Source organism: Paramormyrops kingsleyae, chromosome 23, assembly GCF_048594095.1.
Source record: "Paramormyrops kingsleyae isolate MSU_618 chromosome 23, PKINGS_0.4, whole genome shotgun sequence".
Lineage (NCBI taxonomy): Eukaryota > Metazoa > Chordata > Actinopteri > Osteoglossiformes > Mormyridae > Paramormyrops > Paramormyrops kingsleyae.
The window spans coordinates 24,440,013-24,551,563 of record NC_132819.1 but is presented as its reverse complement, the minus strand read 5'-3'; the positions used below and the strand labels follow the sequence as shown (position 1 = coordinate 24,551,563).

General features: G+C 48.1%; 1 protein-coding gene across 1 annotated transcript; it reads left to right on the top strand.

The window, feature by feature from the left end:
• Positions 1-19,568: 19,568 nt before the first annotated feature.
• thsd7aa (thrombospondin, type I, domain containing 7Aa) lies at positions 19,569-107,427 on the top strand. The gene is made up of 28 exons (XM_072705872.1): positions 19,569-20,151; positions 54,256-55,081; positions 59,968-60,216; positions 63,252-63,427; positions 73,289-73,444; positions 75,646-75,849; positions 79,028-79,222; positions 82,478-82,712; positions 83,224-83,339; positions 84,303-84,435; positions 84,527-84,630; positions 86,369-86,563; positions 87,445-87,711; positions 88,725-88,903; positions 89,368-89,373; positions 89,788-89,921; positions 90,095-90,248; positions 91,213-91,354; positions 92,349-92,464; positions 92,764-92,881; positions 95,476-95,621; positions 96,031-96,205; positions 97,959-98,132; positions 98,378-98,473; positions 101,687-101,769; positions 102,062-102,275; positions 103,056-103,143; positions 105,220-107,427. Exons 1-28 carry the CDS (start codon positions 20,031-20,033, stop codon positions 105,302-105,304), a joined length of 4,887 nt encoding a protein of 1,628 aa, XP_072561973.1. The 5' UTR covers positions 19,569-20,030; the 3' UTR covers positions 105,305-107,427.
• Positions 107,428-111,551: the final 4,124 nt, after the last annotated feature.

The window sequence follows — 111,551 nt, the reverse complement described above, 5'->3', positions numbered from 1 at the left end:
CTTTGACTGGGGCAGCAGGGAAATTAAGTTTTGCTCTTTCTTGTTTTCACCACACAGTGGCGCTGCACTCATGGTATAAGATCCCTGCATTGAAGGGAATTTTAAATGCTGAGCATTTTCCACTTCCAGTACTTTTGCACTTGTCATACCAAGAGATGCACAAAGCTGGGTCAAAGCATTAGATACTTATCCCACTTAAGCTAGGCCTGTCAGCAAAAAAGTATGAACTTGCATTGTACCATTTTAGAATAACGAATTTTCAAAATAATATGCTTTGCAACTGGGGTGGTATGGTGGTGCAGTCGTTAGCACGGTTGCCTCACACCTCTGGGACTTGGGTTTGAGTCTCCGCCCGGGTTCCATGTGTTTGGAGTTTGCATGTTCTCCTCCAGGTGCTCTGGTTTTCCCTCATAGTCCAAAAATATGCTTTGGAGTTACCAAATTGCCTGTAGCTGTGCATGTGTGAGTGAATAGTGTGTGTGTGCCCTGTGATGGGTTGGCGCCCCATCCTGGGTTGTTCCCTGTGATGGGTTGGTGCCCCATCCTGGGTTGTTCCCTGCCTTGTGCCCTGTGATGGGTTGGTGCCCCATCCTGGGTTGTTCCCTGCCTTGTGCCCTGTGATGGGTTGGTGCCCCATCCTGGGTTGTTTCCTGCCTTGTGCCCTGTGATGGGTTGGAGCCCCATCCTGGGTTCTTCCCTGCCTTGTGCCTGTAGCCTCCAGGATAGGCTCTGGACCCCCCACGACCCTGAAGAGGACAAGCGGTTACAGAAGATGGATGTTTTGCAAACTCTGACAAGCCACATCAACTTGGGAGAGATGTGGACAATGGAGATCGCATATGTGCGGTATTTTTTTGGTGTTGTATTTTCGTCTCTTTTTGTTGCTCTATACGGCAGTCTAGCGAGATGTTTCACTAAGAGGACTAACAAGGCAGCTGTCGTATATTTTTATTTTGTCACTGTCACTGTCTGAGGATCGCCTTTTCTGTGTCGTTTTGCCATCCACACAGCCTTTACTTGCACTTTCCCCAAGGAAGGGGGGAGCAACAGCAGTGACAAATGTATAAAAGCGAGTCATGCGCTGCTTCTGGCCCTAAATATATCGAGCATGCTAATTAGGGTGATTTCCCTTTAGGACGTAAAACTGTGACCATCAGGAAAGGTGTGGATTTGACTAAATTGGCTCTGGGGAATTGGCAGGGAATGCCCGGAATATGTCCGCCAGAGCAGGCCTGTGAGCTGATTTGTAATTGCCATGCTGCATGGGGGTGTAATGGATATGATAAGAGTAATATGCATGCTAAGGTGATTGTGCCATGTCGCCCCCTGCTGGTCTGCCAAATCTCTCATTTCTCACCGATTGATGGCCCTTTCATTAGTGCTGCGGACTTACAACCTCACACCCCGGTAATCAGTGTTTCATCTGTGTTCTTTCTCCATTACGGCCCCCTGCACTTGGATTATTACTCGCCAGGCATTTCCGTTTCTCTCCAGGTTCATTTTCCAACATGCACCTGAATGTCAGTAGCAGTTATTGTTAATTAGTTTTGAAAGTAAGTTTTAGATTTAATTAGAGGCTTCTTTACTCGGTCAAATGGTCATACCCGGAAAGCTATTTTAGTTTAGTTATTGTCATGCTTGAGAGGCAACGTTACCAAGATCGAATTATGAAGGAATAGTAGAGAGAATTGAAAAAAAAACACAGGAATATATTAAAAAGAAGCAATTAGCTGAATATGTTGCTATATATACTGGAAGGGTCATATATTCTGTTTCACTTTCCATTTTAATTAGTTTGAGCTAAACGTTGATTAGCGGGTGTCTGCTTAGCCGACCATCATCTTGTCTTTTTTAGCAGATGCTAAAGACAGAGTGCAGTTGTAGCCCCTGAAAGGCCCTTTTCTTAGTGTGATGGAACGTTATCCTCCATCTGTCTGTCCGTCCTTCCAAATCAGTTCTTTCCAGCTGAGATTTCCATACGTGTGCATTGAAGCTAACATTTCTAAATCATTAAAAAATCCCATAGTAAAGCCATGAAGATTTGTTTCTGACTACTGCACAAGTAAAATGTACATTAATTTGCCTGATATTCAGAATGAATAACTGTAATTTGAGAATACCTTAAAGAGGGAGTCATTAATTAATGGTCAGAAATATCAAAAATGGCTCATACAAGCTGAGCATAGCTCCATTAAATGAGGACACATACTTAGACTCTCTGCTGTTATCTAATGGCTTTTTGTAGAATTTATTTTTGCAGGGAACACTATTTTTTTTCCCAGAAAAGGTAGCAAATCAGCCTTTTAAGCTAATGGTGATGCGGTCTTTTAATTAGCTCCTTAACTGACTGTAATGTCTAGCTGTGATTAAAAATTAAATTGCTTTACCCAGTTGCAATGCATGGAGGGAGAGAGAAAATTTACATGAATTTGTAATTGCAGGCAACCCAGAAAAGCATAGCATAACGTAACCTTTTGGAAGTTCGTAAATATTAATGCGTCCGTGCTAAGTGCTGGTTTAACTCCCTGCAGTCATCATGCGAACAGGCCACGGACAGCCAGCAAAGGTAGACTTATTTATGGGGGAAAAATAAAACCAAATTGAGAATACTTAATAAAGATGCAGTGACAGGGTAAACATGCAGGCAGTGGAGGACTATATCACAGCTGTCAGCGTCCTGTCCACGGCGTCCCTGCAGCTTCCTGGGATGGACTCCAGGCTCGTCTTGATCCTGCGGCAGATAACCAGCTGTTGCAAGGGGACAGATGGATGGATGGTACTTGCCAAAGGTATTTTAAGTGTTCAAACGATACAGCAGCCCCCCCCTCCTCACTGTCACTCATCTAGTCGTTCTCTGTTTTCCTTACACACATCCAGTTCTTCTAATACTCTAATAATCAGGGCTGGCCCAAGGCACAAGCAAACCATGACTGCTAAGGGCCTGGCGACCAGCAGGGGGCGCCCCCATCTGATCAGCCTGTCTGACCGGGAAGGAAGGTGACAAATGACAACTAGGTTAATCAAATTTTGCTTAGGGCCCCGAAAATGGTTGGGCTGGTCATGTTGTTTATCTGAGAAGCCGTGTGTCCTGGGTTTCATATGGTGAGAACGTGCAGCCACATCCTACATGCTGGCTCATCCAGAGCAGTTAGCCGGGGGGTCAGGAGTCAGACATGTCCTTTCCGGCAGGGGGGTCAGGAGTCAGGCATGTCCTTTCCGGCGCGACGGGGTCAGGAGTCAGGCATGTCCTTTCCGGCGGGACAGGGTCAGGATTCAGACGTGTCCTTTCCGGCAGGGGGGTCAGGAGTCAGGCATGTCCTTTCCGGCTGGACGGGGTCGGGAGTCAGACGTGTCCTTTCCGGCAGGGGGGTCGGGAGTCAGACGTGTCCTTTCCGGCGGGACGGGGTCAGGAGTCAGGCATGTCCTTTCCGGCAGGGGGGTCAGGAGTCAGGCATGTCCTTTCCGGCTGGACGGGGTCGGGAGTCAGACGTGTCCTTTCCGGCAGGGGGGTCAGGAGTCAGGCGTGTCCTTTCCGGCGGGACGGGGTCGGGAGTCAGGCGTGTCCTTTCCGGCGGGACGGGGTCGGGAGTCAGACGTGTCCTTTCCGGCGGGACGGGGTCGGGAGTCAGGCGTGTCCTTTCCGGCGGGACGGGGTCAGGAATCAGACGTGTCCTTTCCGGCTGGACGGGGTCAGGAGTCAGGCATGTCCTTTCCGGCAGGGGCCATCTGTTTATCTTGGATTCATGACCTCTTGCTTTCGGGAGTCTCCCCCGCTCCTTGATGCTGGGTGTATCTGGGGCACGTTATGTGTGATCCTTACTCTGTTATGCCCGTCATGCTTGGGCTTCGTCTGCTCTTCTGTTCATATGCAGCCTGCCATTCTGTGTGTGGGGGATGTTTAGGAGTCCTGCCTGGCTGAGTTCCAAAGATGTAGCCATTTTCATGTGAGTCCAAGATGTGCTCGAGGCTGTTCGTGATATCAGGAGCTGAGGGGAAATAGGTGTGGTCAGGTGACAAATCAAGACAGAGCTCTAGGGTATATATCATGTAATTCACAACATCCTAATCCCTCCTCCGTAACACTCCTTTAACTTCATCAAATGGTGAATTCATCCTCCCAAGCTTCAAACGCCCTGCTCTGTGCAAAAGAAGAGAAGAGGAGACTGCCAGTAAATGGTCAGAAGGCCAGGAGAAGTATGGCAAGAGTGGGCAAAGCTGAAGCCAGCAGGGCGGCACCAGAGATCCACCACCTGCTCATAATTACACACGTCTTAATGCTCGGCCATTAACGCACAATAGGAACGGTGTTCCTCTAGAGGATTCAGCACCTTGGAGAGCAGCCCGTCCACAGCAGGGAGAAAGGAGATGCAGGATGGAGGGGAAGAGAGTGCGAGACTGAGAGATGGAGAGAGGGGTGGAGGAGCCAAGAATGGAAGATGGAGAGGTGGAGAACATTTGGCGGTTGGGGGGGGGGATACTGTTAAACGATGTAATTTTAGTGGCTCTCAGCGGTAAACAGTGAAAAACATATTTGTAAGAGTATCTCTGTCAGAGATGCCAAGCTCAGATAGATCCTGACTGATATGGGCTCAGCGAGCACAGGCTCTCAGTAGGAACAGGCGGACACAGGCGGACCTGGCTGTGCGCAGAAGGCACGCTGTGCGGTTACTGTGAGACAGGAGGTGTGAAAACACGTACACGGTGTGAAAAACACGCAAAGACAGGGAGAAATTCAATTTAATAAAATCAGCAAGTACCCCCTGTGCTCACTCATCTGAATCAGAGAAATGGGCCATGGGTATATGGGCGGGGGGGGGGGGGGGGCGCTGCTGTGCTAAGTGCCTGGTTTGGTCTGCCACAGAAAACCAGTGAACGCCAACCTATTTAACTTTCCCTTTTTTTTTCATTCTGTCCATCAGCCCATCGTCCAAAACGATCACGGCCTGGTGTCAGTCTCGGGAAGAGGCCCGTCCACCCTGCATCCTGTTGTTGTTTTGATTATTATTTTAAAAACCGTGCAGGATGAGGAACAAGAGGTGTGAAGAAGAGAAGGGGAACAGTTCTTTGGTACAGAGTGAGGCAGAACACAACAAGAGATAGGCTATTCAGAATCAAAGGAGACACTCTAGGGTCTTGGGTCCTGGGTGCCAGGTCCGGCTCCAGGCTCTGGGCGTGGTTATGGGGCCAAGGAAAATCAGTGCAGTAACAAAGGCAAGAGGGAGTGAACCAATGGGCTTATCACCTGACAGGGCCCCGCCCCTCACATGTGGAAGCCCCTCCCCCCTACACCGGACTATTGTGATGCTTTAGCAGTCCTGCTTTTATGTCATGCAACCAAAGCTCATTTTGTTAGAGAGAAGGGGGTGGGAGAATAGATGGGGGAAGGAAACAGATTGGGAGGAGGAGAAAAAAGGTGGCCGGGAAAGGGGTAACGGGAGAGAATGACACACGGAGGGAGAGAGAGTGAGAAAGTGTGTGTGTGTGTGTGTGTGTGTGTGTGGGGGGGGGGGGGGGTGACATTGCTGAGGCAGCAGTCGTCTCCCCTTCAAAGGCTTGAAACACGACAGCTGCTCTGACAGCAGGGACGGGGTCTCAGAAGCAGCAGCGCGTGTGTGCGTGCGTGCGTGCGTGTGTCTCTGTGTGTGTGTGTGTCTGTGTGCATGCGTGTGTGTGTCTGTGTGTGTGTGCTGTGTGTACACACACAGAAATATTCTAATATTTCCTTTGTTAAACCCTCCCCCCTCCCCCTTGTCCCGACTGTAGCGCGAGTCACTCTCAGCGAGAGGCTAACGAACGACGGTCTCAGCCCACCCGCCACGCTGCTTCACCTCGCCGCGCGGTGATGGGGACAGGTCGCCGTGGTGACGGTGAGTGACAGGCCCCCAGATGTAGGCGCTGTGTGTTTTCTGTTCTTCTCTCCCCCCTGGGATTCATTCTAATGAAGGAACCAGGAGGGGTCAAAATGACGATGACGGAGAAAGAGCGGCGCCTTCTGTCAAAGCGCGGGTCCAATGGCACGGGCGCCCACACGCTGACCCGCCAGGAGGGCGCCCACACGCTGACCCGCCAGGAGGTCGCCCACACGCTGACCCGCCAGGAGGGCGCCCTCACGCTGACCCGCCAGGAGGGCGCCCACACGCTGACCCGCCAGGAGGGCGCCCACACGCTGACCCGCCAGGAGGGCGCTCTCACGCTGACCCGCCAGGAGGGCGCTCTCACGCTGACCCGCCAGGAGGGCGCCCACACGCTGACCCTCCAGGAGGGCGCCCACAAGCTGACCCGCCAGGAGGGCGCCCACACGCTGACCCGCCAGGAGGGCGCTCTCACGCTGACCCGCCAGGAGGGCGCCCACTAGCTGACCCGCCAGGAGGGCGCCCATACGCTGACCCGCCAGGAGGGCGCTCTCACGCTGACCCGCCAGGAGGGTGCTCTCACGCTGTCATACCTATGTCTTATTAACATTGAAAATACATATCAACCCAGCCATTCATCAAGTCACTTTCTTATTCAAGGTCGCGGGGGGCTTAGGGTTGGCGTTAGTTTACAGTGGATAAATGTCTGCTGGATAAAGATCTCCAAAGATGCTTATTTCACAAGCGTGGAGAAAACACATCTTCTTAGAAACTACTTCACAATATAAACCTAAAACAAGGTAATGAGATGCCATTGGTACCAGCAATAGAAATCTTTACACGGTTGTCAGTGAAGGGTTTAATGTTTTACATGGACTTATGTGGAGTGTTGTCAGCGAGGCAAATATATCATTTTTGACAAGACACGAACTGATCTCGCTTTATATTCACAATTGGTGTTAATTAGCTAGCAATCTAGCTATCAACGTAAATACCAACAAAATTAGCGATATAAAGTGATCCATAGAAAGTAGTACAAATATACTAGTTCAATGGATGACTTCATGAAACATCTTTTCATTGGACAATTTGATGTCAAACGCTGTCGGAAGATGGGAAAATGGGTGTATTCCATCCATAGTAAAAACCCACGATCGTGAAAAAGTGGACGCTGTTTTCATTGGCCAGAAGCGATACATTTTTCATATCGAACATATACTGACATGTGGTCGTATGGGCCAAGCATTCAGAGGTGCTGATACAAGGACCTTTCAGGGTGTAAATGAGCCGCACAGTGTACAGAATACTGTGTGAATGTAAAGTGATGGTCTGTTCACAGCTCTCCTGTAATTGTGGTCCAATGTAATCCCCAGGAGGAAGTGAAGGTCATCTCATTCCAGGATGACCTCCATTAATCAGCAATGTAATGCATCTGCGTGTCCCATACTAGCAAATTAGTTTAACGGGCAAACAATTCGTTTTCCTATCGAAATCTAATTCGATAGGGAATATAATTAATATGGAAGATTTCCATTTTGTTTAAAAAAAAAAGCTTTATTTCAGTCAGAGGACACTGTAAGCCTGAAATTTGATGAATGCGGAATAATCTGATTATGCTACCAGCTTGCTGTAGATCCGGCTGCATAATGAAAAAAAGACGAAAAAATCAGGCTGAAACAGATGCCGGGCTGCTTTTGTCGCGCTTAATTGCGTCGGTGTCTGGATGAAGAGGGAGGCATAAGTAGATCAGTCATACCTCGGCCTCTTGGAGTGACATCACAGGCAGATGAAATAGTGCTTTCATTACAGTGCTGGTCTGGCTGCTTTTGAGCGATTTCGGTTCACACGGCAATCGAATGCTCATGGTGCTTTGACCACATGGGCGGGCTTTCAAGTAGCCGTTTCCTGGCAGACAGACAGGTGTTTCTGGGAGCCTTTTCTCACCTCTGCCCCGGGCTGGCAGATTGATCGCTTTTAACCTAACAGGAGACAAATCACATTAACGGCCAAGCATGAAGATGGTGCCTCCTGATCAATCGCGACGTGAAGCTGTGTCCTTTTCCACGTGGCGCTAATTCCAGTCCCCTCAGCATCCCTGCCTCTTCCAGAATGACAATCCTTATTTTGATCTTTTATCTGGATGGATGCTGATTCTTCCTGGCAAGTTTCCAGACTCAGGATTGGGAAGAGATCCAGTGGTTCTCATTCTGTACAACGTGCCAATGCCGTGGTGGGCCAGGAGGAGGCGCTCCTGCCGGCCATAGGTAGTAAGCATCACTCAAAGCGTTGTAGCAGCTGTAGCCAACATGCAGTCACATATGTGGCTTGTAGAGTATGCAACTATTTTTGAATGGAGGTGTTCGCAGATTAAAAAAGCAATGCTATATTGTAATGTTATTCATGAAGTAAGAGAATTGCATTGTGGGGATGGCCAATTGATTTAGGCCCCCTGTCTCACTATATATGCTTACATGTACAGAGCTTCTCCCCCGCGGTGCGTCGAATTCCCCTGAATAGGGATTCCTGCTGCTGACAAAACGAAAGGGGATGGTGTTTGCTGTAGTGCAAGCAGCCGTTTCCTGGGTCTGGCCTCGCTCCATTTGTTCTCTCAGTCATCCTCGACAATCGCTCCGGAAAAAGATTTCCACGCTGTAGCGTCTGCGGCGAAGCACAGGTTTGTTAAATGGATATGGATGTACATTTAATAGCTGATGTGCTGTGCCATTGGCCCGGCGCTAATTACGCTCTGCACACCGGCCAGAGCCCCTGCCCAGCCTGACCGAGTTCAGTCCAGCGGCAGGATGTCATCGACCCGGCGGGTGTCGTGTGCTGCGGCCAAGCCGTCTGTACCGTGCCATGGTGTCCTCACGTGTACAGACCGATTATGAGGAATCACCCCCTTCGTGATGAAATCCCTCGATTTTCTTTGTCTGGTTCTGCCGTTTTCCTGGCTCAGCATTTGTGTAGAGCAATGTCCCACCAATAGTTGGATAGTTGGATACCTAAACCTTTTGTACCATTGATCCGGCATCCATCCATAAAGATCCATGACCATCCATAAGTACTTCCCCAGTACAGGGTTCTAACCCGGGAAGCAGAGGGCATGAGGCAGGGGATACCCTGGATGGGATGCCAGTCTCTCTAAGGACGACACTCACATATATTAGCAATTTATATGAGAAATTTAGATTTACTAGTTCGGTGGACTGTGGGAGAATATCCAGGCATGGGGAGAACATGCTAAATGTGCACACACAGAGTGGGGACCATTACTGATCTGTAAAGCCCTGATACCGGAGGTTCCAAATACAGGTCACCCAAATCCCCTTCCAAAACAAATAAAAAATAAAAAACAATGAATCAGTTGTAAAATACAGCACAGGTAACATTTAGCCATGACAGCTGATGAGAGTCTTGGTACAGTGACAAACGTGTTGGATGATCGAGTGCCCAGTGTTCCCAGTGACAGTCCCATAAGCACCATTTCCTGTATTACCGCAGTGATTACGACCTGACGTAATGTTTTTTCCCGCCAGCTAGTATGGCTGCCTTCTGCCACTCCGTTGTTTACAGCCGCCCAGAACAGAGAACAAAGCCAGCATGTCTCCACAGCTGCCGGCCTCGCCAGTGTCAGTTACCCACGGGCACAAAGGGGAGCGGATGTGCCCACCGCCAGCCTCGGCACCCCGCTCTCCCGGGTGGGGCACTTTCATTTCCGGCTCGCTTTCAGGCGAGTCGCGCGCTAATCTCTCGCCCCCCGGTCCGCGTATCGTGCCGCTTCCTGCCGGAGAGATAGACGTGGCCCATTTCGTCGGGCTGGAGCGTTTAATCAGTTTCACGATATGACACTCCGAAGATCAGACGAAGAGTCGCGGCTGGGATTTATTTCCCGCGGGACTGCTGCTGTATTTCTAGGTGCTGTTGATGGCCGTTTTAATGCTTCCTGGAATGCTTTGATACAGCATGTGCATTTAAGGTTACCTGCCAAGGCACAGGGCTGTAACTCCATGGCCGGTAGTATCAAAGACACAGGTGCACGTTCACACAGCCTCTTTACACATCGAAAAGAATCAATTCACCTCCCTCTTGGCCTGAAATTTCTGTGTCTGTGCTTTCTAAGCACTGGGAATCCACCAGTGATGAAAAATGGATCAAAAAGAATGATATGGGTTTTCCCATGCCCTCACAGGTCCCCTGACATTAATAATGCAAATTAATCTGCTGTTGTCTCTGCATTTCAGCCCAGCCTTTGGGTTTTTTTCTTCTGGGGTTTCCAAAGCCGACTTGGAGGTTTGCTTTTACTCGTCCACAAGACACGCACCCCTAGGTCCGAGTTAGTGTCAAAGGGGAAATTAGGTCTGATTCCGAGATGTATGGAAGACGAGCGCATCGTTGGGGTATTCATGTGCGTTTATGAAGCAGTTGCACCTTCGCTGTGGCATGCAGGTGGTCAGAGAGGAGTCCTTCAGCTCTTCTCCCACATTCTAATTTTTTTTTTTCCACCGCCGGACACGATAGTCACGTTGACCCCCCCTCTTGAATTTGTTCTACTGTGGCTGAGGTCTAGTCTACCTTGCTTTTAAAGAGATGTTTAATTCAGTAGACAGTCTCTAGAAAGGGGGCGGTACGGTCCTTGGGCCAAAACAAAAAAGGTTCATGTGTCCCTGCCTGTGAGTGCAGGTGCTGTTGGGATTGAAGGGGTCGGTACCAGACAGCGGCTGGCCGCCTTATGCTTGGTGTCCCCTGTGTCTGAGGAACGGCCATGACTGGCGGGGGTGTGGAGTGGGGGAGGAGCAGGAAGCTGATAGGAGATACTGAAAGAGGCTTTAAAAGCTGCTCAAGTTTTCAATTAGACCAGTGTCCTCTGATCATAATTACAGGATGGGCCTCTGTCTCTCTCTCTCTCTCTCAGCTGAGTAACTTTTGTCTTGAGCAGCTTTTCTCATTTTGAATCCTGAAGAGGTGTTCAGAAGGGAATGTTCTGAAGAAGTGTTCAGAGAGCTGTTTAGAAGAAGTGTTCTGAGCAGGATTTCAAAGGAATTTTCCAGAAGTGTTCAGAAGAAACTTTCTGAGGAAATCTTCAGAATAAGGGTTCAGTACCCTTGATGCGACCACATCTTCACTTTATTCGCAAATTTTCAGCGCTTTGACAAACATTTTGGACAAAAGCATTGCTTATAGAAAAACGCCATGACCCAAAAGCAGTAGAGCGGATGAATGGCTATGAATGAAAACCAGCAGCAGTGATCTAGCTATATGTGTGTCTGGTTAGGAATTCAGAAAGCCTGACTCTATATGACTGTGGTGGATTGCTGTCTGGTGATCCCATCCAAATGGGCTTAGGGGATCCAGAGGGATCTGCAGAGTCCTTGGACCAACGGGATCACCCTGCTGAGTGTGGTCATGAGAATGAAATTCACTTTTGGATGGATGGCAGAGCCTAGGATAGGGAGCCCATTTTATCTGGGAATTAGATTGCTCTGGTGCTTGTTATTGTGGCATGTAATCGATCAGTATGCCCTGAACACACAAATGAGGAAATAATGACTCCTGGGTTAAAATTTACATTGATTGCTCTTTATTACAGTATGAGCTGGTGGAGCTGTTATTAAATACAGAGGTAAAGCAGAATGCAGCATCTAGCATGATAGACTGAATTGCTTCTTTTTTTAATATAAATGCTGATGCAGAAAAGGCTTTTTTAATATACAATTACGTGTGAATAATTTGGTGTTCTGTGCAGTGTTAGTATTATTCAAGTTAATATTTAGTTTAGTAAGCTGCTAGATCCCCTTGTACAGATTTTTACTGCTTCTGACTTGCTGTTAGTGCAAACTGTGTTTCCTCGCACTGTGAGTTCTGGGTGCATTTAGTTAAAATATTTGCTCTGGTTGTGTTTATCTTAGTTGTCCATTCTGTGTGTGTTTAAACAGTTTACTCTGGGTGTTTTTTCTAAACTTCATGCTTTTTGTGTATTAAGGTAGGTAAGCCAGGTAATTTGGATGGGGTAAAGAAGAGCGTAGGGTTGCTTAGCAACGCAATAACGCTTTGTATCCATGGGTAGAAAAGCGTGCCTTTCTTTGAAGCGCGCACTGGTGATTCTGTCACAATAATATACATACCCAGCCGTTTTTTTTTTCTGATTAAAAGACAGCGAGAGTCACTCCGCTGTTCCTTCTTCGCTCTGAAGTCCACACTCACCCCCGGGAAGCCTGGCGCGGGCACAAAGGACGCGGTTCAAAGCAGTAATGTGGCTCGTTAAGAGAATCTGCAGTTGGCACACTCCACTCGCTGCCTTTGGGGGTGTGTGGCCCCCCCCCCAGCCTGTCCTTGTTTGTTTGGCATGCTGTTATTTCTTGTTTTTCTCCTTATTCGTTACCCCCGGATGCATTTTATGCACATATCAGCGTGTGCTTGTCTAGATATTTCCATAGGTGGGTGGTGGAGGTGGTGGTTGGGGGGGGTTGTTGAGGTGGGTGGGGTTAAAGCCACAAGAAAACAGATGAACAATAATTGTTTAGAGTGGTTTCTTCAGAAAATCCATTTTAAGAGGCAAGTTGAGGGCATCCATGTACACGGGTACGTTCAGCATGCCTGAGACATGGACAAAGGCTTTCGATTTATATTAAATTCAAATGAAGTCAATGACATTTCGCTGCATGGTTTCATCGCATTTGCATAATAAGAGGCAGCAGGTAGCGTTGGTGGTGAAGAATGTGGTATACAACTGGGTCATATTCCTGGGGGGATACTGCTGTTGTACCATTGAGTCGGGTTTTGGCAAATTAATGGCTAAAGCTGCAAGGCACCCGGGTTAAATGTGTGGCGAATAAATGTAAATATTTGTTTTCAGTGCACAGTGGTAAGCGCTGCATGAGAGCATGCATGAGAGCATGCATGAGAGCTGCATGAGAGCATTTCATTGGCTCCTTTCTTCTTGAGGTACACCGGCCTCCTGGCGCGTCCCAGGGTAAACCCTCTGTAGTGTGACATTGTTAAGGACACTATGTCCCATGTGTGTCATCTGAAAGGATCTTCATGTCACCGTGAAGGGCGGTGCTCTCTGTGGTGCGACAGAGCCCGTCTGTGCCATCGCCAAGGCGACGGCGGCGAGGTCGCTCTCCTGTCGCCCAGCCCCCACCTTCACGGAGCTCCGCCTGACGGTCCTAATTGGCCATTTCTGCGAGCTGAACACGCTCAGGCCAAGCGCCACTGGACCTCCTGCGAGTCACCAAACTCCGTCCTGCGCTCCGTGCCCCCAAGCTCCCACAACTGAACTGACGCTCCCCCCCGAATTCATGTCTGTGGCCCGAGTCCAATTAGCATAAATGAGCATAAATTGGACGGTTTAATTCAAATCAACAGCCGGCTCCAGCATCCTCTCTGAAGCCCTTCCAGAAGGTTCACCGGTAGCCTTCCACCTGACAGCTGACCGCACAGCCTCCAAAGCACTCGGAGTGCTGACAGTTTGGCGAGGAGAAGCCAAAGGAATTACATACCCTGGACGTGTAAATAATGGAATTCTAGCACAGTTCACCAGATGCACACTGATATGGAGAGAAAGTGTAGTTCTATATCACCTTTAGCCAAAGCTCGGGGCATAATTAGCCATAGCCCAGTGTTGTTGGTACTGAATAGCATGTATGCTGGAAATGTATATCATGCTGAAGGTAGATAACAGGTCTTTGTGACAATAAGCTGTGCTTATGGAGTGTATCACTTTATATGCTGCAAATAAATTCAGGAAAAGTATCTGATGAGCAGCAGAGCCATTGGAGGCTAATTTATAATTGCCTAAGGTGTACAACTAAAAACGTTCCCTGAGTTTCTTTGTAGTGTTTTCCCTCAATTATCTGCCGTACCAGGATATTCTGCAAAAATTCTGCTTTTCAACTGTCATCTTTTGTCTGACAATCCGAGGCAATGTGTCAAGGATTTCAGTAGTGGCCCCTAATCAGGAGTCACTGCTTTGATATCTCTCTGCAATCTCATGGACCTGTAATGTCATGGATCTCTATTGCTATGGATACAGAGGCACGTATGCAGGACTGTAATATAGTGTTATGTTTTAGCCGTGTTCACTATTGCTCAGGTGGATCTAAAGACGAAGATCTGTGGCGAGTTCTGGCATCTACTCGGCAAGAAAAAGCAAAAAAAAAAGAGAAAACAATTCCCTGAATATTAAACATTTTGAAACAGGGGTTGATGAATCTTTGCTGTTGTAAACAGGTTAATTGCAACCCAAGAGAATTCTCCGTGATTATAAAGTATAACCTAGTCAAATTCTCTGTTTTCTGCATCAGCTCTGAGAGTAAAGTGAAATTTTAAAAAAAAAAGTTTGTCATGCTGTGCGCATGCTGTTTGGTAAGACTAATGCTTAATTAAACAAATAATCTGGGCCAGTCCCTCCCAGACCAGATTCCTTCCATTTACATACTGCCTCGTTCCCCACACTTCCAGCTGCATTTCCAGTCTTCCTGACTGTCGACGCTCGCCATTTTTGCCAGATAGGTCGTCAAATCCCATCATCGCCACGTCTCATGCGAACAGGAAGCTATACAACATTTTACAGTATCCGGAAATAAACATACATGTACAGACAACAAAAGAAAGTGTTTAAGCACTTAGACACAACTGAAACCCAAATATTTTGAAAGCTGATCTCGCAGTGTGGGTGGCATGATATGTTTGCGGTGCACGCTGCAGGCTCGCACCTCCAAGGCTGTGGGTCTGAATCTGCTCGGGCTCTGTGCTGTGGAGATGGCATGTTCCTCCTGTCTTCCTTGGGATATTTATGGTTTATTCCTGCAGTCCAAAAACCTGAAATGGTATCGCTAAGCTTCCCACATAGTGACTCCCTGTTCCTTACCCTGTTTTCCTTAGAACCGCCTTCAAGATCACGGTCGCTCTGTCCTGGATTTGTAGTTATGGACGTGTTCCATGACAATGAAGGTTGTTCCCGGTCTACTTACAGTAGCTACGAAGAGACAACCTGCTTTTGTGTTCCTAGGGTGGCTTTTTTCCCAGCATGCCTTCTAGAAACATAAAGATTGTTAGATTTCTGCAGTATCGTAACGTAACAGCCCTTGGATTGCTAACCTTAATCAAAGCTATACATTTGCCTTCGGGCCGCCTTTGAAAAACCTGCAGCGACGTTAACGGGTTCTGAGTCTCACGCTGCGATGCAAAATGTTTGTGCTCCCTCCGTATTTTTGCAGCCGTGGCACTTTCCCGTTGTGACAACAGGTCGGATAATTAGTCTAGCGAGCTGTTGCTGTGGAAGGTGGTGGGCCCTCGTTTGTGAGCCGTGCCAACATCATTGATGCATTAATAGCATCACGACTCATTTAGTGTGATTTAAAAAAGACTGAGACCAGGCTTCAGGTCTGGGCAATGCTGTGACCTTGTGTGTACGGCACTCAGCTCTCTGGCAATTACCCTAAGACAGGTTAACGGTTGATTTCTGACACATGGAGCTCTGCTCCACCCCTTCTGAATTTCATTCTGGGGCTGTGATCTGTAGACGTTCGTGTAGGAGACAGGAAAGGTCACCTCCAGTGCATCTACATTGATATTTTCACTATGATCTGGTCGTTTGAATTTGTGTTAGCCCTGCTCTTAAGGTTCTGATTATTTGACTCTACTATGTAGAGTCAAATAATTAGAGAACTGAGGACTGCATTCAGTGATTCCAGGCTCTTGATTAGTGCATAATCCCTGGTTAGGTTAAGAAAGTAAAAATACCAAATGTGATGAATGATTGAGGGAGCCTCTGCAGGCGTGGCTGTGTCTGTGTCTGCTCCGCTATGACTAGAATGTTAGGCTGCCAGGGAAGTTCCTTTACCTCTGGTGTATGTCGTCTATCGTCTGAATCCTAAACAGTGTCTCATTGCTACAACAGTATCGCATCACCTTTCTGCTATTCAAACATTCATGGTCACTCCAGCAGGACGTTATCGTTTCATCAATATCGAGAGCATTGATGTCTCTATTACTGCTGTTCTGACCAGGAGGCCTGTCGATAAACGAGAGGGCTGTCTCATAAGGGCAAAATACCTTCAGGGTGGCTCGGTGAGAAGATCTGCAGAGCTATGAGAATCACCCCAGCGTTTTTGGGGGCCTGTGTGTCTTTCCCTCCTACCTGTGGAGGCCCGTAGACGTTGCATCCTCTGGCTGTTGTTGCCGGGATGGGGTGAGTTCCACCCCTGGCATGAACCTGCCGCTGATGACACTCATATTGTCAGCATGTTGGATTCTTAGCTGTATCCTGCTGACGCCCCGATTTGGTTCCTATACCTTCTGCGTATCAATGTGCCCTTTTTCCGTATCATCAAGCCTTTGTCATTTCTGCTTCATGATTTAACGATCTGGGGTTTATGCTGTCGACTATCAATCCGCGTGTTTTCTTTTTAATTGTCATTGTTTACGTCCTGGGAAACAATGATGTCGGTCTCTGGGCAGTAGCAATTAATTCCCAATTTAACACGTTTCACTTGTTTCATTAGCGTTTCCATGTCAGGCAGAGAAACCCGGCAAACTATTAGCGGACAAAGCCGTTTGAGCAAATTGGTGACAAACGTGGTCAGCTAGCTTTTAATCTTAATAGCTTAATAGCCCGAGAGGACAGAAAACTCCAGTTAGCACACTCCAATTAGCCAGAATGCTAAAAAAGTCAAAGTTAACTGTTGGTTGAGGGCAAAACTGAGGGAGTTTAAAGCTTAAGCTTTAAGCAAGACACATTGCTACCTGTCAGGTATCAGTCCTTTAGCACTGATTAAAGAGATGCTGCATTTCTGATATTTTTAATATGACATAAATGCAACAAAAATTATTGCGACGCATCGCGTGTGACTGCCAGGGCAGGTGCGTCGTACGGTGACCTTTTGTCCGACAGCATCGCCTGGCAAAGGAATTCACCAGTCTGCTGTCGAGCAGTTAATTACACGCCGTGGGTAGCAGCTTCATCCGCGTTCATACCTTGTCCAATTAAGCAGAAGAAAACAAACATTAAATGGGAACATTTGCTAGACGAGGTGAACTGGGTAATTACTCATCGCCTTCGTTAGTCTTTTTGTGTTCATCTGCAGGGCTGAAGAAAAATCAGACCAGTATAGATGGAAAGGTTTGGGTTTCGGGGTGCAAGATTTAAACCATTTAAAACAGAGTGACAGAAGGTAGAAAATATCAAAACAATATGTATTAGTTTTGGCATGAAGGGTGTACATCTAGATAGATAGATAGATAGATAGATAGATAGATGATAGATAGATAGACAGACAGACAGACAGACAGGCAGACAGACAGACAGACAGACTGACTGACTGACTGACTTTATTTATCCAGAAGGAAATTTAGGTTTGGCCTAAATATAGGGTGTGACCTTTTGCCCTTGCAGCCTGGGATGGGACGTAACCCTGAACAGGGTAAGCCGGTAGAAGATGGGTGGATGGATTTATGATATAATTTAATGCATTTTATATTCCATTACGTAGCCTGAGCGGTAAATGTGTTATATGAGTACGTAGGTTGTTCCACCATCCTTGATGCTTTTCTCCCACAGTCTCTTGCCTGCATCCTATTATCTCATTTAAGACCCCAGTGCCGGTATTTGCTCGCCAGAGCCAGAGCCGTGCCTCTCCTCCTGTGAGGGCTAATCTCATTCTCAGCAGGCTTTCATCTGGAGCCATGGAATCCATAATCCGATCCCGCCCTTCTTTTTCAATTCTTGCAATGAATCTCTAAACCGGCTTCTCCCCACCAAGGGTGCTGGACCATTAGGAGAATGAGCGAGCGGGTGAGCAAGGAGGTGGCCCGAGAATCACCCGTGTGGCCTTCATCGCTGCTTAGACCGGGCAAGCAGAGAAAGACCCAGCTGAACCTTCAGGAGTCTAGTCCAAGGTCAAACTTACAATGATCCTTCGTCCATTCATCTTCCATAACTAGTTGTCCGGTTGGAGCCAGGAAACACAGGGACACATTGGGTGCCAGTTCATCACAAGACACGCACACACTGTGTCATTTGGAGACACGCACACACTGTGTCATTTGGAGACACGCACACACTGTGTCATTTGGAGACACGCACACACTGTCATTTGGAGACACGTACACACTGTCATTTGGAGACACGCACACACTGTGTCATTTGGAGACACGCACACACTGTGTCATTTGGAGACACGCACACACTGTGTCATTTGGAGACACTCACACACTGTGTCATTTGGAGACACTCACACACTGTGTCATTTGGAGACACTCACACACTATCTATCTATAAAACACGGGTACCTGGTGGAAACCTTATGGGCTAGACACTCGCTGGTCCTATAAACTAGCGCAAATTTTTTTCACTGAATATAAATAGTCGTAGTTAAGCAGGCAACAGTAAAGTGGAGTACGCAAGCCTTGACTCAGTGATCACATGTTCATGACCGTGGGTCAAAGCTATCCTGTGGAATCCTTTGCCCACCACTGGGGTCAAGGTTCTAGAAGCATCTAGAAGTGGATAATGGTGCCTTGCACAGAGGCGGTAGTGTCTGAGACAAAGGAACCCCCCCCCCTCAAATAGCAACGGGGATAATTATGATTGTGAGAAGGGTGGGCGGGGATGGAGGGGCGGGTCTAGCAGGCTGTTTTGTTAAACAATGAGTATAAAATCACCGGAGACAGCAGCCTAGGATGGAGGAGCCTCTGTATAGATTTGCCCAGCCTGTAGTGGGCGCTCTCTAGATTAGAGAGAATTCTCAGTATAAAGACAGGCTGTAAAGGGCTGCACTGTAAAGGAAATAGCCTGTACTAGTCAATATCTATAGTAAACGGCAGACGTACTCTAAAGGAGCTGCTCCACAGAGGAGCCATCAGCTGGGAGAGGCAGGTGATAATAGGGCTGGGGTGAGCTTTTCTGTTAATGTAACAAGTGTCAAACGACAGCAGTGGGTGTGACTCAGGGCCGTATCTGGATGAGGTCCAGGCTGAGTCGGTTCTCTTCTGGCAGGCTGTGCCTTGGAATTTGGAATGTCATTGTCACCCCAGACCTCAAAGCTAGCAATGAGCTCCTCTACATGTTACACAAAGACTTAGAAAAAAAACTATTAGATGAACAATGATTTCAGTTACTCCTGCTGGCACTTAATGCGATAAATGAACGTAACCTTCAGAATCCTGAACAAAGTCACGCGTCTTTTGAAAACGTTACAATTCCCCAAGTATACTTCTGAATAATAAAGTCCCGTCTCCTTACAGGATTTGACTTGAGCTTCATGGCTGCATAAGGCGCCATCTGTAAACTGCTCCCCATCGTCTGAAGCCCCTCGCTGCCATTTCTCACCCACCTAAGCACCTCTCTGGTGCTGTACCTTCGCGTTGAATATTTGGCCTGAATATCACGCAAGGTCAACCTGCAGTGTCATCAATAATTCATAGGGATCTTCACTATACTCTTTCAGCAAAATTTTGCCATCTCGCTCCCTCCCATTGAGTTTTTTTATAGCCCTCTCACCCCCCCCATCTCATCCTCCCTCTCTCTCACCCTCTCCGTCTCTCTCTCTCTCTCTCTTTCACACACACACATGCCCTCATCTATCCTTCAATCTCGGGACGCCTCTTTTAACCGCTCTCCTCCTCAGCTTCTGTTTCACTCCGGCTTCTGAATAACTTGCTCCCCTGAGCAGTAACCCCCCCCCCCCTCCAGACACACACCACAGGCAGATACCCCCTGCTCCCCCCCCCCGACTCCAATCCCCCCCACAGAGCCAGCTGCCTTGCATTGGGGTGGGTGAAGCAGCCTCCCTTGAGTGTGTGCATGTGTCTGTGTGTGTGTTCACGCGCAGGCGCCAGTGTGTGTGTGTGTCTGTGTGTGTGTGTGCGCAGACCCAGCGAGGGGAGGTGCTGCATGAGTCTCGGCACACGCAGGGCACAGCAGCGGTGGCGGAGCCAGCAGCCGAAACAGCAGCGGACTCTATTGTTCCCTCTGTGTGCGGACAGCAGGCGGAGGCGAGCGGGAGCATCCGTCGCCCCGGTTACCTTTCCTGGAGGAGTACCGGAGCCCTTCGCAGGAAGGAGACAAAGCCAGCAGCACTCCTGCGGTTGCTCCCTTTTCCTTTTTCCTCCTCTGGTGTCCCATTTTGGTCCCCTTTTCTTCTCCGCGGTGGGGGTATTACACGCCTCGGCGGAGCCATGCGGCTAAGCGGCGGGGGGACCCTCCCCTGGCTGTGCGGAGCTGTCCTGCTAAGCCTCGCCGGCTGGGACGTCCAGGCACAGACGGAGGAAGCCAAGTCTGTCTACGTCTGGCAAACAGGTACGACCGTCTACTTCTCTCTGCATGGGTGCTGGGGGCCGTGGGGGCACTGTCCTCCCACACCAAAACTGATATTTGCTGGGAAAGGCTCAGATTAAACAGTAGCTGTAGATGGCAGGCAGCAGTGACTGTTTCTTAGGGAGCATCATGGCTGTTGTTTAGGAGAGCAGTCAAGCTTCTTTGGTTTATGTGATTTCCCAAAAAACCCTGTTTATTTGGTAGAGGAATGTTTTTGCGTGTCTCTCCTACACATCTGTCCAAACATATGAGACAAAAGTTTGCCTTGAGCTTTGAAGCTTTTCTCCACTGAGTTTTTTATTGTTTTGTTTTTGGACTGTGATCTGTTAAATTTTGAGCAAATGTAGTGTGCTGACCCCCCCAGGATGTGTCTCTGTGGGATGCTGGTTTCGCATGTTTACCGCAGTCTGCGATGTGCTGTGCATTTCACTTGCTCCTGGGGGGTGCCGTTGGGGGGGGGAGGTTGCAGGACGTCTCCCTCTCGAGCTCCCCTGCAAAGGGTCCGAGACTGTCTACTTTTGTCTCTGTGATGCTGGGTGTGTGGAGAGATGTCTGTACCTGAGGTCGGGCGGAGGAGAAGGCGGGGGCATCGTCAGAGTGGTACAGACACCCTCCCTGAGTGTTTCAAACAGGGGTACAGCCCTCGTGAACAGCTTAACACGCGTGAGCCGGGATCGAGGAAAGCCGTGTAATGAAAATCCCCTGTTAATTCACAAGTATCGACATGCAAACACACTACAACGTATCTATTTGTGGTCCTGATGCGACTGTCTGTGCTCAGCTCTTTGAAATGGTGTCTGTCTCACCGCGTGGATCAGTGAGGTTTTCCTGCATGGAGAGGTGACCGCAATGGTCAAACTGGGGGGTGGGGCAGAGGCTGGGGGCTGCGAGCGGTTGGGCGGAACTGCTGAGGCTCAACGAGTGTCCCGGGACCCCCTAGCAGATCAATGGCCTATTTCACCAATCGATGAGCTGTTTCAGTTGCTTCCTGGGGTCAGATGGCCTTAGATCAATGCAAAGACGCATCGGGGTCCCAGATGGGAATGGGGAAGGATCAGCAAACCATTGGGCGTGGGACGGTGGACCAGCACCATCCAAGTGATTAATTAAGAGCTTTCTCTGGAACCAGGGACAGTGACGGCCAGGGAGAGGAGCCTAGTCTGATGAGGAGTTGGCTGTGAATCCAAAAATGCTTGTAAACTTCTTTTTGTGTTCGGATTTGCACTCACTTATAAGAAATACGACCTGAAGAAAGACCTACTGCAATTTCACAGTTCCAGAATTCCTTGGGGCCATCGGCCAGAATCATGTGATTGGGGTGGGGTGGGGGGGTGTTCAGGTTTCTCTCATCAAAGGAGCAGTACTGAGCAGGGAGATTATGGGCAGAGATAGGCAGGCAGGAGGGATATCCTCAACATAGACCTGGGTTCACAATAACACCCCCCCCCCCGCCCATGCCCAGCCGTCACACTGCCTGTGGCCAATCGATGAATTTTCTATGGGGCGGGGGCACTTGGTAGACCCCCACTCCTCCCAGAGGGTGTCCTTTCGACTCTCCTGGGTCCCCATATATTAAAAAGCCATGGAGGTTGACCAGATGGGCAAAGATTGTAGCATTTTTTTTTTTAAATCCAGCCCTGCTTGGGAGAATGTGAACTGGCTTTTGTGGTGGGGGGGGGGGGGGTCGGGGGCAGATCCATTCGGTGAGGGAGAAATTCATATTTCCCACAGGGAGAAGATAATATAAAGAGTGAGGAGGGGAGGAGCCACCTCAGGGAGCCAGAGCCCGGGCTTTAAGCGTGGCTGCTCTGACGTTTGTTTGTGAGCGATGGTGAAAAAAGGTGTGACCTGTCCTTCAGTCACGGACCCCACCCCACGGGGGTCCCTCGGAGAGCGTGCCACACATTGTTCTCAGTTCCTGGATGGACGGGGGTGGGGGGGGGGGGGTGTATTCCAGTGCTCAGAGCTCGTCTGTTATGGGGAAGCACTAACGAGTCATTTAAGGACCCTGTCACATGCCGACAGACAGGCTGGTTTAATTACTTTGGACTTGCAGAAAGTCTTCCTGATGTTGGGGTCCATTTAGCCCCCCAAAGCTACAGAGCCCCATCAGCAGAAATGCACCCCCATCCTAAAAGCCTTTAATAAGACTTCGTCTAGCCCTAACCTGTTATTCCCGCAGTATTGGCTACGTTTGTGTGTGACAGGCCGTTTGGGGGGGTCCATGGGGACGGGCCAGGCCCAACGTCCGTCCTCAAGCATTGAATTTACTGCGTTTTACTACTTTAACTGGTCCAGCTTTTTGTGTTTGAGTTGAGTCCCATTTATGAACCATTATTTACTTATTGCACTGCCTTTGAGCATTTCTCTGGCACACGGAGGACTGAAGGAGACACCGCTTGGTCCTTCCTCTGTGTGGAATGTTTCGTTTTGTTGTGCCGTACCGCGGTAATGAAAGCCTAACGCCGGAGGACGGACTTGGCTCCTTTCCCGCCAGATCTGACGCACACGCTATCAGTGCAGCTGTCATGTTCGGGATGCAGGCCACGGCTGTTTTGTTTACTGTGGTCGCCGCCCCCCCACCCCAGCCCTGGTGTCGTGGCCGCACACATGTAGGGCCAGATGCTGCACGAGGAAGCCTGGAAGGGGATTGGGGAGGGGGGAACGGGTGGGCGGGGCTGGCCTCTCTCAGAGGTCAAAAGCCCTGCTGTTTGTGAAAGAGCGGCCGGCTGTTCCCCCTCTCCGGCCCGGATGAGCCTCCTTTCATCTGCGGAACAAGGAGCCTGTTTGGGGGAAGAGAAGAGGGAGAAGGAGAAAATAGCTGGCAGGTTCCCCTGGCCGTTCCTCAGGGAGCTTCTCTGCGGCACCCCCCCCCCCCCCACCTGGATTCAGCCGGATTCCCGCACAGTTGATATGACTCTCACTTGGCGGGACAAGCTGTTGACTCCTCCTGGCCAAACACACTCACTCCCTCCCTCCCCCCCGCAGGACTCTCCGGTGCCCCCTGTGGCCCCCCCATGTCAGATCACTGGCCCGCCCTGGCGATAGCAGGCGAGCTGCTGAGCTAACAGCATCCGCGGGGAAATCAATAAATAAGCAGCACTACAAATTTGATTAACAATGAAGTATACAACTATTAGTTCCAGTTGAATGGACACATTTGTCAAATCAGCCATCACTTTCCTCGCCGATGTGAATTGGAGGAAAACACCTCCCTTTGTGTAAAATCCTGACCTTGGGTGGATTTCTTCCTGAATAATTTTTTTGAAGGCAAATATTGTTAAAGGACAGAAAACACAATATCAGTCAAGTGTTAAAAATAGTACTTGACATTTTCTTAATCTCTCATTTTAATGCCATGACCTGCTACACCTATTATGCTGGTATCGTAATTCTTGTTTTGTTTTCATTAACCCACTTTCGTTAGCCAAAAAAAAATAAATCATTTGACTGCTTTCAGGCTTAAGCATTAGAACGTTTTCGTCTCTGAAATCGGTTTCTCTGCCTGTTTAACATAATTAAAAATGATGCGTATGAGCTTTCTCTGGGACCCCTGAAGAGGCTTCTGGCTTTGTTTACATCCATCCCCTAAATCTGCAGATTTACTCTGGTATTAGTGTCCAGATTATAGTGATTATGTGCTTCCAGAGTCCCCATCTTCCCCGTGAAGTTGCTCCGGATCACGCTTCCCAGCATTCTCTGGTTCACTGGTCCAGTTGGTCCCATCTGAAGCCCTGCAGCGACGTCCGCCTGTCAGTGTGAACCCCCCCCCCCCCCCCGCCCTACCCGACTCCCCAGCTGCCACCAGACGTGGTCGCCTCTCTCTGTCAGTGTGCCCCTGGGCAGAGTTTCTCAACTCAATCCTCAGGGACAGGCAGACAGTCCACGTTTTTGTTCTAACCCAGCTCCCGGTAGGGAGCAGAAATGTGGACCGTCTAGGCGTGTCCCCAAGGACCGGATTGAGAGACGCTGCTCTGGGGGAAACTTGCATTTAACCGACTCCAGAGCAAGTGCTGGGAACAAATGCGGGTATCATTAAACGATTCGTTTAGCATACTGTAGGGAGACGGGCACAGAGAGTGACTCAGCCCTTCGCCAGATTGGCAGGGACGGCAGAAAAATGGCCCCATGTGATGTAAGTGGGGCACATTGGACATGAAGACGTCGTGACCACTGGGGAGGGCGGAGTGGAGCAGGTCGATCTGACTGCAGAAGGTACATAGATGTGGAGCGACGGAAGAGATGAGTCAGAATGAACAGCAGCCAAACCCTGCGTCTTCTCTGTGAGCCCATTTCACATGAGCTGCTTGAAATAAAACTGATATCTCTAAGGTGTAAAAAAAAAAAATAAAAAAATCCATGCCCTCCCGAAAATGTATAAATTGCTTCGAATCTTACATATGTTTTGTCAATCTTTGTTCAAGCTTCGCTGTGATTTCAGCAGGCTACAGAGAGGAATTGTTTCAGGGGGATGATCTAGTTTGGTGTGAGTTCCCAGTGATCTCATCACCTAATCTGACTGGCTAGTTGGAATATTTGGCTCCCTGTAGGGACTGAGCCACTGTGCCGACGTTTGATAGACCCAGAGGGTTTTTTTTTTCTCCTCAAACGTGGATAGAATGAGTCATCATCCGTACTGAGAAGCTGAGGATGAAAGCCACAATGCAGAAATCACGATATGAGAGACAGCCTTTCTCATCCCGCTGAGAGGGTGTGCACCGGTGTAATTATCTGATCTCCCGTTTGCTCTAATGTCTGAAGTTTCTATCATCCTTAGAGTTTTAGTGGATTTGAACTGTGATGTCCACTCTGCGCCTTGGTAGTGTGTGAGTGTGTTTTATTTCTTATGTCCTATTGCATATCTAATTAGCGAGGTTCCACATATTCTTAGGTTTCTTCAGTTTCCTCGTTAATTTTTATTAAGATTATGAATAAGAAATGTCCTTATGGCCGCAATGTTACCTGCTGCTCTGCCTCCCTATCCTCTGCTCTCAGTTCTGAGGGATCGGGTTGGGTTTCTTCTCTGCTGGATGAGTTCCACCGGTTGTGTCCCACCAGTTCTGTGACTGTGAATCCGGACGTCGGCAGGTTCCAGTGCGTCTCGACTTCGTGCTGCAGGTCCTGAGGTGGTTCAGGTCCTGAGGACGGCTCTGGTCCTGAGGTGGTTCAGGTTCTGAGGTGGTTCAGGTCCTGAGGACGGCTCTGGTCCTGAGGTGGTTCAGGTCCTGAGGACGGCTCTGGTCCTGAGGACGGCTCTGGTCCTGAGGTGGTTCTGGTCCTGAGGACGGCTCTGGTCCTGAGGTGGTTCAGGTCCTGAGGTGATTCAGGTCCTGAGGTGATTCAGGTCCTGAGGTGGTTCTGGCTTAACGAATGACCAGCAAATGATTAGAACTTTGTCTTATTGTGGGAATTACAGAAGCGCTGCTCCCGCTCTCAGTGTGGCCTGCTGTGATGTGAACAAAGGCATTTGCGATTGGAGCCGGTCCTCATCAGTAAGGGGAGAAGACGGCTGTGGCTGCAGGTCCCCGTCTCTTTATAAGATGCCAGAAAGTTTCCAGAAGCCATCAAGACGACTCCTTTATCTGACTGTCACACATTGTGTAGCATTGGGCCCTATAATATTTCCCTGGTGGCTTCCTCTCTCCATCGTGCTTTGAACTGGAGGCGCTTATGAGGATGGAGTAGCTGATGTGGGAACATGACGACAGGGTGATCATGATGGGGATCATAACTCAGCCAAGCCGAACCGCGGTAGAATCCCATTAAGCCAGAGATGGTTTGATGAACTCATTATTCACGCAGTTTGCTTCTTCCCTCCAACGTCTCGAATGTACTCAAGTTCCCACCGGAGCCGTGGTAATTACCAAAAAAATCAAAGGGAGCGTCTTCGTTTTACGGTTTCGCGAAGCAGGTACATTACTTTTCTGTGAGGGCCAGCACGGGGTGGGGGTGGCGTGTTTCCGAGCACTGGGAGGGGGTTCCTGACATTCCTCTGCCATACTGGAAAATGTCAGGCGGTAATGAAGAGCAAATGGAACAGGTCTGTGGATGTGGGGAGGAAAAAAATGGCCACCAAACTTACATGCTCCTTCCTATAATGGCTGACGGTTCAAACTTTGCCCCCACTTGCGAGCGCGAGTGTGTGTGGAGTTTGCATGTTCTTCCAGCGTTTGTACAGTTTCAGGTCACTCCAATTTCCTTTAATGTGAGTCGTTTTGGCTCATGAAAATGTATACTTTACTTGGGAGAACAGTAACTGTCCAATAAGCATGACAGAATTCGAATATATTTGCATCTCATTTGAATCTCATTCAATATCACTTATGAAGTCACAATCAGGGGAAGGGGAAGAGCCCCCCTTCATCTTCTGAGTCCCCGCCTTCTCTCAGGACACGCCCTGAGCCGTATGCAGCCGTGTACGGGTTCTAAGGCCTTCCCAGCAATACTCTAGTGTGACTCATGCACAGGTTAATGCAGCAAAAGGAAGCTGGCATCATCTAGAGTTTGTTTCATTTGTAGTTCACTTGCAGAGCCGTGTCGCACTGCGCTGATCTGTGGTCAGTTTGGAGGGGGCCTTTGACACGTGCTGCTGCCTGGTCCAGCAGAAGGCAGTGAGAGGTTTAACCGCTGCCTCCGCCACCTTAGGCGATCTGATCATCTATTATACTGGCCACTACAATCGCTTTCATTATACTGAGAACAACTGGCAGCTTCAGGAGAAAAACAAACTGGCCATTACCACCAGGGACAAAGGGAAACTGCCTCTGTTTGACCGCGGGAGAAAGAGGGCGTGAGACTTGCTTCTGTCCGGCGATGAATAGACCCATGTGACGTGGGGGTGGGCAGATGGAATGAGGGCGTTTGACAGAGAGGGAGGGGTAAACACATGACAGCTGTTTGAGACTCAACCAGAGGGAATTGGACTGGGAAATGACGATTTTGGGGTCTACAGTGGATTGCCTGACTGCATCTGGTCCAGGATGTCTGCTCCCTCCCTACAGTGTTGTTCTTGTGGAAAAAACAATGGCACAAGCATTAAAAGGACAGCATATAAATGGCAGGGGCCCAAACGCTGTATCAGTGTTTCCAGTCCAGTCCTCTGGTTCAACAGGCAGCCCACGTTTTTACAGGAGCTGGGAGGGAGCAAAAATGTGGACCGGCTGTGGTCCCAGAGGAGTGGATTGGGAAACACTGTACTACATGTGTAATGTCTGTGTGTTAACGCTGAGCCAGGGAGATCTAAGCAGCCAGAGTTATGTCAGCTCTGCCTGTGGTCACACACAGCTGCTCTCCAGCAGTCAGGTCAGTCTCAGAGGCACTCTGGTCCTCATACCTCCTCATCTCCAGTTCATCTTATCCTCTGCTGGCTCTGTGGCTTCTCAACCAACATGCTATGTTACACCTAGTGGATATAAACAGTAATTAATATAATATTTTTGTAAAGTGACCTCATAAAAATGGGAGAAATCAGATATGCCTGAGCGGGGTATGGATTCTGTGGGTGACATATGAGTGAGCTCTGACCCCCCCCCCCCCCCAAACAGACACCACAATATGACCTTTGCCAACCCTTCAAGCCTGACCCCCCACCTGCCAAAACTGGTGGGCGGAGCAGAAAATATGCACTCATTTGGCCAGTCTCAAACTGGAAACATGTCGCCATTTTGACAAGCTGATGAGGTGAAAATCCGGCCACACAGAAAAGGCCCAGGATGATGGAATAGATGACAGATATTACTTTGAGAAAAAGAGCAGAGCAAAGCTACACCAGAGTGTTAGGCGTCTGTCATGGAACACGTCAATGTTTTGCTCCCCTCACCATCTTATCTACAGACACTTTGTGCCTCACATGACAGACTGATGCTGTTTGTTTAAGCTGCGTAGTAGAAGCCGATGTCACTATCCTACATGTCACCCGACCATGAAACACCAAATGCCGGCCTGTCACACACCATCACAGCTTCACCAGCATGTTTGCATGGAACGAGAAGGGGTCTGCTGCACGTTTGTGTGTGTGTGTGTGTGTGTGTGTGTGTGTGTGGCGGGGCTCAAAGTAAGACCCAGTTAGTGACTGATACAGAAATGCAGGGTGGATTACCGGTTTTATTTTATTGTTTATCTGCAAACTTTACTTAAAATGTCATAAGAGGATTTAAAAGTAATACCATATTGCCCAGTAAGCCGAAAACATACAATGTTTCTCTAGTATTTTACTGCAGTGCATTTATATTGTTTGTTTGGGTGAAATGAGGCGTGCTAATATGTGTTAATATCTATAAAATATCACTGCGGGGGGCAAATCGCCATAGTGATTTTACGAGTGCAGTCACACAGATGGTGAAATTTGTGAATATTTTTTGCTAATGACGTAAATCGTCACCCAGACTGGAATTTAGGTCAGATCCGACCCCTTCTGTATGATCCTGGGAGCGGATTTATACCTGAACACCCTCCCGGTTTGGGAGATTCCGTGATCCATCCTTGCTGTGGTCGGAATATTGAACGGTACTTGGGGCAAGAATCAGTGAAAAAAAAATGTAATCAAGGGGACCTGAAGCGAATATGACATTTACAGTGTAGCTTTCATCTGCTCCTGCCATGTGAACATTTGGACAGCTTCAAAAAACTGGGATTCCATCTGGAGACCAGTGACATTTCAGAATCCCCACCACCCTCCAATCCATGACGGCAGTATCCTGTGTTTTTTTCCATCGTGGCCCGTTATCCGCCCACCTGCTGCCAAACTCGGAAGCACTCACGTTTCTAATCCTTCGTCAGCCTGCCACGTCATCCTGATGGCATTCATTTTTAATAAAATAGATCGCTTGGGTTATATTGACGTGGGAAAAAAAATAGTGGAAATTCATTAAAAGAATCTTAAAAACCAGGCATTTTCAGACAAAGAATGTTAGTTCAATATGAAATTTTGGTCACAAAGGATAAAATTGCACAGTCTGATGATGTAAACGTCTGTTCTAGGAGGGAGAAGGTATTTCAGAGATGACCAGTCCTAGTTCCAAGAGAGACAGCCTTCATAGTCATGGTTATAATTACGATCGTCAGTGAATCTGGCTTCCTCATGCCCCCCCCCAGACACACACACACACACACACGCGCACACACACACACGCTCCCATCGCACACACCTCCCTCCTCCCTCGTCTCCACCCCTCATCTCTCTCAGTCCTGAGATCTTGGTGGTGAATCTGGAGATCTTTGACAGAAAGGGGAGCTGTGTGTATGTGAGGGAGGGCTTAGCTGTCAGATGTCCCGTTTCATTTGTCCTGTTTCCTGCTTCTCACACAAAGCTAAACAAAAGGAATATCACGCATAACATGATCAACGCATGTGAAATATTTCTTGTGGTTTGGCTGTAACCAGCCAGTCATTTAACCTTCAGAGGTTTAGTGCTGATTGCTCTGATTGTGAAAGCACAGAACAAGGGTTTCATCGAAGATTTATCTTAAAAAAAAAAACACGAGGCTCAGCATTCAGAATCTATTTACGGCGGGTGGCAGCGCGGCTACTTTGAGTCTTATTATGTCGCATGACGGTTTGCCTTGGTGAAGGCGGGCGTGCGACGCTTCGGACCCGATAGTCTCCTCTCTCGCGGAGTGTGACATCACCCTTCAGGTGCACCAGATAAAATAGTGCGGGCACGTGTAATAACAGGCACCCCCTGGGGGCTTTATTGGGGTAAACAGAACTTCAAGCACTGACGCCCAAGTCCCCGGTTTAAGCAGCGGCAGACCGACGGCGTCACCTGTCCGCAAAGGGCCTGCCGCCATTCCAGCGAGGGTCACTCACAGGGTCACTCGTTGAGCCCCCTTTAAGGCCCCCCCCAGCACCATAATCACCATTAACTGATGACTTGCCCCCCACCAGCTTGGCTCTCTTTCCACCGATCGCAGGGATTCAATAAGGCGGAAGGATAGATTTTAGTTTGAGGTGCCTTTTACTTAATAACATCAATAAAAGTGGGCGGGACTTCCTGTCGTATTGCGTTTCCTCTTGGCTTCTCATCTGTTCCTCCATGACCTATAAGACAGTCGGCCACGATCTGCTCACACGTTTCCTTGACGTAGCCCTGTGAGATACTAACCCTCCATAGCATCTTCCCTATACAATTTTGATCAATGTTTGAGCTCGCCTGCCCCCCCTCCCCCATCCTCCCCTGCCCCCCCTCTTTTTGGTTCATGCTACACAGATCCCTTCCCATAATTCTCTTCACACTCCACAGAGTTCTTTCGCTCATCGCTGTCCTTTACCGAGTGTGAATGGAATGGCTTGCTTTTAGGAAATTGAATTAGCCCCCCCCCCACTCCAGACCTCGAGGGCCGAGTTTGCTAGTTATTCTTGCCGCGTGGTGAGGTTGACGAGCGACGCTGAGGAAGGGCCACTCGGCTGGGGCGGAGGGGGGGGGGGTTGTATGAGATGAACAGTGAGCTCTGGGCTCGGGGTCAGTAAGCGAGCTGGGCGGGGCTTAACGGCGGCGGCGGCGACAACGCGACCCCTTTGGCTGTGGAAGCGCTCGTACAAACGACAGCGGCGCTGTGTCATCTCGCCGGTTAATGACACGCGTCTCCGATACCGCCGCTCACCGGTCCTTAGCACCGCGGCTGAGGACCAATGCGGAGACACTTCATCACATTTTTATCTGTGGGTTTTTGAAGAAAAATAATAATAATAAAAACACTTTGTAATCTGCCTGGTTACTCTGTACAGGGTCTCCCGCATACTGTCATTAGTTGCTGACCACAGTTATAAACCAGTATGTCAGTGTGTTATGTAAAATTCCCGTCCCATTAAGCCCAGGGCTCGAGACACTGACACTCCACGGGCACTTTAGAGACACAAACTCACCTAACTGCGCATTTTTGGACTGCGGGAGGACTGGGGAACCCGGAGGCAACACCATACATCATTTATGGTGATATTTGATCATTTTCTTCAGTCCCATTATGGGTCATGTAAATACTGCGGCTGCTTGTTAACCACGTATTAATTTGTGTTATATGTACAGCTGCCAAAACCAAATCATCAGGTTTGTTAATATGTGACATTGGATATTTTAGAAATAGCACTGAATGCATTGCTGTTTTATGAAAAAAGGTCAAAATGTAATCTGTCCCTATGTTTTTAGAAAGGTTTTAATGGCAAGCACCCCCACCCCCCAGTAAAAGAAAGCAGGGAAATGGACTGAAACTGTGGAAATATGTGCTTTCATCCAGCCTGGTGGGTTTTTGTCAAAGAGGGGGACCTTTGCTGTCGTCATGCCAACGGCAGTGGTAACGGTGGGGGGGGGGGGGTCTCCACTGGAGTGGGCAGGTCTCCAGCTACTTTGTGACAGCCGCAGGACCTGAAAGGCGGGTGGCGGCTTTGTTTCATCCCCAGCTGTCCCTCCGGGACCTCTGCACTGTCCCCTCTGCACTGTCCCTCCGGGACCTCTGCACTGTCCCCTCTGCACTGTCCCCTCTGCACTGTCCCCTCTGCACTGTCCCTCCGGGACCTCTGCACTGTCCCCTCTGCACTGTCCCCTCTGCACTGTCCCTCCGGGACCTCTGCACTGTCCCCTCTGCACTGTCCCCTCTGCACTGTCCCCTCTGCACTGTCCCTCCGGGACCTCTGCACTATCCCCTCTGCACTGTCCCCTCTCCACTGTCCCTCCGGGACCTCTGCACTGTCCCTCCGGGACCTCTGCACTGTCCCCTCTGCACTGTCCCCTCTGCACTGTCCCTCCGGGACCTCTGCACTGTCCCCTCTGCACTGTCCCCTCTGCACTGTCCCTCCGGGACCTCTGCACTGTCCCCTCTGCACTGTCCCCTCTGCACTGTCCCTCCGGGACCTCTGCACTGTCCCCTCTGCACTGTCCCCTCTGCACTGTCCCCTCTGCACTGTCCCTCCGGGACCTCTGCACTATCCCCTCTGCACTGTCCCCTCTCCACTGTCCCTCCGGGACCTCTGCACTGTCCCTCCGGGACCTCTGCACTGTCCCCTCTGCACTGTCCCCTCTGCACTGTCCCCGTGCGAGCCATCATCAGCCTCCGCCGTCACGTCTCAATCCTCACAGAATCATAAGGGGAGCAGTAAAACGGACCTGGGCGCCGTGTCGGATCTGCGTAGGGTCACCCCGCACACACACATACGCACGCACACATACGCACGCACACATACGCACGCACGCACGCACACACGCGCACGCACGCACACACACGCACACACATACGCACACACACACGCACGCACGCACGCACACACCAGTCCAGGAGGGCCTGGGTCCTTTCTTCATGCATCTTGGGGAGCATGGATGCTGACCTCATTAACCCCCCCCCCCCCTTTATATTATGTCTTGGACCAGCTGCTGGCCACGCGCCCGCGCTGTAGTTCAGGGAAACAGTAGGCAGCTGGTTTGAACCGTGTCACAGGCAGCACGGGAGAGACCATGTGTCGGGGAGACGGGGGCCGTCCTGCCCACCCAGCCGGCTTGATATCGCTGTGATCCTGCCTGCCGGTCACAGAAGGACTGGGCTTTTCATTGCCTCTGTTATGGATCATTTGTGTATAAGGCTTGTGCAAGTAAATCTGGTACATCCATACCACGGTTTCCCAGCAGCCTGGAGCCTATCCCAGGATGCACTGGGCAGAACATGCAAACTTCACGCACATTATAGGCTTGAATCCCCAAAGGCTGAAGATGTGGGGATGAGCTGAGCTGCCCTGACTGTAGCAGTAGATCCCTCCCCCATTAGAGGCCACACTACTGCTGGGCTCCAGTAAAAGCTCCCATTACATCACTGCAGTTTCACACAGCACTAATAACCTCTCTGTCTTCAGTTAGATGGAACAAGCGCAGAACACCTCTGCTGTCACTGCATTCGTTTCCATTCAGCAGATCACAGAATCACTCAGCTTGATAGAGGATCTTTCTTTCTAGAACAGCAATATTGTGTGAGTTTAAATCACCGTGGGTGGAAACTAAATTTACATATCCGTTAATCTGCAATGGTTATTGCACACTGACAGCTTTGCAGACAGACATTATTGAGCAGAGTGAAGGAATGTCGTCCCAGAGCAGTTCCACACGCACATCAGGTTTTTTTGTCCAATCAATCCTAGAGGAGGCCCCAGACGGAACGTGGCACCCTGGTTCTGCCAGTCGGCCTCCAGCCTCGTTCAGCCTGCCCCCAGCCGCAAGCTGGTCTCACTATCCACTTCTCTGACACAGCGAAGCCAGCACGCAGATGTCAGCACATTATGCTTTGGAGTGTGTGTCCATGCTCCTATCAACTGCTCATCCTGTTCAGGCTGCATCAGGGCACATGGCTCGGGTACACGCTAGATGGGATGCCAGCTCTTTGCAGGGCACAAACACAATAAGTGATTTAGAGATGCCTGTCAGCTTAACTGCGTGTCCTCGGATTGTGGGAAGAGACCCTTGTGGCAGGGAGAGAGAGCATGCAAGCACCACACAGAAGCGACTTGCTAGCATGCTAGCCCTCAGTGCAGGAAGAGGGAGGGGCAGCCCTCATGTGGTGTATGCAGGGGCCTCGGGACCGATTATAATTCAGTGATCCCCGCATTAAACCGCCCTTTGTATTAAAATGATTAAGTTGTACCTCCCCTCCAGTATCAAATTCTCTCCTATGTCGTTGAGTGTGTGAGTGTTTCTCCTGAAAAGTATAGACCTGCAGTGAAAGTGCCCTTGAAATTCTGATCTTTGTACAGGAAAAGGTCAGTGAACAGGAATGAGTTGTGGCATGCATCATTGGTGGGGGGGAGGGGGGTTGTCACCAATCAACAGAAGGGTTGAATTCCATGAGGGATGTATTTCACTTTCTATTGGCGATGGCTCTATATAGCGGCACAAACGTGTCATTTTTCGACAAGTGCATCAGTCATGAGTGAGGTCATGCTGGTAGCTTTCTTCAAAGTCTGTGCGTCATGCTTTGGTATAAAGTGATCACAAAGCAACACGGACGATGTGACAGTGATTCACGTGAGATGGGAGGGTGAGACTGGCACCTATAATAACTCTGATACATTCTCTGCTTCACCTGCTGCATCGTCAGTCCCGTGGTTCCTGTTTCCACACCTTGTGCCAAACTTCGGTGCAAAGGATCATGGGAAACTGAGAAATCCTCGCTTGACCCTCCGTATTTTTGACCTTCCTTTGTCTGTCCTCTTGGAATACCCATGTGGTTTGTGTGCTCCGGGAACGATTTTAAATCAAAAGGTCGGAGAAAAGGTTAGATTCCAGTAATAGTAGCCATTGTGGTTAAATCAATGACATCATCAGCCATCCCCAGGAGGGACTCTGGTGATGCCACTATGGGAGGCTGCTGTTCCCTTGTTGAGACCAGCTGTGACACACAGCAGGCAGCATCCTCTACTTGGGAGAGACCAGAGTTTGCCTGATATTATTCATAAGCCAGATAGTCAAGCGACATCCTATCGAGATGTCATGGCAGCGTCTTTAATATCCCACAATTCAGACTACGAGCTGCGTTTGGCCGATCGCGCTTCTCCAGTCTGGCCATCCGCATGCCGGATTCACAGAGATGTACCCCCATCTAGCGGGATGCCCCCCGTCTATGAAGGCTTCAATTACAGCTGGCGAAGTGTTTTCAGACACAAATCCTATGAGCCTGAAATAAGCCCGCAGTTCTGCTGGCTTGTTGTTTGCTGATTCTCTTTGTGCCGTACGTATAATTTTTAAATGTGTGCCGCACCTGCAGAGACCTGACAGCTCGCAGTCTCTGCCCCCCAGCCGTGCCGTGCTAATAACCGGAGGCAGGAGCAAAGGGGCCTCCCCGATTGGGAGTGGCAGTGATCTCTGTGCCCGTCTTCCCTGATGGGGACCCAGGAAGAAAAGATCGAGGAGTTCGGTTTTCCAGGAAAAGCAAAAAAAAAAGAGCAGGATGTATAATCTCCTGCTTTTATCCCAAAGATTATAAGAGGGAAAGCCTCAAAGGAGTTCATTTAATTATCATTTCTCAAAGAAATGCCGTGACCGGTCATGTGTGAGCTGGATTATGGTTCAGTAAACTATTGTTCTATTGTTTGACATGACAAAGGGGACGTTTGTTTTTTTTTCCTTTCCTGAGAAAATACTGGGTGTAAGCCTAATCCGCAAATTACCAGAAGCGGCGTCTGCTTAATGTTGTTTACTGTTACGTTTTATCCACATCCATCCGTCTTCCATAGCCGCTTACGCAGTACAGGGTCCCGTTAAGCCTGAAAATGATCCCTGTAAACACAGGACAAAGGGAAAAGGGAGCAGCTCAGATGGGGGACCGTGTCCACATAAACTGCAATAATCCATATCCGAAATAACTTGGGTAAAATCATCCCCAGTTGTTATTTGCTCTGTGCGCATCATTTTGTTAATCTCCTCTCTATTTTAATTCTATACATTTAATTATAGAAATGTGGATAACGGAGTAAGGAGTGGCCGAGTTTTAGCGACTGCCTGTTAAATCCTCTTCGTCGATAAACCTGCCAAATGGAATGTGCGGGGGGAGGCTGTCGAGTGTCGCGATGGGCAGGGGGCTGGGGCGGTCCTGCGCGAGAGGAGGCGCGCCGGGGGAATCCCGCCTCTGCTTACCGCAGAAACCACTGGGATGCCCTGCGCCTTCAGTCGGGTCAGCGCGCGACGGCTATCCGGAGACGGTCGTCTCATTTTATTGTCTTGAATATGAAATCGCATGTTGGTATCAAATATTAATTTTGCCTCCCCCCTCACCCACGGTATTTTTTTTTCTATTTTTTGTAGCAGATTGTCAGATCACGCACAAAGTGTGTTTAACCCAAATTGTCTCCGGTAATACCGATACAGTACATGAAATGTTTCCAGTCGAGTGGACAGACTTTCGCGTGCGCGTATGATGATTTGACAGTAATGGTAGATGTATATTTATGCGAGGTTAGGAATTGAGCGCTGTAATTGGAATGCGGTCGGTTATTTTGATGCTTTTTCCGGGGAAATACTCCGTTCTGGCTCTTTTCAATTACTCACTTCAAGAGTCACTTCACGGGAGCTGCTATGTAGCCTACTGAATGGTAATTTTCAGACTTTCAGTGTTTAAACAGATGAGAAAAAACATTTGATCAACACAACGCACGGCCACCACCGCAATCAGTTAAATAGATTTTTCTTTGTTACGTACCGAGATTTATAGAGGCAAGCAACTCAATATCACATGGCAGTGCAGTAGGGAAGGGCTCCATCACCATTGGTCTGAAAATAAATCCTGCTTCATTGGCATTTTCAGAATGTAACTTCCGGTTTTTCAGTATTTGTGGGATATTAAGTGCTAATTTAGCTTGAGGATAAATGTACAATGAAACAGCTCTCTCTAATGAAGACTAATAGTAAAATAAATATTAATCTAAAATGATGCTGCCTCTTGCTTAAAGGACACAAAGAGTGATGAACGCTGCTTTGTAGCTTTTTTTGTTGCAGATTTGGAAATTTGTCTTGTTAGTAAGTGGAACAACTGAAACTGTGATGGCCCTTCTTTGAAAATGGATCTGAACCGAAGGGCAATCTAACATCTCCAGATCTGCGCGAACTAATCATCCCTCAGCCGCCCCGCCACCCCGGAGTCGGGTCTCTGAGAGTCACTTAGCTGTGTGCATTAATATTTTAGCACGGGGTTATGCTAATTCAGCAGCAAGACATCTGAAGGTCTGCCTGACATAGGGGCCAAGGTGAGAGGCTGCGAGGCTGGTGCGGGTCAATGGAATTACATACCTACACATGGACCGACATATATGCACGCGGGGCAAACAGACACACGCGAAAGCAGACGTGCGACCACAAGCTCCCCCTCCGCTGAGACACAAACGCACAGAAGCTCCTCGCCTTGACGTCGTCTTGTGAGGCTGTCACGCCCCCCCAGGGCTTGGCTCTTCACCCCCGCGACGGGCGCCCGGGACGGCCAGCCCCTCCCTGAATAACAAGCTTATGCTAAAGAAAGGGGAGAAAAATGGGCAGGATTGGTGTGAGACACTGCGCCGAGGATGCGAGGAACACACCTCCCCCGGCAACCGCGGCCAGTCAGCGCAGTTCGCGTCCATCTGCTCTGTTTAGGGCAATTATCCGATGAGGGAGGGGGCGGCAATGGAGGGGTGGGGTTGGGATTGGAGTGTGTCTGCGTGGGTTTGTGTTTAACACACTCCAATGGACCAAATGTCCCCACAGTTTGGTAAAACCTTTTAATCATTAGCAGTTGTGTAACCTCGATTTTATAAAAATCCGTGAAACTAAAATAACCAAAAGTCTTATGTTTTGTTTGGTTACTTATGGTTAAGGTTGTCATAGTTAGCATTAGGGTTATGCTTGTAGAAATGAATGGTGAGTCCCCACAAAGACAGGAGTATATGGACTGTGTGTGCGTGAGCACGGTGGGAGCAGCGGGACACAATGCGTGCCGTGACAGGAGCTAACTAGGGCCGTCGCCGTAACGGGATCCCGCTTCCCCGTGATATCTCCGTGAGATCTTGCCCAGCGCTTCTCGGTCCTGCAATTAGACACACCCACCCCCTTTGAACTTCGCACACACCGATCACATGGAGCCAGAGGCAGGATGAACACAGACAAGACTTTACCTTTAGATCTCTGTCCGCTCTTATTGTTTGCGTGGGTGTCTTTTCTTTCCCCGTTCTGAGTGTTTGGCTCTTCCGTTTAATGTCGAGCAGCCCTCTGAAACTAGCGCATTGTGTCACGTATGGAAAATGAGCCCAAATTCACACAGGAACACGACTGCTGCCCTTTGTAGTCTGATACGTTCTACTCCCGGTTTGTAGTCAAAGTGTGCGGTCTGTGGGAGTGTGGTTCACCGCGTAACACGCACGCACACACACACGCTCTCGCGCAGGCAGAATTTGCCCGTGGGGGGGCTCTCTGAGAGAGAGACGTGTGAGGATAGGCGATACCATGACACTCTCTAATTAAAGTCCCCGCCTGTCGTCGGGCGGGCCGGGAGGAGATGTGGTGTGAGAGTTCCAAAAAAAAAAAAAAGAAGAGGTGTCTTCACAGCTCTCAGGGTCAGTGGCAGAGCGATCTTATGGAGATCTCACACCATCTTCTCATGGATCAGCTGTGAAAACAGTCGCTTATTTACTCGTTTTGTGGCATTTGCTGGATGATCTGTTCAGCCAAGGCTTCACGTGTAATGCGATGCGTGTGTGAATAGGAGAGAGAGAGAGAGAGAGAGAGAGAGAGAGAGCTCTGTAACGCCCGACACTGTCAGTGGCGCAAGTCATCTGCTCCTTTGTTTCCCTGTGACGTTTCCAGTGGCCTCTAACAAGCTTTAAAACCTCTCCAGTTACCATCAGCCTGCAGAAATGTGTGGCAGTGGGGGGCTGTAAATCTGAAGCCCCCCCCCCCTTCCCGGTCCAGGAAAGTGCCTTGTGTGTGTGTGTGTGCCATACAGGAGGACGGACAAGCGGACACGTGCCAGCCCAGCCCGAACAACAAAGCTCGCTTTCCTTCTCATTTTCTCTCTTCTTGTCTCACCATCTGCAGCTCTTCGGTGGGGGGGCTCAGTGTCTTCTAAGACCCTGCACCAGCAGCGTCTCCAATCAGTGAGAGAAATCCCCGTGAATAATTCAGTGGGCCGGTTCCCAGTCATTGAGCAGACGACGGGGGTGATAATGGCAGCAGGGGAAGGCGCTGTGTTCGCGGGAGCACCGCAGATCGATGGAGGGGTGTGCTTGTGGGGTTGTGGGGGTGACAGGGAGGCTTGGAAATGGCAGCACCTACATTCTGTATGGCGACCCCACCCCCAAACCCCCCGCCAACGCATGCCACCGGCGCCAACTCCTGCTTGCGGTACACCCGCGGCCCGTGTAATTGATGGCGCTACTCTGAAAATTTAATTAACGTCCGCGGGAGAGGGGGGTAGCTGGGGGGGCCATGCTGCTGCTCACCTGCATCAGGAGGCCCCATCCTTAGGAAGCGTAGGCGGGCGGGGGCCGCCGCTGACGGGCGCCTTCTGCCATAATTGATTTATCTGGCCGATACTTTCCGTTGATGAGACACGATGGCGAGGATATCGATCGCCGTTCTGAGGCTCCTGGTCCATAGTGATGGCAGATGACGCCACTGGTCTTGTTGTTTGTCCATTAGAAGACAAATATACCATAATGTAGGAAATTAAGGTTAATATAAACAAAAATGGTGAGCACATTGATTTATGGAATCATGTAAACCTTACGTAGAGGATCGTAATCAGATCGTGTAGTGATGGGGTCAGATGTTGAAACCCCAAGCAAATCAACCCCTTGCGTTGAGTCACGGGTACCGGCAAGCACAGGCATGAGTGGGAGAATTTCCCACAATCCTTTTGGCTCCTGTCCCGCATGTCCCGAGTCCCGCCTCGCTGACGTTTCCTGCCACGAGCGGTCATAGCGGCCTGTTCCCAGTGAGACGGCCTCCGACTGTAGGCTCCTGTCCCGCATCTCCCGCGTCCCGCCTCGCTGACGTTTCCTGCCACGAGCGGTCATAGCGGCCTGTTCCCAGTGAGACGGCCTCCGACTGTAGGCTCCATGTCCCGCACGCCACCGACTCGCATCCAGGATGTAGCTTCTGCACACAGCCTGGCTTGAGCTCAGAGCCCCTGGCTCCGGCAGATCTTCCACACGTCAAGCCATAAAGACCCTCATTGCTTCCGAGGTCTTTTCATGTGCTTGAAAAGCTATGTGCTGTTGTCAGCGGGTTGGGTTTTCCGGACTTCTCTACAGCACGGCGGAGCCTCTGGTGCCACAGAGACTGGTAAAGCGAGACGTGGTGGGAAACAGCTATATCATTAGGGCGGGCTTATAGTGTCACTCCTGGCACTGTCGGCTTGACAACAACAAACTCATCCCAGGCCAGATCTTCCATTGCTTTTATATCATTTTATTTCCACCCACCCTGCTTTTTGTCACCTTGGACTTGTGCCCAGTAAGTTCAGTGTCCCCTTGGGGCGCCATCATTTATAGCCCTAATTGTGGAATCGATACACGGTGCAGATCCCCAGAAGACCTAGATCCACCTTGAACAGCTAGCAGAGCTGAAGCTAATTTGTCCGTGTTTCTGCTCACCAACGTGAGGCAGTCTGCTCTTCCCACTCTCCTCTGGCCACACTCCATATCTCCTGGTAGCGCTGGCCTAGAAATGACAGCTTTCTTACGGCTCCACATACCTAGCAACCGCTTCTACCGAAATCAAGCTCCTCAGACTGAATCCCTTAAAGCTTTAAGCTGATTACCTCGAGAAAAAATAAAAACAGGATCATTTAGAAACCTGAGCAGGCTCTCTAAGCCTTCGGAATGCCTTACTTCTGAGATTTTTGCAGCCCTGAATTTTTCTTACAGTCAGTGCAGAGTGTTCTGGCCTGATTGTTACTGCACATGGTCCTGCTGCGGCTGGTGAGAACCCGGTTCCCGGCCCGAAATTAGCCGCCCGCTATGAGGTGGCAGAATCGAGCCATAAAAAGCTCGGTGGGGGGGGGACATCGTGCGGCCGCTCCTCTGCAGCCAGCTTTCTGTCTCTCCCTGAACATGTGATCCCCCCCCCCCCACTGCTTCTCCTCATCTGGTCATGTTCCAGGGTAATGGTGATTGAATTTTGCCAGACGATTATCTGATTACTTTTCAGGAGCTAAAGGCATCTCAGTTTGCTCATTTGTGATCCTGATGAACCTCACTTTGGGTCAGTATCCACCATCTTTATTCTCTTAATCTATACCCGAGTGAAAGCTGTACCCAGTGAGATGTTTTACTCTTATTAATATTTTGGGTTTAGCTGATAGGGGGTGTAGAGTGTCCCATTCTTGGATTTGAACCAACAACCATTTGGATGTATGTCTGGTTTCTCAATGTCTCTGAATCAGCTAGTGTTCCTTGGGGTCTGGGCTCTCTCCTCCCTCATCTCATGACCTCCATCTTAAAGGGCTACTTTACCATTTCACCAGTTAAACACTGAGACACACATCCCCGAGATTTCTATTGATGTGTACAAATCCAGACCGAGGTTTTGTTTCAACCTACCACTTGAGTACTCTGTGACTGTGACTCTTTATGCTCAATTGGTTGGTTGAAACAAAACCTCGGTCTGGATTTGTACTTTCTGGACCTGAACTTTCCTCCTCTGGTAGCCCCTATAGTAGCTTTGTTCCACACTTTAATCCCACCTGGAATCCTTAGATGCACCTGCTTTCCTGGGAGTTCCTGCCGTTATCTGTCCAGCCCGACATAGGCTGACATTGTAAGGTAATGCACTATTTTATAGTTAAAAAGCTTCCGACCCCATGTCTTGATAAGAAAAATGGTAGATCTGCTACACTGAAGGATTTTGTGGTTCAAAATTCATGACCCTTCTGTCCCAATTTTCCCCACTTCTGTCCATGATGCGATTAACCAACCATTTGTTTGTCATGATAGTTGAAGTTCTGATTTTAGTAGTGATGAATTGTTAAGAGCATCTGCTCAAGCTTATCATAACAGTAACTATTCTGCAGCAGACTGGTATTCCATGTTAGTCAATGGTAGCTATTAACACACCACATGCAATAATGTCTTATTATTTGGCATCTGTATCTTCTTGCGAATCCTTAAATGCCAAAATTTCTTTGGGTAGGTCCCCCGAAAATGAGAGCGGCAACAGTTCTTATTGCTCATGGATTATCCCGTGGAATACTATTAAGGCATGTTCCTGATTTAATTTGCACAGCAACAGCATGTTAGCCAAACAGTGTTAAACTGAGCTCTTGTTTAGCTTGAGCGTATTACGCCTGTTGGCACTCCATCTAGATGAATGCCAGCATCTCACAACTACATAGTACATACATCACACGTCCTGTCCTGTTCAATTAAGTTAAAGCCTCTGCAATATGGGATACTGGGTAGCTGAAGGGGTAGCGTCATTCCCGCTGAAGGGTCGCTTGCCTGTGTTCTAAAGCAGTTCTGCTTTGTTTAGTTTGTATATTTTCTCCATGCTCACCCTGATTCATAAAGTCATACAGTTAAGTTGAATTGGGGCCTCTGAATTTTCCTTAGTGCTTCACTATGTGATGATGGACTTGTGTCCCAGCCAGGGTGTCCTCTGCCTTGCACTATTTGTATCCCGGGGTGTGCTCTGCCTTGCACTATTTGTATCCCGGGGTGTGCTCTGCCTTGCACTATTTGTATCCCGGGGTGTGCTCTGCCTTGCACTATTTGTATCCCGGGGTGTGCTCTGCCTTGCACTATTTGTATCCCGGGGTGTGCTCTGCCTTGCACTATTTGTATCCCGGGGTGTGCTCTGCCTTGCACTATTTGTATCCCGGGGTGTGCTCTGCCTTGCACTATTTGTATCCCGGGGTGTGCTCTGCCTTGCACTATTTGTATCCCATGGTGTGCTCTGCCTTGCACTATTTGTATCCCGGGGTGTGCTCTGCCTTGCACTATTTGTATCCCGGGGTGTGCTCTGAATCGCTGCAGCTCTAGATAAGCAATGAAACACTGAAAATGGAAGGATAAAATGTTGTTGGAAAGCAACATTGGTAACGTGATCTTCAGTCTGTATTCCATATGCTTCCATGTGTTGGGGGAGACTCACTCACTCACTCCTCACTACTTTGTATCTTGTTCCTTGCATTTATGCTCTGTGATGTGGCTTTTGCACAGATTAAATTTTTCTTCAAATTCTTATGATGATCAATGGAAGGGCTTACAGATGTGGTAGACTGGAATTCCCATGAATGTAGCCAACACAAATAAACCTCAGAGCTGATGTTTTATTAACATTCCTCTCAGCCAACAATCTCCATCTTCTGTAACTGTACTGATATGTTAATCCAGTATCACAGGAGTGACAAGGTTAGCAGCTAAATGCTACATAACCCTAACCCTAACCCCAACCCCACTATCACCATTGGCTTTTAGGGCAAACCATGCAGCTTGGATAAGGATTAAGGCTACAAAGTTTCAGCGTTTGTAGAATCTGGGATAGAGTCTGATGCTGTTGAGGTTGTTGCATTCTGGGAAGCACCTTTTGGGCCTGTAATCTTATCTCAGCCAGGGCTCCCCGATGGGGAATCCAGTGGCATGACTGCAGATTCAGTGCCAGCCATGCTGGTGAAACGCTGCCCCCAGATCAGTGGATTAAGAGCAGTCCTCTGAAACAACAGGGGGGGGCAGGAGGGTGTCCCAGGTAGCACAGGGCACAAGCCTGGGGTTCTCCCTCAATAGAACACCAGCTAAGGTGAAATATAGGCCAGATAAATATTTAAATATTGGTTGAAATACAGAAAAAGTGGCCACATTCTGTAACTTTATGGCAAGTATCATTCCTGTAACGATCTTCATTATGATTGTGAACCTGGTGAACAAAGATGGAAGTGATTTGCAGGAGCACTACCTGACCGGAAGGTACTGGAACACACCAGGAACACATTTCCCCGCATCTCCAAACCACGTCCAGGCGTGTTAAACCCGACTTGGGAGGCCTTTATCGATCGGCGCCTTTTATCTGAAGGGCAGATTGTGAGTAAGACTCAGCGGGCCACCTCTCCTGTGGCTGGTGGTTACTGAGGCTCCTGCTCTGCTGTGCACTGTGCTCTGGCGCCCTGGTAAAGAGGCTCACCCGCAGAGGTGTCTCTCCACATCACGGGGCGGCGTCGGCCCGCTGACAGCTCCCCCACACAGCCCGCGCCCTGGGCTTCTGGGAACAGGCTCCAGGGTATCGCAAAGCACGCTACGGCAACTGGAGAACCTATTTAGAGTCAAGATTCATGTTCCCGCAGAAGAGCGACCCCGAGCACACGGCACACGGCACACGTTATAAAGGCTGAAAAACAAGGAGCTCTCTCTCTACAAATTCTCCAAAATCTAAATGTACAAACCTCAGATAGACTCAGCGCCGTAATAGGAAAATAACTAAAAGAGGCAGGTGAATTCTTTCTGAATCCACTGCATAAAAGTTACATGCATATTTTTTACATATCAGCTACAGTAGCACAGTGCACAGTGGCTCTGGTAACATCACTCCTCTTGCCTGGTAGAATTTCAGCAATTGTGGTGTCTTGAGAAGGCCTGCTTGGCCTTTACACGTCTTCTCACCACAAAAACAATTTGAAACCTGTCACTACAATGTATCAACATGATCTAAAGACCAAAATATTATATTGTTGTATTGATAAACTTTATTGCAGAGCATCATTTATGCATACAGTAACAGTACAATATAGTATGTGTAAAAAGTGTATAAATAGTAAAAAGAGTGATGGTAAATGGACTGCATTTATATAGTGCTTTTCTACTCCTATGAGTACTCAAGGTGCTTTACAATTTATGCCTCACATTCACCATCCACATGCTGGGGGCAGAGGCTGCCATGCAAGGCACCAACCTGCACACCGGGAGCAATTTGGGGTTCAGTGTCTTGCTCAAGGACACTTCGATGGGGTCAGGAGGAACCAGGGCTTGAACCTGCAACCCTCTAGTTGCCAAACGATAGCACTACCTCCTGTGCCACCATCTTCCCCCTTTGACTTTTATGCAACAGCCAGTTCAAATCCCCCAAGAGACAAAGGTGCTTAACCTGAATTGCTCTGGTAAATATCAGCTACATCAATAGAGGACATTGTAAGCTATGCAAGCAATACTTAAGAGGCTCACAGCAGTCAATGCTAATGTTTCTATTTGCTGCAAATAATATACTGCATTTTCTGGCAGAGGTCACACCAGTAATCGCATGTAAATGAAAGGTAAGTAAGCACAGCCTCATTCAGTAAACAGTAAAGTGATATAGCAGGGGGGTATTTCATCTGCCTGGGGGGAGGGTCTGTATGTGCGTGCATACGTGGGTATGACAGCTGTAGGATTGGGTCATGAATCCAATGGGTCTGCATGTGGCTGGAGCGAGAACAGTCAAGGATACCTTGCTCCATTTTCCAAGCTGGCCCGCTAATTGAAATGTCTTTGGATTTGAAAATTTTGATGGGAGTCACAGGAGAGCTTCCCAAATGGAGAGGGGGGGCGTGTCTGTTGTTGCCATAATTGGCCTCATCTGAAACCCAGGCACGAGAAAATAGCTCTTATCTCCCGGAACATTCTGCGCACATTTTACCTGATATTGTTTTTCGGCTTCCTGAGTGTGAAGTGTGATGCCGCAGGAAACCCGCTTCCTTGATTGACGTGGAATCAGGAGCAGGGCAACGTCGGTGCTTTCGCTCCAGCAAATCAGCAGCATGACTGACAGCGTCCCAAAACGGTCATGTGAGTCTCTACATCTTGGTTTGACGATCATGTTAAAAGTTAAGCCTTTTGGCAAGATCCCTTCCCTGTATTATGAGCCAGAAAAACAATACTTAAGGGTTTAAGTGCAATTTGCAAGCAGCCTGGAAGAAGGAGGTAAACGATTGGTGGGACACGATCACAGGTTGGCTTGGCTGGGTTTAGACAAGCTGCGATTGGCTGCCCTGTGTTACGCTGGGCTGTGTTTGGTCGGATCAGGTTAGGTGTGCAGTGGTGGGATTTCATCACTGCATTGTGGGCTGGGCTGGACGTGGATGTGGCTTGACCTGGGGATGGGCGGAGAAAATGGGAGTGAACACAGCTGCCAGACTGATGCTATTTGTTGAGCCTGCTTTCAGGGGAGACGGGGGGGGGGGGGGGGGGGGGTGAGCTGGGAGACCAACTATAGTATCTGTCATGACACCCCATATTTCTCCCAGCTGTTATTTACGTTTCTGTCACTCCTGTTCTCTCAGCACCTCCAAACAATGCTCCAAAAGACGAATAACCAGCGGAACGAGGGCGTTTGGAGGACGTACTCGCTGCCGGGGGTCTGTCTCTGCCATTATTCAGAGGCCGCTTGGTCGTTGGTCTGCCGATGTTCCCCCTCGGGCGCTGAGGGCTGGGCCGTGTCATTGGGCTTGCTGGGGCGGTTTTCATACACCCAGTGCCAGAGTACATGATTTATAGGCGTGACCAACCTGTCAGAGGCTCTGCCTCGGCGGTCAGCGCGGCTCAGCTGCTCTCCAATGGCTCTGCACGCCGTCGGGCGTGTCCTTCCATTCCCTAATGCTCAGCCGCAGTCAGGAGCCCTGCAGCCTGCCTGAAATGCGCGTTTCCTAACACATTGTGCAGAATGCGACGGCTGTGTGTTCTCTGTTTTAGACCAGCCACTAGGGGAAAAGGGCTTTATTTCAGCTAAAGGTTTAAACTAAAGGTTTAGGAATCTACCAGACATGTACCGGTAACACTGACATATACGCGTAACGCTTTCTATGAATGCCATGTCTATAAGATTCTATGAACACATTCATAACGCATTATAATGCATTGATAAAGCATTATAAACATGGCTATAAATATTTATAAAAAGGCATATCACATTATAGCCATGTTTATTATGCATTATAAATGCTTTATGAAGCTCTCATTTATAATACGCTATAGATACCTTCATAATGCAGTAAAACATATCCTTAATTCTTATACTGGCTATTATAATGCATTATGAAGGTATCTATAGTGCATTATAGATAAGAGCTTCACTGGAGCTTATGAAGTATTATAATCAACACTATAATACCTTATGACTGTCAATAGAAGATGCTGTAATGCTGTATTAATTCCTTTGCTGACCATTATAATGCATTATGAAGGTATCCATAGTGCCTTATAGATTACAGCTTCAAGTGAAGTGTTACCGTTTACACTTTATGTAAAAATCATTTCCATGTTTTATATTGTGCTATTCAGGTCAGAAATGCTAAGCATTTAAATAAGAGCCAATCGATCTATACGTTTTTTTTTTATCAAGAAATATCATAATACTGCATGTGGACCAATCCTTACCTAATATTTTCATCATGCATTTTTTCTTTATACAAGCAGCCCTCTATTGGATAAGTGGATGGATTTTAGCATCATAAGGGTGGCATGGTGGCCCATTAGGTAACACTGTGGCCTCACACCTCAGTTCCCATTAGTTCCCATCCCCGGATCTAGGTGTTTCTCAGTACCAAGAACACAGAGATCGTACTTGTGTTCTTGGCAATACCAGTCCCGATAACTTGCCTCCCAAGAATGAACTTGGGGACAATGAATCATGGGAACCAATGATATTTGGGGCAGAGCAAAAACGATCCATACCGTCCTCTGTACTTCTACTCTTAGTACTGGAACTGGTCTTCGGCAGTGGAGGATGCTGTAAAATGGGTGGATGAGAACACAAGTACGGTCAAGTACGCCTGTTGATAAACAGCCTCTTTGTGGGGTTTGCATGTTCTTGCTTCCATTGCATGGTCAGCTGGGTTTCTTCGTCTCCCTAACCTGCAGTGGATTGGCGCCCTGTGATGGACTGGCATCCCGTCCTTGGTGCCCCCTGCTCCCTGAGGTGGGATCAAGGCTCACAGAAACCCAGGATGTTGATGGGTGGAGGAAGTGATACAGGGAATAACAAAGGGTTCTCTGCTAAGGGTACAGTAATGGGAAGTGACAGGATTGGATGTAACTGCAGAGCGACAAGCGCGGGGCTGAGGTATGGCAGTCTCGGCGGGCCACGTACCATCTCGTCCTAAATGGCGGAGGCGACCAGCTCTGGTACCGGTGCCGGGGGGTGTGCGGCTTGCGCCGAAATCGCAGAAGTTGCATCAGGAACCGTCATTTGCTTGTCTTTCCCCTGGAGCAACAAAGCAGATGTTTCCTTTTCATTTTGCAGTTTTCTTTCCCCTCCAGATTGCATAACGCTGTGATAATCTCTGTTAAACATACGCCGTAAATCAAAAAGTCACAGAAATGTGGGAAAGGTTTCCAAGACTGCCTTCGAAAAATTGATTATGTTTTGTACAGCTTGATCTCAGCAAAAACTGAACACAAAAAGGATTGTAGTTCCATTAAAGGCTCCCAAGATATGTTTTAAACACAGTAACGGTGTGTAAAAAAATACTAAATTGTTCATTCCTACAGCATAGAGTTCAGAAACTTAAACATGTTTCTCAAATAGGTCAATAGGTTGTGTTGAAATTCTTTGCTTTGTAATTAATTGACATAGTACACAAAAGGTTAATTTGGTGTAAAAACACAGTAGGTTCAGTGATGTTCAGAGACTTTTTTATTTCCATCCATCTGTCCTTCCGTTCGTCCGTCCATCCGTCCGTCCGTGTGTCCGTCCTTCCATCCATCCATCCATCCATCCAGCCACGTATTCACTGCAGTGTTGTAGGCAGTGTGAGGTCTACCTCAGGAAACCCAGGACACAAATATAATTGTAATGCAAAATGTTGATGTAATGTTTTGGAGCTGACATGGTGATATTCGCCTTAATAATGCTATCTTAGAACTGTCTCACAGCCACACTCAGTATGAGCGAAGATCTAACGTGTCTGGCTTTGTCAGGATGCCATGGGAGGCTGAGATAAAGTGAACACGTTAACGAGGTTCTGCTCGTGACAGCAGGGAGTCCTCCTCGCCCTTGACAGTATCTCCTCCCCTGACAGCCAGCTTTCAACGCTGATCTCCAAACAATAGGAAGCCTAGGGTGCTTCTCAGATGGCCAGGTATGGGAGGAGGGCGGGGGGGTGAGCTGGGGCCTTACCCAGACAAACAGTCCTGATAACCTGATGATGGAGATCAGAGGAGAGGGATCATTCTGCCCGGATCGATAATAGGGTTGGCGTAGATGCGAGCACTGAGTGACTGGCCTGACTTTCAATTAATGACGAGGTGCGAGTGGCAGCGAACAGAAAGGCGATGAGATTCCCTGCGTCGATTGAGCGTGGCTGTGTCATTCATCTTCATAAGTTCACTTTGCCCTAATCTACGCCAAGAAGAAAAATCTCTTTATGTTGCTCTAAACTCTTGTCTAAAATGCAGGGAAACCAGGAGAGGACTGAGTGTCTGGGCACAATGAAGTGTAATTAAAAATTCCCATGGCTGGCAGATATTCTAAACTGACCTGCAATGCTAAGATCAAGCCAAGAGAGCGAGCAGGTGTGTGCCAGGCCGTAATGGACTTGGGTAACCCTGAGAGCTCCATCTCCACCACTGACCCAGATACTCTGTCGCCCGACCGTACCTCAGGCTGAGGTCTGAACCCTTCGTTAAGCCTGGTGGAGAACATATGGACTTTGGGTAAAGGGTAGTGAGGGCTGAAGAAGCTGGACCGTCAACCTGAGCATCTGCAAACGTTTTGCTGCATCTCCTGCTGTGAGAACGTACTCCGGATGAAAACTGCAAGGAATAAACAACAACAACAAAAAAACTCAGTTCAAGCAACAGGGTTGTTGACTGACATGAAACTGACACCAAACACGTCAAGTAGAAATGGACACTGTGGATGCGGCGCCTTGGCCTCGGGGCTGGAGCTCTGGTGCCTCCTCCCTCCCACCCTGTGATTTATTCTTAGCTGCTTTTCTGGAGAAATAAGGAGGGATAAATAGTCGGTCTTTGCAGACATTAGGTTCACGTTGTGGAGGACCAACGAATCTGATTATAGAGATAGCGACAGTCATTAGTCATTTCTTCTGGGTGAATTCAAAGGTTCTTCTGGTTCTTTAGGCATGATAGATGCTGAATGACTCCACTACAGGTATCAGCCGTCCCAGGCTGACCAGATGCCCTGGCAGACACCGAACGACAAACTGGTTTCCATTTCCATGACAAATGCTGGCTTGCCTCCATTGACAGGCTTCATGGGAGCGAGAGAGGAGACTTAAAAGAGAAACTCCATTATTATTCCTGAAATCATTTCACACTGATTTAATTTCTCTTTTTTTTCTTCTGCCTGGCTCACAACAGAGAGGATTAGCCAAAGGAGCCACCCCACACACACCCCATCGAGCCATTGTAAGAGAGCTTGGTGTGTATATTAAATGGAGCGAGTGCTCTATCTTATCTGTAAGTGACAGGTGCTCCGGTCTCCACCCCCTCCCGACGGCCTATCACAGGCCAGCGACGTGATGATCCATGGCGTTCTGCTGCATAGCGGATTTGTTTCTCGTAATTGAAGCATGTATAGTTATAAGGAGCAGAATCCACGTGTAGCTCGGCGAGTCCGTCCACGGGCTTCCATAGGCCGGCCCAGCAGGATGGCAGATCCGCGCCAGTAATTATGGGCCGAATTAGCAGCTGGCAGAACAGCCCACTGTGTTTATCTGTGTTTCGGAAAGGGAGGGGGTCTGAAAGATAGGGGGCCGGATTATTCTCACCAGCATGCTGGATTTGTAGTGCCAGGCACCCCCGTCGAGGTCCAGGTGAAGGCCAGGCAGCCCCCCCCCCAAATGATGCCCCCTCGTTCGGCTGGCCACCCTCAAACTGGGCAGCTCGAATCGATTTTGGATGGGGGTATCTCCTGGTCATAGGCCGCCGCCTTGTTCCTCACCCCTTGTCCATGAATAGCCGTGTCACACCATCATAATATAAATTATGTAAAGCACCTGCAGAGAGTCATGTTTGAATTATAATACCCCCCCACCCTGGGCCATCTGATTTTTTATGGTTATGTATGCAGTGTTTGGCAATTATGTTAAATGCTCTCCTCTTTAGGTGATAGAGAGCAATTACGGTTTGGAAAGCAGACCCCTGCCACTGCTTTGTGTAAATGAACATCCCCCCTTTTCCTGAGCACTGTAATCAAACAATAGATATTTTGAAAAGCATTGTTATTATACAAATGCCGCACAATTACAGTGAGCGCTTCAGCCTGAATGAAGCTCATTGTGTACAGAAATAACTTTTTTTGTTTTACTGTAAATCGTTTTAGATGCTGCGGTGGAAAGGCACGTGGTTATCCTGATCCATGTCAGTGTGTGTGTGTGTGTGTGTGTGTGTGTGTGTGTGTGCGTGTGTGTGTGTGTGTGTGCGCGCGCGCGCGCGCGTCCCACACGGTAAGGGTTATTGATCCGCATCGATCGGCTCCTGTGGGATGTGGGCTAATTCTGCTGCTGGTTTAGCTGTTAATGTTTTTATCGCTTCTCCATGCCTTTTTTTGTCACCTTCCACGAGACGGATCTGCGGATTGGCTCCTCCGGGTCGTTAAAATGATGCCACGGTGTGTTAATTTTCCCCCGAGTAAGCAGGTTGTAGAACCTTCACCGCCATTTCATTGGGGGTAATTGGATGACATTGCAGAGATCTTGGGGATGGTCATCTTGATAACTGACCGATGCAGCCAAAACATGCCCCTTTTTTGCACCCGGAGCAAAGGTTTTATCCCCGTATTAAACTCTGCTTCAGTTTTAATATTGAAATCCATGGTAAGACGTCCATTGTTTTGGAGACTTCAGAAGGTTTGATGGAGGAGCTTCTGCCGTGTTGGAGTTTTTGTCTAAATGGAGGATGGGGGGATCCCATATTTACATGAAATTGAGCCTTAATCCCCAAGAAACAGCCATTATTTGAAGGTGCTTTCTGAAGTCTCTAGAATGAGACGCTGGCGTTTTGCCCTGTCAGCTGACACTGCGCAGCGTCCTGATCGCTGCTGGTTCTGAAATCCTGGGCTGCTCATGTCAGGACTGTTTACAGAGCTGCTGGGGGGATTCTCCCCTTAGTGTTCATCATCTGCTGTTAAAGGAGTCTATACCACATAAGTACGATTTTCTGTTAAAACAGTCGCTAATCACATAGGCTGGTTTTCATTCCCGCCGAGTGCTTAATTAATCTATAATGGTTATGATTGATTGAGCTGCTGATCAAATGAATTGTAACAAACCCAGATGGGGCAGTTTCAGAATATTTCACTTGTGAGTAATGAATTGTTAGCGTAGGGCGACTTGCGATGAATTTAAGACTTATTTTTTTGTCCATGAATAATAGTGTTTTTAAATTTAAAATAATCTGTGAAATGCAGTAATTGTTCTTTGCATTTCAGAATTTGAGAAAACAAAGCATTAACGAAATTGAGTTAAATTTAGTTACAGTGGTACCTCGGTTCTCAAACTCACTAGAACTCGAATTTCTTGAAAGTCGAACAAACCAGTTTGACCTAGAACTCAATCTGAATATCAGAAGTCGAACCGTGAACACTGACCTAATATAAATTGTACGCACCAGGAAATGAGTCATACTACAGTGCAATTCTTACTTGAATGCCTTCTTCGCAGACTGGACGATTAACCAAATAAAGCAGCACAACATTACAGTAACTAACAATAAATAAACCACTAACTTGCGTGCACTATTAGAGCATTTATGTAATTTATTTAAACTTTATTTTACCAGGTAAATTAACTGAAAACCAGTTCTCACTGCTTTACGTGATATTCGGGAGAAATAGCAGATTACGCATCGGAACTGCCTGGGATACAAACGTCATGCGTGTAACTAAACTCTTCAGCCAATAAGGGCAAAGGTGTGCCGTCATGGAGGCGGTTCCAGTTTGTGCAGCCGGGTGAGAGGTCGCAATGCATCTAACCGTAATGCATTGCGTCAGGATCAGAATGAGTTGCTTTAAGCCAGCGCTGTAAGCAAGTCGAACGCACCCAATGACCGGACTGGGGAAGCAAACTGAAACGCGGACTTAATACAGAGGACTAATGACAACCAGAAACAGGCAATCACATGGGGATCCCACGCGAGGTTAACGAGGGGGCGTGGCACACGGAAGGAGCGGACGATCGGGGCAGGACAGGGGAAATGTTGGGATAAGATCTTTATCGTTTTGGAAGCCATTAAGAAAAAAAATGCTCTTCTTGTTTTATCCTGTTCATTTTGTGTTTAAATGCTAAAAAAAAAAAAAAACATATTTAGGTGTAATTTTGGGGGACCAGGAACCAATTAATTGGTTTTCCATTATTTCTTATGGGAAAAATTCGATCAGAACTCGAACTTTTTAGGATTCGATCCGGAGTCCAGAACAGATTAAGTTCAAGAACCGAGGTACCACTGTATTTGGATATATTAGATTCATGAAATATACCCAGAATGATTGCTGAATATTAAATGTGCTTTTCAATGAACATCAGTTAGTTTAAGACCCTGTTAAAAATTATGAATCCTCCCTGAGCACTTTACTGTGATTTGAAACTCATGATTCACCCAATCAACAGATCGGTAGCTGTTAATTAAAACAGGCAGACGCTGAGGTTCACCAGCTCCGGGGTGCAAGACGTCAAGAAATAGGCCAGAAGGTGAATAAAATTAAGCTGTTTGTTGTATGGATTATTTTGGGCTGAAAAGCCACAGTCTGTAGGCCGTAACGCCTGGACTGCTTAGTGGGTTCCCCTTCAGGTCAGAGGTCGTGACCTCATTTTGCATGTGCGTTGGGTTTGCTCTTAATGTTTTGTGGCTTAATTAGAGGGGCTGGACAGATTGGCTGTCAAAAGGCATGCTGCAGTTTGTCCATAATGGTTCTGTGCTGCCTGGTGATCATGGCACATCAGTGAAATAAAGAACCACAACAAGCGGCTAAGGGAGAAGCTGATGGGCTTATTTACATGTTGTGATGACATCTCCCTGCAGTGTATATGGCCCCTCATGGGTCGTGATTGTTTGTCATGTGGTTTGTGAGAACATGACTTGGTCCTTGAATAGTCTTATTAGGTTCTTGCTTTGTTGGAAGTCGTTGCGTAGATGTTGCTCTCTAGCTTCTTCTCCAATTCTGTTGACACAGCTGGGCTTTCATCTGAAGTTCAGCATAGTTGCTCTTACGCCTTGCTGACTCCTTGACAGCACTTATGTTTGTAATGTGCTATTTGTCCCGCTTGAACGTCGCTTCAGACAAAACCGTCTGCTAAATTAAAATAGATGTAAATAACTTCTCCTTCTTGCATCGTATGTGGCCTCTGCGTTCCTGGACTGAATGCGTCACAGCAGTGCGATACGGCTGTTCCATTTCGAAGGCTCCTTTAAATGCGGTCTAGCAATGCGTCCTCCTTTTCCACCCGAAGGATCCTTCGCAGCCCAGCAAATGCCAGGATTCACTGCGCAGAGGTACAGTGGGTGTGTCCCAGCTAGGTGATATAGGTGATAGGAGAGAAGCTCCGTGACTCAAGGGTGACTCCGTCGCATGTGACCTCTGATATGATGTGACATGGTTTGTGATGATCTTGCTTCTCCTCCTCCTTGACCTCTCCCTGACCATCGCCCCCTTTCTCTCGGCCTCTCCTCCAGGACCGTGGGGCCGATGCATGGGCAGCGAGTGTGGCCCCGGGGGCCGGCAGAGCCGGGCGGTGTGGTGCGCGCACGTGGACGGCTGGACCACGCTGCACACCAACTGCCCGCCAGTGGGGCGGCCCGACAACCAGCAGAGCTGCTTCCGCGTGTGCGACTGGCACCGGGAGCTGTACGACTGGCAGCGGGGCGAGTGGAGTCGCTGCGAGCCCGTGTTGGCGCGCGCGGCCCGGGCGACGGCGGGCTGTGCACGCGGGGAGGAGGGCATCCAGACGCGGGAGGTGCCGTGCGTGCAGAAGGCCGACGGCACCCCCGCCGACGACGTCATCTGCGAGTACTTCGAACCCAAACCACGCCTGGAACAGGCCTGCCTGATCCCCTGCCCGCGAGACTGCGTTGTCTCCGCCTTCACGCCCTGGACTCCCTGCTCCAAGACGTGCGGGGCCGGCCTACGTAACCGCGTGCGCGGCGTGCTGGCCCCCCCTCTCTTCGGTGGCTCGGCCTGCCCCAACCTGACAGAGTTCGAGCCTTGCCAGCTGGCCCAGTGCCAGGGTGAGGAGGCCGTCTACAGCCTGAAGGTAGGGCCCTGGAGTTCGTGCTCGCTGGCCCAGTCACGCCAGGCGCGCCAGGCCAAGCGTAGGAAGAACAAGGAGCGCAGCCGTCAGCGGACGCGGGTGAAGGACCCCGAGGCCCGCGAGCTCATCAAGAAGAAGCGCAACCGCAACCGGCAGAGCCGGCTGGAGGGCAGGTCTTTCGAGCTGCACGTGGGCTACCAAACGCGGGAGGTGATGTGCACACACCGGAGCGGCATGCCCGCTGATCTCAGGTCAGTCCAAGCTGTTTCGGCCGGCACAGCCTCAACAGTAGCACGATATACTGTAGGCAGGGCTGGATCTATCTTTCCAAGGACCCTAGGCAAAGCTTTACTTGGGAGGCCTCCCTACCAAGAAAATTAACGATCATATAGTCAGCCATGTTTCAGCCTGTACGTAAAAATATGAATGTGATGTACTGTATATGGTTTTGTTTTTTATTGTTTTAAATTTTTGTGTAATTCTTTGTATTGTTGGTGGGCAGTGGTGGCTTGATGGTTAGGGAAGCGCACTTGTAATTGAAAGATTGCAGGTTCGAATCCTAGACCAGCAAGGCACCACTGAGGTACCTTGAGCAAGGTACCGCCCCCAGTCACTGCTCCCCGGGCGCTGAATTAGCTGCCCCCTGCTATGTCACGAAAGTCACACATGGGTTAAATGCAGAGGACACATTTCGTCGTTGTGCACGGTGTGCTGTGGTGTGTTAACACTGATCACATGACTTTGTCTGGGCCCCCTTCTGTAGACTAGGCAGCTGCTGCGTTTCCTATGCCTGAATATACAGCCGCTTATTTAAAAATCTCCAAGAAAAGCCAGTAATTTCTGAAGTAAACACCATAGCTGAAGGGAACATGATTAGCATTTAGTGGTACAACTTTCTAGGGCTGCAGGGGTGCAATTAGATGGCCGCCCTTGCTGTACGCTTCATGTTATGCTTCCATATGTTGTGTGTGTAATTCGACTAATTACATTTTGCTGTGAGCTTCGATCAGTTAAAAAAAGCCTTTTGGTAACGGTGAATACTCCATCCATTCGTCTGCCACTGCCAGTCATTCAAGTACAAGGCCACTGTGTAATGATGAATAATTATTTTGTATAGTCATCAAATGAACTTTTAATCATTGCTCAGGCAGAGTGAAAGCATTGCTTGATTAATCTATGGGATCGTTTGATTATTACTGGCTAGGGGTGACATCTGCATTCTGTGCACCGCAGGGAGTAGATTGGAGTCTTGTGGAAGTTTCACATAATGCTTAGGGTGGGTGTAGGGTGAGAGCGTGTCTGTCTCAGGTGTCTTTTAATCTGCCTCTTCCTGATTGGATGGTGTACTGCACAGGTCAGTCTTACCTCTTCTTGGGGTTCTAGTGAGCTGATCCATGCTGTCACCCACGCCCCATTCCGTTGTCTCTTTGATCCCCCCCTCCCCGTGCGAGTTTGTATCATTTTTCCTTCATCTCAGCGAAACAGTTTCTTCGTTTCCCTCAACGAAATCGGTCCCCCACATCTGTCCCTGAGTCACATGACTCTGCCTGCTGCAGTTCATCTGCGGGTGAGGAGACAGGCCCTCCGGTCACCATGGAGATGTCTCCCCCCCCCACCTATCTTTTAGCGTGAAATCGCACAGAAGATCAGTCTAACCACTGGTTACCTTTAAAGCTGTTTTTAAACAAACATTTGACTGCCTGATCATGGGACCCGTTACTGGTGGCTAATTGGACCACGGCAGCTTGTCACCTTTGTCCAGCCCCTGCTTCATCCCACTGAAGCTCACCACAGGGGTGGGCAATCTGACCACTTTATATCATGATCGATCTTGGAGACGTCCACCATCTTCTTCTCATGTGAATGATCGTAATCTTTTATATCCTTCTACATTTTCCTTTCAAACTTCATGTGAAACTTCAATGGCCAGTAGTAACATGTGTCACTAGCCAGGGGATATCACACTTCCCCATCCGCCATGCCGGTAGCTCACGTCGAATTGTTTTTCAGATATGTCATATATGAGAGAACCCCTGATCAAGACCTGTAATATAACCTGACCAGTCAGCACAGCCATCTAGTAGGAATTCATTTTGTTGGCTTGTGAACGTAGCATGGATCCAAGGTGTAATTACTGGATATTTTCCATATTCTCCAGGTTTGGTTCACTCTGAACTACAGTGGCATATAGAGTCACCCCCCAGCCGTGATTGGGGTACCTAACGACACCCTAAATACACACTCAGAACCTTCATGAAGCAGACAGGGGACACAAAGGATCCAAATTCTTAATATCCTATATCAATGCCTTGCTATCCTGTTCTAGACTGGTGGATGTCACTCTCTAGCTGTCTGTGAAATGAACCTTTTGTAGTGATTAGCGGCAGCATGGTGGTGCACTGGTTAGCACTGTTGCCTCACACCTCTGGGACCAGGGTTTGAGTCTCCGCCTGGGTTACATGTTTGTGGAGTTTGCATGCTCTCCCCATGTCGTCATGGGGTTTCATCTGGGGACTCTGGTTTCCCCCCACAGTCCAAAGACATGCTAAGGCTAATTGGAGTTATTAAATTGCCCGTAGGTGTGCGTGTGTGAGTGTGCTCTGGGATGGGCCCCCCCATCCTGGGTTGTTATTCAGGTGCTTGACCATGCAGTGCTCTATAAGTGAGCACCAGAACTTTAAAACACACTATAAACTGCACCGGAAGCCAATGCAGTAAGTACAGGATTGGAGTGATGTGTAGATAAGCAAAGTTGTTAACTATCAGGCAACTGGCATGACACCAACACTTATTAATCTATATTATCCCATTATAAACCTAAAATTACCTACTGTACATCAGAAGCGTTGGTGTAGTTTGCAAACCCTACAGACTATTTACAAGGTAATGAAACTCTTACATACATGTAAATGCGTGTGCAGACTTCTCTCAAATAGAAAATCTCACTCCAGCAAGCTGACCAAAGTTGGCAACCCTGAGATAAGTGCTTAGGTTTGTTCGGGCCTAAATATTCTTGAGGGTGCATTTCAAAATTGGGAAGATCGCAATTCAGATCATGGGTTGTGATTGTGTGTTATAAATATCACAACATGGTTATTTTTTGGGATGACCACCCACCCCTAGTTCATCATATGTTCCAAATGTTTTCCATCTCTCCACCTCGTCCTCGCAGGGGATTAAACACCACTTATCTGCAGAGGGTTTACAGCTGACTGTGTCATGGTTCTGATTCTGTGCCATGTTAGGGTTGATGACCCTTACCGTTACAGTGGGAATCTAACAGAAGGTTGTCTGGTCAGTTACAAGAGCAAATACACCACATTTGTATGCTAGAATACAGCTAAATGCACAGAGCCTGCAGACAGGGTCAAGAGGCTCGTTTATTGCTTGGCTGCGCATTTCAGTGGCCAAGATGGCCGACGCCGAGCGCTTCTTAAAGTGATGTGATGTCGCTGAATTTCTGAAAGTCTGAATTCAGGGGCTGCCGGAGCATTTCCGAATCTGCCACCTTCCTTTCACACACTGCAGCGTCTACAATTTATAGAGAACAGTGCGATAAACAAAAAGCATCCAGTCAGCCGCATATCTGTGAGCGAAAATACTTCATTTATGGCAGAGGTCAGAGGAGAATCGCAGCGAACTGGGAGGTCACAAGTGCACAAATAACAATCTCACATAACCCGCCTGCTTCAGAAGTGGTTCTGGAGGAAACGGTGGATTCTACCTATTCAACAGCTAAGGGGTACAAATAAAATGGTCACTGAGTGTTTTTTTTTATATCAGCAATATTCAGCTCCACACACCTATACAGGATAAGTGGTTGGGAGATGGATGGATGGAATAATATTATCATTAATAAATAAATAAATGGAAAGCACATACATCCCCCCTGTTAAAAATTAAATCAACTCATCAATCATCAGAATTTCTTTATTAAACAGCAGGGTTGGCTGCCCCGCACCGTTTCATTAGTAAAGGTAATATACACGTCAATAATGGAAGGTGTGACAGGGAATATTGAGGTTCCCTCTCTACACAAAGACCCCGTTCCCACCGGCTGTTTGGGCCCTTTTTCTGTGGGTTAGATGAGGTTAATTGTTATGGGATGCCTCCTGGCCTCGCCGGTGCTGGCTGCAAATGCGCTTGTGGTATTCGGGGACCCTCCGAAGGGTGGAGTCTGAAGGGGGGAAGGAATCAATACCATCCTGGGCCCCCCGCTGCTTTCGGGCGAGGCCTTGGGATTCTCATGTGGTGTGGAGCGTAACCCTTTGGATTTATCTGGGGGAGCAAAAGTCACCAAAACAGCCAACTGGAGAGCTGGACAGACACGGAAACTAGGAATAATCTGTCCCAATGTTAGAGGAAACCCTGAATTATATTGTTAACAATTAATAACCAACTGGATGTTAGTGTTGAGATTTTCACTTCTCCTCCTACATCCACACTCCTCCATCGCCTCACAAGCGTTTGTCTGACATATAGATTGTAGCAAAGCGAGAGGCATCACATCTCAATGCATGTATTGCTGGGATTCTGTTTAAACTACACGCCTGCGTCTTTGGTGCCAAATCTGTGGAGAAAATAAAATGAAAGAATATGGGCTTTATTTACTTTTAGGGGGGCTTGGAAAACCTCTGGGGGAGGGGGGTGGGTGGCATGAAAGTGGCCTCTGAAGGAGCTCTTGCAGGCAGGGGGGCAGGAAGAATGGGGTAGGCATGTAATTACCCCTAATAGCCTATCAGGCACGACGCGTCAACACCGGGAGGGAGAAGGACAAAAAGACAGATAATTGCACATTTTCGATGATTCGTTGTGAAATTACCAGTCATTTAAGGAGTCCCTGGCCATGCTATTTACTATTGTAATCTCTCTTTATGAAAGAGCTGTGATTGCTTGTTTGTGCTGCTTTGGAAATTGGAAAAACAAAATTGCCACGTTTCTAATGAAAAGTGTCCTACTTCAAGCCGATACCTCCTTCCGCTGTCTCTCTCCCGTTCACTTTCCATCTGAAGTGCACTATAATAAAATAAATGAAAAACACAGTTTGACGGACGGGACTGCCGAGCTGTGGTCACTCTTTGAGGCGCATGATTGGCAGGCGGAACGTTTGATTGACGGCTCCTCCCTCCTATCGCAGCCTGTGCTCCCAGGAGACGCTGCCGGTGGCCTTCCGTTCGTGCCTGGTGACCAAGGACTGCGAGGTCAGCGATTGGTCCGAGTGGGGTCCCTGCTCCAAGAAGTGCTACGACCTGAACGGCCCCAAGGGGCAGCGCTCGCGCAGCCGGCGCGTGCTGCAGGTCGCCGTGGGCGACGGTGCCAGCTGCCCGGAGTTGGAGGAGACGGAGCCCTGCGTGCCCCAGGGAGACGGCGTACCACCATGCCCTGTGTAAGTCACCCACATCGTGTACACTGCCGTATCCATGGCGACCATGCTGATAAGCTAGGTGGCAGACAGCTTGGCCTGTAGGAATTTTGGAGAAACTCACTTAAACATGGGCAGAACATACAAGCTGCATACACACAGAACAGGGGTGGGATTGGACCCCCCAAAGCTAAAGGAGTGAGACCACAGTGCCCCCCTGCAGGACACAAACCTATATACCACCGGCAAAGCCTAGAGTAGCTATTCTACATGGCCAGAGGTATGTGGACACTCCTGTTAATGAACGGAATTGCCGAATTAAGCCGAACTCATGGCTTAGGGTTACAACCCAATCCATGTTAGCAGGGACACTCTCAGCTGCTTCAGGTTTTACAAACTACTTTCAAACTGAAAGGCTCCTGTGATTGGCTAAAGAGCTCAGCTCTTCTTGTGCTTTGGCTGGTTTGTTTCCTTGACTGAAAGACTCATCCGGCTGTTTCGCATTAACATTTGTGGCACATGCACGATTATAGGAGACTGACCAATCAGCACACAGCAAGAAGTCGGTGCTTAAGTGAAATCCAGGTCCTTTTGATTTAAATGGTAGCTTACAAATCTTGTCTTTAGATCAAAGTCTCCTTCCTGACATGGACTGAGTCCGAATTCAGATTCATAGTGCGAACCTTCAAAGGAAGCAGCTTACAAATGCTACTTAGATTGTGTCCTTTCTAAGCTGCATTTGAAGGATCCTCGGATTACGCGGTAAACCCACCCATTGCTCTCGCAGGTGTATAATTAAGCACACAGTGACACAACGAACATTAGCGTCCGAATGGGCGCTTGTACAGAAAAGGTTAGTGACTTTCCATTTGGTACCACAATAGGACGCCATCTTTCTGCCCTGCTAGAGCTGCCCAGGTCAAACAGGACAAGTGATTGTGAAAGTCAAGTGATTGTGAAAGTCAAAATGTCTTGGAGCAAGTCCAGTCAAGTGGTCGGCCATACAAACAAATCCCACCAGCAAAGTTCCAACATCTAATGCGAAGCTTTCCAGAAAAGGTCAGGCTTTTATAGCAATAACGGTGGACCGGCCTCATATGGATTCCCTTTGCTTTGGAATGAGATGTTGGTCATGCTGGCATCTACATACTTTTGGCCATATGGTGTATGTGGTGGGATTTAAGGAGAATAACTTGTGCACTTTTAGGTAGTGACTTAAAAGCCAAGCTGTGACCAGCAGCCTCTACTGGATACGTGTTTTTGTTTTCTGGTAACTGATCTACCGACAACAACAGAAGAGGCGGGAAGGTGGCTCAGCGGAAGCAGCAGGGAGACGCGGCTGCCTGCTCATTGAGATATTTCCTGTCATGCGTGAGCCGTGGGGAGCCCTGGGTGTAAGATGTTGCCGAGAACATATGGGCTGAGACGGAGATGAAGGCTCGGAGAACCGGACCCCTGCCAGCCGCAGACAGACGGCCGCTGGAGAGCGGGGCGGCCGCGAGCACGGTGTCCGACTCGTCTGACGTGCCCTAGAAATGCCCGTGCTTATCAGGCGCTGACGCCCTCCCGCTGAGACGCACCCGCCTGAGCCAGCTGTGACCAAACACCTGCTTTTGTGACCACACCGGACTCACAGCATTTACAGCCGCAGAAAGTAGCTTAGCAGCTTCCTTTGGGATAATAAAAGGCAGCCAGATAGGAGATCAAGCTTTCACGTCACATGTGGCCAGACCTTCTGGGTCGTTTTTGGGACCTGCACCTTCGGGTTATTTACAAACACAAACAAAAGCCTCAAATCTGCAGCACTCCAGGGTAGCTCCACAATCCAAAAAAGACCAAGCCTCTCCTCAAACTACCACGTACCTAAGGTGGGTCACAGGGGTTTATCTGAACTTCCTGACCGAAGGTCCTCTGGTACGGACTCCATGACACTGTCGTCACCACACACACACTTTCCCATGGCAGGTTGATATACTGTACATGCCGCTGCCATCCGTCTGCGTGCTTCCATTTCTCGGAATCACTTATCGACAGCGGAGTACTAAACAGGCCCGGGAAATGAGTGGTTGCGAGTGGCAGCGAGGTGGAGCCTTTCACTGCAGACGCTGAGGTTTCCTGCTCCCTCGGGCGCCGTTGGACTGATGGAGACGCTGGCGCCAATGGAGCCCGGACCTCATGAATATGGAACGGCGTGAGATGGCAGGGGGGCCTGGTCCAGTCCGGCAGGGACTCCGAGCTCCGGGCTGGGTTCCCTTTCACCTCGCACGAGGGGCTGCGCTCGCGGTCAGCACGCCCGCTGTGAAAACATGCCGTTCATTAAACTTCCCGATTACATTAAGAAGATTTAAGACTTGTGGTGTGTTTTAAAGGAATCGTCTAAACGACGGCTAATGGAAGGTCGAAGTAGTGCCAGTAGATTTATGAATCTGTCCACAGACTCACACACACAGTAGATAAAGGTTTATAGCATTACCTCAATGGAGTGTCTATAGCATTGTTTTATATATTACCTCTATATTCTGTATATAGGCCTTTTCAAATAATCCATGTTTAAACGTTATATATCTGCATTAAGATATATTTATTCCTTTTTAGTTATTTAACTAGTTCTCAACCCTGTTCTTGTGGACCATCAGGCTTAATAGGGCTTTGTGTTATGTGATTTGTTTTATAGCTCATAGAGTTAATAAGGCTTGCTACAGTGACACATCCCCCGTTTTGCCATTTGTAAGCAGTTATTCAGACAAAGACTGATTTTATTTATTCATCCATTCCAGTTTTCATACTTGCTTGTCTTGTTTGGGGCTCCGGGGGTCAGAGCCCCACCCCAGAGGCTACAGCCACAAGGCATCTACAGTATGTGTTCCTCTCATTTTACGGATTTTTGTCATTTTTTTCTTCTGCAAAGCCGGAGCGTTTCACTGAGTATGGATGACCGATTAGCTCATCCCTCCCCCGTTTCAGCGTGCAGCGCAAAGAGCGATGGCTGCCAGCGCTGGTCAAAGGCTTGTTCCGAAGCTGGGGCTGGTCACGGTTCTGTCTCTCTGTCTCCATTGCAGGTATAGCTGGAAGACCACGGAGTGGAGCGAGTGCAGGGTGGACACGCTGCTGAGCCAGCAGGACCGGCGCCGCGGCAACCAGACGGGCCTGTGCGGGGGCGGAGTCCAGAGCAGGGAGGCGTTCTGCGTGCAGGCGTCCGTCGACACGCCCTCGTCCCTCAGCTCCACCAAAGAAGGTAAGGGCGCCCGCCCCGTCCCGCCCACAGCACAGCGGCTTTTGTAGGTTTATCCATCCCATCTGTAAGTCTGAAGACCCCGCGTCACGGTTTGTCAGGGGGCCTCTCCCCCACGTTAACGCCGTGATTGATGGAAACGCCCCAAAACAGCCCGTGCTTGTTTCTCATTGACCGCTGGTCAATTGCAGTTAAGACCTGAGGGTGGATGTCTATCATAAGCGGGGGGAGGGGGGGGGCTGAAGCGCGTAGGAGGCCATGGTGATGTTTCTTGGGCATGACGGAGTGCCACGTAGGACGTGTCACATTGGGGCTGAACCCTCCATGCTACAGATGACCGCGTGATGCAGTGGGATTTTGCCAATCCGTCACACTTTACAGCCGTCTTTGGGAATTGCAGGGTGACGCTCCACAGAGATGGATTACCAATTACTGTTTCGCTTTCTGCTCCAGTTTCTTTGTGTTTTTTTCATTCTCTTGATTTCATTCCTGGTTACCTTAGCTGACTGTATGTCTAAAAATATCCAAGCTGGCTGCCCGTTTCTAACAGCTTCACAATATCAAAGATGAAAAATAGCACACATTTCGTTGTTAAATGGGAGGATTAGAACTCCCTTGCTTTTCATATTGTAATGCAAGTAAAGGAATAAAAGAAGGATAGAAGCTTCAACGCACATGAGGGGTGGAGTGAAACGGACCAATCAGATGAATGGCAAAGAGGATCCGAGTCACACCCTCCTCCCTCTCTGTAAGGAGTGCAAATTGACCTCGGTGGGTAGTGAGATTAATAAATGCGTGAAGAATGAAGAGTTTTTCTCATCATGCATTAAGTTTGGTGGAAATTAAAAATGAATGAGAAAATGAGTTGAATCAAAGGAATGCAGCCGGAAGGCGGAACATGGAGGTGGGCGAACAGGATATCAAAGCCGGAACAGGATATCAAAGCCGGAACAGGATATCAAAGCTCCAGCTGTGGTCAGCCTGCAGCCATGGGAGGGGATTTCCTTCCATATCGGTGAAAGGAAGGGCGCCCCCCCAATGGGCAACAGCTTCAACAGCCTATGGCGGCAGCCTGGTGGGTCTATGGTGGCTAAGCAGGCAGGCTTGTACCCTGGAGCTTGTTGGTTCAAGACACCAGAGAGCTTTGCTGTTTTACCTTTTAGCAAAGTATTTAGCCTGAAATATCCAGCATTTTACATGGATGCAAATGGAGTTATTTTCAGTTAAGCAATTAAAATTATTTTTTGTTAAACAGAGAAGGTAAAAGCACACATGGACTTGAACTTTGATTCACAAATGAGTGTATTGACTAAGAAAACATCCCTGCCTCAAGCCCTGTGCTGCCTCCGATAGGCTCCAGGCTCACTATGACCCTGTATTGGAGAATCAGTTATGGATGGATGGACACAAATTGGTAAACTGGCTGATACCCACACAAGGATCCATAGCTCCAAATATACACAGCTGCTCTTATACATGGGAGATGAAAACCAAATTAAAATTAGTTCTCACCATGCAAAACATACCATCGTGTTAAAGTCCTTCAGGTTTTGACATATATTTGAAGCACCCAAAGCAGCATGGTGGTTAGCACTGCTGCTTCCCATCTCTAAGACCAAGGTTCGAGTCTCTGCCAGGATGCCATGTGTGTGGTGTTTGTATGCTCTCCCTGTGTTGTTGTGGGATCTCCTCCAGATTCCCCCCCAGTACCAAAAAGCATGCTGGGGTTAATTGGAGTTGATTAATTGCCATTAGGTGTGAGTGAGTGGTGTGTGACTGTGCCCTCAGATGGGTTGGTGTCCTGTCCTGGGTTGTTCCCTCCTTATGCTCATAGACTCTGGACCTGTGACCCTGAATAGGACAAGCGATTTCAGAAAATGGATAGATTGATTAAAGCAACCAATTCCAGAACCTGTAATTATGTAGCTCCCTGTCATTAGCGAGGCGATTAGTTTGTAATCTGTGTCAGTGTAGGAAGAGCTGTGTCAAAACTTATAGGGAGACAGGGGGCTAAGCAGAAATGGGACAGGAGTCAGGGCCTAATGAGAAGTTGTACTGGACACTGGACAGATGTGGATTGCTGCTATTTTTAACCCTTAACAACCAGGCAGGGCATTATGTGCTGCTTAACTCTATGGAGGGCACCAGGGGCCCCTTGCATGGGGGGGCATTTCTTCCCTCTTTGGAATAATTACCTTATAACTTCAGATATAAAAGTCACAGACACATGCCTGATACCTAAAATCAGAGTTGACCCCTTTACAATTGATTGTAGGAAGTTCAATAACGAAATGAATAACCTGTGTATAATTTATGGACATGCGAATATAACAAAAACAGCTGGAAAAATACAAAAACCTGTCTTTGTGTCTTGGATTTTTGTAAATATTTCAAAAACTACATGATGGAATAGGTCCAATTTTAAAAATCTGGTTCCCAAACTTGTTTTCTACATGTGTGCCCAATTTCATATCATTTGATGCAGCCCAACAGGTTTTACGGAGGAAAGAGCAAATGGTGCAACTGGGAGCCTTTCCTATCCAAAACCTAACCTAAACTAATCTGAAACTTATCCAAAATGGCAATAGTGTAACTAGCAGTGTTTTTTGGGGTAGCAACTTTCTTTCTAAATGCATTACCACTTATAGGTCATAAGTAACAATTTGTCACACATCATCACCACACATTTGTAGGAAAATCTATATTTTATTCACACGACTTGTGCCAAACTTATCCAAAACCTATCCAAAACCTATCCAAACTGGCCACAGTGTAACTAGCAGTGTTTTTTGGGGTAGCGTCTTTCTTTCTAAATGCATTACCACTTATGGGTCATAAGTAACATTTTGTCACACAAAATCACCACACATTTGTAGGAAAATCTATATTTTATTCACACGACTTGTGCCAAACCTATCCAAAACCTATCCAAAATGGCCGCAGTGTAACTAGCAGTGTTTTGGGATAGCGTCTTTCTTTCTAAATGCATTACCACTTATGGGTCATAAGAAACATTTTGTTTCTAACCCTAACTAACTAACTAACTGTGCCCAAACAAAGCCCGACAAGTGCCCCGCATAACTGTGCCCAAACAAAGCCCGACAAGTGCCCCGCATAACTTTGCCCAAACAAAGCCCGACAAGTGCCCCGCATAACTTTGCCCAAACAAAGCTGACAAGTGCCCCGCATAACTTTGCCCAAACAAAGCCGACAAGTACCGTACATAATGTTGCCCAAACAAAGCCGACAAGTACTGTACATAACTTTGCTCAAACAAGGCCGACAAGTGCCCCGCATAACTTTGCCCAAACAAAGCCCCGCGTAACTTTGCCCAAGTGAAAGCCAAAAGCGCTGCATTACTTTGCACACTTCAAAGCTTGACAAAGGCGATGCGGAACTTTTCCCAATGTACCACAATACAAGTGTTACCAAAGCAAATGTTAATTGTAATTTACTGAATCACGGAATTATAAAAATCTATAGAATAAAAGAGTAAACTGTAAATAAATGTACTTATGGCGAGCGTTGCATCCTCTCCGCGCAAAAAAGCGTCCTCCTCCATCGAATCAATGGATAAAAGCGACACTTTCTTCCCCCGAACCACTCTTCAAAATCATCTTCTGTGCTTTCTCAACAGTGAAAGTCATCCGAGCCATTTTTCTTCAGTCAAAAAAGTTGTTGTCCGAAAATAACTGGGTAAACTCACGGAGACTACGTGCGTAATGCGTAATCGAGACACTCCCACAAATACTGCACCTGCAGATAATAAGTTGCGCATTCATGTCCCCAGCGCGAAAAACAATGCCCAATCAGCACATCCCATACCATTTTGCAAACCTTAGACACACCTCTATTGGATGAAGCAAATGACACTGTAATTTGATGTTCATGTAAAAAGTTTATTATGGTGAAACATAACCATGGGCAAAGGTTCAGTGCGTAAAAAATAATGTGCTAGCAGGGAAGCAGAGCATATATCTGAAAAAATACTTGACAATGAAGGATTACAGTGATTGATTTATGTACATAAGAGATCAAGCTTTCAAACGAGGGTAACTTTGTCATTTTATTCATTGGTTTTCTTCTAAAACTCCGAAGATAATAAACATTGCACGAATGTACAGAATGCCGACTGACATTTTTCCGCGATGAGTGAGCAAGCTATTTCAGAGCATTACAGTCATATTTATGGAAAAATGCGTGTTTTGTCTTAATACTGTGACGGTTTATGAATTATTGGCCGTGAAAGAAATAGTTTGAAGTGCTTAGTTTTCATTTTATTAACACTTATATTTTACTTCCTGACACTCGACCCGTTTAAAGATGGCTACCATGGTCATTTTATTTTTACTTGTTACAAAAAAACCATGGCACAAAAATTGCGCAACTTTCTACAGATATTATCTGAAAGGTTTTTTGTAGTGTAACAAGCCGTTTTTGGTTGATTTGATACATTTGTTTCTTTTATTGAACGTCATTTTTTTTTGTTATTGAAATTTTGGACGTATGCGTCCGAACCACTAGGCGGCGACAATGAAAGAGTTAATGCAGGATGGCCATTGACCTCCGTGAGGGATCGGGCAGCAAGGTAAAGTCTGGTGGTGGAGTGGAGTCACACAGGTACAGGCCATGGGACTGCCTCTGGCTGCAGGGGCCCAGAGGAATGTCCTGTGAGGCCAGGAAATGCCACACAGAAAAAGAGAAGCACAGAGAAAAACAGACACAGAAGAATACAATGAGACCCAGAGACAAAGAGGAACATAAATAGACTCAGAGAGACACAGAGAAATACAAAGAGACCAAGAGAAACACAGAGGAACACAAAGAGACACAGAGAGACAAAGACAAACACAAATAGACCCAGAGAAACACAGAGAGACACAGAGGAACACAAAGAGACACAGAGAGACAAAGACAAACACAAATAGACCCAGAGAAACACAGAGAGACACAGAGGAACACAAAGAGACCCAGAGAGACACAGAGGAACACAAAGAGACCTGGAGAGACTTTTTTTTTTTTAACTTTCACCGGCCTTTATTAATTCAATCATTGACGGAAGGAAACCCCAGTTCAATTGGCAAGATGGGTCACTGCCACAAATTTAAACAAATGATAAGAAAAGAAAAAACAAAATAAGGGAAACAACTAACAAAAAACAATATAGAGTGCACAAGAAAACATATGGTCAGCTAATAAAACCAATCACTATCATCAGGACAACGCATCATCCCCATGCATCAAGGCTTCAAACACATTGGCAAAACACTAACTACACTAAAACTTCAAGATTAACTCCCCCTCATGGTTCAAATCACATAAAACCCCACTGTACCTCAATACTTCAGAAAATGTTGTGAATCACCCTGAAAAAAGCATGGACAATTTTAAGGCTGGCTGCCACCAAACCCTTCATCATGAGGGTAGGATTTGTCAATCCTGCCTCCTTCATCCTATTCCTCCGGGTCAGCCAGATACTCATCTTAGCCTGACCCAGCACAAAATTTAACAGACACATTTTAGACACCCAGAGACACAGAGAAACACAAAGAGACCCAAACACAGAGAAACACAGAGACCCAGATAAACACAGAGGAGCATGAGGAGACCCAGGGAAACACAAAGAGACCGAAACACAGATAAACACAAAGAGACACAGAAAAACACAGAGAGACACAGAGAAATACAAAGAGACCAAGAGAAACACAGAGGAACACAAAGAGACACAGAGAGACAAAGACAAACACAAATAGACCCAGAGAAACACAGAGAGACACAGAGGAACACAAAGAGACACAGAGAGACAAAGACGAACACAAATAGACCCAGAGAAACACAGAGAGACACAGAGGAACACAAAGAGACCCAAACACAGATAAACACAAAGAGACACAGAAAAACACAGAGAGACACAGAGAAATAGAAAGAGACCAAGAGAAAAACAGATAAACACAAAGTGACCCAGACAAACACATTAAAACCCAGAGAGACACAGAGGAACACCAGGAGACCCAGTGAAACACAGAGGAACACAAAGAGGCCCAGAGAAACACAGAGACCCAGAGATGTACAAAGAAACCCAAAGGGACCCAGAGAGACACAGAGAAACACAAAGAAACCCAAACACAGAGAAACACAGAGACCCAGAGAAATACAAAGAAACACAGAGGAACACAAAGAGACCCAGAGAGACACAGAGAAACACAGAGGAACACAAAAAGACCCAGAGCGACACAGAGAAACACAAAGAGACCCAGTGAAACACAGAGGAACACAAAGAGACCCAGAGGAACACAAAGAGACCCAGAGAAACTCAAAGAGACCCAAACACAAGAAACACAAAGAGACCCAGTGAAACACAGAGGAACACAAAGAGAAACACAAAGAGACCCAGAGAAACACAAAGAGACCCAAACACAGAGAAACACAAAGAGACCCAGTGAAACACAGAGGAACACAAAGAGAAACACAAAGAGACCCAAACACAGAGAAACACAAAGAGACCCAGTGAAACTGTCACGCTCGCGGGTAGGGCGAGCAGGAAGCAGGCGAGCGTAGCCAGGTAGTCAGGGAAACGGGGTTTAATCGGAGGCAGACGTACAGGCACGGACATCAACGGACACTACACAATGACTAATCTGGGGATGACCGACTCTGACAAGGACTAAATACACTAGACAAGCCACGGACAACAAGCCACAGGTTAGAACAATCAGGGCAAAACAGGAGGTAATGAGGTGGGCGTGGCACACATCGGGAGCGGACGGAGCGGGGCGTGACAGAAACACAGAGAAACATAGAGAGATTCAGAGAAACACAAAGAGACACAGAGGAACACGGACAGTCCCTGGGAAACACAGAGGAACACACAGAGACCCAAGGACACAGAGAAACATAAAAAGACCCAGAGAGACACAGAGGGACACAAATAGACCCAGAGGAACACAGAGGGACACAAAGAGGCCCAGAGAGACACAGAGGAACACAGAGAAACACAGACACAAATAAACACAGAGGAAGACGGAAAAACACAAAGAGAAAAATGCTTTAATACAACAGAGAAAGGAAGCCTGAAAATGTTTTGTTTAGGCCTATAGTATAAAATAAAAGTAGAAAGCAAAATAAAAACATATACAAAGTATAAATTAACGAAATAGAAAAAGCATAAAAATATAATTTTTGCAAAACAAAAAATGGAACGTTCCTTTTAGATCCTGTAAAAATAGGAAAAGAAGATTGAAAATATTTTCAATTTCCGCATTTAATTGGACCACTGCATTGATATTGAAAAACCGTGCAAACAAACCCTAATGAATAAATCTGTAAATGTCTTGTAATATACCTCACATTTTTAAGTATGTTTAATTACATTTCACCGAGAGGTGGCTTCATGTGAACATATTGTGTTAATGTGTTTGTATTCTCAACTGAGCTGAACTAGGCTTATTTAATTAAACCATTTACATGGAAGATAATTGAAGACAGTGCTGTAAGTACAATCTCTGATTCATATCTGTATGCTGCTACATTATGAACATACTCCTCCAGGTCCTTATTGTTTATTTATTCAATGCCTTGCCCCGTCTGTTTTAAATATCGCTCTTCCCTGCTCCTGTCATCCTATTCTCTCTCCTCTCTGGTCAATACAAGCTCCTGATCCTTCCATCATCACGAACTTCTTCTCCTCCTCCCTAATCTATTATTCTGTTTTCTCTACACCTCTCATTTCCCCACAACGGTCAAACAGCTCTCGAATCTGAGACTCTTTGCTCTGCTCAAGTCACACAAAGATCACCACTGGCTTAAGAACTCATGTTTTACCCTGCCAAAATATTGTGGTGATGAAGTATGCCTTTTCACAGCACTCTGAAGGGAAGCTGTTATATTTGGCCTGCCTATATAATATCCTTCCTTTTGGATTCAAAGATGCTTCAGGTAATTTGGGTCTCTGGGCTGGAGAACAGAAATTTTCTGGACAGAGAAGCCATTTCGCTGTTCATCTATAAACTTTTTCTGCTGATTTTAAAAAACATATAGTGGTACTGTAATGCTATTCTCTTCCTTCCTCGTGGCCTTCTGCAGATTCTTTTGATCCCGGCAGTTATCGATTTTGATCGCTGTAGGGAGGCACTGAGACACATGCTGTTGAAATCCGGCAATATTCCATTGCTTTCAGGCGTCGTGAGCCGCTGAGGTCTTGGTGCATCACATGAGGTGTGCTGGATGGTGTCTCTGGAAGCTCCTGGGTCCTAATTAACCAGAGGAACCAGGGGACTGTAGCAGATGAGTTAATAGATCTGAGATGGGCGGGGAGATAAATCTTAGGAGTGGCATCAGTTTAGGGGCATATATAACTATTTTTAAATATCTCAAATTAAAAAAAAGCTTTGGGTAACTGGGGTTGTATTATTAAAGTTAGAATACATTGTACTCCTCTCTCTACCCCTTAGGGAGGGGAGAAATGGTGCGTTTACCCTTTACGTGTCTGGCTGTGCATATTTATGGAGGAACCCCAATCGTGAAAACAACGTTATAGAGAATATTCATGAGATGCAGTAGCTATCTTTTTGCCCGGTCGTTGGTTGTGCATGAAGTGTGTTAATAGATCTAAGTCAGGAAAGGGGTGTAAATCTTAGGAGTGGCATCAGTTTAGGGGCATAAATAACTAATCATTTTACATTTAAAAGGTGCTTTGAGGTAATTGTGTGTTGATTGGGTACACGATAAATATGATATGTCTGTGGTGTTTCTCTCGAGTATTTTTAATAAATGCATCAAAGACTGAGTTGAAAAATGTGACCCTGCATTTTGGCACTAGTAATGACAGTGTTAAGGAACTGGTTAAATAATGGTTAAATGTCCATTTCATTGTTATTATCATACCGCATTATAGGTTATACTATGTTGCCTTCTTATTTCTTGTATCCAGCTTCATTTATACCCAATTAAAAGTGCGGCATTTCCCCAGAGCAAATCAAAGGTGGGAGAAGTAATGTATCGTTAAATGTAACGTTAACTATGCATATGAAATTCCTTGACATTTTCAAGTTGATAATGGCCTGACCTTGCAGGTAGTTCTGAGGGTGGGCTGGGGTGGGGGGGGGGGCAGGTGCCACATCAGATTTTTAGACTTGCATTGAATGAAACGGTTGGGTTGCAAACCATCGGCAACAGATTGTGGGGCTCGTCGGGAAGATCGTGTATGATAGGCTTTGGCGGATTATCCGCAGAGGCAAACAGGTATAGCTGTTGAAGCATAATTTATCAAATGGCTGAAGATATAAGAGGAAACCAAATGTCCTTAGGGGGGAAAGAAAGGTGTCTTTACCTTATCTAGCTGTGCACTTTTATGGAAATGGACCACAAATAACATAACAGAGAATATTCATGAGGTGGAACAGCACTGTCCTGCTCTGCTTTCAGCTGTAGGTATGTTTTCATTGCTTTATAGAGTGAGTTGGAGTGAGAATTTGTTCCTAGAATGATAAATTATTATTATTATTGTACCCCTAGTCTTTCCAAACACCAACAAAATTCACAAACTTTGTTTTGTTTTTTGTCTAACAACAGTGCAGATTGTGTTTTGGCATTACATGAAACATCAGATGGTGATTCGACCATAATGCATGTGGCGAGTCTTCAGCTCTGTCTCCCAATATTTTTGGTCTTTGCAAAGCAAATTACAAATATTATGGAATGTCCTCCAGGAAATGCCCATGCAGGGCTGATGTCTGGAAAGTGTTTTCTAGCGTTTGTAAGTCCGTGTCTAATGCTGGATTTTGCTGGAATCCTTCAAGAGCAGGTCCTGCTGATGAGGGACAAACTGAAGACAGGGTCACTGATTTGGGGCCTTTTCACCCACAGCTTCCCGTCCTGTGGACAGCGATTTGTGTCTGGGCCTGGTTCCGAACACAACCCAACTGTGTCACATCGCCTGTCCCGTTGAATGCGAGGTGTCCGGCTGGACGGCCTGGGGTCCCTGTACCTTTGAGAACTGCCAGGACCAAGCTGGGAAGAAGGGTAGGAGGCCGTGCGAATGACCATCTACAGGAAACCTTTCTGCATTGTATGTCCTGCAGGTGGAGAGGAGCAGATTCCCGATTTTAAATGAAATGATAAAGGCGCTTTGAGAACAGATGTAATCGCATGTTCACTGGCTGCTTAATGACTTCCTCTGCATTGTTAAGGATTTAGCCTTCTTCTCCCCCTTGGCGAGCTCTGATTTTTCATGCATATTGAATGATCACAGTAAGATGTATGTCTATCATTTCTTGGATAATTATCCCAATTGCCCCCCAGGTCCTAAAAAGAACCCCACCCGCCAAGGTCATCATCTTGGTTCTTCCTAGTAAAATGCCTCTCAATTGCTTTTATTCATTCATTCATTTGTTTATTTATGTTGTGGTGCCTCTAAGATGCGTGCAGAGGGGGGTCTATGCCCTCGGCGATCGCCTCGCAGGGTGCCCGCCCCGGAAGGGCTGTGTGGTGGCTCCGCCTTTGTTTCCGTGGCGACAGTTGGTGCTCGTCCGTCAGCAGGGCGACACGCTTGCCGACTCCGGCGTTAATTATCCCCGGGACGCGGCGCCGCCGCGGTGACTAATGTGTATTAACTCTCCCGTAATGAAGCGACTCAAATGGATGTGGAGAGAGAGAGAGAGAGAGAGAGAGAGAGAGATTCTCCACAATGCGTCTTCATAACGGATGCCTCTACCCGGCTCCTACACCCAATGGTCCCACTTAATGGTGCTGAGATTTACAGTATGGGCCTCCGCTGTCCCCAGCGACAGGCACTTAAGGGACACGTGACTTCTCTCCTGGACGATATGTGGAAGCATAAACAGGCGGTGATGTTTTAACACGTGTACAGTGTGCAATTAGCTTCCATCCTCGTCTTTGGCTGCTGTGTCCCCCGTGCACTGCCCCCCCCGCGCAGAGTCCATCCCAGCCTGCATCCTACTGTGTCCCCCATGCACTCCCCCCCCCCCCCCGCAGAGTCCATCCCAGCCTGCATCCTACTGTGTCCCCCGTGCACTGCCCCCCCCGCGCAGAGTCCATCCCAGCCTGCATCCTACTGTGTCCCACGTGCACTGCCCCCCCCCTGCAGAGTCCATCCCAGCCTGCATCCTACTGTGTCCCCCGTGCACTGCCCCCCCCCCCTACAGAGTCCATCCCAGCCTGCATCCTACTGTGCCTCCGGGCATTTTGGAAGCTCAGAAATCGTCAAAAATAAATTCTCAAAAAGCCCTTCAGGCATCCATTCTGGAAAAAACAGATATTTATAATATTAAACATATTATTTATTAATCCCTGCAATGGACTGGAATCCCATCCAGCGAGATCCCTGCCTTGTCTTTTCTGGGAGAGGCTCCAGGCTTTACTGTGACCCTGTACTGGGTAAGCAGTTATGGGAGATGGATGGATATTATTTATTAATATATGTTATATACATCATTAATAGTTCCTTCTGTTTTTGTTCTGACTGTTAATCAGGAGAGTGGCAGCATTTTGAGATGGTTTTTTTGTAGCCTGTAGCCTACACTGGTGAAATCCTCATTCTCTGCAGCGTGAAGGACCCAAATTCGAAGAGCTATAACCAAAAACTCTATTTCTTTTTCCAATCAGACCTTCTGCGTTACTTAAAACTTAATCTGTTTTGGGAAGCCTGACGCCCTTGGTGCCGATGTCTGAGCTCCCTACGTCAGTACAGTGAACTTCCCGCCATTCCAGTTTAAATTCCGCACACTGTCGTCGTTATAAAATGGCTGCCTGGGCTTTCTGTTTGAAAGCCTTTTTTAACGGATAAACGGACAATCCTCGGAGGCTCCTTTCGCACCCCTGCTCCTTATCGTTCCCCTGCAGCAGCGTGGATTAGAGGGCAGGACCGCGGAGACACCACCTCCTGGGGTCACGAGCCCCGTTCCCCGCTGAGCTGCCGATCGCACGCCCTTGGGTCTGAGCCCGCGGCAGCGAGAACGCCGCCTGCATTAATGGATTGTGGGACGCATTAGTCACTCTGCTTAAAAGTGTAATGAGGAAGAATAATAATATTCATCAAGTTCAGCTGTTCTGGCAATTTCCACCATCGACCAGTTTAATGGGCTGTCGTGGCGAATGCGGCGTCGCAGGCATCGTGAGCGCCACACTGTGGCCGTCAAGTGCATCTGTGTTCGACTCGATTCGGGTGAAAGCAGAACTTTCGGTTTCTCTATCGTGCCCGAAAGGCTTCAAGCTGAGGAAGCGGCAGATTGTCAACGAGCCCACGGGTGGGACGGGGAACTGCCCCCACCTGACGGAGGCCATACCGTGCGAAGAGCCCAGCTGCTACGAGTGGCTGGTGGTGAAGCTGGAGGGGTGTATCCCGGACAACGAGAAGGCATGCGGGCCCGGGACGCAGCTCACGCAGGTCCAGTGCGTCAACAGCGACGGTGAGTAAGCGATTGATGCGCTTTTCCGAAATCCATTTATACCATGGTGTTTGTATAAGGTTATTTGTTATGAGGGTTTTTTTTACTGGGAGTGAGACTGGGAGTGAGACTGTTGACGCCTTGGATGTAGACATAGACCAAAGCAGCTGTCTTTGTCCTGTGGGGGCGGGGGGGGGGGGGGGGTCAACTGTGCAACCCTGTAGCCCAAGATCACTGTTCGGCACGTGAAGAAACAGTTCATAATTCTCCCACATGTACATGGGCTGGGATCTGAACAGGATTAAGAGGATCATCGAGGTTTTGACGGCTCTCACTGATACCAGACCTTTCTTGAAGGTTGCTGGCTGGCAGTGAAGGCAGTTTACCCGTAATTGCGTCTGGCTGGCGGGAGGCAGCTGTGTAGCAGGGCAGTTACCGCTGGCTGGGTCTGGCCTGTAAGGCCCCAGAGGCTGGGGGGAAGGTTTATGACAGAGACACGACACCTGTTCCCTTCCAAATTACACCGGCAAAGGGAGACCAGAGCCTGGCTTGGGATTCAGAGTCTGTGTGGCAGGAGATTTCTGCAGTTTAAGAACACTGCCCATCTGATCCATGCAGGAACCTGCTCATAATGTACATGGTTTACACCTCAGAGCAGCACCCAGAGGGAAAAGCCCAAAACCCAAAAGTCAGTACTTCTACGACTGCCTCATGGGCTTCCACACATGATGCATATGTAGAGAAACACTCCACTTATGCCACGGTGCCCTTTTACCAGTTGCATGTATCCCAGAATGCATTTAGCAAATCAGGTGCCCTAGTGGTTCAGATGATGAAGCATGTCTGGATTTGTTCCTTTGCCGGTATAATTCATCTTCCCGTCCGCTTCATCGCGTGAGAAATCATCGCCACATTCAGCTGTGGGTACACATTCCGGGTGTAAATCCCAATAGGAAAAATGCCATTTGACACTTGGGCAAGATCTTCCAGAGCTGCTAAGTTAATAATTCAAAGGAGACGCAGTACATCCTAAATTAGTCATTTAATTACACATCTTGGACATATGCTGCCTTTCTCAGGTTATTTGTCTGTGGTTTTATTTGCTTATTTTTTGCCCAGAAAAATGGCCATTGCAGTCAGCACCTGAGCCATGGCTGACAGGGGCAGATAATGAGGACCCGGGGGAGGGGGGAGCAGGTTTGTCAGAGGCTCCCTGAAAGCCCATAACCACTGTCAGGTTCTTTCTCGTCCCAGACTGCTCCATCCTGCCCTCTCGGAGGGGGGTCATCTTATTTCCAAGAGCTTCTCACCTGGGACTCAGCATTTCAAATTTTTATTTACCCAATTTTTTTAACCTCATTGGGTTCAGCCAATCCTGGGATGTGTATGTATTTAACTAAAAGCCCAAGCAGAGCCAAGGAGGTGTTCAGTCAGGAGTTAAGCTCGCATATTCCAGATTGTGTAATCTACGGCTGATCAGAATCTAGTCTAGGGTACCAGAACAGGCAGGGCCAGCCCTGATTGAAAGTAACACCTTTCTGCTCAAGGTCACCCCCACCTCACCACCGTGCGTAGGGGGGCTCCAGCCGCCTGCCCCCACTCATCTGCTCATCCATCCATCCGCCCGGCGCATGCCTGATGCAGCCAGTGCCCCTCTGCAAAGCTCTCCCAGCCTCAGACTGCCTCTGCAAAGCACTCCCAGCCTCAGACTGCCTCTGCAAAGCACTCCCAGCCTCAGACTGCCTCTGCAAAGCTCTCCCAGCCTCATACTGCCTCTGCAAAGCTCTCCCAGCCTCAGACTGCTTCTGCAAAGCACTCCCAGCCTCAGACTGCCTCTGCAAAGCACTCCCAGCCTCTGCAAAGCACTCCCAGCCTCAGACTGCCTATTTTACATCCCAGTCTTTTGGGACGGAACGTGTCCTGAAAAGCTCTGGAATTGATTTATTGGGGAATTTCCCAAATTATTCATCCCTGCTCTGCCTCCCTCTTACCTGCTTCCGGTTGTCCCTCTGCACCCTAAACCTTCAAGCTGCTGTGCTGTGCTGTCAGACGGGCTCCAAACACCCAAAAATAATACCAGCAGGGGTCAGCATGTCTCAGCGTGGCTCAGAGCTGCCCTAGGGGCACCCGAAAGCAGCTGGGAGGGGCATCAGCACACCCAGGCCTTGGTGTAAACCTGTCCTTGGCCTCCCAGTTAGCCACATGCACCCCCAACGTGGGGCAAACCCACAATTTTGCAGGGGTTGATTGTGGGAACCACACAGAGCGCCATTATAAGCTCCGGTACCATGGAATTAGAAGCCGCTCATTTGACAGTTAAGGGCCCATTAAGTATGAATGGGCCAGTGAGGCGTTGCAGCTCCTCTGTAAATTTTAGGGGAGCATTTAAAGTGAATTAACGGTAATTTGCCTGATCGTTATGCCACTCGGTCCACGTTTGGAAGATCGGGACCCTAAGCTTGCATCTTAATCCTTAAATGCCAGCATCAATAAAACCCACGGGAACTCTGTTTAATTTGGGCTCCTTCTGGTTCAGCCATGCCTGGATAATTAAACAGGGCGATACCTAGTAAACCTGCGGCTAAATGAGTAACACTGTGGTCTCCTAAAGTCCTGCTTGTCAGTTTGATCCTGCCCTAGTGTGTATATGAGTGTGCATGTTTTGTTCATGTCTGATTTGGCTTCTTCGAGGAACTCTGATTTAGCTCATGGGAGTTTTACGTACGCTAACATATTCTGAGGGCAAAATGAAAAAATGATGGTTCTTTCTCTAAGCCAATCAGATTGTAGAGGAGGTGGGTCCAAGCAACTAGAGGAGGCAGGACCAACCAATCAAATGTATTGGTCCCACCTCCTCTAGTCACTTGGACCCACCTCCTCTACAATTTGATTGGTTATTTTTCTGAACCAATTACTTTTCGTTTTGCCCTCAGAACATTTCTATGTAAGTAAAACTCTCATGAGCTCTGATTTATCGTCATGGTCCAAAAGGCCATGTTAGTTGACTGTTGACTACAGTGTGTGCTCTGTGATGGGCTGGCATCTCATCTTAGGTGTCTTAGCTGCAGGCTCATGGTCTGGAAGGTGGGCAATTGGATTACCTAATAAGCAAGATCTTCTAAAATGCTGCACTGAATTTTGGGGCAGAGGTTGTAATGCTATGTGCTGGATTGAAGCTGAGGGTCTCCCCGTTCTTCAGGAGAGCCAGCAGAAAGGGAGCACTGCATGGATGCCATTCTGCCCATGCCTGTGATGTGTGACGTCCCGTGTCCCAAGGACTGCGCACTCAGCCCCTGGACAGCCTGGTCCCCGTGCTCGCATACCTGCTCTGGGAAAACCACAGAGGGTCGTCAGACCAGGGCGAGATCCATCCTGGCTTACAATGCTGGGGAAGGTGAGCAAGGCGCCCCCTGCTGTTCAGACATTATACTCATCTCGCATTCTTAATCTTCTTTTTCTTGACTTCACCTTTATTTCTTTGCAGTTTGTTACTTTTATCACATCTCTATGTCCTTTATCTCTTATCAGCTCTCAGATATTCTTGTGACCCATATTACATTTTTCCTGTACTTTAATCTCTCTGCATAAAGGGTATCATTGTTGTGCTGCCCTCCTGTTCCTAGCGTGGGTCCCAGAGAGGCAAGGCACTGACGCCTTCTAGTTCACTGATGCATCTGTATTTGCTATCTAAACACATACATTTTAGATCAGTTACGGAAGTATCTGATGCAATGGTTACATTTGTGTGGTTTGTGGACTTGATATGGTGAATCACACAGCTGGTTTGGATCTAGGATGTGTCTGTACTTTATTTAACAGTAGGCAAGCCATGTAAGGTAAAAAGTGTAAGAGGAGTTTAACATGCCCGTCATATTGTAGACATTTCAATAGTGCCATTTGCCTATGGGTGCTATTGCCAATAAGCATGATCTCCCCTACAGGGAAAACAGAAAAAGCCCAACATCAGAGAGCTGGTTGTCAGAACTGAAATATGCATATATTTCAGGTTGGGTTGTATGTGGTTGGCATGTTATTGTGTGTAATTTTAATCTTGGGGGAGGGTTTGTGTCTTGCCCTCGAATAATCAGACACGGGATGCAGAACAAGCCATTTGCAGTCTGAGAAGGGGTAGTGGTTGGTTTGATAGTGCGTCTCGTTAATGAAGGTGCCCCTGGGCCAGATCCTACCTGCAAGTCCGTGTTCCCTGAAAGCGCTTCCCACCAAACCGGCCGCGTAATTGGCCAGCAGCAGCTGTCTCTCTCTGCCGCTCTCCAGCTTGACGTCGCCCGGACCCCCGACTGCTCCGGCCACTGTGTGGTTAGCGTATCTGAGGGGGTAGGGGGGTGGCTCATCCATTATGGATTTCTCCGGGAGTGGATTCACAATTAGAGCCGTGGGGTGAAGGAGCACAGGGCAGTGGAGGCATCCTGGGAGTAGTGATAAGGGGCAGCCCCCCCCCACAACCCCCCAGGAAGCCGGATTGGCTGGATGGTCCAAGTTGGGGATCGTTGTACACCTCAGAGGAGACGGAAACTTCAGCTCCTCATTCCGATCCTCATACACCTCAGAGAAGACGGAAACTTCACCTCCTCATTCTGATCCTCATACACCTCAGAGGAGATGGAAACTTCACCTCCTCATTCTGATCCTCATACACCTCAGAGGAGACGGAAACTTCAGCTCCTCATTCTGATCCTCATACACCTCAGAGGAGACGGAAACTTCACCTCCTCATTCTGATCCTCATACACCTCAGAGGAGACGGAAACTTCACCTCCTCATTCCGATCCTCATACACCTCAGAGGAGACGGAAACTTCACATCCTCATTCTGAGCCTCGTACACCTCAGAGGAGATGGAAACTTCAGCTCCTCATTCCGATCCTCATACACCTCAGAGGAGACGGAAACTTCACCTCCTCATTCTGAGCCTCGTACACCTCAGAGAAGACGGAAACTTCACCTCTTCATTCTGATCCTCATACTGTATACCTCAGAGGAGACGGAAACTTCACCTCTTCATTCTGATCCTCATACACCTCAGAGAAGACGGAAACTTCACCTCCTCATTCTGATCCTCATATACCTCAGAGGAGATCATAACTTCGCCTCCTCATTTTGATCCTCATACACCTCAGAGGAGATCATAACTTCGCCTCCTCATTTTGATCCTCATACACCTCAGAGGAGATCATAACTTCGCCTCCTCATTTTGATCCTCATACACCTCAGAGGAGATCATAACTTCGCCTCCTCATTCTGATCCTCATTATTAGTAATAATATCCTTGCTAATGTAATGCTGTACTTCTTACTCATTGATGATACAAAGTATTATGATCAGAGTATTTAAATACAGCATAATCCTGGGCTTTAACTGACAGCTTTAATTATGTATTTAATTATGTTTGTGTTACAGTAAAACAAAACTGCAGCAGTGATTCCTCTATGTGTAGCAATAGAATGTTTCCCCTTTTCTCACCCTGGATGTGAGAGACCTTGTTTACGTGTGGCTCAGCTGTTACTACAGATCACAAATTGATCAGCGCCCGTCTGCCAATTACGGCCGAGGAGGTGATGAGCGAGCCGCCGGAGGCACCACGTTGCCGATGGCGACAGCCACTGTTAATGACGGCGTACCGTGGGGGAGATGGGCACCTGCTGGCCACCTGAGGTCTGTGAAGTGCCCATGCCCGTCAAACCGGCCATCAGATATAAATCCTTCCCTCTTGGAACTAAACAGCTGAACTAATTTCAGCTTTGCGTTGTTGCTAGGTAACCACTTAACTGTTTTCTTTTTAATCAAAGTCGCCAATATCAAGCCTGTTTCCCTAGGAAACACTCCTCCGAGAATACCCAGGCACGCTAATGTCATTTATGAATATTCAGCATCTCCATCCTGGTTGGACAGACATCATTCTAACTCAGTTAAAATGAGAGCCACCCAAGTATTAAAATCAGCAGGTTATGCTTTTTCAGCCAATGATCACTGTGAAAGAACACTGACAGTATTTCTCAATCCTCTGTTCTCAAGTTTTCTATTCCCGTCAGCTCTATGTGAAAATATTCTGAGACTGAAATAGAAGCCTGGTTTCAAGTAGATTTGTGTCTACAAATCACAGCATTTCGTGTGGATGTACGGGCCTCTTCTCCATATGGGACACCCCCCTCTCGGTGCTGGCCGGATCTTTTTGGATGATAAAAACAGCACGGCCCACTCCCCTTGAGTTGAATGGTCCCTGGCTCTACCCCCTTCTAGATGCCAATGCAAATGCAGAAGCTTCTGGCTCCCAGACATGCTGAAGGATTAATGCAGGGTGGGGGGTTTGCAGCGAGGGATGTGATAGGTTCCCCCGACACGGCTGACATCCAAGCAGGAGGGCAGCAGGGCTACAGTAATGAAAAGGAGAGCATAGCAGGGAGAATTAGTTATGTCCACGGTCTTTGGCATGGAAAAAACGACTTTTTGGCTGAGAGATAAAGCACATGAAAGTCCAATTGGCACAAGGGAGAAGATTAATCGGGGCATGATGGGATAGTGGAAGAAATATGAAACAGAAGTAGAGTGTAGCAGAGGATTATGGGAGGAGGGTGGCCCAAAGCCAGGTAGGCCAGTGATTGGTGCCCGCGGCCTGTGGTCTTCCCGCACAGGGGGGGCAGCGTGTCCCAACAGCAGCGCCCTGCAGGAGGTGCGGAGCTGCAACGAGCACCCGTGCACTGTGTACCACTGGCAGACGGGCCTCTGGGGCCCCTGCATCGAAGACTCCTCGGTGTCCTCGCTCAACACCACGGCCAGTCGTAGCCACGAGGCCTCCTGCTCCATCGGCATGCAGACGCGCAAGGTCATCTGTGTGCGGGTCAACGTGGGTCAGGTGCCACCCAAAAAGTAAGCCGGCGGCCTCTCAGGGCCCCTCACCCCCACACTAAATACCCATTACATGTCATTCTCTTGTCCTCGCTTAAGTGTTGTCGTCCCTTCACCTAGAAGTATTCCGGTCCTGCATTTCCTCTTACATCAGGATGGACTTGGGGCTTTCAGGGTCGCAGGTGATCACCTAAACATCTGTGTTCCTGCCACAGACCATCTGTCGGGCAGGACGTTCATCTTCACTCCCCCCCCTGCGCATGCAGAATACGGGCAGCTTCCCCACCTGGCTGCAGCAAAGCTTTATACCCGGACCACAAGGAATGTTCCAGAAAGGCCCCTCTGCCTTCCCCAAGCCGGGGGATAACTTGGAGAGCTCACACCCCCCCCCCCTAGTTTTTAGTTCACACTGAGAAAGATCTATGAAAAAGCCCTTAACATGTGGTCCCACACCTCAAACCAACCTGCATCATTACCCATTTTCCATGACGGTCTTTGGCAGGCTGTTAATATCTCGACATGCCTCTCACAGGTGTCCTGAGAGCCTTCGGCCCGAGACGGTGAGGCCATGTCTGCTCCCGTGTAAGAGGGACTGTGTGGTCACTCCCTACAGCGAGTGGACAGCCTGCCCATCCTCCTGCCAAGCAGGTACGCCCGAGACATCTGCTGTGTCCGTTGGCCTCTCTTTGCCGTGAGTCCGCATATCAGCTTACTAAAAGCTGCAGGTCATTCGCTTGCATTAACTATTAGTAACTGATACGTTCTCGGAATTATTCAGCTAGTCACACGTCCCCACCATTAATTCCCCCGCTGCTGAATGTATTCAAAACAATAATTTCTGATTTGCTGGTCACAGTTTCTGGCGTAAAGAGAATTTCATTTGTCAGGGTTGCTAGGCAACTGCTTTTTTTAACGGCAAATTTGGTGATGGACAAAACAGGTGAGTGAGTATTGGGAAGTCTCTTCCTGTTCTACTGAGACCCTCAAATCACTCTCCTCAAGAGACACTCTTTCTTGCTGGCATAGGATTCCCTAAAGAGAGCTTGCGTGGGAATCAGTTTGCCATAATTTTTCAACTTACGTAATTCATCACCTCAAATCTTGGCATGGACATTATCTGCCCTTAATAAATCGCTGTTCTAGCAAGGATGACGGCCAAGCTGAGCGAGAAAGAAAAAGCCAGCTTCCTGTAAATCGAATGAGCCGTGTGTCATGTCCAGCCTGATGGATATAGGAGTTGATCAATAAGCTCTGGTCAACGTGCTTCACCCAGCTCTAGCCTGTGTGGGCATTTGAAAATATATCTTTGTTACAGTGGCTTCGCGATTTTCACTGCAAGAAGGTCTGATTCGGCAAATTATGCGACACAGAGAAGGTTTGCAAACAAATCAGAATTAATGGGTATAAAAACCTGCCTTTGACCATTGATGTAATTCAGTCTAGATTAATTGCTTTCCCTCAAAGTATATATTGTGTTACATATGTCGTATATTTTCGAGGTGTAAATATGTTTGTCAGCATGGTGCATATGATTAGGAATAACTGTAGTGTGATGTTTAGCAGGCAGGGCGCTCTATGGGCTCTGTCGCTGACTGGTGTTCTGGTATTCAGGAGGGAGCCTGAAGAGGAAGCAGTCTCGCAAACGCATCACCCTGCAGCTGCCGGCCAATGGGGGTCAGGACTGTCCCGAGGTGCTTTATCAGGAGCGGGACTGCGAGACGCCGTCTGTGTGCCCCGGGTTCAGGTACGTGTGACCCGCCTCCTGTCTGTCGCTGATGCCAGCCCCGCTGGGCTGCGTTTGCTTGCATGGATCCTCAGCCACGTTCCCGCGGCAGGTGGAAGACCCACAAGTGGAGGCGATGCCAGCTGGTGCCGTGGCAAATCCGTCAGGACAGCCCGGGTGCCCAGGAGACCTGCGGACCGGGCCTGCAGATACGAGGTGATGTACGGTCATGTCCCATACAGCTGATCTGTACGCATCCTGTCTGAAGTAAGAGGAGGTCATATTTAAGGTCTAAAACAGTGTTTCCTGATCCATGTTTTTAGGGTCCCTGAGGACTGGATTAGGATTCATACTTAAACCTAAACAATGTTGTAACTTAGTCAGGTAATACGGCAGAGTTTATCGGGGCAGTTTCTCCTAAGTGCCTCGTTTAAGCGTTCACCACCCGACACTTCAGCTTCCAATGGGTGCTTTCAGGTTTCTGAGAAACTGGTTCAGAAACGGTGGGGAAAGCCTGAGGGCCCTTGTGCTGCGATGCCTCATGACATATCAGCAGATACCTTTCAATGCTCATTTTTGCAGTTAATTACAGTTCTATTTACAAATCATAGTGAATAAACTTGTGAAATATACTTGAAAGGAAGACGAACGCCATACACACTATGCAGCAGGGGCACCACAGAGAGGGCGGGACTTAGGGCGATTCTAAGGGCTCCTCGGTGATGGCGCCTAAAAAACTGCAACATAAATGGATTGGTCTGGGTTGGGGGTCCAATATGGTGAAATCCCTAGTGGTGCCCCTGCTGCCCAGCATGCCTCAGTCCCACATAAGGTATTAATTATCCTCCTGTTCTTAACCGGCATTTACTGTTCACCCTAAAGGTGGCCCAGTCACCACAAAGAGTCTTGTTGCAATAATCATGAAATGGCGGTGAGCCCGAGGCTAGCAGAGCTGACAGTGGTCGGTGCTGAGGCGTCTAGCAGGTCACGGCGAGGCCATTAGAGGAACCGAAGTGGTGTGTCTAAGGTGCCCCGGTTCTGGCGTGTCACTCGCTGTGGACCAGGGCTGAGGGGAGCAGCTAGGGAGGCAGAATCGTGGGCAAATTATGAGGTGGGTTTTTAGTGGTAGAGAACCTCAACGAGCTCTGAGCTTTTTGACAAAGAGTAACAGCGGTCATTACGAGCTAGTGTTCCGAACTCGAGTGACATTACCGGTAACAGTACACCCTTCATACACACTCAGCCAGGGGGCAATCGGATCCAGAGCTTTTATTCGTCTCTCACTGACATTTCTCCATGCCCATTTGGTTGATGCTCAATACGAATTACGCCCACGCTGGCAGTAAATCACCTGTTCCAGCAAGTGATGTCACTTACCCGACACCAATTACCGATCCACAGATTTACACATACTTATTCTACTTACAGTATGGCAGTTTTTACCCTGTAGGATACATCCTCTGGCGAGTTTCAGTAGAAGTTAAAGTCAACATCAACCCCTTGTCAGGCACTCCTGTTGAATAAAAGTGACTTTCTTTGATTGGGTCATGTGATATCAGCCAATTTCCCAGCCAATACAGGAAATGTTTTGCCCACGATTCAGGAGAAAACAGGCATTAGGCAAAGGATGATGATGAAAATTAAATCCTTCCTAGCTGAAGCCTACGAGGGTCGACTAATCAGCTGTGTTCTCAACAAAGGTGTCCGAAGGATGCTGCAGCGCCACTCTCAAAAGATAAACAACAGTGGGAAATTAATTTTACCATGCAATGTAAATGTCGTACGGCCAGCAAGGCTAAATCGTCTGTGATGTTCAGCAGGAGTAATCATATTGTAATCAGGGAATTTATTTTTTCTGTACTGTTTTTGTCGTCATATTTCTACCCATTGAGAATGTCCAAAATAACTGAAAGTGCCTCCCGCCTTTGCCACGCCCCCCCCCCCCCCCCAACAGCTGTCTCTTGTAGGAAGCAGGACGGAGGGCAGGTGGACATCGGGGAGTGTCTGAGCTTCTCCAGTCCCATGCCACCCATCACCCAGCCCTGCCAGGTCCCATGCCAGGACGACTGCCAGCTCGCCAGCTGGTCCAAGTTCTCGCCCTGCTCCGCGGACTGCGGCGGCGTCAGGACCCGGAAGAGGGCGCTCGTTGGTACGGGACTGCATGCAATTTACATTCACTGAGGGATGGAGTCACACTGGGATCTAAAAAGACTTTCAAACTCTTAATTGCAGCACCTTGCAGTACATTCACATCTTGCCTTAATCTACATACAAGTTTAATATGGCATCAAGGGATGAACTCTCTGTGCGGTTTGTTTACAGAATCCACCATTAACTTTCACTAATGAGAATGAATGCCAGCAAAGAACACCAGCTGCTATCATGTCCTACTATTTGTGGGAATTGTCTATTTAGGAGAAAAGCGAGTTAAATCTAATTTGTTAATTACAAGTTTCCTGGCAATTTGCTTGAGATCATCTTATTGGCTCGTGTGTCTAGTTAAGAGGTTTCCATTGTGTGTCCTTATAGTTGTCTTTAGCATGGATTAGAGATTAAGCATTGTGAAGATAATGGGTCTCATGATGGATTTAAACCTGCATCCTTACTAAAAAGTCAGCAGTGTGTAGGGGCCCAGATAGTGAGCCATGGTGAACACCTATGGTATTAGAGCCAAGACCAAGATTCTCCAGCTAAATATACTGAAGCAACCAGAGGAAACTCAGTCTAGAACAGGCAATTATTGTGAATTTTGGTTCAGTACTTAGTGCATAATGCTGTCAAGATATGTAAGATTATTAAGATTATGAGGGAGTCCACCTCACCTCTGTGAAACGCATCGGGAACCACATATCAGGCACATAATGAACATAACCCTTACAAAAGAGAAAGGTCTCATAAAAGTCTTTGTAAATTAATGTAACATTCTTACATTAAGTCATTACTGGAAAATTGTCACACAGATTTATCATAATTTTGATTTGCAGTCTGACTGTTTGCCCCTCTCCCCTGTTTTCTTGGTTACACACTTAGGGAAGAGCAAGAAGAAAGACCAGTGCAGGAACACGCAGCTGTACCCCCTGAGCGAGACGCAGTACTGCCCCTGTGACAAATACAATGCACAGCCCGTGGGGAATTGGTCTGACTGCATCCTGCCTGAGAGCGGCCGTGTGGAGGGCATCCTGGGAATGAAGATCCAGGGAGACATCAAAGAGTGCGGCCAGGGCCACCGCTACCAGGCCATGGCCTGCTATGACCAGAACAGCAGGCTGGTGGAGACGTCCCGCTGCAACAGCCATGGTGGGTGTACAAATAGCTGTGTTTTACCCATAATACATCACTGTACCAAGGAATAACTATAAAACAACCATATACAGACCATGTTTAATTTCAGTTTATGTTGTAAAATGCCCATTGTGGTGGTGAACAGAGCTACCCAATAGGATGAGAGGGGGTCCCAGGGGTTACTTGACATCATCCTTCCTGGGACTTTGCCCCATCTTGCATACTGAAAGGCAGAAAAACCTTTTCCTCCGTGAGGAAACTGGTTAAACATTGAAGCTGAAGAATTATGCAAAATATATGCATTTATTCAAATAATGGTGAGAGAAAACAGCAAGGCGGCTCCCTGCAGGATGCTGCAGGACTGCAGGACACCGCAGGGCTGACAGACACTCAGACTTAACCGAGCATTTTACCCGTTCCCTCGGAACAGGTGGGCCGTAAACATTTAACAGTCAGGCTTTATTAGGCGTACAGATAATCTTCAGGGGCACCGGAAGAATAACATGAAGCAGTAAATGGTCCAGATCAGACGGATAAACATTCCTAGACTAATTATACATTTTTATTCTTTGATTTTAGTTTGTGAATTTTATCTAAATATAGCTAAAACTGTGCCATTGTGAATCTGTGCTGCTCAGCACTGTTTCAGGTCACTGTTGTTGGAAACCTAGTACTGTATGCTAACCCTAACCCTAACCCTAACCCTAAACCACAGTTTCAGATGCAGACAGAAGGCTGTGAATTGGTTTCTGGCCGATGTGCTTAAAGTGAGCATGCTCTGTCTCGCGTTGGGGTGGGGTGAGTGGGTAGTGAATTGGACGAGACTGTCAGGTGCTGGGTTTGAGATCAGTGAAGCAGCAAGAAACCTGAATGTAGCCGAGAAGGAAATCTGAAGTGATGTTTAAAGCACTCAGCAGATCGGCCTGCCCTCAGGCTTTCTCTGAGCACCTGATGAGTCCAGAAAGCTGTTTCTCAGGGTATCACCGGTGTGAAGTACGTGTGAAACCTCCCTCTGATCCCCTCCGCAGGCCACATCGAGGAGGCCTGCATCATCCCCTGCCCGTCCGACTGCAAGCTGAGCGCGTGGTCTAGCTGGTCCCGCTGCAGCAAGTCCTGTGGCAGCGGAGTCAAGGTGCGGTCCAAGTGGCTGAGGGAGAAGCCGTACAACGGCGGCCGGCCCTGCCCCAAACTCGACCACGTCAACCAGGTGAAGGACGGGACGTCCCTCCTATGAATGGCCTCACATGAACCCCACAGATGACCCCAAAATGACTGATATCTTTCTTGTGGTTTTACCTGTTAGTGGGAAGTACAGATAGATTTACCTTAAAAGTAGTAAAAATGTAGAAAAAAGAATTAAATGAATGATGAATGAGAAAAATTGCTTTCTTAATTTTTTGATGAATTTGTCATCAATATTTCAAACCAAGACTCTCCGCTCTCTATCTATCCTAAAGTCAGACGGCTAATAGTGATATTTAATTCTTGAACGTTATAGTTGTTTTTCAAGTGTTTCCGTTGATTAATTCCTATACTAATATTTAAACACATACGTGTGGGTATCGTGTGAGTTACTGAATGCATGTCCCGTCGAACGTGATGTACCTGGTTTTGACCGTGATTTCCCTTCTCTGTCATACTGCTGGATGCGCCGTGTGACCCTGTCCTCAGGCCCAGGTAAAGAAGACCAGCCTCCTTCTGGTTTATGAGGAGAGCTGCTGCTTTTCTGTTTAGCTAATCTCACAGTCAGCTTCTAGTTAATGTATTCGGGGGGGGGGGGGTACTGCAAAGCAGAGCACGGGGAATCCTGTTTGGTGTGGCACCGGCCGCCGCCGCTTACTGGGGGGGAAACTTTATCACTTCATTGCCGTCGTTTGTCATCGCAGTCGCTCAGCACGTGTCCCTCTCGCCAGGGGAGGTTAAATTCATCATAGATCCGACTGGTTGCAGACTAGCTTCACTGAGACAGATTAAAACCCCTGCGCTCTAATTTAGGAGAGTAATCCTTGAGGCAGAAGTCGCACACGAAAGCTTAGCATGTGTCCATGTGGAAGTGTAAGTCCCGCCTCCCGCACCCCCCCGGGTCGACAGGTATACGAGGTGGTGCCATGCGTCAGCGACTGCAGTCAGTACGTCTGGGTAGCTGAGCCGTGGAGCGTCTGGAAGGTCAGCAACGTGGACCTGAAGGAGAACTGCGGCGAGGGCGTGCAGACCAGGAAAGTCCGGTATGTCCCTGAGCGTTCCCCCTGGAGAGATGCAATTCATATAGAGGGGCCAACCTTATCATTAGCCAATGATATGGTTCAACTCAGTGAGTGACAGGGGAGGAAGCCAATCAGCTTTCAGCTGAGGCCAGTGCCCCTGTGTTAAGCCTCTCCCTGGGGTCCATCCTGCACAGGTGCATGCTGAACACCATCGATGGCCCGGCGGACCCTGTGGAGGACTACCTGTGTGACCCGGAGGAGATGCCGCTGGGGGCGCGGGAGAGCCGCCTCCCATGCCCAGAGGACTGCGTGCCGTCCGACTGGGAGGCCTGGAGTCGCTGCAGCTTGGTAAGGACCCGGCTCAGAGTCCCAGCCTGGGCCTGGTCACCGATCTGCTGTCATGGCAATGCAGGAAAAGAGGCTCAGGGGGAGGGATGGAGTGCATGTTAGACCCGGTCCTGACAGCACTAATGTACATCAGGTTGGTCCTTATATAATGTATGTCCCCCCCCCCCCCCCCCACTTGGTGACAAAAGGACAGTCTCAGCGTGTCCCTACCAAACGCTCCCATGCTGACTTCCCCCCAATTTAGATTTCGACGAGGGCTCTGTGACACCCAGTCAGGCTTCACTTCACACCAGCTAGGGGGGAGGGGGAAGGGGGGGCATGTGTGCATGTGCGTGTGAGGACCTCTTGCAGCACGCTGTGACCAATCCCTGTGCTCAACAAGCCGTTTCTGCCAAGATGTCCCCCCCGGCAGGTGGGGGGGTGGGGGGTGCTGCACTCAGGGTGACTGGCGGGCATTCTGCCCACACGTCTGTCAGGAAAGCTCATTTCTATGGAGACGGGAGGGGGAGAAAAAAATAATTTAAGAAATCCCACTGGGGGTTAGTGGGAAAAATAGCTCGACATCAAAACAAATTTGTTCCTTTTTTAATCTGTAGAGAAAATGATGTGACAAATTGTGTCCTGGAGAAAGCGGGGGAGGAATTAAATTTGTGAGCTGGGTGGGGGAGGGAATCGGGAGACAAACAGAGAAAAGCCAACGGGACAAAGGTGCAGCGGCGTGAGATTTAGGGAAATGCTTTTATATATAATGGGCCGAAGCTGTTGGAGAGTTTAATAACAGGGAACGCGGGAGGAGAGGGGAGACTGAGATTGGGGTCAGGCGGAATATCGGTCCTCATAAGTGCCTCTCTCACTAGCTACTGAGTGCCCTCAGAAATATGGCAGGCAGTGGAGTAAAAGAGCAACTGGATACCTAAAACGAATCGCACAACTGGCTGGATGAAACATATGCTCCCCTCCTCAGCCGTGCAATGGGAAGGGCACGAGGGAGAGGACGGCGTACCCGCTTCGCCTGCCTGTGCCTGGGAGGCAGTGTCCGGGCCGCACGGAGAAGGAGGCCTGCATGCTGAACCAGAACTGCTACCACTACTCCTACAACATCACAGGTGGGCTCGCCCGGCTTGACGGGGGGGCTTACAAGGCGTCTCGCCCACCCACACAAACGTAGCTATATAAATACTGCTTCAGAAGTACTATCGCGTCCGAGAGAGCCAGACACAGTCACAAACGCGCACACGTCCTCCCACACGTCATGTCACTGCGTCACGTGAGCCCCCCGCCCGGCATCCCTCTCGTGATGGCGCCCCCTGCAGCTCAGTGCTGGGCAGCCCCCGCTGCTTCGCTCCCGCTCCGTAATCCCCCCCTTTTCACCCCCCTGAGGTGTACAGTTCACAAACACACAAAACCTTCGCCGGCAAAGCAGAGCTGTGGAGCGGATTCTGCGCCGAACGTTTTTGTTGTTTAAAGGTGACGTAAAAACTGCTAATTTTTAGTTGTTAGCTGCAATTTAATTTAATTACTTTAACATTTTCTTTACATTTTATGGAAAGAATCCAATGGACCAACAACAAAGTCTTCATTTGCTTTTGTAGGAGCTTACAGGGCATATATTTGAAAGGATTTATAAAAAGAAATGGCGTACATAAATAAACGGCTGGCTTTTATATTAATACATTTCATCCCCTCAAATCTGCTAAAGCGAAGACGTGTTAATGGGATTTCCTCCTTTCTGATGAAAGTGGGGCTGCTGGCTTCGCTTACACAGTCATCTGTGGTGATGGAGGCGCAGCACTGACAGATGGAGGGAGCCACAGACAGGCTGTGCCGGCGACGGGAGCCGCGGAAGGTTAATGAGACCGGCGGCTCGCCGCTGAGGGTTCGCGCCTTCGCGGCTAGCTGACAGTGGATAGGAAACGCAGCGTGGGCGGAGCTTAAAGTAGCGACTGGGACCACGCCCCACTGGAAATGGTCTGTGCTGCGTTTTCTCAACGCAGAAACAATGCTCTGGTTCTTAAAGACCAGTCCATGCGAAGCACAGCCCCCCCGCCCCTGTCCTCCCTGCTTGTTTGATCAGTGTCATGTTGGCACCTCCCCCCGCAGACTGGAGCACGTGTCAGCTGAGTGAGAAGGCGGTGTGCGGGGTGGGCATCCGGACGCGCATGCTGGACTGCGTGCGCAGCGACGGCAAGTCTGTCGACCTCAAGTACTGCGAGGAGGTGCGTACCCAATGCGTGGCCCCCACCCCAATCTGACGCAGCGTCCCCAGGCAATAAAAACACACTACACATAAATTTATCAAAACAAGACAAGAAGAAAAAGTTATTCCATTCCTGTGTCATATAATATTTATGCAAGTGCAATAATGTGTTATTAATGGTCAGCCCCTGGTCTCAAGAGAGAGCAGACGGAGAGGTTAAAGAGCTTGTTTTCCAGCCTATAGTGTCTCTCCTTGTAAATGGCGGTGGGGCTTGGAGGGGGAATTCTGGGATATGCTCACACCAGCCACCTCCCACAGCTGGGCCTGGAGAAGAAGTGGCAGCTGAATGCATCCTGTACAGTGGAGTGTCCCATCAACTGCCAGCTCTCTGATTGGTCGGCTTGGTCCGGCTGCTCGCACACATGCGGACTCTCAGGTATCCCGCCACATGCAGTCCAGGCATGTCCTGTCATTCCTGTCACACAAAGCAGCCTCCAGTACGGGGCCCTGGGGCTTGTTTCATAAAGCAGGATTTCTTGCTTAGCCGGATAACTTGTAGTATTTAAGGTTGTTTGGACTACCTGGAAGATAAAGTCTATCTAGTCCGGACTACCTTAAATCAGGCAAGTTATCCGGCTAAGCAAGAAATCCTGCTTCTGTCCCCTGGAGAGACAGCAGATATTGTGACCATTCTATACATCTATCCAACCTTCCATCTACCTTCCACCTATCTTTCATATATCTGACCCTGCTTATCTAGTATTATATCTAGGTTATATAGTACAAGCAGTAGCGATACTACACTAGGGGACAAAGGTGGCCCCGAAGGGACTTTTTGAGTAGAGCCCCAGAAAGATCACACCTGCCGCTTGACTGACAGTCAGCCTGGAGCCCATCCTAGGACAGACGGAACCTGAGTCAGGGGGACACGCTGGGTGGGGTAACAGTCCATTTCTGGTCTCTTGGCCGCTATGGGCAAGACCTCTGTTTACCTAACCTGCAGGAGGAACATGCGAGGAACATGCGGAGAACATGCAAACTGCACAGGCAGGAGCTGCACACCCCACCCTGTGGTGAAGAAGCTGTAGTGCTTCCTTGTGACCCACTACCCCACCCTCCATTCTCAACACACCATTTTCATTTTAGCTTAAGAGCTGATCATCTTTAGGTGGTGTTTTCTTACGCAGTGAAGTCCAGAGGCAGCCAGCAGGGCGGTAAGAACATGCCGACGTGTAATTCTAGCTCGGCAGACGATTGATTGCGGTTCATTTGGCGCGTCTGACCAGGGCCCCCGGGAACGATCCGATGTGTAGAAGAGACTTCTGAGAGCATGGGGAAGCGCGATCTGGACGTAGACGGAGCCACGGAGGGTTTTAGGAATCAGCCTGACCCGGCGTTTCCCGGACAGCGAGTCTCTAAGAGGATGAAGGGCGCTAAGGGTTGCTGGCATGTAATAATGATGAGGAAGATGATGATGATGATGATGATTTCTGTGTAGAGCCCTCAGCAACAAATGGAACCAGCATCGTTTTTTTCTGCCCAGAGGCAGAGTGTGAAATCGAACAGCGCGTTTAGAAGATCCATCAAACTGGTGTGTGTCATTTAAAGAGCCTGCTTGTAAAGCCCCCCCCCGTTTCCCGGAGAGGCACACCCACCGTCTAGTTCAGAGAAAGACATGGGGAGTGAAGAAGTGATTTTGGAAGGCTTATTAAACCAAATGTCTCTGTCTGAGGCTGCAGGTGGCATTGGGAGGTGTGTGTGGGGGGGGGGGGGGGGGGGTCGGGTCAGCCCTGCTGATGCCTGTCAGTGGGCAGCTGGTGGTACTGGCTGGTGGGGGCAGGATGGAAGGCGCACAATAGTGAGTAGTGCCCTGGAGGTTCAGCGAGGTCTCCACCAATCACAGTCCCACCCACCCACTCCCGCATCTCATTTTGCCGGAGGGGGGCACGCCGGATAATTAAGGAGCCGAATCGCGTCTGCTGATGCTCATGAAGCCTGATCATGCTCATCTTATAGACGTAAGAGCAGATGACTGCATCCTGCTTCTGCAGCTGTACCAGCCTTTCAGGGGATACTGAGAAAACGCTAATAACCACCCCCCTCCCCCCCCCCGGTAACGTCGCAAAAGCCAAATAAACAATCTGAGTTCCCATAGAATGTATATTGCACCTGAAATTTAGAGCTCCGAAAGGGTTTTAAAATTCAGTTTGTGTACGGTGGCCACCTGTGTTTCTGGAGGATTCTCGGCATATTTTCACCACGTAAATACTGAAGTATATTGTCCCTTCATTGCATTTTCATGCAGATGGCACCGAATCGTAAAGTTTTCGGGCGGTCGAGTGCCTGTCCTCCTCTCTGTGGCTTAAAGGTCATCCCAGCTGGAGACTCACCATCCCACTGGGGGACTTGCTGGAAACTTAATAAAATTCCATTAATAATAAAAACAAAGACTCACCCCAGGCTTCCCTCTTTAAGGGAGAGCAGGAGAGTGCGCCGTTCCTGCTCCCCACTGCCCCTAAGCCGTAGCTGCTGTACCGCTACTGATTCAGAGCGGCGAGCGCTCACCGTGGTTTCAGGCGGTGGAATCACCCTGCTCAGACCCAGAAACTGCTGAAGCGATTTCATGGCCTTCGGTTTTCTCGCTTCTTGGAGAAGAAGACCATCAGTCAAATGCCGTACGTTGCCAGGGGGCTGAATTATTTTTTTTCCGGCAAAACTTCACTCGTTTGAAGGAGTTACACTTGTACTATGGCTACGAGGCCTTGATGGAAAATGCCGGGTCTTTCAGGCGTCCTAGCGAGCCCTGAGGGAATGGACTTCCCTATAGATGCTGCGTGGATGCATTTCCATCTCTCTGTACAATCCTCTTTACCTGCTTAATTAAATTACACCTTCAGAGCTCCCATCTGCTGTCCTTCTTTCACTGCCATCCTTCCTTAACTACTGCCCCTCCTTCACCCACAATCCCTGCACTCCCTGCTAACACTGGCATTCTCCTGTACCCCCTGCCCACCCCAATTGTTCCCTCAGGGAAAATGTGGAGGAGGAGGACTGTGACCCAGGCATCCCAGGGGGACGGGCGGCCGTGTCCCCCTCAGTTGGAACAGTGGAAGCCCTGTCCTGTGAGGCCGTGCTACAGGTGGCGCTACAGTTCCTGGTCAGAGTGCAGGGCAGAGGTAAGCTCCTCTGTCCGTGTGTCTGTTTGTGTCTCTGTGCTCCCGTCTGCTTATCTGTCCATTCATCTGTCTGCCTGGCTGTCAATCTGTCTGTCTATCTGTCTATTGTCCTCCCTTCCTCTCTCTCTCTCTCTCTCTCTCTCTCCATTTGCCTTATCTCTGTCTCCTGCATATCCAACCAGGGAGTATAATGAGAGATAACAAGAAGAACAATGTCAGCTGTAAGGGCTCACAGCCCCTGACACAAGACTGAAGCAGAATAAATTAGATGGACTTTTTCTGGGCTTTAATAGTCAGAATGTAACAACAGAGCATAACTGTTAGGAATTCACTGAACCCACAGGGGATGTTTCCTGCAAAGGGGCCGCTGTCGGGCGCTCGTTTGATAGCCGGTCACGTGTCTCGCCAGGACGCCAAGTGTGGGACGGGCCTGCGATGGCGTAACGTGACGTGCTTCGTGACGGACGGCTCGGGGGAGGGGGACGGCAGTGCGGTGGACGAGGAGTTGTGTGGAGACGTGGAGCTGTCGGTGGACGGGGACAAGCAGGTCATCCTGGAAGAGGTGTGCACAGTGCCCTGCCCAGGTAACCCCCTGTCCTCATCGCGGCTCTTTATCGTCTTCTTCTTGATGCTTTTCACAATGTAACATATCTGCAAAGATGGTGATTCATTAAAGACCCTGCACCTTCACGCCATGCCGCAAGAACGATTCTGTATTTGACCAATCAGCAATTGGTCTTCACCTTTTGAACTAAATCCAATTGCTAACATGTGATTCAGCCTTAGAGGTTTTGCGGGTCCCGAGGATCATGCTCACCGACGCCCCCTGGTGACGGTCTTGCACCTTCACTACACCCACCTTCACTTTGTAATGCTCATGCTGGACTTGCTGACCATGCACTCCAGATGTACATTTATAGATCCCACAGGGCTACAAATGAGCAGGCTTTTACAAATTAATCCCTGATAACTAAAGAGCTTGGATAAGAAGGTTTAAGAGGGTTTGGGAAGCTTGGTAGATGTATGTGAATCATGTAACCTTCAACGGTAGCTTCTGAAGACCAAGATTAGCACCTCCATCAATTGCAATGCCGTGTTATCATGAAGTACATAATGGATATATATAGTCTTTTGACTTAAAAAAATCTCCCCACGTATTAAAAAAGGTCTTTTTTATTGTGGATATAGACTGGCTTATGGGTACTCTGTTAAAAATAAGTGAGACAAGTTTTTCACCCCAACGCACGTTAGTGGCAGACCCGGTGAGGCGTGCGGGCGTATGGTGCGTGTCGTGGTAAGCGAGGAGCGAGACAACCTCGTGCTGCTGCACGTGGTGACAGTGAAAGCCGAGTGCAAGGGCGTGAGTGCTTATGCACGTGTGTATGTGTATACATATATATATAGTTTCCCAACTGAGTCACACCTCGTTGAGTTGTACTGGAACTCTGCTCCCTGGAAGACATCTTAACATCTTAATGTTATTTTTAAAAGGCAAACTGTCATGTAGGTTGCAGTAGCGTTTGGTGCCACATAAAGACAAACTGAACTGGAATTAAACTAATATTTTATTATTCTCTAGCCCGTAACTGTATTTGTAAGCAGAATAGCTGGCTTGTTGTTCTAGCAGTAAGTACTTTTCTTCAGAAGTACAAATAAGTATTTAATAGGTACAATTGTAAGTGTAATTTGAATAAAAGTATCAGCTACTGTAAGTAGCAGATGTTAGCATTGGTCAGTTGAGTGCTGGTGGGCTTGCAGGCATGGCCAAGGAGCATGACAGTAAGCTCCTAATAAACCAAAGAGGATCACCTTCATGCAGAGATGAACCATAAAATGGGGACGAGGTCCCTTTAAGAAAAGGCATGACCAAGGAGCATGATAGTAAGGTCTAAATGAACCAAAGAGGATCACCTTCATGCAGAGATGAACCATAAAATGGGGACGAGGTCCCTTTAAGAAAAGGCATGACCTAGGAGCATGATAGTAAGGTCTAAATGAACCAAAGAGGATCACCTTCATGTAGAGATGAACCATAAAATAGGGACGAGGTCCCTTTAAGAAAAGGCATGACCAAGGAGCATGACGGCATGATTCAAATGGACACGCTTTTCCCCGAGTCTGGACACCTGACCCTTTAACAGCAATAACAAAGCCATTAAACCAAATGGGGCCAGCTGGGCTTCATTACTGGGCCACTGGTGGGCGCGGAGCTGGTGATCTATTGCCATGGAAACCGGCGCCTTGCTGCTGCTATTCCTCACGCTGTCTCCTGGCGCACAGCTGTGCTCATGTCATTACACGCATACAGCTGTAAATATGGTCCCGACACGGTTCCAGGGGACTGCTACCTGACGGACTGGACGCCTTGGAGCCCATGCCAGCTGAGCTGTGTGAACGGGGCGGACCTGGGGCTCGGCTCGGTCCAGGTCCGCTCGCGGGCCGTCATCGCCCAGGAGCCAGAGAACCTGCTGCAGTGTCCAGAGCAGGACTGGGAGTCCCGGCCGTGCACAGGTCAGAGGTCACGGCATCATCAAATTCACATTAAGAGTCCTAACTAGGGTCATTTTACAGACCCCGTTGTCTGTACTGTCTGTAGTGCTGAAGTATGTGATCCAAGACTCATAACCTCCTGACTTAAGTTCAAATTGGAAGAATTTGAAGTCACTTTTATGCTTGATCTGTCAAAAGCCAAATACTATCCATCACATATTCGTATAAAATGCACGTGTCTCAGCTGCTGTCTCTGCTTCACACAGATGGCAAGTGCTATGACTACAGGTGGATGACAAGTACGTGGAGGGGATCAACGCGGCAGGTTTGGTGCCAGCGCTCTGACGGACTGAACGTCACAGGTGCGGCTCTGAACGCGGTGTGATTGTGGGTGTCAGATGTGGTTGTTTTAGCATCTCAGAAACAGCAGCCTTCCTGCCATTTTCTCACCAAGAATGGTGCAGGAGACAAAGAAGCATCGAAAAAGAGGCAGTTCTGTTGCTGAAAACACCTTAGTAATGAGAGCGGTCAGGGGAGAATGGCCAGACTCGTTAAGACTAACAGGAAGTCCACAAGTGGAAAAGCTGAGTACAACAGTGGGGTGCAGAAAGGCTTCAGTGAAAACACAATTTGTCAGCCCTTGAAGCTGAACAAGTGGGTTCTACCCAGTACTAGGTAGGTGTACTAGGTAGGTGTACTAGATAAAGCAGCCATTGAGTTTGTAATCTGCAACATTTTATGTACAAATATGTAGTAAAATCACCTCTTTTCCATGCAAAACAGCAGTGATGTCAACCCCCCCCCCCCCCCCCCCGAAGATTTCCTAATCCTAGTGGGAGCCCCTTGATTATTTTTTGATTCTCTTTGTGTGCAACCCTCACAAACAGTCACAAAAGATTGATGGTGGTAATCAAAACATGATTAACGGTATAATGCATGACTAACAGTACATGGCAACAAACTGTGACATTTCTAGTAAACAGAACTTCCCCTGCCCGCCGTCTGAGGTTCGTTGTGGTGGCTGCCATTCCGGGCCATTTTTTGCAGTTAATCGCTGCGCGGTTATTCAGAAAACATCAGTCGGGCCTGAAATCCTGTCTGCGAGCGCGTTTCTCCGCAGCATGAGGCGTGTTGGGTCGCGCAGTCTGCGCAGTGCTCACTGCGTGTGTTCTCACGCTCGCCAGCAGAGTGCGGTTTACAGTAGGTTAGCCGTCGCAGCTGCGCTGCTGCTCTCCCGACTGCGGCCAAAAACACGCCTGTCTCTTCCATCCTGCCAGCAGTCCATTTATTGTGTTTGATGTCGGTCTCCTGTGCAAGCCTTTGTCTTTTTCTGTGAGTTTGGTAGTGGCACCAAATATAGTCTTCCCTCAGTACTCTAGTGCTCCCTCAAGTGGAAAGATGTAAGAATGGCAGGTTTTTTTGTACATTCACCCTAACCCTAATCCTAACCCTAACCCTAACCCTACCTGAAATAAGACAGCGGGTTGTGTTCCACCTGAGGGCCCCAAGTTTGACTCCAGAGCAGCACAGAAAGCCTGGAGCCTATCGCAGGCAGCAAAGGGCAGGGGACCCCCTCTAAGCGATGCCAGTCCATCACAGAGCACCTGCTCTCACCCGTGGGCTCCAAGAAACAGCACTTTGCCAAACTGCAAGTGTTTGGACTGCGGGAGGAAGCCGGGGAACCCAGAAGAAACCCCCCAAATAGCAGATAGGGAGTGGACCTCACGTTCAGACCCCCAGACCTGCTGCTCACCCAGCCACAGTGACCCTAAGGAGATAAATATCAAGCAATATTTCATCTAGATATGACCAAAGCAATATAACATAATGATTAAAGCATCTTTCATCAAATCCCTGCTCTGGTGTAGGAATGGGGAGGATATTGAGTTTTCAGGTACCTGAATCACTGGAACATAATCGGTGGGTGGGTGGGCGGGTGGGGGGGTGAGATTTACTCCATTGTAATGTCACACTCGCACCTTCAGAGCCGATTTGCTGACCTGCGTCGTTGCGAGTTCGGCACCCTGGTCCAGAAGGTGGCCATGCATGTACAGAAAGGCCGGGAATTTCAAATTAAAAGCCCTCAGCACTCTGGGTACTGGAACAGACAAAGAATCTGAACTGTCTGCCACATGATCAATGTAATTACCCTCCTTGTACGATTGATTAAATTTAGCTGTTTGTCCCCATTCAAATTAAAGTGCAATTAATCGATTTAAATAGGCTTTTGTTGCTCTCTCTTGTTTTTATTGCTAGGCCTGATTTAGCTGTGTTCTGGTGTTGTCTTTGAGGGAGCGAGTACTTTTATGCCTGAATGCTACAGCTGTGTTGTGACTCATCGCTACACTCTGTAGATAGTAATATTTACCCTGGAGTATGATTAGCGTGTGCTGTAATGATTTTATATGTCTGCGGAGCAGATGGGAAGTGGGAAGCTGGCGTTCCTTGTTTTGTGTGAGTGCTGATAGTAAGCTGACGTGATTATGGTGGGGGGGCACGGACCGGTGGCCTCACCTCCCTTTCTGGGCATGCTGGGGGCGAAGACGTGTGACGATCAACGCTGAGAAAGTACCGGAACACGGGCCTTACTGTCAGCAGCGTGTGGGTGTAGGGAATGTTTCAACGTGTAGATGTATGTTATTAACATGGAGATGCAGGCAATTAACTGAGAGATGTATGTAATCACACAACGTGTAGATGTATGTAGTGGTTCGTCCTGTATGTAATTAAATGGCGTACAGGCTTGTGTAATTACGCTACACCCAGAGGTATGTAATGATTGAACTTAACGTCAATGCCTCGCTGGGTGAAGCAGGATGAGCTGTGCCTCCGTAATAATGTCCCCCCCACCCCCCCGCCTCCTTTAATGTTCACCGCTCGGAGCCCGACGCCTTTCATGTGTCACACCTAGCAGCAAATGACGCGTAGCGCAGTTAAGTAGGGCAGGGAGGCTGTTTCCAGGCTGCATCCTCACACGTCTCCTTAAGCCAGTTGACAGTTTTCAGGGCAGACAAAAAAAATCAAAATTCGTGCCCAAACCTTCCCGTCTGGCTCTGCCCTGAAAGAGCCTTTTAACCATCCTGAAGGGTAGCAGAGACACACAGGCCTGGCTTCACATGCTGTGTTTACTTCCCTGTAGTGTGACTGACCTAGACAGACTTTTCACTAGACGTCAGCCAAGCTGCTGTGTTCTGTCTACACTTTCATTTATAGCGGATGGGATTTTTGTCTAATTAAGTCACTGTTTTTTGTTTTTTTTTTGTGGTTGGGGATGATGGTTGGACTGGAACGCGAGTATGGGTGTCCCAATCCACTGCTGAACTATTTATTTAAGTGCTAAGGGATGATAGTGAGGACGGACTTGCAGGTATTTCTGCTGGGATGATAGTGAGGACAGACTAGCAGGTATTTCTGCTGCTCGACTTGCGGAGTTTGGCGGCAATATAAACCGGGAATGGTGATATATCGGTACTAGCTGTCTCGTTTTATCGTGCCGCGCAGATGAGTGACACTCCATTGTTTCCCTGCCGCGGGGTGCTCTGATTGGATGCTCACTGTTACCCTCTGACCCGCAGGCGGGTGTCCCCATGTCACCCAACCGGCCTCTGACAGGTCATGTGACCCAGCTTGTGACAAGCTTCGGTCCATCTGCACTGAGGTAAATCCGCAGAGAATATGTCGATTTTGAGAGATTTGATTGGTAACTGGAAATATCACTTTGGCAAACTCTAACACTTTGTGTTTTTCTTTCCTGAACGATGGAACTGGTTTTTTAACATGAAAAAAAGTGTGAGGAAAAAAATCACCCATTTATATAACAGTTAAATATACAGATTAAAAACAGCATGCTTTGCAATTAAGTGTAATCATTGTGGGCATTAGGCTCTGTGAGTAAGGAGGCGTAGTGATTTGTCAGTGATTGAGTGATTGGACGTGACCACCCCCTACAGGCTGGAGTGTGTGGATGCGAGGAGGGTTACACAGAGGTGATGACATCGGACGGAGTACTTGACCAGTGCACGCTGATCCCGGTGCTGGAGATCCCCACGGTGGGCGACACCAAGGCCGACGTGAAGACCATCCGGGCCGTCAGTCCCACCCAGCCCTCCATCAGTCACCCTGGCCGATCCAGTCGCGCCTGGTTCCTGCAGCCCTTTGGAGCTGGTGAGCTGCCCACTTTTCATAAACTGAGTAAAAAAACACACAATTCCATCCCACCTTAAAACTGGTGTGATCTGAACAGGTCAAGACTCAGCTTTTGTTGATGAATCAGCTGGAAGTTCGAAGTAAACTCAGCAGCACTCTGATTAATTCTAGAGCTCCTGAAACTTGTGTTTTACTGCCCCCTGTTGGATAAAACACTGAGTGTCCAGACCATTGGTGAAACCCATTAAAACACTGGGGTCCCAAGTACATCTGTGCCATAGTGAATGTAATGTGGAATTTTTTTTTGTCATATTTACTGGCCTGTGGATTTGATTTATTTTTATTTATTGGCCCATATTTTAGTTTTTCACTCTATTTAAACTGTTTTGTAAATGCACATTGTGACAGTCTGTGGTGGGTTGGTGTCTCGTCCTCAGTTATTCCCCGCCTTGCACCCATAGCTTCCGGGATAGACTCTGAACCCCTGTGACCTGCATAGGACAAACGGGTATAGAAAATGCATGGATGGATGCATGGATGGATGCATGGATGGATGGATGGACAGTTTGACAGTTGACAAGTCTCAGTTGCCACAAATAACGTCAATCGGAATCACCTCCCACACCTGCCTTGATTAGCAGCAGCATGGATTGTGACCGACGCCTGCATCTTACTGGCTGACCAGCAGCCTGGGGGAGAAGCTTGGTGTAATAATGCACATCGGCAGTTGTGTTTTCGGGGGTGTCGCTGAGGCGTTTAACCTGTGGGCCGATTCGCCCGTCTCCTCCTCCTCCTCAGACGGCCGCCTGAAGACGTGGGTGTATGGCGTGGCAGCGGGGGTGCTGGTGCTACTCATCTTCATCATCTCCATGACCTACCTAGCTTGGTAAGTTCCCCCCAGTCACGCTCGTCACCGTCATTCAAGAAATGTTGTTTTCCACATTATTCTGTAAGAGAGTTTTTTGTTCTTTCTGTTCACCCCCCCCCCCCCCCCCCATGTTCACCCTCACTGCCTGTCTGCGACGTAATCTGTAAAGTGCTTTTTTACAATGCTCCTCATCAAAAGAGCCGCATAAATAAAATTGAAATGAACGGAACTGATCGATTGCTCCGCCTCCTGGATGCCCGGTGACCGGTCAGAGGTGAGTGAGGTCATAGCTCTTGGCCTCCTCAGTCATGTGACCTAATCAAGCGGCCTGCGGTGCACAGGCAGTAGACAGCACAGTGCAGTGAATTGACTGAACAGTGCAATCAATGCCGCTTTCACCACAATAGTGGGGGGGAGTGTCACTGCAAGTCAGCTGAATAGTATGACCCAATAAATCAGGAAAACAGAGTGTGCTGACTTATGATCTAGATATTTTGTTCCATGTAATTGTCTGCAGCTGAAGTATAAAATAATTTTGTTTTTACTCCATCTATAGTGCAACTGTCACTGCTCTTTTATGACATAGCTAAAGAAATGTATCCAGTTAATGTGTCCTATACTGATCTCCCCCTGGTGGTCTGGTGAGGCTATTGCACCTGTTACCTCATCCCGTTACATACAATAAAATTACATTACAGACATGAACCCCCCCCCCATCAGTAGGGTTTCCTCCTTATTTAAATTTTTTTTTCCATCTGTCCATTTTCTATATTATACCCAGTTCTGAAAATAAACGTGTTCCGCTGTCAGTGTCCCTGCTCCTTTGCTCACAGTCACATTGCTGATGTTCTTTTAGATTTATCATCCCCACTTTCAATAAATAACTGCCTTGTTTTTTGTATTTTTCCAGTCTTGCATGGCTATAATTATATTTAATAAGCTGTCTAAACTTAACCGGGGGCCGTGCCCCAGGTGTGGTCAGTGACCTAACTTGCTGTACTGTTTTATGCACTGTAGTCATCATTAAGGTGAGTGACGTCTGCATTTCTGTTGGCTACCCGCCTCTGTTCCCTGCTGTCTGACCTCATCAGCTTGCTGCAGTTACTGTCTCCATTCAAGCTGAAATGTGCTTTCTGTGTGTGTCAGTGTGTGAGAGTATCTGCGTGTCAGTGGGTCAGGTCTGTGTGTATGTGGATCTGCGTGTCAGTGGGTCAGGTCTGTGTGTATGTGGATCTGCGTGTCAGTGGGTCAGGTCTGTGTGTATGTGGATCTGCGTGTCAGTGGGTCAGGTCTGTGTGTATGTGTCTCAGTGTGACTGTGTATGCTGTGCGTGTTATTTGAGTGTTTCACGCGTGTAGTATGAGAGTGATGGATCGCACCAGCTGGCTGCGTATCACACTGCTCCAAATGGGCCGGATGAGCGAAGCCCCGCCCTGGTCACACGGGGGAACCTTTTGCACCCATTGGCCGACTGCTCCCCCAGCCGTGCTCCCATTCGCTAGGCTGGCCGTACTTCTATAGAGCCCGGCCCCCGGGTCCCCATGGCCAGCGAATGGCGATGGCGACCATAGGAGGCGTAAAAGCACACTGACTCTGCGCCTTAACGCTCCGCGCGGCCCATAGGCTGCGTGCGTGTGCACAGCGTGCTTTCTGGGTGCGGGTGGGTGTGGTCGATTCCACATAACGTTAAGCGAAACCGTTAAATGATAATATTTCATATTATTATGAAGTATTATAATATCTAATCTTTGATAGACTGGTATCCAGTGCAGGGTGTCCCCTGCTTTGTGTCCTGCACTGCCTGGGATAGACGGTATTCACTGTACTGGATAAACAGCTATGGAAGATTGAATGGATACGTGTATTTAACACTTTTATAGTAAGAAATAAATGTAAAACATGAATGTCGCCCTTCTTCCTGCACCTGCATGGGAACAGTTTGGCCTTTTATTTACCGACTTAATGGGATCTTCTTAGGATCCGCTTGGCTTCCAGAAACAAACCCACATTATAGCAGTAAATTAGTTTAATCACTACAGGACAGTGCATTTCAATTGACTCCTGTAAAACACTTTATGTTTTTCTTTTTTTAAGCAAAAAGCCAAAGAAACCTCAGCGAAGACAAAACAACCGACTGAAGCCGCTGACCCTGGCCTACGACGGGGACGCTGACATGTAGGCGTACCCCCCCAGCATGACACAGACGCCACACGTGGACTCCGAGGCCGTCCCGGGGCAGAGCCAGGGGCAGCCGGGCGTTTGGCCGTCACCCTCGCAACACGTGTCGCCTGAGAACGTGAATTCGGTTTGACGCGGGACGGAGGACGGGAACGGAAAGGCTGCCTCTGAGGCCGCTTTGCATACGCGTCGCCCTGGAGCCGCACCCTTCTAGCTGTACCTTACACTCCTTCCTGTCCTTCTGAGTCCTCCGCTCACAGGAGTCTGCAGGAACTCTACAGACTCAAGGGAATTTCACCTCTTCTTCTCTGTTTACTACTTTCTATGAAGCAAACTGTTCTCCAAAATACGTGTGGCGTGGACTTGTTGTGGTGCGCCGGGACGGAAGAGCGGTGGGGCGGCTCCGCCCATAAAGAAAAGTGGGCGTGGTTTATGGCCTCCTGACTCCACCCCCCCGACCCAAAGCAGCCGCAGTCCTGCAAGGCCAGATGTACAAACATCGCAGACACGCTACAGCCTCTCGCCTACCCCCCAACCTCCCACTTCACCTTCAGGCACGATTTTGCACTATATTAGTGCAGCATGATATGTATTTATATCTAGCATTGCCAGAGAAAGCGGCCTCTTACCAGATGGTGTACAGCGTTGTCCTAGAGGAAGTGTAGACATGGGAGGTACCATCCTGGTGTCGCCACTTTGTTCTTATGAGTAGCTTTTGGTTACATTTCGTAGCAGGATAGGAAGTAGTTGTGTTTCATTTGTACTTAAACATTTCGTTTGACATAAGGGCAGTTTTTGTAAGGTCCCTTGACCATTGGTTGTCTGTACAGTTGATTTAATAATGTGTGTTTAATTCCCGCCTGGCTGACTGGATTTGTCATCTCGATGGCTTCCCATACGGTGACGCCAGCTGGACATTTCCTGTTTCCCATGATGCCGAGCGTGGGGGCGGGGCAGGGCCGGGGGTGAGGACCAGTTCGGTCTGCCGCCGCCTGTCTCATGAAGCATCACCCAACCCCCTGTACCCCCCCCCCACCCCCGGAATTTGCCGGCAATGCCCTAGAGCGTCCTTCCGGGTCTTGCTGTCGGACCCGAGAGAGGCCCGGCAGTCTGTGCCGGCTTCCAGTGAGGGATCCGTCTCTGGGACCCCCGGCCCCCATCAGCATGCCCATTTGCGGTTTTTTTATGTGCGGAATTTTTTTCTTTAAGTCTTTGCTATTTAAGAGATATTCAGTTGTCAGAGGTGGTTTTTAATTTAAAAATGTGGTGAGAAGAGAATGATAGAGCAGCTTGAAGAGTGACAGAAAGCTGCCTGATCTGCATGCTTCTTTTCTGTTCTGCAATTATTATTTGTAATCTTTTGCAGGTACATGGTTTTCGTTTTTTTTCTCCTCCATACGAGCACAAACAGGTGGATTACTCAGGGTCAGTGGGCATGTAATACCCAATCTCACCAGAGGGAGACACTGTGGGCCATGCCAGGGTCACGCCGGCAGTTTGCAGCAGCTGGTTGGTTTCGAAAGTATGTAAAATGTATCAATTAATGTATTCACCCCCCCACCTGAACTGAAATGTTTTTAAGTCAGGCTCCCTGTTTAATTATCCCTAATTTATTCCCCCGACAGGCTAAAGGAACTAAACTTTGCTTTATATGTTTTTGACATGTTCTGAGGGAAATGTCAAACTTATTAAAACGTTAAACATTATTTCTGTGTATTTATCAACAAAGAAAAAAAATAACTAAAATAATTTGGTGTTTATTTAAAGTCCACTGAGGTCTTCCTCCTTTGCGAATCAGTCATTCACAAACTTGAAAGCTGACAGAAATTGGTTTGCCCCTGCAACGCGGAAAACCCACAAACGTCAAGATATTTTGTTGTTGTTGTTCTTAATAATTTATGTTGTAAATAACTGCCAGCTTTTTATTTTAAAGTTATATTTATGCAGTTCCCATTTTTATCGCACAGAAACTTTCAGTAAAGATCTCTCAAAATGTTTGTAAAAAATGTCAGTCCTTGTTCGAATGATTTGGATTCCATGTGGAGAAGATCCTGGGTTGTCATTTTCCTACAGGTTGTTTGTATATGTATCTGACCAATTGTTAATAATAAATGCTGACACACACTCTCTGCTGGTCGTGCTTTTGAAAGTTCACTATCCTATAATGCAAAAACACGTCATGGGGCCCCGGGAAATGAGCCAAACAAAAAATCTGTTTCCAGTCAGCCTGCCCACCTCTGAGCTTGGTGACTGTAACTCAGTAACTCGTATCTGGAATGACGGAGGCAGCAGGCTTGTCTTGATCCTGCTTTAATTCTCTTGTGACCAGTGGTGTTTCCCATGACCTTTGGCTTAAAAAAGAGGAAGCCCATTTTCAAAATGTCTTTACAGGCTTTTCTATGAAGTTCCTCTGATGGCCGTAAAGGTGAAGAATTTGGTTGAATGTGCGTGAATGGGAAATGAAAGGAATGCTGTTCATTGTTATGTTAGTAGTGATTTTGTTTTGATAAACTACATGGATAAAAGCATTGGGACACCTGGCCATTTGCCCACAGGAACCTTTATGACGTCCCATTCTAAATCCATAGGCATCGATATGGAGCCGGTCCCCCCTGTGCAGCTATAACAGCTGCCGCTCTTCCACTAGATTTTGGAGAGTGTTTATGGGAATTTTGCCCATTTATCCAGAAGAGCGTTTCTGAGGTCAGGCACTGATGTTGGACGTGAAGATCTGGCTCACAATGTCATCCCAAAGGTGTTTGATGGGGTTGAGGTCAGGGCTCTGTGTGGGCCAGTCATGTTATTCCACACCAAACTCCCTCAACCATGTTTTTATGGGCCTTGCTTTACGCACTGGGGCACAGTCATGCTGGGACAGAAAAGGGCCTTCCCCAAACTGTTCCCACAAAGTTGGAAGCATAGAATTATCCAAAATATCTTGGTATGCTGAAGCATTAAGAGTTCCCTTTACTGGAACTAAGGGGCCTAGCCCAGTCCCTGAAAACCAGTCCCATACCACCACCAAACATTATGACACAATGCAGTCAGGCAGGTAAAGTTCTCCTGGCATCTGCCAAACCCAGACTCATCCATCAGACTGCCTGACAGAGAGGCGTGATTCATCTCTCCACAGCACACATTTCCACTGCTCCAGAGCCCAGTGGCAGCGTGCTTCACCCCCACTCCATCCGACACTTGGCATTGTGCTTGGTGATGTGAGGCTTACATGCAGCTCCTGGTGCCTAGTTTGTGTGCTGGAGTTAATGCCAGAGGAAGTTCAGAGCTGTGCAGTTATTGAGCTAATATATCGCTGGCGACTTTTATGCAGAATGTGCCTCAGCAGTTGGTGACTCTGCTCTAATCTACACTGTCTGACGCTTTGTGGCTGAGTTCCTGTTTTTCCTAAACGCTTCCACTATGCAATAATACCACTTACAGTTGACCATGAAATATTTAGCGGGGAAGAAATTTCTCAAACTGACTTATAGCAAAGGTGACATCCTATGATCAGACATCTTATGATCAGAACGACCCATTCTGTTTCCAAAGCTGACTGCATTGCTAGGTGCTTGATTCTATACACCTGTGACAATGGGTCTCAATACAACACCTGAATCTAATGATAAAGAGACGTGTCTCAATACTTTCAATGCAGTGTGCATTTTCATCCTTTTCATTCTAAAACTCTTCACTTTTTACCGTATATCTTTATTTAATTGAAACATCTGTAAAACAAATGAGATTCTGGAGGACACTGATCAGTATCTGGGGCTGGAATCTGGCAGATCCTCTCACCCCAATGATCAGTATCTGGGGCTGGAATCTGGCAGATCCTCTCACCCCAATGATCAGTATCTGGGGCTGGAATCTGGCAGATCCTCTCACCCCAATGATCAGTTTCTGGGGCTGAATTCTGGTGATACTGTGGACCAGTAAAATTATGACAGATTCATGAAATGTTAAGCGAATGCATCTAAGTTCTGTTTAAAGTAAAATAATTGAGGAAGAAAAGGGAGAAAACAGAACAAGAAATCAATATTCACTAAATTTTGGGAACAAAGAAGAGAACGAAATGCTTTGAGCCTCAATGCACAATAAAATGCTTAAACAGCGCAAATAATTATCAAAGCACTTGTGAAGTTATTATTTTTTTAAATTCTCCAATTAGTTCCCGCCGCCTCGCTTGTCTGATGACCTCGTACTCTGGAGGGCGCTGCAGTGAGTTCTGGCGCACAGGAAGCAGGCGAGAGCGACCGTGGTGTGAAGGGCAGAGAGGGGCGTTACGACGAATGAGCGCCGTTCGTTTTAAATTTTGACCACAATGGGGCGCTGTCAGCCCGTCATCAAACATTTTAACTTTGTAGGGCGTTTCTGTTCTGCTATCTCTAAAACACCAGAAGGAGCTCATACTGCAAGAATAACACATAGTAAGTGGTTCAACGGAGATCCAACAAAATTCCCTTTCAGTCGGACACTGAATCACTGTAATGATTTTGATCAGGTTTATTGACTAGTCAGCTACTGGGTTCTAGACCTGAAATCACGTAGATAAATTAGCCATAATTAAAAGGCGACCGCATGCATTTGGGGTTACGTGTTAACAATCTAAGTTTACACCGCAGTCGTTTTGAACTGACTGACAAAAATTGTTTTCTTTTGCCAAATCAACACAGTGGTTTGATGTTCTCTTAATACACGGCCACTAGATACTCCTGTCTTTAGAATTATGTTTAGTTAATTATAAATTAATTATATTATACAGCGCAAACTAAACATTTAGGCCTCGTAAAACAGGTTATAGAAGCTTTTAACGACCAGTCCAGGATTACATAACAATATATCAATCTGTCCGTTCTACATTTCATTTATTTGTTTGAAGCTTTAAATTAAAAAAAGAAAAATATTTCATAGTTTATTTAAATTTATATAAACCATGTTAGACACCCCAAGATACATGTCTTCTTAAATCGTGGTTTATTTTAGTATTCAATTTTGTGTGCTGCTATGCCTATCAAGACCATTAGATGTTGCTAAAAGACTATTGTAAACAAACCAACCTAGAAAGTTCACTGCAACGCATCGCGATTTCAGAGATACACAATTGCCATATAAATGGCATTAACTCTTGCAATATATACATTTCTTTATTTAAAAAAAATAATGAATTGGCAGGATATTGGACTATCTGGTTACTGAAAGATTACAGCTGGCTTATTAATGTACAGTTATATATATTTAAAATCCAGTTTGGATATAAACATATAAACTGTCACAAAATGTGCAGCCTAAACAAACGCTGGGACTGTTGGGACTGGGAGGCATCAAGGAATTCTGCTGAAGAGAGCAGCAGGAGAGAGATGCTTGGTTCTCACTAGAGAGAGGGGTCAGCGGCAGGCTGGCCTGTGAGGGTGTGTGGGCGGGGAGGCAGGGCGGGGAGGCGGGAGGCGGGGGCTCAGAAGCATGCTATTTTTTTTGTCCGCATCAGCAGATTTTGGCTGCTCCATGACAGCGCTTGGTGTCCTTGTTTAGAACAAAAACCCAGGCTTGACTGGCACATCCTGCTCGGCAAGATCTGGCCGAAGCGGAGAGGAGATCTCGCAGAGCCGACCCAATCAATTAAGCGGCTGATCTGAATCTGTCTGAAGCGGCTGACTTTGCCTTAACCTCGGTAATATCAAGATCAAGGCAAATTTGATTGGGGCAGAAAGCACCAAGCATTTAGAGGCCTTTATATTCTTGATCGGGAAGTTTTAGATTGGTGCCGGGGGACAAAATTAATTTAAAATGATTATATCCAGCTGATAAAAGTAAGCAATGCTTAATTATGATTGAGGTTTCTAAGACAATCTCTTCAAGAGCTTCCATTAACTGTAAAATGTAAAAAAATAAATAAATTATAAATTCAGACGTTTTTATATACCCAAAGGTCATGAGGAGCTTTAGAGTTTGAAACTAACTCCAAGAACATCCCAGAAGAGACAGCTGACTGATGTCAGAGTTTGTGCCAGATGTAGATTTAGGGGTCCAGCCCTCCTCAGTGTTCAGCGAATGCTGAATTACAAAGGGGGGCACTGAGTGCCCCCCCATCCCCGCCAGTATCCACACAGAACCTTCCTACGTGACTGTACCCCTCCAGAAGGCTGGCTGGCTGAATTTTTCAGATGAAAGCAAATAAAAACGCTTGCGTGAAGGAGTGCGACTACTGGAGAGTCTAAATGCACCTCCTCTCTTCCCGCGGTCCGCGGCCT

Coding starts and splice junctions, on each gene's coding strand:
- thsd7aa (XM_072705872.1), top strand. CDS start 20,031: ATGCGGCTAAGCGGCGGGGGGACCCTCCCCTGGCTGTGCGGAGCTGTC. Junction 55,082..59,967: donor GGCATGCCCGCTGATCTCAG/GTCAGTCCAAGC, acceptor CTCCTATCGCAG/CCTGTGCTCCCAGGAGACGC. Junction 95,622..96,030: donor GGTCAGAGTGCAGGGCAGAG/GTAAGCTCCTCT, acceptor GTGTCTCGCCAG/GACGCCAAGTGTGGGACGGG.